This window comes from Lonchura striata, chromosome 3 (genome assembly GCF_046129695.1).
Source record: "Lonchura striata isolate bLonStr1 chromosome 3, bLonStr1.mat, whole genome shotgun sequence".
In the NCBI taxonomy this organism is placed as follows: Eukaryota; Metazoa; Chordata; class Aves; order Passeriformes; family Estrildidae; genus Lonchura; species Lonchura striata.
This window is the reverse complement of record NC_134605.1, coordinates 83,738,216-83,882,394: the sequence shown is the minus strand read 5'-3', so window position 1 is coordinate 83,882,394 and position 144,179 is coordinate 83,738,216. Positions and strand designations below refer to the sequence as shown.

Below are 144,179 nucleotides of genomic sequence, written 5' to 3'. Positions count from 1 at the left end.
AACATGGTAACTTGTTTCATTTTGTTCAGTTCTTTGGTTTGAGCCTTTGTGATTTGTAAAAAATTGGAGATTTTTTTTCCTGAGGAAATGTAATTCTTCTTTTATATATTCCGATTCTGCCTTTCCCATGCAAAATATGAAATTGCTCAGATACATAAACAGACCTGTAAAAGGCATTAGCTAAGACATGCTGTTTAAAAAAAATATTTTCTGTTTCAGCTTCCTCCAGAATATGTCACAGTAAACATGCTATGCATTCCTTCAGGGTCCCTGTGACTTCTAGAGACTTTTCCAGGTTACATTTTAAGCAGCAATAACTTTTCGCATGTTCTTTCATTCAAAGTTGAGATTTATTCCTGGGATTAAAGTTATTAACTCAATTTCACACTTCAAATAAGAAATTTCAGCCTGTTGTTTTCAAGTGGTGGGAGAGCTAAGAGCATTTGACTTGTACCAGCTTTTGTCCAACTCAGAGACAGCTTTGCTCACTGGAAGAAGGCTTATTTAGCCATTCACTGGAATCTACTTAGCCTTAAACATCTCTAATTGCCCAGAAGGAATAAAACAGCAACCCAACATGTCAAACAAGCTTTTAAAACTTAAAATAAGTTTTATAAGATATGCTTTTCAAAAATAATATGGATTGTACTTTTAATAATAAAAAAAATCAAAACAACACAAACTCACCAAATATGTAGAACACATAAACCCAGTTCATGTAGTAACAAATTAAACCAGATAGTGGCAGAGACACAACAGTTCCCAGCTGTGCACCTACCAGAAGAAAGCAAAACAAAGTGGAAAAATAATCAAATCTTCTATCGAACCCTTAAGTATAAGTGTCATTTCAGAGTTATTTTATTTTTCTGTAATAATTAATGAATAAAGATTGTCACTGCCACTAGAGGGTTGTGCTTTGCTTTAAAGAACTACAGGGACAATGAACTGCCTTGGCAGCTGCAAGCAAATAGAGCCATAAAGCCCTAAGACGCCAAAATTAGAAGCAACAAGCAATAAAAGATAAGCATTCTTTGCATATTTGTCATAGTAAAGTGATGGCTCTAACATATCTAAACCAATGCAAATTAGTCAACTGGTACTGCTGCAAAACAAGAGAGAGCTGGACACAGTATAATTAAGGCCTTGGGAATATAACATAGTTAGTGAGTAGAATAGAATAGAATAACAATATAATGACAATATAGTTCATTTGCATTTCTCATATCTCCTTCTAGTGCCACAAAACCAGGAATGCTAGAAACATGAAGCAGAAGTCAGGCATATATAAACAGTGAGTTCAAATTCCACGTTTCCTGAATGTGACAGGGTCTAGGATCAAGGGAGAAGGGAAAGATGAGCAGATTCTAGTTCAGAATAAAGCCAAAAGCCAGAAAGAACTATTCCTGTTATAATTCAACATACATTTTGCAAAGAGTAAGGATGGCAGATGTTTCCCTTTTGAAATCTAAACCAGAAACTCATAGTATTTACATACTTGACACTCTACTGGTGATAAATAGTAGGTTTTGTCTCTTAATGTTAGCTGCAAAGTTACTTCTCCAAACTTAATCTCCACTCAGAAAATACTAAGATTATGTTGATATCCTGACTACCTAGACTCCATCTTCATGGGAACAATTTTTATCTGAGGCAGAAAGCTCCAACAATGAATAAAACCACATACATCATGCAAAATATAAATCACAGTAACAGCTACATATAACCTCCACCACATGTTCTCTCAGAAAATCAACACAACTGTGATTAAATTAACTACAGACCACATGACTGCCAACGTGGAAGGAAAGGAAAACAGTCTGCCAAGATTACACAAGATGTATTATCCACCCGTGACTGCTAACAATGGGCTGTTCAAGGGTACAGAATCTTCTCACTAGTACATTAGCATATATTTTCACACAATAAAAAAGGACAGTTTAAAAGCTCTCAATTACTAAATGCAGTAGAAGGTAATCCCAACTCTGTATGCTCTGCTTGTGTGCTGGGTCTCAGAAGAAGAATTATTTTAAAGTAGATTTAATTAAATGCGAAGATTTTTAAAAGAATAGAAAGAAAAAAGCTTCTTGATGCATTAGATGAGTTGAGGTAGCTCTTTGAAGGGTCACTTCAACAAGTGATGAGACACTTAGAGCAAAGTGAGGAAATGGGAGGAAAAAAGATTAAGGTTGCATCCCTCTGGGAAAAGTGAGTCACCAGACTGTCTTAGCACCTTAAGAAACTGTAGCTAAAGTTTACATTGTATAAATGTCTGTCTTCTTGATAAAAAAACAAATTATTACTAATAAGAGTGAGCAAAGCAAACCATTACATTCAGTTACTTCAGTAACTGAATACAAAATTTGTCATCCTCAAAGAAATAATATCAATTTTGACTAGCAAATTTAGAAACCTGTAGTATTTGCCCCTCAAATACTGCACTGAGCAATGTGACTGACCAATAAACCCCGAAAAAGATGGCTCAGTGGAGGCGGGCAAGAACAACATGTCCTTCACCTGGGGATAACACTGGGTGTGACCAACCACAGCTGCTGCAAAGAAGCTGACCTTATCTCAACAAAAAGGGCACCAGAGAATGGCTTTGGTTTAGATAAGCAGGACCAGCTGGCGGTGTAAATGTTTCTCCTCATTCAGTCCATTAAAAGTGAGACTGTCACACTGACTTAGCCAGACCGACAAGGGGAAATGAGTACATGGGTCAGTCGAACACAAAGTACAAAAGTTAAACAACAGAATTTCTGAGAGAACAACAGACTTGACTTGCAGTCAACCCAAGTTGAAGTGTATTGCAATTGCTGTATTTTGCTAAGTGTCAACTTACACTTGCTAAGTGCTAACTTACATTTGTACCGTGCTTTCAGTACATTCCGTATCACTTTGCTAAATCAAAAATCCTGTGTAACATCAAGTATCTTCAAAGAATTAAATCTGATATCAAACATGACACCTCCCAGACACAGAATATCTAGGACAATTTGGTCAGAGTATTTGACTCCAACAAAGAGCTCTTGCAGCAATACAAGGGACCTTGGATGTTTTCTCCCCCAAGTTCCTCCAAGAACACTTAAAAAACCCTCCCAAAACCAACCAAACAGCTCTATCCTGTGACTGCCCCAGCTTTTTTGTTCCTAATGCTAAATCTTTTTTTTGTACAGTATCTTCTATTAATCAGCTTCACAGTAATTATTTTCACCACTAATACCAAAGTTTATACTTATTTGTAGATCAATACCTTTTGTCAGGTTATAAAAAGCATGAATAAACGAAGAAAACTAATGGAAAGCAAGATTTACTTCAATGTTACACTTTCAGGATTAAATGCTGATTACAATTTACAATATAAATCCCTTTAAGTCAATCCTCCCTGTTACTGTAGAAAAATTTATAATCCCATTATCAGTGTGGGAATTCTCACCTGCATATGAAATACTAAGGAGCTTGCTGCGTTCCAGTGGAGGAGCCCAAGAAGACCACATTGAATGCATAGCTGGGAAGGTAACACCCTAGAAAACATAATTTCATACTGTTGAAATGCAAGGATTTTAGAACTCACTTCAACTTTACATGTTTCAAAGCACACTTCATTAAAAAGCAGTAGTACAATCTATTAGTTTGTTGTCTACCAAGAAACCACTTATAAAAATTGTGCAAGGCATGAGAATAAGGAAGCAGAATTAATTTCTCCTGCTTTTGAGTCTGTATGTACTGGAAAAGCAGCAGCAATACAAACAACATTGTTTTGAGGCCCTGGTTTCTGAAAAATGAGAATAGTTAGGCTAAAATATAGTGCAAATGCTTTAATTATTCTAAAAAACATAAAACAAAGCCACTCAAATGAAACAATCCATATACTATTCCAGCATAACAACCCCAGAGTCTAATCACTATAATTTTAAACAAATTATTCAGACACGTTTTCAAATTACATAGAGGAAACAGGATTACCTCTCCCAGTCCTTCCAAGGCTCTGACAGCTATGAGGTAGCCTACTCCCAAATTTGCAGCTAAGGGAGTAAGCAAGGTGAATACAGAGGTACTAAAGATGCCAAACCCCAGCAACAGTTTGCCTCCAATTCTGCTTGCAAGATATCCTCCTGGAATCTGAGTAATAATATAGCCATAGAAAAAAGAACCAAGGATCCATCCCTGAGTGTCAGCATCCCAAGAATACTTTTGTCCCTAAGAAAAGAAAAAAATCCAACAAAATGCAGTAAGTTAAAGACAGCAGTTTCTCTGACCATATTTTTTATTACATTGATCTATTATTTAGTCCTTTTTAGATAAATTTCATTTTTTTTGTGACCTACTCCCTAGGGTCTCCTTTTGCAGCACTCACTTGTACTGCAATCACAATTGTGTTAAAAGCTAGTTCAGGTAGTTTACAATCTGTTTGGACATATCTAACCCAAGCATGAAAATCATCACTACATGAAATACAAGTGCTCTGTCAGTTATCCCTTTTTGAATTCTAAGCAGCTTGGGTTAGGTGACAGGTGCTGACTGTGTAAGTTTGCCTGAGTACAAATCCCACTTCCAAATCACAGAGTGGACATTCTGTCATGCTCAATAAAAAGCCTTTACCTGCAAAATATTTACGGATAAAAAGAAAACAAATAAGGAGATGCATGTGCTTAAATTTAATGTCAAGAGAGAGAGCAGTTAAGGACAGGGCTCACAAGGGTAAGTGGAATAAGGGGAGAAGCACAACAGAGGGAAGATGAGTTTAGTGGATAATACAATAAAAGTGAAGATGATTGAGACAGGAATTTGCAGCTATAAAGGAAGCCAGCAAAAAGACAAGAACTGTTGCCCAATCGATTCTGAAATTTGGGATCACTTCCAAAAGACCAATTTTTCTGCATCTAAATGAGCAGCATGCATTTCACAGAAATGATGAGACAGAATCTTCCCATAAAGTTCACCATTATAATTTGTTTGCGATAAATAATAAATTACTTCTAAACAGGCAAACAAAATGAAAGCAAGAAGATTGCAAGAGTGTTCAGGACTACTTCAACCACAAGACAAGATCTGTACAAGTCCAAATTCACAAAGTTAGTTTTTTTTTTTAGAAGTCTGCTTTTCCATATCCAGCAGTTCAGTTATGAAATGTGATTTTAAGGATTACTGGAATTCAGAGGTAAAATATATAAAGACAAAATGCATGATCTGGGAAAGAGATCGAAGAAGTGAAAAGAGAAATATTACATGTTAATTTGTAATTAAATTTCATGCCATTGTGACTGTACAAAGAACAGGCAAATTGGACAGTAATGGTAGCTCTGATGCAGATATAACAAAAAGAATTGGTAAGTGGCCTATAAAACAGTGAGTCATGGTAGATCTACGTCATCAGATTAGCCAATTTCTAAGGAATAGCACAGAAAAGAGGTATGTAAAAAAGCTGACCCTGAGCACAGCCCTTCTCAATTAGCTAGTCATTTAAGGCTAATATTTCCCAGAATAGCTTTGAAAGAACCACTGGAAAGGCCATGCAGTAAAAAATAGCCTGTTCTCTTGTCACCTAATATGGTTCTATCTATCACAGAGTTCTAAAGCCACTTTGAGACACCACATTACAAGACAACACGTCTGAGACCTCACCGTAGTGTTGCGAGAAACATTTGTGGTGGAGGAATGCTCTGGGCACACATTGGAAGTCACATTCTTTGCTGAGCTTGTGTCAGGTTCTACCATATTCACCAGAGCAACGCTGAGGTTCACACGCAATGCATACAGGAGGAAGAACCCAAAACAGGCCAGGACTGCAAGATTGTAGCGAGCGGAGCAGCATGCAGGGACTGAAAGGAGAGCAAAAAAAAAAAAAAAAAAAAAGTTTAACAGAATAAGAAAAACTCATAAGCAGTTTTTACTAAGGTTGTCAGAAATCTTTGGGTAAGACAAAAAATTAGCAAGAAGACAAAGTAATTTTTCTTCTTATGGGGTTTATTCAATAGATGTAGAGTCTGGGGTGGTTGAAAAATTGCAAAACCCCACTTTCATACTGATATGCAAAGCAAATGTAATCCTCATGTAGACAACAGGCTACCACACTAGAGTGGGTACTGCAGAGGATGCATCGTGTGTGGTCTGTAGAAGTGGATTTAGAAACAGTTTCAGAAGTCCTCTCCAAAATACTGTAGTATTTATTCAAGACATAATTTCACACTTGAAAAACCCCAAAAACAATTAGTGGGAAAGCCTGTAATATACAAAAAAATAGCTCAAGAAAGACAAGTACTCCTAAAATAGTGCTGAAGCTACTTCAGGCTGTTTTCTAGGATAAATTTCCCTTCTATAAGTTTGCTTACAAGGGAATATGCATTTGCTGACAGCTGCCAACACTACCAGAAAGGGGAATGGCAAACATTGTGGTGGCACTATGAATCAGTAACAGGTTCCCAGTTGCCCAGTACACCCTCTTGGCCGCCACAAGACAAAGGAAATGAGTCCGAAGATTCTGCATACAATCTGTGTCGTGACATTACGTCAACTCTGGCAGTTCTTTATACACAGATAGCAGACTATGCACTCTAACAGTTATTGATTTCCTACAGCAGCACACAGCAGCATTTGGCAGAGAGCATTCATCAGTGCCAGGAGATCCAGACCAGAGCTGAGATGTAAGAGTTTAAATCTCTGCAGCTACTCTTTGTGAACTGGGAATGCCTGAAACTACTGAGCAGGAGTGCCAAATTGAGCAGGAACTACTTGAACAATCTACTGAATTTACAATAGAGTGTAGAGTTTCCCCTCTTGTGAGGGAGCTATGTTACTAATATGAAGTTGTATAACTTGGATGTCTGAAGCTCTGGGAAGGCTGGAGATCAGCAGATATTACATCAGTTTACATCAGTCTGCAGTGATCTCATCTTTCAATACTTGGAGTTCAAATGATGAACAGAACAAGTACATCTATCAACAGGACTGACCAGAGCCTCATCTGCTACTGCAGTATGTCACTTGAGTGGATTTTCTGATCTGCAGTAAGAAACCAAGGACATGCCCTGTGGACAACGATATCTTCCTCTTCCCAGTAACTCCCCTGAAAAAAGGAATGAGCCTACGTGATTTTACTTTTCAGGGGGAGCACCAACAGAGCCTTCCTGCAAGATAGCTTTTCATGAAATTAACAGAACTTTCCCACTTTTGAAGTCTAATCCTGACAAACTTTATGTGAAGTTCATTATGACTGCACAAGTTGTTAAAATGACACAGAGATGCTGTATTTGCTATGTTAATTTAATAAATAAATAATAAACAAGGCTACTGTACAAATATGCAAAACCCTACCAGACCTGTGGTAATTACAAGTTTTGCCTCAGAAGCATTTGATAAAGCCATCCTGGAATTTTAAGTGACAGGAGGGAGAGCAGCCAAGATTTTATTGCTTACATTAAAAACAACAGGCACTGAGAATAGGAAGTACTACACAAAAACTAGTCAAGCAGCTTTGTTGTTCTTTGTTGTTGTTTAAAAAGCAATTTGCCTTAAGTAGAAAATGTAAAGTCATATAATATTTAAAAATTACTATAATTACAGGTAAGGCTACTTAACTGTTCCACTTCTTGTAGTTGCTGGAGTTAACACAATAATAACAGAAAGATGAATAACACACTGATGATGTAACCCTCCCTTGGAAATACAGATTAACTGGAACATCCATTAGTCTTCATCTATAAGTCTCCTACTGGTATACAATTTGCATGGAGAGAGAGCAAGCTCCACAAAACAGATGTGCAAGAACTTAAGGTCACTAGTGTCAGATTTGTTTTTCCCCAACTGTAAATATTTTATTAAAAAAACCTAACAAACATGTAGAATTGTGGGTTCTCTGTCATTCCATCATGTGCATTTGCAATATCTAAGAATATTAGATCAGGTTTACAGAATGGAAGACTCGAGAAGATTACAGATGCATTTCAGGAGAGGGCTATAACCAGAGACACAAGCATTCAGCCCCTAAAGTTTAAAGCATTGAGTTCAAGGTCTTACCTTGACTAGTAGTCTTTGGTCCTACATCTGTAGCGAATTCTGATTTCAGGAGCATATTTTAAAACACTGTAGCTATAATTTAACAAAATGCTTAAACTGCAGTTAAAAAAAGTCTGTGCTGCAAGTTGCACGGCAGTTTAAAGGAAGTTGCTCATCTGCAGTAGTTTTCCTTGTGGGTGAGGTGAGCCACCTCCAACTGGAGCCCGATGCATTGTGCAAACTTAAGAACATATTGCTTGAAGAAGACTTGAGCTCAAATTCTCTCCTTCTGGCACTTTTAAAGTAATTTTCTTAGCAGCACCACTTGATGCAGTTGCACATTTGCCAAGTAGGTTAAGGCATTTTTGCATGGCATGCTAAAGAAACTAAAAATCTTGCTCTACTCTTTATAGGTTGTACATTCTGGGAAGCAAAACAGCACAGATAAATATAAGCATGCGGGTTCTGTTGTTAAGCTCTGACCGTATACCGAGTCTCCTCTCCTACCTTCGTGCATCCTTTCAACCTTCCTTCCTCTCCATATTTGCAACAAGCAATTAGTCTCACCCAAATTCTGCCATCATATGAAATTTTGACACAATCTCGGTGGACCTCGGTAGCTTTTAATATTTGGACCGGTACTTGGGCTGGAATGCCTTTACTGCAACAACACTGATCCGAGGGCTGGTGTCTGACAGGGCTGCACGCCTGAGCCGCCACCGACAGAGCCGCGGCCGCTGCCAGGACTCGTGGCCGTGCCTGCTCCGGCACCCCGGGCACGGCGGCGTCCCCGGCACCGACCGCCACCAACGGCGCGGGGGGCGGCGCAGCTCCCGGGCCTGGCACGGCTGCCCCCGTCACCGCTTTTCCAGTCACCGCCTTTCCAGTCACCGCCTTTCCAGTCACCCCGGCACCGACCCCGGGCCCCGCAGCGGCGCTCGCTGTCCGCGTCTCCACGGCAACGCGCCGCCGCCGCACAGAGGCAGCTGCCGCCCGTCTCACCCGTGTCGGGCTGGGGCTCCTTCAGCAGTGGGGTGCGATCCTCTCCCTCCTCGGGCTCCATCTCGCTGCTGCCACCCGCACCGCGCAGCGCGCTCAGGGCCAAACCGCCCGGCGCCACCGCTGCGGCCGGGAGCGTGGCGCGGCGCGGCGCGGGGCGGGGCGGCCCGACCCGGCTCGGTTTGGCTCGGTTTGGTTTGGCTCGGCTCGGCCGCTCGGCTCTGCCCCGGCGGGGCCGGGCCGCGGCGGCCGCAGCCCCGGCGATCACGTGGCAGGCAGGGGCGGGCCGCCCGCAGCGCCACGCCCCGGGCCGCGCTCGGCCGCCATCTTTAGTGAGGGCGTGTTCCCTCGCTCCTCCCTCCGCTCGCTCCCCGCCGCTGGCTGCCGAGCCCGCTCGAACGCGCCCACGGGCGGGCGGCGGGTGTCGCTCTGCGCCCTGTCTCGAATGCTTAGGGACAAGGTCCTCGTAGTTAGGACAAATGTGATCAGGATGATTCACCACAAGCGGCTGCTTCTTAGTGCGGCCGAGTGGCCTCTCGGTGCGGGTCCACTGCGGCAGCCACGGGAGGAGAAGGGAAGGCCGGAGGTGGAGGCGTTGTGTCTTTCTCTAAACCACAGAAGTACCATTTAACAATAAATTGCAGTATCTGCAGCCCATGGTCTTTTTGCTTTGTGCGTGCGTGCAGTGCACAACTGCTGGAGTGAGGTTTTAAAATCAGAATGTGAAGGGGTTGGAATGGACCTTACAGATCATCTTGTCCCAACCTCCCCTGCCATAGGCAGGGACACCTCCCACTAAATCAGGTTTCTCCAGCCTGGCTTTGAACCCTGCCAAGGTTGCGGCATCAACAATCCTCCGTGCCAACCTGTTCCAGTGTCTCACTACCCTCACAGTAAAGAATTTCTTCCTACTATATGACCTAAACTTTTTCTCTCTCAATTTATACCCATTACTCCTTGTCCTGTTAGTACAGCTCCTGACAGGGTTCCTTTCTGGCTTCCCTGCCAGATAATGGAGAAGGTCTCCACCTTCTCACAACTTTATCTTCTCCAGGTGAACAGTGCCAACTTTCTCAGCCTGTTTTCACAGGGAAGGTGCTCCAGTCCCATGATGGAATACATGAAAATGCACCAATATAGATTAATAAGCATTGTGGGGTATGTAATAGAGCTTCTCCTCTTGGAATGAGTGTTTTTCAATCTCAGTCAAAGCTAACAACAGAGTGGAGTAGGTTTTACAGGCTTTTTCCTACATGAGAGACAGCTCCACCCACCTTGTTCACTCATCAACCTTGCCAGGGCTGAGTGCTGAGTCACTTTGATGATGCTGCTGGTCCTCCACTGAAAGTTTTACCTTTGCTTAGATGCCCATGCCATCCTACTGGTGTGCAAGTAATTGCCTGGAAAATTCTGTATACTGGAAAACAGAGGAATGTAAAAGATTCCTGGCAGCATATTCAGCTGTATCATTTCACATAAGGTAGGTACATGAGTTTGCAAGTATCAATAGAACAGCTGTGGCTGTGTGCCTATCATATGGTATTACATCTGTGTGAAAACATGAAGCAAATCAGTGCTTCTGTTCTGGTTCTGAAATTTAGCCTGAGGGTCTTCTGTGAGTCAAACTTACTGGAACCCATTCTTACAGCCAAATTTAAGGGAAAAAAACCAGAAAAACAAAACAAGTATCAAACATATTTTGTCTAATTTTATGAGAATTGGTGATTTGGTTTGTAATACTCAACCTTTAGCTTTGCATTTCACATGCTGTACTCTTCTTGGCATTTCTGCACATACCACCAGAAACTAGCATCCAGCCTGTGAGGAAGGAAGTGTAGGGGTGTACGGCCAGGACTATGTGCAGCAGGCACAGGATCATGAGTGTGATCAGTTCCACCCACAGGCTGAACCACAAGCTCTCCACAGACTCCTTCATAACACAAGGAGGATGAGGGGCTGCAGGGCCTGGAATGATAGACAAAGCTTTTTCTAGAACTCCCCATTTTTTTAACCTCTTATTTCTTCTCCCTAAGGCAAGTTGTATTTTGAATCTACCTACACTCTCAGTACATGATAGTGCCAAAACCCTTTGCATTAACAAGGAACATGGGTTCCTCTGCCTTGCTGCCTCCTTCTGGGATCTTGCAGACCCTCACCATGGAGTCAATCTTAATGACACACTGCACTGCAAGGAGCTTGATTGTGAGGCTGCAGCCCCACAAAGGCAAAGGTGACACCCATGAATATAGATTCAGGAGTGTGTGAGGAGGACTTACCTTTGTCACAGCAGGTAAGAATGTCATTCCTGACACCCTGGAGTCTGACTTTGTTTGTAGTTGTGTGGAAACAGACATGGTTTGGCTCTGTCCAACCTATCAGGTACTGCTGGTTGTTGGTCTGCTTTGCCAGTGTGTCATACTTCTGATGCATCCTCCTGATGTGGAGGATTTGAAATATTTCCAGACTTCATTTATTTTATTTCTAAAATGGACAATTGTTTGTATTCAAACACTTTTGCCCTGGTTACTTCCATTTCTGGATGCAGCTGTGTTCTGTTCTAGGCTGGGGAGGTGGTGGACAGCACTGCTCAGTGCCCTGCTTCCCCTGTCACTTGACTCCACAGCATAAAAGAGGAAAACAGCAGAGGTTTCCATTTCCTTCCCTAAATCCCACCCTGACATTTCAAATTATCAGTCTAGAATGACATGCTGCAGCATGTCTCATGTAGAGCAGTAGATGGCTCTCTTTCATCTGAAGTCCTGTTGGGAAAAGAAACACTGGGTCTTAGGAGAAAATCCAGCCTTGTTCCCTCAATGCCATGGCTTCCTTTGGGCAAACTCTCATATTCATTCACCAGTGCAGACAGGATACAGCTGTGATGATGTAGGAGTGCATTTTAAAGTGATTACTTATACTCGATGGCTTAGAAGATGAAGAAGGTGGCCAGGTAAACTAGATCAGTCATGCTAACTTAAATTGTAGTATAACCTAATGGAGCAAGATAATACCTATTCTGTCAACCTATTAAGTTTTATAGCTAGAAGAACAGAATAAAAGTTTTTTATAGTAGGATAGATTAAAAGTTTTTTCTGAGTTCCCACATTTTTTTCAGTCTTTTTGAAACTACTATTACAAGATACCTTTATTTATACCTTTTCAAGGAATCTGACTTTTGAAATGTTGTTTTTTCAAGATCAACAGAAGAAAGGAGCAGAGAAATACTGATCATATTTACAATATAATAATCATCCGGTTATTCTCAAATAACTGAAAGTAACATAAACAGAGTTCAGTAAATGAAGATTTGTTTGTCTCTTTAAACACTGTACAGCATACAGCATTTTAATGTTGTAAATACCTAACAAGGATATTAGATTTTAAAATTATAATCTACGAAATAGAAGAATATAAAGTTAAGGTAGCATATTGTTTGGACAAGAAGAAATATGCACATGCATCCAAGCAAAACATTTCTCAGGTTTCCCATAAGAGAGCAAGTTGCAGTCAATCAAAAAGGAAAATAATTAGGATGCCTTAAGCTGGGCAGTTCTCTGACTGTAAAGCTGAATACAAAGTCATTAGTTAATCATGCATAAGATGATGCTGACCAAATCAGAAATGGCTTATGTGGCTCTGGCAGTACAATGTGTTTTCATCTGTCTGGAAATATTCCGTCTGCTGCAAATGCCTCAGGGCTCCCTGTCACCATGGATATTCTTGCCTGGGGGTTTATGTTGGGAGAGAAGACCCATTCTGCCTTCTTTTCTTATTGTTTGTTAGCATAAGCATTTCATGCTGCTCAATTTTTGGCATTGGCCATAGTAGCAGAAAGCCTGGGACTTTCCTCAATTAGCAGCATTGCTTTCAAATAGAATAAAGGAAGGCGTGTGTTGTGTCCTCTATAAAGTACTCCTCTGGGTTATATGGCAGTGCTCAGCTAGAGTCAGAGAAATAGCTTAGGCTTGGTATCGCCTAAATTGTAGTGTTACATTAGCCAGTGGAAGTATAGATTGGAAGTACAGGTAACCTTAATATCTAGACTTTTAAAAGATATGGGAATGGCAATGATGCTGGACATTTCCTATTAAACAAGTGGCCTCTGTTCAGAACACTCACCTGTGCATGGAAACATGGTCTCATATTTCTCCCCTGTCAGGGGCATTTAGTAACTGCAGTGACTACTGAACCTCAGGCAAGACAAGGCACTGGGGCTTTGTGGAATCATCTTTTTTCTTAACTACAGTTGTTTTCTTATGTATAAAAGCCATGAAGAACATTATGGAAAAGAGTAGATTCCCCTCAAGCTTTGTAGATTAGTTCTGTACGCTCTGGGTTAATGGCTTTAAAAACTTCACTGTGGACTACTAAGGGATGTTGGAGTGCTCACTATGAAGAGCAGTTATTTTGTCTGTGGAATCCTAAAACCAGAGGAATAGCTATGGTCTGTGGGACCAGTGCTCCCTTCCCCACAGTACCCTGTCTCACACAACATTGAATAGTAAATGCTGAGGGAAGGGCTTGTATGGACCAAATATAGGGTGATACATCCTCTGAATAGTCTCTGAATGTTTGAATAAACTGACTGGTGACTCAGGCTATTCCTGAGCAGGATGTGGTACCTCTGTTCTGAATAGTACCTGACATTTGTCAGACAAGAATTTATGCCATCTGAATTCATTTAAAATTCAGTATTCAGGTTCCCTGTGGCAAGAAGTTCCACATCTGAATTATATACTATGGATGTGTTGTACATTTAGGGTCTTTCTGAGAATAAATGCATTTTTTTCTGAATCCCCAGTAAATACTTAACACCTACCCATAGAAACATCAGCTTTTAAGGCATTTTACTAGTGGAGAGTCATGTTGGACTTGTTTTTTCAGCTGTGTGTCTGAGTCTTGGGAAACCATGTCTTTATACATGCCTGGCGCCAGGTTAGAATGATTCTTTAAAGAGTTTCCACCCCATAAGCACTGCATTATAATACTGCAATGTTGAAGATGTTCAGATATGTGGCAAAACAAAATTAATCTGAATTATCTTGTCATAAAAGATGGAATTTTGAAGATAAAATATGCTGGTATCTCACAGGTTGTCTCCATAGTGTTGTCCTATTCCTGATGGGAAGTTGATTGGTAGCTGGATTTGCCAAAGCCTGGAACTGCCAAAGAACATGCCACAGCTATCACTAAAGCATTTTCTTTTTTGAATGCAAGCTCTGTAGTGAAGTTGATGGTAAAACTTAAAAAAGAAAATTCTATTGGCAAAACCTCAATTAGTCTTAGAAGTGCTGATATGTGAAATTATGCACAGTAAGTGACAGATTCTGAAAATTATATTTCTCTTGTCAGTAACTAAGTAAATAAAATTTTCAGAGATCTCAGGAATCTGGATGCAACCCATCATGCAGGACAGGATGATGTGCTTTCTATGCTCAAGGAACCTGATATGCCAATCAAGGTAAGAACCTGTGAATTAGGTACTTAATAATTTTCAGTGTCTTGCATTAACTAGGCATTCTCCTAGTCAATCTTGGAGGCTTCAAAATGCATGTGACAGTGTGATATTCCTTAGACTGGTTTGGGAAATAGAGGATAACTCTACTCATTTTTACCAGCAGGTGTCAAAGGAAGATATTGGTCTGAATAGTCTCAGATGTTTGGTATCTAGGTGTGCCTAGCAAAAAGAAACAGAGCTGCCTCCAACAATAAAGGCACTTCTCCTTTAACAAGGATTTGAAAAATTGTTGACTTTCAAAAGAGTAAATGTAATGTCTTTTTATTAAAGCATTTTTTTACAATGTTTACCAAAATTTGTCACTCCATGCTTGAAAATTAAGCCTGAATTCATGGTAATTATAACATTTTCATAACAGAATTGACCTCCTTTTTATTCTGCAAATGTTGGCAGCTATCCCTAGCTATTAAACCTAGAGGATGTATATAAAAGCTTCATATAAAAATGAAATAGACATGTTACAAAACAAATGAGAAATAAAGAGGAGAAGGAAGAGAAAGAAACAAATAGAGGGAGAGGGAAGGAGAACAGGAGGTGAGCCCCATTTAGATAACTTTTAAAATGCTGAACCTATTTGTACAGCAGTGCTCATGCTGTCTCAGCTGAGAAGTCTTTTTGTAGCTCTGATGTGCGGCATGGTGGCAGGGCAGAGAAGCTGCTGCAATACTCTTTGGGTGTGGAAGCCAGCCATCCCTCAGAGGTACGAGCATCAGAGAGCCTCTGGTGCCCTACTGCAAGCCCTGCCTTATCCTGCTGTGGAGTGATGGGGCCTTTGAAAAGCCATTGGCTTTTCCCTCCTGCAAACTGGCTCCATGATCATGCCTGCCTCAGGATATCTCTCTGCAATGCTTTTCCAGGTTACTTTACAGCTGTTGATCCCAGGAAGATTTTGGTGTATGACTTAACAACTGTCGCTCTCTACACTTCAGGATTTGGAAAGTGGTACATATTTTTAAATTCAACCTTTAAAATTCTCAGCTAATAGTCCAATGCACCCATTACAAACTCTCAGTTTTTTCATGAGGCTTGCTTTTTATATTACCTTACTCTTCAGATAACTGTAGGGAAACTGTTCTTCCTGACTAGCATGGAAAAGTCTTCTGCAGTCTTTCATAAATTTTATATATTCCTTAAATACTCTTACACGCATTCTTCATGCTGTTTACTGGGGACCATATCTCTAGGGATAGAACTATTAAAGATATATAAAATATATATATGCTTTTTTTGTGGTCCATGTCAGGGAGTAAACCCTGACTTGACTCAGCTGGTGTCAATACATCCATATTTCTCAGAATCACTTTTCAAAGAATCACAGAATCACTGGGTTGGAAGAGACCTTCAAGATCATCAAGTCCATCCTATTCCCTAACACCTCAACTAAACTACAGCACCAAGTGCCACATCCAGTCTTTTTTTAAACACATCCAGGTATAGTGACTCCACCACCTCCCTGGGCAGACCATTCCAGTACTTTATCACTCTTTCTGTAAAAAAGTTTTCCTAAAATCCAACCTATATTTCCTTTGGTGCAACTTAAGACTGTGTCCTCTCATTCTATTAGCTGTTGCGTGGAGAAAGAGACCAACCCCCACCTGACTCCAGCCACCTTTCAGGAAGTTGTAGAGAGGGATAAGGTCACCTGTTTGGAACAGCCTGGCCATGTACAAGTTCGGATGTATCAAATCTTGGGCTGGTGCCTATCACATAATATTTTGCACACAGGTATGTGTCCACATTGTTGTACTGCCATACCTTGCTGAGAGAGGACTTCTGCTTCCTTAGCACCAATTAACATTCTATGTTTTGTACTATGCAGAAAAACTGCATGTGTCCTGATGCTGAAAGTTCTGTTTACTGGAGAAGGAGAAACAAGACAACAGTAATTCCTGAAGTCAATAAAACAGCAACCTGGTTGTGGTTTACATAAGATCAATTAAGACGAAAATGTATAGGCATTGCAACTAAGCATAAGTAAAGTGCAGTTGGAAAAATTTAACAGCTGTTTCAGATATAATAAGAAATGTAATTGCAACTCCTGAGCTCTGTGTCATCCAACCATCAGCTTATGCCTCTCAATCCTTGGTAATTTTCAGGACCTTTCTGGATCAAGCCCCAAGAAACCTCTTCTGACCTCATCCTACTTTGAACAGCAGGCTGTATCAGACAACCTCCTGAGTCTTCTGCTCTGAATTTTCCCATGGTCTTGTGATTCTGTGACCCCTCTAAGGACAAAAAAATATAATGTACCCTAGGTGTTTTAAATATAGTTCATGTGTTTTTTCAATATCCAAAGTAACCAGCTGCCAAGAAAAAAAGAGAAAAGAAAGGAAAGGAAAGGAAAGGAAAGGAAAGGAAAGGAAAGGAAAGGAAAGGAAAGGAAAGGAAAGGAAAGGAAAGGAAAGGAAAGGAAAGGAAAGGAAAGGAAAGGAAAGGAAAGGAAAGGAAAGGAAAGGAAAGGAAAGGAAAGGAAAGGAAAGGAAAGGAAAGGAAAGGAAAGGAAAGGAAAGGAAAGAAAGGAAAGGAAAGGAAAGGAAAGGAAAGGAAGAAAAGGAAAAGAAAAGAAAAGAAAAGAAAAGAAAAGAAAAGAAAAGAAAAGAAAAGAAAAGAAAAGAAAAGAAAAGAAAAGAAAAGAAAAGAAAAGAAAAGAAAAGAAAAGAAAAGAAAAAAAGAAAAGAAAAGAAAAGAAAAGAAAAGAAAGAAAAGCTCCCAGAACTGTTGTTAGTGGTCTGCAAAATCACTGGGTAAGTCTTTAGCCTAAAAACATGGCCAGGAGACCTTAGAATGATGTCCAATATAGGACACATTTCAGACGTATGACAGCAATGGCCAAACATTTGGTTGTTACAGCAAGTTTTGGAAAGATGTAGCTCTTGGGTCCGCACCCTCTTCATTTAAATAAACATGACTGCTGCTGTGGGTGGTTGGCATTGGAACAAACAGTTGCTTTTTGGACAGTGTGAATGAATACCCTATAGTAGCATTACTCAAGGGCTAAGTTTATTTAGACTGTGGTGTATTTGGTGACTTGAAACATGAAACCTTTACTCAGTTCCTTCACCCTCCCTTCTTTCTTGTAGGCAGTATGTGGTAAGAGTTAGTATTCAGGGAGAGATAACTGGTGTTTACCTATGTCAAAACTAAGCACAGAGTTTTGTGCAAGTTTTATAAATAGTTAAAGTATATTTTAAAAATAGTTCTTAATCTCTCTGTCTATAGAAGCCATTTTAGCTACTACAGGGACTGATTTGTAATGGGCAATTTGTGTAACATGTTATGTGATTGTCAAATAGATGTCATCTAAAATAGAATGGAGTTTCTAAGAGATTTTACCAATATAATTAAGGTCTAAATACCTCTATTTTTTCTTGATACCATAGTGGAGTGGGTTGGAAATTTAATTTTTTTTTTAATTTTTATTTTTAGATTAAACAAAAAGACAAACTAAATTTAAAAGTCACAGTTTTAGCTTTTGACCAATTTCCAAGCATAAAGTTTGGGTTTTATTTTTAGAATTAAAAAAAATTGTCCTTCAAGAGATCACATCCTACAACTTCTCATTTTAACAGCTGCTTCTAATCCTGTCTTCTTTTCTTTTTTCAGTGTTGACCTTTTCTGGATGTGGCAAGATGGAGGAAATCAGGACTGAAAGAGTATACACCATTAAGAAGTGCTCTTCTTTCCCTCTTGATAATTCTATTTAATTTCCTTGGGACCAGATCCCTGCTGTGTCTTTCCTAGGACACATTAATCTCTAAAGGATTTTTGGTCCCTTGACTCAAGAGCAACCTCACAGATTTTTGCCAAGCTGCCTGGAGTTTGCCTAGCCTGATCTCTATGTTATGGAATACAGAATTTCAGCAAGCTGACCCTTTACTTACCATCATTGCTTGGTTTAGACTTTTGAAAAGGCATTCAGGTTTAATGGGAAGACATAAAAAGAAACAGAAACCACAGCTTTTCTTTAATAGTGTGTTCAGGACAATAACCTCTGTTGACAGTATGTGCCTCATCTCTAACTTGCATTTGACTGACTTTAATTGTCTGACCATTTCTTCTTGTTACATTTTCTACCATAGATTAGCACCTGATATTTTCTTTCTATGAAAGAAATAAGTGTTATGAAGGCTCCTCTTGGCCTTCTCTGACTGATAAATTGAAATAGGTATCTCTTTAGTCTGTTGTTTTAGGGCACTGTCTCCACACCTTGACTTACTTTTGTGTAAAACGTGGGAAATGAGTTTTGTCTACACTATGAATTGCCCTCAGGTGAGTCTGCTTTTGAAAGGAAGCTGCCTCTACCTACAGGGATATACTGGTCTATAAAACAGACTGCTGTACTAACATTCTGTTTTTTATGGGTACATGAATGAAATAAAAGCTATTACAGAAACACACATGCATTAAAAAATCTGCCAGTTTTTATGTCTTTAATTTAAAGTGAAGTTATGGTGTACAGATGCACATACTCCAGAATCCTGTGATATACTAGTTTATGACATTATAGAAACATTTGGCTTAGAAGTTCCTTTTTAAAACCTGTGATTGAAATTTACAGTTTAATTATAGGCTATAGTTTAAGATAATTAAATCTTAAGGGAATTTTTATATTCTTTAAAATCAAATAGTGTTAATTCACACTAAATTATTTAATGAGAATAAGGTTTTTCTTGGCTGTAGTGACCTATTGAAAACCCTCAGAGCAAAGGGAATAGGGACACTAAGGTAAAATGATAAATGAAGCTTGGTAAATGGAATTTTGTCACATACAATTATAAAAAATAATGCCCTAGGAAAACAGGTTTTTGAGGACAACCTGTCATCATTTATATATGTTTTTAACTTCTCTCACTTTCACAGAAAGGGCATGTTTGCTCATGTTTTAACATGCCCACACTGTATGGTTGAACATTTTCCAATCAGAGCATAATTCTAAAATAAAATAATGGCATTACATGAGATTGCTTCCTAAATCTTCTGCATGTATGTATTGGATATGATGCAGTATATCACTTAAGGGGCTCAATACAGCAAATAATGAAAAAAACCCTCAGTTCTTTATCTGTTACAGAGATTTGAGTGAGGTGGAGGACACAATTTTGAGTCATGACCTCTCTAAAGGCAGTGATTTCAGTGCCACTGATGGCTGTAAAGCTAAAAGTCCAGTTTGAGGCTGCCTACAGTGGAAATTTGAAGCTACACATAAAATCCTATTACAACTGCCCTGTTCACTCACTTTGGAGGACCTTCTGAACACCAGCAATAAGAACATAGGGTCATTTTGTAGTAATTCCTTACAGTTCTGTATTCATCAAATGCTGAGAGCTATTGTCCTGGGAAAAATGGGGGATAAGGTCCTCATTTTCATTCCTTTATGTTCCTTCTGCACTCCGTAGTTGATTCAAAAGGTCCAGAGAATGTGGTAACTGAGGATTATCTTTGCTGCTGAGGAATTCCTATGTGTATCATTTGTAGATTTGTTCCTCAGACTTTAACATTTCCATAGTATAATTTTGTCATTCTTTTTTTAATTCCCTTTTTTTTTCAGAATCTCATTTTTAAAAGTGACTCTCTCAAAACTTCATGAAGTCTTAACTATGAGGTCCTTCTATAATGACCTTTCATTTTGTTGGGGCTTTTAAAAGCCCATATATAGCACTACATAATGCAATAATATAGTATGTGCTGATTTGATCACATATATTTTTATAGGTATGTTTAAGAAGTGTATATTTTAAAATTAAAATATTATGAAAATGTAAGTATATAATTCCAAGATCTTAAGATTTTTCTATGCTTTTTTAACAAATAAGAAGGTTTTCTCCTTTTTGGACATAGCTTGCTTGTTCTTATGCCAGTCTGAACAAAATCTGATACCTTCAAACAGTGCCTGATCCAAAGCTTGGAAAAATTAATGTCTTTCTTTAAGTTTGATTCACTGAATACTCAGTGAGGAGTCTTAAGATATAGCCATCTTACATGCTCTGGAGATAACAAGATATTTCAACTATTTATCTTGATTTCCTGTTTAAAAATTTAATATAAATTGGTGCTTTAAGAATGAGGATTAACCTGATTCATCTAGAAGGCCACTTTTGAATGTCTGTTCATTCAAATGCTGGTATTTCAATGAGTCATAAAAATCTTTTCTGAAAAGTACCTACTTCACTGTCCATCCAGTGAATGGAAATAATCAGTTATAGAAAATTTTACAGTCCACATTTGATCAGATGAATCCTACCCCCTCTGGGTGCAGTAACAGTTCAAGTTGGAACAGAATTTACAAATAACATTTTTCACCAAGGGAAATGTCTTCAGCTAACAGGAAATGTCTTCAGCGAATAGGAAAAAAAGGTCTTAATTGTAGTGCAGACCAGATTTTCATAAAGCTCCACCCTGATAGCTCAGGGCAAATTTCACTCCATGGCACACCCATTGACAGTGCAGTGTAAAACATTATGACACATTCCATCATCAGAAACAGCATCAGAGGTGTTCTGGGAGAGCTTTATAGCCACTGTTCCTGTTAGTACTTTCCAGCAAACACAAATTCTTCAGGCTGACATCCAAGCAAGGAATGTGCTCTCCTACTATCACAAAAAATCTTCCACCTACTTATTTTTAATATTCACTTTAATTCTCATCCACTCACTATGAGTGAAAAAACAGACTGTTGTTTCCTACCTAGTTCCATGAACTGCTGAATCACAGTTTCTGCTAGGACCTCATCCAAAGCCTATTGAGATTGATGAAAAGATGTATCCATCTCCTAAATGAGCTCTGCTGCAGGCCTTGAGTTCAGTGACGCGTAAGGCAACTGGCTAAGCTTTTGAAAAGAGAATATTATGCTGGAAGAGGCTGTAGTGGTCTTCTGATTCAAATTTCCACATAACATTCCATATAATCTGAAATTCTTCAGATTTCCCAGAATTCGCCTCATTTCATGGAAACATATTGTTTGTACCACAGTCTGGAATGCCTGCTGAATCCACTTGAATATCAGACCATCCAAGTTCACTGTCTAATGCTAAAAGCAGACACAGGGCATTGACCATTCTAGTACTCACTGCTGTAATTTTTGAGGAGATTTCCCCCAATATTTTAAGTACTGTACTGCTTAGGTTTTTACATTTACCACAGCAGCAGTTTTTACACATGGTGTTAGAGAAAAGCAGACTTGCTGTGCCTGTGTTTCCAGCCAATCTTCATACAATTACTAGAGCTTGCAAGGTGCTGAAGTCCTTCTAATTGATCAAGGCAGAAGGTGCTTGCTGGACTCATTAAGAAACCATTCTGTTTTTTTTTTTTTTTTTTTTTTATTTACTTAAACACATTTTTATTTTGAATACTTAGGCTGCAACTCAAAGGTATGATTTCTGCTGGTACTGGTACATATATTTGGGCTAGACTTAAACTAGGTTGTATAGAAACAGTTAACAGTATATTTGTTAGCACAGCCAGTGCTGTAGATAACTTTTGCAGCCTTTAATGGCTCTGTCTGTCAAAAACCATGACGGATTAGTAAAATAAGGTTCCTGGGTAGCAGCGAAGATGGTAAAAGTGGAATTTTCATAATGATGACATTTCACAGATGGGTGTACAACTTGGGTATGGTAATGCTTCTTTAACTCCAAAATGTGAACATTGAACAGAGAGGGAACTAGCTTCTCTGGCTGGCATGCTGAACACAGGACTAACCTGTTTTACTTCCCAAATTGTGTCTCCACTGGATCCACTTGGAGAAGTTGAAGATTAAATCCTTTCATGCTACATTATACTCCTTCAGATTTATACCTAATATGCAGAGGTGAGGTCCAAAACCAAATTTCCCTTGCACAGTGATCCTTGTGCACAAATTAGTCTTTCAGGTGTTTGTCAGAAACTGACATTTAAAACATACTTAGAGCTGAGACACTGATAAATGGTTGTTTCTATAGCCTGGAGTGTGTAGACCAACTAAAGTCTTTTGTTTAGTTAAAACACAGATGTCTTAGCAGTTAATTATTACTAATGTGATCTGTTCCTTCTGCTTGTTCTGGATGGACAGGAATTTTTTAGCTGAGAATGTTGTGTACTCTATAACAGAAGCCAGTGGGTATGGAAAAGCTTTTTATAACTAAGTGCTCCTAAATTTAAATCTGACCAGTTTAGCACAAATTGAAGCATTGCTTGCTTTTCTTTGAGTTACCAGTTTGACCTAAATCAAACAATGACACAGAACTGCATAACAAAACCCTAGCGTAGACAACTGACAGTGGAAATGAGTAGGGTTTGTAGGGCTGTGGATTGGAGAGCTGGGAGGCACTGAATAGAGAATGGGAGAGGGAGACATCATACAGTAAAACTGCTCCCTGTTCAGGTACGGTAGTCAGTGTTTGGGCACAAGAAGGACCAGATTTGAGAACGTAGGATTTGAAGTGGTATTTCAGGGAAACGAGAGTGTATATTGCAATGAAAATTTTCAGCTGCAGAGCAATGTTGAAAATGAAGACCTTGTTTAGATGCAGGTAAGACACGACTCTTGAAATTATGTCTGAATGGGCATATTTTCATACATAAACATAAATGTGTTCAAGTTTTCTGCTAACTGGGAGCTTACTGAATCCTTACATACCACACTTGATTTCTAAAGGTTTAACCATGAAAATCTTCTACATGTTACATACAGTGTAGTATATCCTGTTTGGAAATGAAATGATGAAAACATCTCTGAGTGCTTGGATAGGTGTCTAAGAAATGGAACTTGTATGTTGTTATAGAATGGAATGTAACCATTTCTGTTTTTCCATTTCTTATCTGTTCTAAATCTATTCAGGACAGAAGGATCCCTAATATGACAATCCATTTATTCTCTTACTTTCTGCTGTAGAATTCCTTTATTGGCATTTTTGTAGAAGAAGAGATCAAATACATATACCAAAGTATCTTAAACTAGCAAGCCCCTAGGAGAAAAAAGGGAAGATGGGAGTCTACAATATTGTTGCACAACTGGGCAGAATCTGTGACATTTGCAAGTATTTTCACTAATGAACTTTTGGGCTCATCCATGCTAATGAATTAAACAGTGCCAGCCAATGTTCTTGGGACTGGAAATTGATTGCCTGTACCCTCAAGTTGACCTTGGCATGGTTTGGCCGTGATGTTCTCTTGAACAATTTGTGGTGCAGTTTGGGGGGTTAGCATGGACCATACCTGATAGGAATTTGGGATGTGACCACCTTGTTTGGGAGACTGAGAGAGCTTAGTAGTATTGATAGGTATGGTGGAGTGCCAGTTTGACTCAGTGCCAGGGAATGGAGACACGTGTACTATGTGCAGCTTTGCCATCTGAGGTTGGGGTTCTTGAGATGCGGTGCTACTTGTAAGCACTTCTCCCCAGTCTCCAGGAAAATCAGTGGCAGAGACTATTCATCTTCCCTGGCTATTTCTCACATGTAACAAGGTATTACTAAAACCAAGAGCTAACATCTCCCAAACTTTGCCTTATCATGCACCTTTTGCAGGTGAGGAGCTGCCAAGACTGACTTTGCAAGCATCAGTTGGGTTGTACTATCACCCCTTCCCTAGGCTACAGATATGGCACCCTCTCTTCTGTCCCAACAAAGACCGGTGCTCCAAAAAGAATCAGCAGAGTATGAAAACCCAGAAAAGCAAATGTAAAAACGTGAAAAGACTGTATAACTGCCTGGCATACAATTAGAGCAGTGTTTGTGCACATTTACTATTCATATCTGATTTTCATAAGAACATAGCGTGATGCTTCTGTTTAGGACTATAGCTGGTACACAGCATTTGGATGTGTACCACAAGGCAGAGGATGCCACTCCAGCACTTTTAAGAATGGGGTATAATTTCTAAATGTATGAGACTTGTCCTGCAATGAAAGAATTTGGATAAATCAAATATTAGATGTGCCTAGTTTACACAGTTAAAATTAACATGCTAAAGGAACAGAATCTTACCCAAGCTGCTTCAGTGCACGTTTTGAACTCTGAAGGTAGGTTAAGATTTATAATATGTATGACCTTATTTTGCAAATAATGGGCACAGAGGACAGTCCGGCCAGAGCTGCATTATCAATCGGTTCACATTTAAGTAGCTACGAGGCTCCCGGAATTTTTGCCAGCATCATTCTCCCTGTTCCGACCCAGAACCGCTCCCGACTCGCCTTAGAGCTCGAGCCCCGGGCCACCGCGCCTCTGCGGCTCTCCGAGTCTCTCCAAGTCGATAACCGAGCAGCTCTCCACAACGAGTACTACTCAGCTCGGAACTGCAGGCAGAAAGCATTGCTCTCGATGCTGCTTTTGTATGCTGTTGCGTTCTGAGAATACCCGTTTCCCAGCTGCATCAGCCGCAGGATGTGGGACCACGGCTGAGGGGAGGTGAGACACCCGGGGGTGTCACCGTAGACAGACGCGTGTTGCCGCCGGGCCGCCTACCCCGGCCGGCCCCGGGAACGCCCCGCGGGCGCTCCTGCGGCTGCCGCCGGCGGAGCGTGCCTGGCGCCGGGGCAGCCGCGGCCGCTCCCTTCCCTCCCCCGCCCGCCAAGCGCCTCCCGCCCGGCCGCGGCCCCGGCCCCGGCCCCCGCCCTGCGCACAGCGCCGGACTCACCGGGCAGCGCGCACGGAGAGCCATGGGGCGCTCCCGCGGCGATGTGCGCTTCTTCCTCCTCCTCCTCCTCCTCTGCAGCTCCGCGGCGGCCGGGTACGCGGGGCTGGGGCGGGCGGGGGCGCGGGGCACCTCTTCTTCCTTGCCTCCCGCCCGGCACGGGGGCTGCGCGGGCAGCGCTTCCCGGGGTCCCGGGCGCCCGCCTGGCAGCCGGTCCCGGGAGCGGGCAGAGCAGCGCTGCCCGCGCCCCGTCCTGCGCACCCGCTGCAGCCGGGGGTGAGCATCGCCTCAGCCTCCGCAGCGGAGAGAGCTGAAGGGCTTGGCAATGTGTGGCTTTATGTGGATGCGGTTACTTTTCATGAGAGTGTGCTTCACTGCCTGCCCTTTCTCCCTCTGCCCATTTGGACTTTCCAGACCTACGTTCCTCGTGGCAGCTCCCTGGAACATCAGGCCCGGAGCAAACTTGACTGTTGGGGTAGCTCTGCTGCGGGACAGCCCAGCACAGGTCACCGTAAAGGGAGAAGTGACCAGAGATAATGAGACCATCTTGAGCAGGGAAATGGCCTTTGAGAAAGGTAAGAAAAATAATGGACTTGGTTTGGAAGTATTTCAGCTTGTCTTCTCATAGGAATATTTTGTTCCTCCCAAAATATCACAGCTTCTAAATGGTACTAAAATAGGAATTTTTTTTTTTTTTTACCAAGTAGGAGTCGCTATGGGAAAATAGTCTTGTACACTGCTAGCTCTGTTTGGAGTTGGGCAGCTGAGCTGAATATGACTGAGTGCATGGGTGTGCTAACTGTCTGTAAACTCTGAAAATAATCAAATAGCAGCAAAGTGTTATGGATGTGGGCTTTCTGAGGAGCCAGGAAGTACTCTGGTCCATATAGTGGGGCCACTGTAGAAGTAGTGGAAAAGTTGCTTACTGGTAGCTTATTAAGGTGCAAGGTGGGAAAATGGAAGGAGTAGAACAAACAAGGTAATGCAGCAACTGGAGCTGCTTCTTTATGCCCTAAGAATGTAATGACCTGAGGACCATAGGAAAGTGAAGATGGCTGTGTCAGACACTTGGAAACTCTGTGCATTTGAAGAAACAAGAATTTTTAAGGACTGGGAACTGAATTGTGGAGAGTTTGGGGATTGAAGATAAGTAAATGTGAGAAGAGACTGATTTAATTTATGCCACCAGGCAGGGGTAGTGGATGTGGTGGAAGTTTGAAGAGCTGAGATATCCTGGACAATGTTCCTTTTTAGAAAGCTCACCCGGCAACAGAAGCATAGAGATAGCCTACCTGAGAGATAGGCTTTCTTTCTCGTGAGAAAGAAAGTATTTTTTATGGACAGTCCAGCTTTCACACTGCTCTTACTGTGAGGTGATATAAATAACATCTAAACTCCATCTTTTTATTTATTAAAAGTAGAGAGTCTGAGGGCTGCATGAGTTACTGAAAAATCTAACCTGCTATAATGCTCTTTCTCTACTACTTATGTAATTCTTCTGTTAATGTCTTACAGTTAATGTAGATGCATAATTGGAAGCATCACACCTTCATTTCAAAGCCTTCACAGCCTGTAGAGAAGATTGAGGCTTTGAGTGTGATGGAGTCATTTAAACAGATCAAAAAATTTTGATATAGAACCAAAACAAATTGAAACCAGTCAGCTTTTGTTGTTTTCTTTTAAAACCCAAAGTTTTAAAAAGAAAATAAATTGTCTTGTTTTCTTCCTCTAACTATACTGGCTTTTATTTCCTGCTTCTGTTCTGCTTTAACATAGAGTTCGTGAGCCTTGCATAAGTTTCAGCCTGTTTTTGTGCTTCTCAACATTAAAAGCCAGACAAGCAATTGGTAATTTCAAGCTTGTGAAAATATATGGCTGTCTCTATCTTCTGAGCACACAGAATAAAGCTTGAAACTGGGAGCTGCTGAACTCAGAGTGAACGGTGGGTTATCAGGAACAGGTATGGCACTGTTCTCAGACTGGGTACAGCGAGAAAAAAGGACAAATGCTATAGTGAATTGCTAACTTCTAATAGTTTTCAGACTTTTAAATATATCTTTAAATTTTCTATGCTTTTTTACTTGATAAGTGAAACAAAAAAAAGGTGCTGAGCATATTGTGTATTTCCTCTTGCAAAATTCTTCACATTTAGTGTGTGGCCATCAATTTTTTTCTAGTCAGGTTATACAATCTGTTAGTAATTTTTTTTCTGTGAAAAAATATGTAAGCAAAACTGTCAAGGGCCAGGAGAAAGGGAACTGTTCTGTAAAAGAGGATGTAGTCTTGAAGACATGTATCCAAAAGATACATGTGTGGATCAGTAGTGACTCAAGAGAGAAGGCAAGTTGTCAGAGAGAAGCAAACACAGCTTGTCAGAATAAGAACATAAATAATTAAAATTGTCATTGAAGAACACAACAATCTTAAGATAAAATATGAAGTGGTATTGTTACAGCTGAGCTTAGTCTGTGACTGAAGAACTGGTGGTTTTATTAAACCACCTGTTGCAGTTAAAGGAAAAAATCAAGCATATCTTCAGGCACACAAAATCTTCTTTAAATTACATAATTGCTGCATACATTAGAAAACGTTGGTTTATCTGTCACTGAGTATCTGCCTTGGTTAGATGGCACATTCAGTGGCACTGTTGCCTAAGCTGGCTCAATTATGCTCTGTAGTTTCCCTTGCATGGTGACAGCAAAAGCAGGGGATTAACTGCTCTGAGAAACTGATCTAACTGGAAAATAAAGTTTTTATTTTGTTTGAATGTTTTTTTAGGCAGACAGGTCCCCTGGTTCAATGTGCAAAAGTTTGTGCTGATGGAACTGAGTTGGAAATTGGATGCTGGAGACATAGGACAGGCTGAGGACACAGTTTTTATTAGTTTAATCTGCCAAGTTGATTCAAGTACCTCAGTGTGAAAGGTATTACATACCTGTCTGTCAAATGCTTCTGCAGTTGCCTTAAATGAACGATTTAGCCTGGTTCTCTAGTAGCAGCTCAATATGATATATTTAGTGGTCTAAGTTTCTAAGTTAGCTCCATGAGAGGACCTTATTGCATTAGAGGCATGTTTTTTTAAAATTTCTATAATATACTTCTTGCTTTACATAAGAAATAGAGTGTTTACCCTCTGATGGTTGATAAAACATTTACTGTTTTTAGTGGAATTTTGATATCTGAGTGATTCTTGGGCAATTGTTAGAGAAACACTTTAGCAGTGGAGTTTGGTTCCCATCATTATTGTGTTTTTATATAACTAAGGGAAAATAAATATGAATAAGTGGCTAGTGGGTATTTGGAGTGAAGGAGAAAGTGTGCATGCACATGGATTTAAAGATATTTTGAGCTTGGCACAATATTCAAGAATATACTATATAGGAAGGGAGATTGTTTAGGACCAGTATTCTGGTGCAGAAATTAATTGCATTTAATATAGTGGAAAAAAACCAACTGAATATTTGCAAGGGTGAGGTTGCTGCTACAGGTAAATTTTGTGTGTGCAAGCACAACCCAGGAAAAATAGAATGCATCACAAGGAGAGAATAGGTTTCCATTGCTTAGAGCAGATGCCAGGAAGACACAAAGCTCTAACTAAAGACGTCTTTGTGAGCTGTACCAAGCCTTGACACACTTTCTGTGGAGATGCAGTATCAGAAAGATCCTCACCTCGATTGAAAATGGATGCAGAAGGTGACAATGGCTTGTGTGCAATTGGAGCTGTTGGGTTTTCTGTGTCAACAATAGCAAAAAAAGAAGTTATGGGAATAACAGATGAGCAAGTTAAATTCCCTGCACGAATAACTTGATCTTTAGTGATTGCAGTGAAGGGTGACTCTTGCCATGCATAGTCATCCAGTCATTGATAATAAAGTATGAATTGGCAGGAGGTATTTTCTTACAGGGTTTGCTACCCAGACATTGCTGGGTGTTAGAGTATGAGAAACCTTATACTTTAATTGTGAGAGGTTCTGAAAAGTATTTTCTGTGTTGGTGCTAGAATGATTTGGAAAGAATAAGAAACATATAAGTCGGAAAAAAAAAACTGGTTTTCAGAAAAGCTTCTGTGTGTAATGAGGTGTCATAATTTGCCCAACAGCATGAATGTTTTTAATTCTAAAGAGTAAGATTCATTAGTTAAAACTTTTGCTATGTAATGTACAACATAAAGCATTTAAGACATGGTGAGTGTGAATTATGTGAACTTACCGGAGAACTTGGTTTACAGTAACATGCATAGTTTGTAAATGACTTGTACGTGTTAATTAATTTATGTTTTTCTGTATTTCCAGAGAGGAGTGCACTTACTTGTTAACAGAGGTTACTGAGCTAGAGCATGGTAAATACTCAGCTAGGATTTATGAAGCATAATATTTTGTGAGAATGTTTGTCAGGCTCAGACATGTAGTGATCCTCCACAGAGACAATGGAAAATCTCCTTTTGCTAGAAGGCATGTTTTACATACTTAATAATATGGTTCTGGCCACGTAAGTGTAAGAACCAGTGAGAAACGCTAGGAATAGTGAGTTGTAAAGTAACACCTAAGTGGGAATGAATGGCCTAAACCCCTCAGTCCCTGTTATTAGTTTTGAGTTGCCTCTGTACCCTATGTCAGGATAAAATGACTGAGTTATTGGTGACTGTGCTGTCTGTGCTGAAAATCTGTGGGGTGAAAGGTTTTGCTGGCAGTTTAGTGGAACATCTCCTTTCTGCCTAATTTTTCGTCAATGCCTAAAAAGCCCAACAGTGAGAGAGCAAGCGTTGCTGCAGTGATTTTGCATCCATAACCTCCATATCCAAAAGTACATGTAGCTGTGCCTTATGAAAAGTAAGTTGTTAAATAGTGAGCACATGCACATAACCTATGCAAAATCAGAATGAAGGAAAAGTTTTTGGGAAGGAGGTGTTGGGCCTGGACCCAGAGATGACTAACATAGTAGAGAAGAAGGTGCTCTTTTATGGGCTTTCATATAGCTGGAGTAGATAAAAAAACCAAACAAACCCAAAAACATAAAAGAACAAACCCCAGCAGGTTGCTGTGCCTGTTGTTGAATCCCTCCTGCTAACAGACCCATGAAGTTGTCTGCAGAAAAACGGGAGTAGTGATCCTATCCAATACTTGAGCTTTATTTTATTGTTTGCCTGCTGTTTGAGATTTGAAGGAAGGAGTCCTTCTGTGACTCAAGGCTTATGTGTTTGTTGATGAGGTTTTTCTGGTCACCGTATTCTTTGTCCATATCCAGCCCAGGAGGGTGTGGCAGATGGAGCACTCCAGACTGTTTCACAGTGTCTTCAGAAGCGTGGGATAAACCAGAAATGCAAACAATGGGGCAACTCATGCAGACGAGGGAATATTACAAGTCTCAGTGTGCAGTTCCCTGTTGCCACTGTGAACTGGAGGGACTTTGGAGCTTTTAGGAAAGGGAGGAGAGAGAAAAACAAACTAAAGGTTGTGAATTAGGGAAAAAAAAGTGATGGAAACAAACAGGACTTGGTAAGTAACATGCTATCATAAACAAGAAGGGATTCATAGTAAAAGGATAAGTGCACATCGACAGAACAGAGAGGTAAGAAATGAAGTAACTAAACATGATCTAAACTGGCCAAAAAACAACAGAAAGAAGGGAAATTGTATGTAGAAACTGTAAATGAGATCAGATTACAAAGGAATTTAAAGAAGTAGCATGGCTAATGAAGAACAAAACTGGTAAGGCCAAACCATCAGTAGGAAAGTATGTGAAGGATAGTAAGGCAGGGTTTTTTAAATGACATATTGGTAGCAAGAAATCTAGCAAAGAATGTGGCTTGCTACCCTGATGAGAAGGGTTGCTACTTCTGTGGCTTGCTACTCTGATGATTAATGATGCTGAGATGCAGTAAGTGTGTAGTCTTCACTAAGAAGATCAACTGACTGTCATGGAAAAGGCTTAAGAATTAAGATTACAAAAGGGGAGGAACAGTTTAAAGAGTACTTTGGTCAAGTGTTTAGGCTTGATAAAATTGCCTGTAGAATATTTAGGGAATTGACTGAAATAATTTAAAATCTGCTAGTGAAGTTTTGAGAGCATGAGTGAATGGAGAGGTTCTGGAAGATTGAAAACCTGCAAAGAAAATCTGTTGCACTATGGGTTGGGAAGGGTTGTAGGTGGAGAAGAAGCAAGATTTTGTCATATTTTGATTTTACTAAGGCTTCTGATAGTCTGTCATGGCACTTCGACAAGCCAGCTGGGGAAGCAGGGACAGCATGAAATTCTCATTTAATGTGTTTTTAGCTGGATGAAAAATAGTGTTTATGAAGTAAGTCTAAGTGTTTCACTCTCAAACTGGAAATGAGTTGCTCTGAAACTGTAGTGTTTAGTATGATTGACATGAATGAAAAAGGGATAATGTTTATTAGATTAGTGAAGGGGTGGTAAGGACACTGGGAGAAAGGATTAGATTTTGAGCACATTTTGGCAATGATAAGGGGGAAAACTGGAGTGTGGTTCACTAGTACTAGTGCATTTGTTGATGAATAAAAGAACATGTGTTTATTGGATGGGGAACAAGGTGTGCAGTCCTGCAGAAAAAGGGGCATGTGTATGGGGGTGTGGGGTAATGGTTTAAAGGTAACAGAAGGTGAAGGCTTGTAAGTAATACTGTGGTGCTCAAAAAAGAAGGTAAACATTGTACTCAGGGGTATACACAGAAGTATTTCCTGCAAGCTATGAGAAAGTATTCTAGTAATTTTCACAGCCTAATTGGGCATCCTGGGGAATGCTGTGCTTGATTTTTGGCACTCATCATGGAACCTGTGAACCAACTGGAGAAATGCCAGGGAGAGCAGACGGAAGGATTTGAGTTCTCTCAGGAGATGAGTTCAAACCTGACAGAAGAAGATGGGCCTTCACATGAGATGAAAATAAATTGTGGAACGCCATGTTCCAGTTGTTGTGGATGGAAAACATGATTGCACAAATTTACAAGACAGAAGTCCATGGAGGATTGGCCCAACAGACATACAGATTGCATAGGCTGGGAAGAGTACCCAAGGAAGGGTCACTGTTTACTGTTCACCTGTTTGCTTTTGACACTTTTCAGATGTCTGTCCTTGACCATTGCTGCAGATGGGATCTTGGGCCAGACAGACTTGGGTTTGACCCTGGGAGTCTCTTCTACATTCTGGAAAGCTTCTGAGGAGAGGTGGGAGAAATTGGTGTGAAGTATCAGGAGAAGTGTGGTATACACCTGCGATGTGCTATTAGGTACATGAAAAGTAGCTTTAAAGAGAAAAGGGTGGGAGCTAACAGTAGATGGGTCTAAGGTGATGTCTAGTGGTGTCTAGTTAGAAGGAGATCCAAGCTGAAGTAATGATATAGAGAAATACTTGCAGAGGCAGAAAGCAGTTGGGAAATTCATGAGTTTCCAGTCATACAGAGGTGACTTCTCTTCTTATGAGACCTTTATGACTCAGCACTGGTGGTGTTGCTGGTTTCCATGCTGTGCTATTCATGGCTACCTGTTTATGAAGGTGGAGTTGAGATCCTGTCAGCAGAGACTGAAGAGCAAGTGTCAAGAGATGATACTGGTTCACCTGCATTCACTGCAGTCCAAATAAGTATGTGCATAGAAAACATGGTTATAGTGACAGACCACATCTTCAGCTTCCTGGAGGTATAGCTGTGAGGTCTGTGTTCTTATTTTTTAGGGTTAGGGATTTATATTGCCTTTATTTACTGATGAAGGAAGTCTCTGGTACTGTTTTTGTATATTCAAACAATTTTATTGCCTCAGAAAAATTATGTGGCTTTGTTATCACAAACTTTGAATGTGTTCCAGAAAATGGAAGAAAACCATTATGAGAACGCATATTCTTCTTTTATTGCTTTTAAGCAGAAATGTGAGTAGATTCTGAATGTGTTATTTGCAGTGAATAAGTTTGAGAAGCGACTTGACTTTGAAATTGTGCTCCAGTTACAGCAATTGATGTGATAAGGGTGGTGTTAATACTGCCAAATGTCTGGCATGTACAGGCTTAGCCATATTTTGTCCTGATGTGATTTTCCTGTGTTATAACTTGGAATAAACTCTGCAGCTGCTTTTAATTGCCTTGATAGTGGCTTTCTCTGTGTTTATTTCATAGGCATCAGAATGGATAGTAATGGTGGCCAATAGTGCCTTGAAAGCAGCATGTGGAAGTGTGTGTGTTTGTGTGTTTGTACATAGTCACTGAGGGGATGAAGTGTATTTCACATTTAGTTGTGTAAAAGGCTTAAGTCTAAGATTATTCTAAATTGTCTGTATAGTTTCACAGACTGAATCTGATCTCAAGACAGTGTAGTATTTAAAAATTGCCTTTGTGACAGCTGTAAATTTATAATTAATGGCAGTAGAGTTGTTATGGTGTGGTAGGCAGTGGTTATGTCATATGCATGACAACGAGTCCATGGAAGGCTCTTAGGTTTGTCTCAGGAAAAAGTTGAAAAGAGGCTGTACTTGATCTTAAGCAGTGATAGTGCCTGGATAGCTCTCAGAAGGTCTCTGATTAAAAAGGTTATTTAGTTTTGGAAATATCATGTTGTTCTGTTTTCCTGCCTAGCATGCAGGGTCTTAGATAAACCAGAGAGTGTTTTCTAAGTATTGTGTTCTTGCAACTGGCTGGTCTCTGACTACTCTGTTGAAAGTGGTGATAACAGTATATTCCATGGAACTGGTTGGTTGGCTCTAGAAGATTGAGTGAAGAATTAAATTTGTAAATTATGCTTTAAGCCTAAAAAGGGCCAGTGAGCAGGCAAACTTGCTGCTTGCTTGGGGAAGGGATTATGGATGTGGCAGGGCAAGGGAAGAGGTGCTCAGCCATCAGCAGTATCTGTTGTTCTGAGATGGTGGGAGATTGTGGTTTTCCTCAAGGGTGGATCTGAGAGTGCTGACAGGGGAAAAATGGCTGAATCAGTAGGAGGGACAAGCAGGGGGGTACCACAACTCCTTTGCCATGTAAGGTAGAAAGACACAGAGAATGCTGTGGTCAGGGGGCAGAGAAGAGGAAGGACAGTGCCTCTTCTGTTCATACCTTCTGCATCTGTAAATCTGCATCTGTTCTGTCCTGGCCAAGAGTGTTTCTGGATATGCTACTGGGTTTCTCCCAGTCTTCTGATCATGGAGATTAGTGAAAAACTTTTGTATTTAGGTGGAGAAAGGTTTTTTCTGAGTTGTCAGGAAAATATCTCTATGCTTCCCATTGCAGACTGAAGCTGGAACTTGCTAGCAACTGCAGAGTTTGGTAAAACAAAGCTTTAATTGCAAAAACATCTGTGCATTCTGCCTTTCTTCTGTCCTCCAGGGCTGTGGTGCCCTGTCTCTTGACCAGGCCCTTAGGTGATAAACTTTTGTCTGGTTTGCTTTATTTCTCCTGTCCCTTTAACATCTTTCTTCATAGGCAGCACTGCTACCTTGGCTCTCCCCATTTATAATTTCTGAGTGCTTTTAGCCTTCAGGTTTGCAAAAACTGAAAAGGATAAGGGGAGTAGGGTAGGAAGTGGCTGTGGAGGGAAGTGTACGTAGTGCTGGCAGACAGGGTTTAGGAGGCTTTTTGGAGCAAGTTATGTCCCTTTGCTACAGTCCTGTTGGCCTCATTTGCCTTTGGATGCCAGCCTGAATGCTGACGTCCCCTGACAGTCCCTGTTGTGTGTTTGAGTGCTGTATTGCCCCTCCTCCTGTAATCTGAGCCAAACTGAGCCATAACGTAACAGCCATGGCTTAAGCTCTGTATTTTGGGCTATTTGTGTAAATAATCAGTGCTAATTTGGATGATAGCTTTAGCATGATGGATGAAGAGTATAGCATAGTTAAAGCAAACTGTGAAGTCAACAGATTTGCAGGTCTTCTTTGAAGAATAAGTGTTTTTTTCACTTTCTGGACAGTTTAGGCCTTGGTAATACTGCTTCTTTTTTTTTTTTAATTTTTTTAACACAAAAATAATATATATTTTGGATGGGAATAAAAATCTGGAAAGACATTGAAGGACGCTTATTTTTATTTACATTATGTGAGTGTTTGAAATTGATTCAGCAGTAGAAAATAACTCCATTTGCCACTCCATTTGCAAAAAAAAAAGTTTTTCTCTATACATTTTCTAAGCATGGATAGATGGAACACAGCTGCCAGGGCAAAGATGTGGCATAATTTCAGTAAATCAATCTGAAGTGATTTGAGTTTTATTTTTCTAGTCTCACACGTTACTAAGAAGGATTGAGGACATAGGTAAAAAAGCTGAAGTGAGAAAATCTGTTTGTAGCAATAGCTGCCACATAAACTAGAATATATAGTCAATGGTGACTATGTAAATAAGAGACTGAGGTGCTACTTTACTGATACATATTGGCACAAGCTGTAGTTCATTGTGCCAAGCCATATAGTCATTTTTCTAGAACCTCTGTCCTTTTTTAGGGGTGGAAGCTGAAACATTTATGACTAGTCCTAGTGGTGTCATCTCAAGAAGGGGTAGCGTAAGTTTCTGGGTCTGGGTCAGGCCTATGCAGTGGGAAGAATTTAAGATGCCACTATTTGTGCTGTTCTCCACAAGTATAAAAAAACCATGGATCTGTTTACATAGATTTTTTTATATTTGCTTGATTGATAATAATACTATTAGACTGACAAGAAATGGCAGGGTAGAAAAATACTTTAATGTACTGCTCACATGTCACTCCCACACTGTCTTCAATTCCTCTTCTATGGGACAATCCTACATGACAGGGATTGTGAGGAAATGGGCAGAACAGTGGCATCTGTTTCCACTGTATTTCTGGGTATTTGCTCAGTGCAATAGTTATTGAATGAATACAGTACAAGCCTCAGGAATTCTGTAAAAGAAACAGTTTTGCAAATGACAATGAGAGAATTTTTTTCCTTGAAGGCTCACGTGACTTTTGTTGGGATTTTTGGTAGTTTGTTTTTTAACTTTCTTCAAGATTAGTCTGTAACTGTCCACTGAATTTTTCATGGCTCTCCCTAAAACAGTCATGATGCCCAGCTGGAAGTATTCCCTGACTGATGTCTTGTGGTAGCAGGGACCCGTGCTCTTGCCTGGTTGTTCCCTGCTAAGAACCACTCCAGTTGTGCTGGTGACTGCAGGTAGAATGAGTTAGGAGGAAGCGTTTTGTGGTTTGCAGTGCTTGGTGTTGGTGGCTGAACTGTTCTGGGCTCCTTTCTAAACCTGCTTCTTCTGTCTGCAGTTAGCTACCTGCATTTCATAACTGAAGGGATTCTTTGCAGAGATGTGTTGAAGAAGACAGAAGACTGTTGCCATTTCTGGGGACAGTGGATGCCAGATTTGACTGTTCGCATGAGAGTGTTACACGTTACATGTGGATAGAAGTCAGCTAACGACAGGAGGGCTGGCAGCAGAGCAGTGATATGTGCTAGCTGTTGGACCATGGTTAATTCCTTATGAACCTGAAATTGCTATATGATTAAATATAACTTTAATTGAGTGAGCAGAATAATTAATGAATTTCCACTATTCGCCATTGGCATAAAGGAAATGTTTTGCCTATAGCTCTTGCTTGAGCATGTCCAAAGTCATCCCTAGGCACAGTTGAGCAGAGATCCAGGGAATTGACTGCAGCTTGATAGTCTCCGAGGACATGGAAAAATCTTGCATGACAGGAGAATTCACTGCAATGCTAAAGAACTTTAGATCTGCCCAGGCTGCTCAGTTCCTGGCAAAATAATTATGTAGTGACATAAATTGGAAGATTACCTCATGCCCTGGAGCCTCTTGTATGATTCTCTCTGTCTGGGAATTAGACAGTGCTTTGGGCTTTATTACAGCACCCAGGGAGGCTGTGGCTCCTTAGCACTGCCTCAGAAGGTAAATCCTTTCTGAGCTGCACAAATGTAACTGTGATATAAATCTCCCTCCTCCCCAAGTCTTTCCCCATCTGCATTACATTTTTACCTAGCTCAGACCGGATGTTCGATCTCCCAGGCTTGGGAACAGGAAAGAAATCCTGCCATAAGATTTCTGATTTTTTGCATGCCACTTGTTCTCAAAACAGGTGGAGGCAAGCAGGCAGTGCCCTGATGAGAGAGCTTTGACGTGCCTGCCCTGTTAAGGTTGCTTTGCAAGCTGGTAGGTGCTGCACAGGACTGTGTGCAGCAGTTCCCTTCATCACTCTGCCCTTGCGGTGTGTGGGTACCAGTGTGTTTGCACTGGAGGGACAAAGATGGAAATAGAAACCCTGTGGTGGGCTATGGTACAAATACCAGATTTGTGTCTCCCAGTGTAATGAAGTCACTCCTGTACCATTGCTGTAATTTGCTGTTTGGATTAGATTAAAGCTAGCATAGCAGAAAAACCATGTGCATATCCACTCAGACACATGTGATAAATGGTTTCTATTCCTTGTTAATAACTATGTATCAGCAGTGGCAAAGTTAGTTTTTTTCCCTCTGGTGTTACAGGTTGTGGTTGTACAGACCCCAACTTTAGCACAGCCTTATTTCAGGGAGGGAAAGAAAGAAGAGAAGGGTTAGGGTTTTAGTGTATAACAGAGAGATTTCAGGAGGTCACTTTGTACCATCTCTGTTGTTATTTACCATGCATTTTGCTCCCTTTACAGAGAAATATAATGCCTAAGAAAAATTCTTCCTACTTAGCAGTAACTCACTCTGTCCTGAGTTAGGAAGACATAAGTTTCCTTCAGCTAAAATTATGTCTCAGTGCAATTGTTTGAGCAATTGCTTGGAGTTGTTTGGGTAGATGTTGGGAATAAATATATCAGTGCATCTAGAGGTGTTTACATTGCCTATGGATCAGGTACTCTGCAGGACTTCCTAATGCCTCTCCTGTGTGCCAAGCAAGCTTGGCCAAGTGTGAGGGCTCCCTGCCACTGTGAATTGGGGCAGCTTGTCCTCTCCACTGGCTAGTGAGAGAAATATTTTGCCAGACACTCCTGTGTGGAAAACCTCAAAGGCCAATAGGGTTTCTCATGAGATGCATGAGATGGTTCTCAAGTGGAGAGAAAGATGATATGAAAAAAAACGTAGATTTAACGTGGAAAGAACTGTTTCCTTAGGCCCAGTATTGCCCATGCCTGTTAAGATTTTGAATACCAGAATGAAGTACTGGAGTGTGCTACCCACAGACTTAATTTGTGGGATGTGAGTAATTTGCTTTAACCCGGTTTGTAATTGGAATAGATGGTACATACTGGATAGCATTTTTCCTTTAGTCCTCTGGAAGCAGTCAGGACAACTTGTATTCAGTTAATTGAGATTTCTTCTGTTTGCCATTGTCAAAGGAAAGAATTCATTGACTTCTAAAACTAACATTTATTGAAGTTCAGAGGTTGAGTGATTGCTTTGTTTTGGAAGTGATGCCTTTAGGTCCAGGATCAAGAAGGAAATTAATAAACAAATCAATAGATTAATTTTTCTAACTCTGTGAAACTTTAGTAAAAGGTATAAACCCATGGCTTTTTAGGAGATACAAAAAAAGTCTAATTGAATAGTATCAGCAGAAGCAAATACGAGTCAGCAGTGTGCCTTGGCAACCAAAAGGGGGAACCACGTACTTGAGGGTGCATCAAGCACAGCATCACAACTGATCAAGAGAGGCAATTATCCCACTGCATTCAGCCTTGGTGCTGCCTCACCTTGAGAATTCTGTGCACTTCTGGGCCCCACAGTTTTAGAAGGTCCTTCAGTGCATCTAGAGGAGTGCAGCAAAACTGGTGACAGGGCTCAAAGGCATGTCCTGTGAGGAGCAGCTGAAGGCTTTTGGTTTCTCTAGTCTGGCTGAGGGGCACTCCCATTGCTGTCTACAGCTTTCTGAGGAGGGCAAGTGGAGACAGAGGTGGGATCTCTTCTGCCTGGTATCCAGTGGTATGAGGTGTGGGAATGCTTGAGAGCTGCAGCAGGGGAGCTTCAGTCTGGACATTAAGAAGCAATTCTTTACTGGAGGGGTGGTCCACCACTGGAACAGGTTTCCTAGAGATGTGATTGATGTCTGAAACCTGCCAGTGTTTAAGAGGAATTTGGACAATGCTACTAATACATGCTTTAATTTTTGGTGAGCCCTGAAGTGATCAGGTCCCTTCCAAATGGAATGTTCTGTTCTGTTCTGTCCTATTCTATAATTCATTATGTAATTAAGATAAGAGCTGTGAGACTAATGGCTTCCTGATTTAATGATATCCAGGAGTTTAACAGGATATTTATTTGGATTCTAAAAATATTTGAGGCTACATTATCCAAAATAGTTATTATTAACCCAAATATATTTATATGTTAGTTACTTTTTCCCATGGTGACATAATTCCGTGCACTTAATTTTGGGTGCTTCTTTGATTGAGTGATAAATCCTGTGCATGGTTTCAAAAATGTTAGTTTTTATCTGGGCTGTAGAATCAATGCAAAATAATAACTTGGGTGGCATAGAAGGCTGAATGGATCGCAAAAGTGTTTTAGTCTCTCTGAATGTAAAGAAAAATGTTTAAGCAGAGAACATGGACAACAGCCCCCACCAAACAGAGAAGTAATGTTGCTCTAGGTTGGCATTCATACTTTTGCAGCACTGTAAAAGGTAACTCACAGCTTCCATCAACCATGTAAGGGGAGCAGCACTGCTATAATGTTGATATTTTAGTAAGTGTATGGTAGTTAATCTCACAGATTTCTGACAGTGTGATATTTCTTCTTTTTTGTTCAGGTACCTTTGGGACTCTTGTTCTTCCAGTAGTAAGTATTTTTTTCCTTCCCTTCTTGCTCAGAAAATGTTGATTGCCTGTAATTTACCACCCATTGCTGTTGATGTATTTTGCACGCGATCCCAGTTGCTTTCACAGTATCAGATGAGTGTATTTACTGACCAATAAATCAAGGGTTTTTCAGATCAAATGTTCTGCAGCTCATTAGAAGTAATTACAGGAGTCAGGAGCTGATTTCCAGCATCAGCACAAACTATCATAGAACTTGAACTCAAAAATTTGATTTGTGTCTTTTTTTACTGGCTCATTCCTACATCTGTATTTTAGACACACCATGAAGGCTAACTACAGCTAAAAAAATAATGTAAAGCAATAATTGAGAAATACCAAAATAAAAGATATTTATATACAATCTTTGTAAGGGCTTGGAAATGCATATTCAGTGAAAAACCCCAAAGGTATATCTTGAATTGTGTGGTGTGTATGAATCCTGAATTTATGATCTTGGATATTCATCTTGAAAACCCAAACTAAAGAATTATGTATTTATATCAGGAAAAAAGTTTTATCAAATTCATCCATAAGTCTGGGTGTCCTTTAATCTGGCGGGTTTCAGTTCTGATCTCAAATAAACTCTCTCTGATTAAATAATTTGGAAGTATTTGATAGATGGATAATAAATGACAATGAGCAGCTCAACATTATGCAGATTACTAGGTTGAAATGCATCTGTATTAACTATACATTAGCAAACATAGAAAATTCTGTTTATAAAAAAAAAAAAATAACATGTTCCTCAATATGATTTGGCCAGGTCTTAAAATGTTCAAGCACCTAAAACTAGGCAAGGTGTTTTCCTCCCTCTCTCACTGCTATCTGAAGTGATGAAAACTGACTCATTTTTTAACTGCAAGATTTTCTATTCATTTGTGTAGCCACAGTAGACTTAGGTTTTGTCCAAAGTGTAATTTGTTAGTAGCAGGAGGTGGGTAATGAGTTTCTGGATTCAGCCTCATCTTTTCCAGAGGAAACAGTAGTTGCTTTGTCTGTGGTACTTGTGATGGTGGTTGGTGTAGTCAGAAATGCATGAGATGGCCTTTTTCTTTCTTGTATTAGGACTGCCAAAATGGGGATAGTAATACTATTCATTTAGGATGTTTTGACTAAGATAAAATATTTTCACAGCAAGTTCCTACTACTTAGTGTTAAAAGCTGCCTTGCTCATATTTGGGTTGAGAAACAACCCTTTAGAGAAGGAGCTGGCAGGGCTGAGGGAGTCACTATTACTGTAGCAATTGTGGAAATGTAGTAGTGTAGTTTGTGGTAGCATAGATGTGTGAAACAGAAGGTGGGTTATGTAGCACCTCAGCTGTCCTAATACACTGCCATGGCAATGCAAACCTCATTGTCTCTGACCTTTACATCAAGAAAGGCAGTTATGTCACCATGTTTTGGGAAGGAAAGATCGTTTGAAATATAACAAGTATAAAAATCTAGGGAGAAACCCATGCTATCTGTTCTTATTTGTGGTAGGAAAGGGATACAGGAAAATAGATGAAGTCTCTAAATGGCATTTATAGAAGATTTACATTTTTAAAGAAGAAATAGAAGACAATACTTGCAGCAAAATAATGCTGTAAGAGTACAGTTCACTTCAATGATGAAACAAAACAAGGCTATTTCCCCCCATTTTGATTCTGGATGATTATAATGTGTCCTGGATTTCTTGTAGTGAATCATATCTGCTTTTTAGGGATTACATTTTCTTTAAGTTATAGTATTATTCATAAATGAATGTTTGAGGTAATAATAAGGTAGTATTTGACAGATGCAGTAGCTAAGGCTGTTCCTCTTATTTAAGATATTTCAGAATACTTGGCATGGAATTTGAAGAGTGTTGAAATATGTGAATCATATGTTCTTGGCAATGTGTGTACAAAAACCTGCAGCTGGAGCAAATGCAAAATCCTTTTCAGTGTGGAATTTGCATCTAAAATTTAATTCTATAAATCCAGATTTTAAAGGGAGGATGTGTTCTTCCCATATCATCATAGGCCTGCTTATAGGTGAAAAAGAACCTTTTTTATTTTTCCCACTTGATTTTTTTTCCTGGCTTGTTTTTAAAACCAGAAAGTCAATAGAGAGGGATGGAATTGTAGCTGATTCCTCTTTATAGGTAAACACACAGAGAAGGAAATGTATTCTCTACAGACATTTGCATCTGCCTCATTTGTCATCCAGTGACATTTTCCCATGTTTGTGAATCCCTGTTACCTCAGTGTGCGCTGTTAAAATGAGCTTTGACAGCAGTATAGCCTTTCTTTATAGCTCTTGGTAGGATACTTTTGAAGTGCTGTGCCTGGTGAGTTAGCAGCTGTAATTTTCATTACACTGCAAGAGGAGTACTTCATTTCCATATGTTATGCTGAAAAACACAAGTCTGTCTTTAGTTGTCTTAACTTCAGAGGTTTTACTCCAGATTTACAGTTTCAACTGCAAACAGAAGCATGTGATTCTTAAGCTTTTCAGCAGGGCTGCTTGTTGGAATGAGCTGTGTTGAAACCCTTCCCCTTCTTCAGAGAGACTTTTTCTGGTGGTACAGGAGCCAGCATCTGGGCTGGGATGTCCTTGGGGTCAGTGGTTGTCTGTGAAGGCTCTGCTCTGCTCATGTAAAATTCCAGTGTGCTGCAGCATCTCCGCTTTAAGTCTTTCAACCCATGTGACTGGGATTCCTCCCAGCTAACTTTAGGAAATGAAGTGATGCATCTGAAATATGAGCTCTAGATTTCCTCTGTTCACTGGAAAGACACAGAGAGAGAAAGAGAGAGAAGAAATCTGTGCATGATTACTCTGACCTTATGTGGTCTACATTTCCTTGCCAGTGATATCACTCTCTTCTGCAAGCACTGAAGGAGCCTTCAATGTCTATCCAAAGAAAGTGAACCATATAAAATTTATATTCCTTTATTTCTTAATATTTTTGGAAAAATAATTATTTTACTTTCTAAATGAGTCACAGTATGTGCTGTAATTATTAATTATGAAAGTGAAATGAGACAAAAGTAGCGAGGTTGCTATTGACAAGCAGTACCTCACCTTATGAAAAACAAATTCTGTATTTGATTTTTCTACCCTGTAGGACATAAAGCTGAAGACTGTAGAAAAACAAGTTCTCCTACTGTCCTGCTCATCTTGCTTACACGTACATTCTTCAGATATTTTATTTTTGGAAAATTTCATAGCAAAAAGTAATGAAGAAAAATACTAGCCCATTATATCAAACTCAAGAAATTTCTAAATAACTTCAGAAAGAGAGCACAATCTATGTATGTGTAAGACTGTGAATTGCATATGAATGCATAGATACTTATATTCTTGAAAACCTGATTATTATTTAAAATCAGATGGAATTGTGTTGAAAGGATCCTTCTGATATTTTCTGATAACTGCTGAAATAACACAGTAAAGTCATGAATAAAATTCCCTTTCTCTTTTTGAGAATTTACATAAGTTGATAAATTCAGCTATATATTAGTCATTTATGTCAAATATTTTTAAAATAGTATTGTCTTCAGGAATGTTTTGGATACCTAACAGAGTGTCACTATTTCTTTTTAAGCTGCCTCTGAACAGTGCTTCTGGGAATTATGAATTATTGGTGGAGGGCCGTGCTGATGGCCGGCTCATCTTCTCTAACCGTACCAGCCTGATGTACGTGTCAAAGAGCACCTCTGTGTTCATCCAGACTGATAAATCCACGTATAAACCAGGACAGGATGTGCTCTTCCGGATTGTCACTGTCTATCCTGATCTTAAACCTTATAAAGTGTCTCTGAATATATATATCCGAGTAAGTACCCACAGGAGCACAGTTAGATGTTAGATTGTGTCACATGTTCCAAATTTGTGACAAATACAGTTGGTATGAATTTACTGCATAATCTTGCTAGCAAGGCCACTCACATTTAACATGCAGCTTGACTTTTCTCCTAGGATCCTCGGAAGAAACTGATTCAGCAGTGGTTGATGGAGGAGGGTGATCTGGGTGTAGTTTCCAAAAAATTTCAGTTATCAATGAACCCTCCACTAGGAGACTGGTCCATAGAGGTGGAAGTGAACGTGAGTATTAAGATTGCCAAATCACAGAGAGAATTATTTCTTCTGCTAAATGTGTATACAATTGTTTATGTTGCTGAAACCAGTTATAAACATGGATCATGAGATGAGTAAATCTTTCCCTTATGTGAAATACTGGGCAAGATACTGTGCAAAGATAATATGCAAACCTCACAAGATTTTCAATAGTGTATGGTTTTGTAGGGCAGGGTACAAAAACCCGCATACATACTTTATTCTAAGGTCTGTGTTTTGATTCCAGAATAAAAATGGTATTAAAAAAGTGAGGAGTCATAATATTAATATAAAAGATCTCACAAAGTAGAGTTTTTTCTTTTAAGTGAAATGTCCTTATATTTTGCAAGCAAATACACAGGAATTTGTTGTACCATGCTGTGCAGCCAGTCAGTATCTCAAGGGTTGAGGAACCAAGACTATTTACAGATCTTTTCCTAGTTTTAGGCGTGTTTCAGCAACTCACAGTCAATGATGAGTTACTAAGGAAAAAATAACTTTGTAAAATAGAAAGGATGACTAGTAATACAGGACTATTGCAAAACAAAACTGGAAGAGTCTGTGTTGCATGTTGCTATTGGTAGTAGTCCTCTCAGGCCAATGCTTCAAGCTGTAACACTCCTCATACACCATGGAGCATATTTCAAAAATAGCTGGAGGTTTAGCTGTTCAAAACTCTGTGTGTCAGGGTTATTCAGCCTGCTTTTTAATACCTAAAATTTGGGAACTGTATTTCCTATTTGGCTTGCAGTGGCTGTTCAGAAACTTTTAGCAAGTATAAAAAGGACTGCTTAATGTTAAATAATGAGGGAGATGATGGGTAGAAAGGGGAAAAACTCACGTTATCATGTATCACTTGGGAGTAACATTTACCAGTGCCAGTTATGTGTTTGATAGATTTCAATAGGCTTAGGCTTGTGAGGGTGGTGCTGAAGTGAGTGTCAGGACTGGATTTTTCAAACACTTTGTCATGTGGGTGTGGAGTTGTTGCTGTTGTCTGTGATGGGAAAAATGTATGAAGCTGTTCCTGTGCTCCTCCCTGTGCTCTGCCACCCCTTCCCAGCCCCTGCCTGCTGTTCAGTGCCCTCAGTCACGCTGAAGCAGCTGTAGTCGGGCTGAGATCTGAAGTGCAGTGGGAAAGTGACTCAAACTGAAAAGCATCTGTGTGTTTTTCTTGGTCCAGACTAGTTCACCGATCCAGCTGAGAAGCCATCCCCACTCACAGCTACTGTAGGTGCTTTCCAGCAGTTGGGGAAGTGTGGCTCAGACATGGAAACAAAGGCTGATGGCAGTGGTGGGCTCCTTCAACAGCTCACATGCCAAGTGAAAAAGTGTTTGTGAAATGTCCCTTGGGCTTTCTGCAAAGGCTTGAGTAATGCTGAAATTAGGAGATAATTGATGAAGAAGTTGTGGCAGCTGTTTTCAGGATCTGAATGAGTGCCACTCCCTCCTAAAATAAAACCGAAGAGAAAAAAAATTTGTAAAGTTTAAAGAAAAATGCCTCCTAAATTCATCTGGCCTAATGAAACAGCTGTGAGACAAATGATGTGAAACCTTAGTAGAGTGTAGTTGATGGTATTCTAAATTTTAGCCGTGCTACAGAAGGTTAATGATCTTGGAAAATATATGTCAGAGTGAGAGTGCCTCTCAAGTCATGAGTAACAAGGAGAAAGTAAATAGAGAACGTTTTGTTCCTGTCTATTTCAACATATAGCTAAAGGGCATCAGGTAAAGGAGGTAAAGAGTGATTTCAAAATGACTGAAGCATCATAACTGAACTGCAGAGCACAGCACTGGCAGTTTTTGTGAATACTGAAAATTTAGATGGGATCAAGAAGGGTCTGGAGAAATTCTCAGTACATTCCATTGAGAACTGATAGTTAAAAAAGCCTTAGGTGTGAGCTCAAGACACAGTGTCACTCCTCGCTGCCCTGGTTGATGCAGTTCCCTGGGTGTTCTCTGTTATTTCACGGTTGCCTTTTTGGAAGATGCATTCTGACAACACAGATTGCTGGAGTAGCTGAATACAAAGGTACCAAACTTGTGTTAAAAGTAGACCAAGCTAAATGGGTCCTTTTGGCATTTAAACTCTTTGAATTGAAAATTAAAATAGAGAAGGAAAAGAAATGTGTATTATACTTAAAAATAAAAAAAAAGTTTTTAGACCTTGGTGTCCAAAAAAAAAAGAAAGGCTACTCTTACAGTGCTTATCCTTTGGGAATAGAACAACAGCCCCAAGTCCCATACAGAAATACTTATGTTTACTTTCAGGCCCTTTTTTTTTTACACCTGCTCCACTTTAATTTTCAAATTCCACATTGAATATAATGACAAAGCAATAAGCATTATTTCTACAGCATGTGCCTACACAGCATCTTCATTGGATCAGGGTGTCATATGCAAGATACAATAAGTGACTATTGCAATATTCACACTATTAGATTAGGTCTGCCTAATGTGTTGTCTCACAGACTTATTTTTCTGAAAGTGTGTCAACCGTTGGATTATTGAAACCTGCAAGATATCTTGCAGAATAAAGGAAAATAACTTCTCTAATGGGAAACTCTATTCTCTTGGTTGCAAGGGAGTTCATGCTGTGAAATACAAGATCATATGGGATGGGATTCAGTTTGAACATTGAGTTGTGTAGGGGTCTCTGTGTTGGTGATGCAGTGGAGATTTAGTGGGTGTTCAGTGAAAGCTAATGAGTGACTGGATCACTCCTAGTGGATATTCCTAGCTATTAGCTGGTTATTACTCTCTATTCTGGAGCAGTTCTGCTGTTCAAGGGAGGTGTAGGTTTTATTGTGTCATATATAAAGTTGCATGGATTCACCAATCTCTTCCTGGTAAGAGGTAGGTCACTGAGAACTTAGATTTGCTGCTAAGGAAGACTTAGTATATGACTGGAATTTTTAATAGATATGTCTTCCTCTCCTTAACTGCTAGCTCTGGCTCTGCATGGCATCCAGCCAGCTTATGGGTCTGTTGAGACTTTAGGAACATCTTCATATGGCAAACCCAGACTGATCTCTGCATGACTTAGCTATCCTGATGCCATGACCTGGGTTTTCTAGTTAAATAGGCAGCCTTGCTTTCTCAGTTTCCCTCTTGTCTTTAAAGAATTGTTAAGTGATTAAATAATGTTTCCTTTCTCGTGATTACAGATCAGTTTCCAAGTGTACTGAGGCTTGATTTTTGGAAGTGCTTCCTCTGAATCCTGTTTTAAATCAGGTTTTGGCTGCTTGCTGCTGTTAAACATCCTGTAGTATTTTTAATAAAAGTTCAGGTGTTAGTACAGCTGTTCCAGGAAAACTCAAGACAGAGTAATTACAGTATGGTTTTCAAGTCTCTACCTTGTGTTTTAGTTGGATATCTTATATTTCCTTTTGCTGAAAGACTTCTAGTTGCTGAGTTTTTGTAGCATGCACCTCCAACCAGAAGTTGTTTCTAGTTAAACAGCATTTTGTAATATAATTTATGGAAGTTGTTATGTATAAATTTGTGATCAAATTTTGAAGAGTAGTAATGTTTCATGTGCACCAAAAGCTTTCCAAAATATTTTTAAGAGTATTACACTTTTTTTAAAGCTTCAGCTGTAAAGCAAACTTTCAGAATCAACTGGGAATGATTATATACTTTATGTGTTGAATTTTTTAGCTTTTGAGGTTTAATATATGTTGTAGTGTATCCACAGCGAATTCTGTCATGTTTTGTGCTAGGTCAGTTACAGATTTCACATTTGATGTGTTAAGTTTAATGTTGTATATATAATTGCTTAAAAGATGTGTCACACTTCTTCAAAATCAGACTGTACATAAAGCCTTTGGCATTGTCTGAGTATTTAGTAGTTTGCAAATGTGCACAGATATTCAAAGCATGGAAGTGATCATGAAGTGCTTCTGTTAGTTCTGTCTAGACAAAAAACTGTTTTATTTAGTTGCCCAGCCAAGACAGAAGAGTGCACCTGACAGGGCCTGTGAGACAATGAGGTAACCCCAGGAATGCAGCTGGTGCCAGCACTGTGCTTTTCCAGGGCGAAGCCCTGCACCACACCCAGAGTCTTTCCCTGTGCTCTAACAGTAACGCTTGTCAATGTCAGAAACAAATAAGAAAATTGACCCAGACAGGATTAATTTCAGGGACTTTCAGTTGCCAAAGAAGAAAAAAAATCTGTGGTGAATGGCTCCTGTGACCTCACTTTCATTGGATCAGACCTAATGAATTAAAACAGCACAGTTCATCACAGCAGAGCAGAATCTACACTGCAGTTGTTAGGGATTCTTGGATGTCAGGATACACAGCATCTAAAGCTTCCCTGCAGAAAGTCTCATCCTCATCATCCCAGAACACTTCTCTGGATCTCTTTTTGGCACTGTTTTCTTACTCTGGGTGATTGCAACAGAATGCAGTAGGTGTTCTGCAGTTTAAGAAATGCTGATTTGGAGCAAAATGTTGTTAGTCTGGAAGGGTGAGTGTAGTTAAGAAGCAGGAGAAGGCATGAAAGACAAAACCTGTACTAAGAGAATGAAGCACCTCTGGAAAAATGGAATGGGCAGGGTGTTATCTTAAAGAAAGTCCCTAAAAATCTCTCTTGTGTTGTGCATATATAACTAACTAACTAACTGCTTGTCTCTAAAGCTCCTATTCCTGGAAACTGGTTTAACAACTTCCACTTCAGTATATTTGAACAATTTTTGCTAGAGAGACAGCCTTGCCCTAATGAACTAAAATGATTGAGTGGTTGAAGTGCTGTTACTTGTCCTACTTCAGACCAGCTTGGCTAAAAAATGTGTTAGTGGAAAATCTGGCTTAGTGTTCACATCATCAAGATGACCAAGCAGGGTCTTTGCCTTTCCCTGAACTATGAAGCATGGCTTGATCTGTGTCACAAAGCTTGTCATTTTAGAGAAGATGCAGCTAGGAGTACTAGTCTCACTGTAAGCTCAGTTTTCTACTACTTACAGTTACCTTAGTTTCTATTTGTTCTTTTTAAAAATTTTATTTTTACTTCTAAGATGATGGGAAACAATATTTTATATTCAAGGGAGATGCATTTTATCAGTGCTGTTTGGGGTAACATTTTGTTCAGGGTTTGCTTTATGGCAAGGGTCACATATATACTTAATATTGGAAATAAAAGCTGTACAGAGAGCAAGGTTTGAGATGAATTCACTGCAGGACATTTCCCTAAAATACATGTTCCTAAGACTACCTGATAGTAATCTGATTGTGGACAGATTTATGCATGTCAGTGCTGTAGCATTTTGTGTTGCAAATACTATGATTTGCACAAATGTTGTGGAAATAGCTGATTCTGCATGTATATTTTCAAACCTAGGAATATAAATATGGCAGTTATTTTGGTGATCAGCGACTTAATCATCACATCAGCAGCAATCTTCTTTTTACTTTGATAGGAGTATTTCAGTAGGAGATGTGTAAATACAGATATGTAAAGGGCTTGGTCTGAGATGCTTAACTAGCAAAGTTGTTATCAGGTAACAAAAGTTTATAATTGTTTCCAGTTTAGGTCCTGGTCCTAGGGTTTTTACCATAGGAGTTCTCAGTTTATCCTCTCTTGCTACAAACAGTAATTTGTATCTTATACATCTTGATGCCACCTGACAACTGGTTATCCATATTCATTCTTCTTATCTCTCCTGGAGGAAATGAGTGAAAAATTTAGAAAAATAGGAAAATAGAAGAGAACACAAGTAACAAACAGCGCATTATGTGGTTCTTTGGTTTCTTTCCTTGATTTTAAGTAACAAATAGCTGAAACAAGAAGATACAGCACAAGGCTATCTCTGCAGAAGTAGGAATGGCTGTAGACTGTAACAAAGCTGCAGCCACCTTTTAAGTAAATGTAGAATCGTAAGATTATACAAGGTTTAGAAATAGTCTCATCCACTAGATAGACTCTGTAGGAGGTTCTTGTTTGTACAAGTTAATTTAAGATGAACTAGCAAAGATGGTGCTGGTATGTCAGTCATGTTTTCTCATGATGACTGTGACTATTTATGCTAGGTAGTTTTATGCTAGCTAGCTCAGGTATTCAATCTTTTTAGTACAGAAACCAGGTATATGTAGATGTCTGCAGACTGGAAGCTGCAGAAGCTTTTAATGATAAATACTTAGGGTCTGTTTCACATGAACTTCCGTGTCCTTCTGTTTTGTAAATATATACTACTGGTCTCTACAGGAGCTGATAGTGATTGAGCCGTGATTTAAAATCACACCATGTTAGAAATTGTAGTTTAACTTGAGTATGGGTGGGATTTGGCCAAGAAGGTATCTTAAATTTACTAATCTAACCACAATTGTATGTATTTTCTCATATGAATTTTTTTCAATAGGGTCAAGTTCATTATCAAAGATTTAAAGTGATGGAATATGGTAAGTGTTATTTAGTAGTGACCAAAATCAGTAGTGATTCTCCATTAATTTATACTGGCTTCCCTTTTCTGTCATAAACATTTTAAATACTCACAGAAAGTTTAATTTCTAAATCTTTGGCTTCTCTGAGGCTTCTCTGAGACTGACAAAAAATACCACCTTATCAGCTGCCCTGATAGTTTTAATGATCTCAAAATATCTGTATAGTATCTGTTTTGAAGCTTTCTGGTGAATTCTGTAAAGGCTTAATAAGCTATACATTTTATATTTCAGACTTAGAAGCTTATATGTGGGCTGTTTTTATGTTACTTTTTTTTTTTACAACATTTCAACAAAATGTTCTAGTCTGGCAATTGGGTTAAAAATACATCTTACCTTTTATTAGGAAACTTAGGAAACTAGTAGTCTTTATCAAATTACATGTTCTCCTCTTGTTACTTCAAAAAAGGAATATTCCTTCCGTGAATTTAATGCTTCTTGTAATTTTCCTTTTTTTAGTTTTACCAAAATTTGATGTTATGATAACAACACCCTTATACTACTCTTTGAGAGATGAAGATGTAACTGGTGTTGTCTCTGCAAAGTAAGTAAATCACTGATGCTGTTGTCACCCTCTCTCTTAAGAAACTTATTGTGGGTCTCTAAATGTCAAAGTAAAAATTAGAATGCTAATAAAGCCCCATCTATTCAAAATTAGTTGGCTAGTATCTGTTTCTAGTTACTGGATTTTGCTGTAACAAGATTCAGTAGATTTTCAGACTTCTAGTACGTTCTTTTAGTCTGGTAAACATAGTTCTAGACTATAGCTATACATTTTCAGCTACCTTATTTGAAAATTTCTAAGTTTCTTGCTTGTAATATGTACTTTGATGCTTTTTTGGGTTCTTATAGTTCTTTTATGGTACTCTCCAATTTACCATGTTAAGCTCTGTAGGTACAGTAACTATATTTTATTAGACAACTTGGAAAATTAGGCAAACTTCTCTGAATATCCTCCTTATTCCAATAAATCAGCATTGCAGATTTCAAGCATAGGTTTCTCTTATCAAAATACCTATAGCCATAAATAGGTAAATAATTAAAAGCTTTTGAAAAATTCAGAAGAGGCTTCTATGTAGACTCCTGTGTAAATAATATTTTATTTTTCAGCTGAGCAAATATCTAGACAAAAAATTACTATGCATTAATCTCATAAATTAATTTTATTATTGAAGATGAGAGCCAGATAAAGCTACCTGGTAGATACATCCAAGAAGACTGAAATAAAGGGTCTATTGTGGATTATCTAAAGCCTTAAAATACATACCTTCTGAAGAAGCACTCAGTTTACAAGTGAAATGCAAAAATCATTGTTTAGTAGGCTATTTAAATTAAATGTTTGGACTTTGAGAAAACACTTCATTCTGTAGAGTCCATGTAACCCGATAATATAAACTGTCAATGCGAGGTTGGATGGGACCCTGAGCAATCTGATCTAGTGGGTGGGATCGTTGTACATGGCAAAGGGGTTAGAACTGTATGACCCTTAAAATCCCTTCCATCTCAAATCATTCTGTGATTTTGTGAATCTCCTAAGGGGAAATTAAAAAAAAAGTTTTCCTTGCTTTTTTCCCCCCATTTTACTTTGCTTTTGGAATCCATTATATGCCAGCTAATATTTAATTTCTTAAGCTGATTAGGTCCTCCCCAGGATACTTGACTCTTTCATTTGGTGTACACATAAGGTGGTTGAAAGTGTACCTGTTTCCTGCAATAAATTCATATTAGACACCAGTGAACCACCTGAGGTTGAATGCCAGCAGTGACAAAGTTTTACTGATAGATTGTAATTATTTATAGAGAATTACTTCATTTCTGACAACTGTTTTTATACACATAATGCCTCTTTATACAACTTGTAGATGCCATAAAGCCCATTTTCTTCTCTGGAGTATTATTAGATCAAGTTAAATGATGCTGCCCAATGGCAGTATAATTTCAAGGTTAATGGCAGCTTATTATTGCAATTAGGTTTGCTTAGAATGAGTTTAAATGCCAGACAGTGTTATCAGAGTTGTTCCTGTAACTATGTTCTTTGATTTTTCTTTCTGTCTTCTTTTCAGCTTTTATATTACTTAAGTGGCTGCATAATGATTTAAAGTACTTTAAAGTTACCACACCTGCATATATTACTGCTGAGGACTAGAATGATTTTAGGTGTCCTATCTGTCCCCATGTTGTTCCTCCCCTCCTTCGCTTCCCTGTATAACTTGGAAAACATTTATACAAAATTTTATTTTATTGCTGCTTAGTGACTGCAGGTTGCTACTGTCACCCTAAGAAGGGAATATATTACAGTTTTCAGATTTGCCATGGCTGGACATTGTTTGCAATGATTTCTTGAGACTGTGATTACTAAATAAGTAGTAATAATTATTACTAAATATTTGGAGATATCTCATTTTGTGTTAGCATATTTGGTAAGCACTTCCCACATCCCTTTTTAACTCTACTGTGCTACATCAGTGTTCTGTTCAATAACTTGCTTTCAGCTTTTAGCTTAGTATGGTTAACTTTTGTACATCATACAGCCCATAATAACTTTATTAGGCTTATAGAGCTTGTGTAGTGGAAAGAGCAGCACTGTGCATCTTCTCCATGTTTTGGGCTTCCAGCTGTAGTGTTGCTGAACTGGTGTCAGTATGGTGAGCTCCGTGTTTCAAAGTCGAAATGTGTTCTACCCATGTCTGAGGCCGAAGAATAATATTTTAGCAGGATCTTTTGCCTTGAGAGCTCTTCAGGAGCACAAATCCTGGAGGGTGGTGTGTTGTTTGACTTTACCTGATGTGTTTCAGGTACACATATGGAAAGCCAGTAAAGGGAACTGTAACAATCACTTGCCTTTCTGTTTCTTACTGGGCAAACAAGAGAAATATAACAACAACAATGGAGGTGAGTCATCTCTTAGTAGTTTCTTTAAGTCTGTGTCCTATTGTGGGTTAAATGATGCTTGGAATCGTTCCTGAATGCCTAGTTCAGCTGGAGAGTGTTAACACCCTTTATTTCCAAAGCATGTACATTCAGACTGCTTGTTGGGAATGATCCTTGGCACCTGGGCTTCATTTACTTCTGCCTGAGATTATTTTGGAGTGTACCAACTGACCCAGGTGAAAAAATTTCCAGGAGCTGCATAGGTGCTGGGGGACCCGTGCTCAGGAATGCTCCCTGACCCTATATCTGCCCCTGCATGCTGGGCTCTGTGTCACAAGGCTGGAGGAGAACACTCCAGTTGTCTGGGTGGAGCTCTAGCATGGTAGAAACCAAAGCATTTTGCCTACTAATTGCCAGCAATTGCATTTGAGTCTACTGCATTAATTGTAACCTGAAGCATGAAATTTAAAACACAGTTTCAATCTGAAGGCTTAAAAGAGGTAATAGATTCATTGCAATCTCTTTGCAAAATCAGACATTTTACTTTTGAGATGTGGACTATTTAAAAAGGTTAAATTTTTTCTGCATGAAGTGACTCTAATTTTCTGAATAGGGTATACCCCTCTCTTCAGGCAGGAACTTGTTTGTTGTATTTTCCTCTAAAGCTTAGGTGCCACTGTGCTAGCCATGGAGAAGTGGATAATTCTCAAAATTAGGGGAAAAAAAAGTAACTTTTTCCCTAAATCATTGTTTTCTCTAAAAAAAGCAGTGAACTTCTACTGGATTTAGTAAAATGGTTGCTGATGGCAAAAAAATAAAGGGTCAACGTTCATAATTTTCTGTTGTTCACACTCCAAAACTTGTATGTGGAGATAGCTGGAGGACTTAACCAGAAATAAGCTATGGTAGACAGAAAGGTGTCATTGGCTTTTCTGGCTCAACAGTTATTTTTTTCTACATTGCAGATAAATGGATCTGTGAATGTAACCTGTAACAAGCTGATGCTGCAAAATTTGAATGCAGAGCAGTTGTGGCACCAAGGTGACAGCGATTACATAGAGCCGATAGAAATGATCGTGGTGGTGACCGAGTCACTCACAGGTATGTGGCTGTGGGAGCTCTTCTGACAGAAATCCAGAGTGCCTTACTGCTCTGTGGAAGGGATTGGAGCTCTGGAAAAGTATCATGCACTGATGTCAGCACAAACCATCCACGTTCAAATATATTATATGACTGTTGCCTGCCTAGAAATTGAATAGTTTAACCAGCTGTTAACTCAGCAGAATAGAGTTCTGTGCTAAATGATTTATTAAATAACTGAGAAACATATTCTGATAGGAGCTTGAAGTCAGTGACTGATCATCTTTGATAAGAAGAGCAGGCATAAAGAATTGCTATAATTAGCCTGAATTTTACAAACTTAACTTTAATCATAAACTTACCCGGCGTTGTGTATTTGTAAGCCGCATTAGTAGAAAGAGTTCCCTGGTCCTAGGTTTTACATAGTCTAGCCTCTTCTAGATGGACTGATTTGCAAACTGAGGGTTTTTTGTGAGTTCATGTTCCACTGCACCTTGCACATTAGAAAAAAATTATGTGTACAAATTTTCTACCTGTCCCAGAAGCTAGGTTTCATGACAGACTTTCTGTAGAAACCCTGGCAAGATGAAGCTGGCTGATTTTGGATTTAGTAAGTTTCTTCCTTGTGTTATTCTGACATAGTCTGTGTGAGTGGAGCCCTGTGGGTATATCTTATATTGCATTGTGGCAAGCACTACATATACCACCTTTTTACTGTTGCTCAGCTAGAAGGACGAGGAATGATAGGAATGAAAATGGTGAAAAATATGGTAGAACTATTTCAAAGTCAAGGGCAGTAAACTGTATTTTTGTTAAAGTAATAGATGTGTTAAATGCATGTTGTCTAAACACATACAATTATTCAACAGGAATCTCCCAAAATTCAAGTACCATCATATTTCCAAAGCAAAGTGACTATTTTATTGAATTTCTGGACTACACTAGAGTTATAAAGCCTTCTCTGAACTTCATAGCTACTGTAAGTTCTTTTGCTTGATTATCATCTGTGGATAAACAAATGTGACATCTCCTCTATGCTCAGATAGAAAAGTTTGCCTTTGGTTTTTAAATGTAATTTACAGATTTGTTTTCAAATTCTCTCCTTTTTTTTTTCACAATACATATCAGCAAATACTAAACTTGGAGGCATTTGCTCTAGAAAAGGGTAAAGTGGCGGGGAATGCTGTAGTCTTGGCAGGATATATTTGTGTATAGTTCATCATCTTTCTGATGGAAATCTTCCATAGCTGTTTTTTATGACTGTGCTTTGAAACAACACGTTAATTATAAAGTTTCAAACCTCTTTATAGTATTTGTATATCTAACTCTCTCTCTCTCTCTCTCTATATATATATATATATATACACATGCACAAATATATACTTTAAATTGTGAATTTGTATATTTAAACAGCTTTTACATAATTCAGTTAAAACTCATCAAACCACATTGCTTTCAAGTGAAAGTGTTGTTTCTGCCTCCTGTCCTGTCTTTTTCATGCCAGCTGAAGTCCACTCATAGAAATATTTCATGTTCTTCATTCTGTCCCTCATCTGCATTCAGTATTTCTACATTTTACAGGTGTTGCATATTGTATCCACTGCATTTTGCTTGAAATGGGGAGTCAATTTTACAATTCTGGAGCCTTTACTATATAGAAATGCGACCTAAATAGAAGTGATTTAGGCTGAATATACTCTTCCATAGTGGATTGGCTCAAGGCGTAGCTTTATGCTAGCCTGATCATTTGGGCTTTTGGTTTTTGTGCTTTTCATTTTTTTTTGCTAGCATCCCAGTTTGAGCTCACCTGTTTTTTAGTCCTCTTCCAAATATGAACTGAGTGAGAGATAGCTGAAGCATCTGACAATTCTTGCACCTGGTAGACAGGAAGGTCTCAGTTGTGCTGCCAAAGAAGTGTGAATGAACAGCTGCTGCTGTTACTAAAAAGTGGAGATCTTACATGAAGAGCATTTCCTCTTCAGAGAGAGAACAGGGAAATAGTGGCTAAGGAGATGTGGTAATGTAGTGACATCTGTGGGCTGAAAAAGGAAACATTAGTTCAGTGGTTTTCAATATAAAAGATGAATTTTTGTAGTGTATAATGCAGAATAAGAATGATCGTACTGGATGAAAATCTGCTTGAATGTAGGTATGAAGGTTTTAAGTTGTAGTGCTGATTGATATATGATGGAGTGAAGAAGTTTCACACTGTCAGTTTTGGTCCTGGTTTCAGTCTTCAACTCATTTGATGAATTAATAAAAACATCTGACTGAGCACCATCTCTGCTCATCTGACTCATTCTCCCACATTATGGAAATGTTAGGTTGCTCTTTCTTGTGATGGAGAAATGTAAATGATAAAATTGAGTATTCAGACTATAGGTAGGATATATGTAATTTACTTGAGACACAAACATTTTCAACTAGAAGAGTAATTGGGAGAGCTGAAATGCAACATGTCTCCTTGCAGTTCCATCTACATTGCTTTTACTCTTTTTTTTATTCCCTGGAGTTATGAATAATTTTGTTCTTGTCTGACTTGCCTACTTGCAGAGCTTATTAAGGAACAGAAATAGCTATTGATGTGTGAGAAATCTGAGAATGCATTATATTTTTTATGTGATGTGAGTGCAAATACATTGTTACATGCTATGTGTTGTGCATTTTAGCTTTACCCTGTTTGATGGACTTGATAAGTGTTTGCTTTTTTTTTGTTTAGCTAAAGGTGTCACGTCCTGATAGCAACCAGCTGACAGCTGAAGAGAGGCAGAATCCTGTAACAATTACTGCACAAGAGTCAGACCTGCTTTTCCATCATTCTTCACTTTCTCACCTGGAAAATGAGGCAACAGAGGAGAGAAATCTGACAGTCCGTATCCTGAACTACACAGTTCCAGAAAATGGAGTAATTGATGTTGAGTTTCCAATCCTGTCTCATACCAAAACTCTGAGAGTTCAGGTACTGCTTTGGAGTGTTGACACATTAAATTGCCTGGGCTGGGATCAGTGATATGCTGTCCTGCTATCTGCAACAGCTGACATGTCACCTATTGCTATTTTTGGTACTTCATGTTACAGCTGGAAAGAAAGTGAGAGATCCTTTCAAATGGGATTTAATAATTGCATCATGATATCAAAGGAAAAAAACCCAGATGCCCAAAGCATAAAGTGGACTTTTGCTAAGGCTGCTATGCTCTTGTAAGCTGTACCACATATATGAACACCACAAATTTTGCTGTTTTGTTAAGAGTTTTTTTTTTTGCACTGTCTTGCAGGCAGAGTTCCTCAGCAGTAAGACTGACATAGGTGTTTATGATGTGTTCAGCTCCCCCAGTCAGACTTACCTCCAGGTTAAAACAAAGAGCCAGGATATAAAGGTAGAGTCTGAGACAAAACTTTTCTCAATTAAAGCCTAGTTACTTACAGTTTTTCCATACTCATCCATATGAATCATGTGCTTTTCCTAGGCTGGGAAGCCTTTTGAGCTGAGTGTTGCAAGCAACAAGCCAGTGAGAGAGTATCACTATCTGGTAAGTTACAGGCTTTACATATGGGGACAATCCAAGGTGGCTTTTACCAACTTGAGAAATACTCCAGCAAGTGGAATGTGATTAAACATTTGAGATTTGGCATTTTTTAATTGTGCTTTGTGGAAGAGAAGGCCCAAAAACTTCCCTTCCACTAGGAGGGTCCTTTTTGAAGATCTCTCTTATTCTACCTAGGAGGAATGCCCCTTGCACTGTAAAGAAGTGCTTCTGGAAAAGCTGCTTTTCTGATCTGGGTGTTGGGTTGTCTCTGACAGCAGATGTGAGACAAGGCACAAGTGTGAGAACAATACTGTTTCTGACTGTGCAGAACATCTGCAATGGGAGAAAGGTTAAATGTCCCAGGAGAAGCCCAAACTGTGGCTTTGTCAGCAGATGCAGATGGAAGCAGGTGCCTGGTGGAGCCTGTCTGCCGATTCAGGACTGTCAGGCTGAGCCTGTGGGTACAGGGTGAGAAGAGCTGCCTGCTGAGGAAACAGATGATTGAGTGGACAGAGGGGCATTGCAAACAAGGGAGATTCAGAGGAAGCATTTAAAAATAGTAGTGGCTTAATTGCTCACCTGTGTCTAGAAGGATCAGAAATATTTATTATATATACACTATTATAAGTTTCCCATCCTGTCGTTAACACATGCCTGTCTTTTTCACAGTCTGCATCTTAGTGACCATGGTAGCTAGGATTCTTTTTCTTTCACAGACTTTAACAGTAAACTGAATTAGGAAACCATGTAAAATTTGGGCATTCATATATATTTTCTAAAATAGAAACACTCTCTAGAAGTTTTAAAATAAATCAGGTGCATGCAACCAATGGCAGGGAACTGCCCTTCAACTCTCTCTCTTCATTAGTAAGTGTAGAATCCAGTAGGAACAAATTTAAAATGAAAAAAATTGATACTGTGGACCTGAGACCCAGGTATTTGCAGACTAGTCTAGCTGCAGACTAGCTCTAATCTGATGTGTTAAAATGAATGCCTGCTTTTAACTGGAGCACATTACTAGACCCTAGTTCAGACTCTCCATGAGGCAAAACAAAGTGTTCTAAGTAGGACTTTTGGAGGTTTGCTTTTAAAACTATATGCCTGATCCAAACTCAAATGCTGTTACAGATAACCCACATGAGCCAGCATATTATTGTTGTATATTTATGTTCTCATACCGTATGTGTGCACTTGTTCTTTACTTGTCCATAGTGCTATAGGAATTAAAATACTGAAAAAAATCTATTATTTAAATATTACATCAATACCATGTCTACCAGCTAGTAAAAAAAAAAAAAAAAATAATCAAAGCTGTGTTTCTCTTCTCCAGCAGCAACTTGTAGAATCAATTGCTGATGACACATCATATGCGGATCACACTGAGGATCCTAACAGTCTGAGTGTTTGATTTTTTTTCTCTTTCAGGTATTGTCTAAGGAACAAATTGTGGCTTTTGGCACAAAGGCTACAGAGACATTTACTTTAACAGCAGAAAATTCCTGGGCTCCTTCGATATCTATACTTGTATTCTATGTAGATGAGCTTGGAGTGGTTGTAAATGATGCTCTCACTTTCCCCATCCAGCCTGCCTTGGATGACAAGGTAATTGTATTGAACTTTGAGTCTGAGACCATGTTTTTGTCTGGGTATTGTGTGGTAGCTTAAAAAAATATTTTATATCACAGGATTGTAAATGTAAACAAATTTCATTGAGGATATAATTTGAAGTTTGTGCAAATCTTTAGAAAGACTTCTGATAATACCAGTGCAATTAGGGTCCAGGTTTTGCATATTTGAAATTCCTTTCTACTGGTGCTAAGTTTTCCACATAAACAGATGTACAGCATCTCCTTGTGTTTTTGGTGGTTTGGTCAATTACTGAGCCAAAGATTACTCTGGCCAATACAGTGACAAGGTATCATAAGTGCTCTAAGGGTTGAATTGTAAAAGTTTATAAAGACCTTGTTCTAGCCAGGCAGTGGTCACATTGTGACCAGTATTTGTGTTTCATGTGACTTTCCACACTTTAACTCAAAAAAGTTTGAAGAAGAGTGGGGAAATGCCACATTTATGCCTATTGCATAAATGAATTGATTTTTTTCCAGCTTGCTTATCAGGATGAGATTTGGTCCTTTGTGCAAATAAAAGCCTCACTATAACTTTTTATGGGTGAGACCATCCAAAGGCTGGAGGGGTTCAAATTCTTTCTCTCCTCTGGAGACTTTAAAATGTATAACCAGAAATCAGTATGGAGCCTGTTTGTCCTGCTGCATGAAAAATGTCTCCATATGCCTCATGAGCTATCCAAGTTACCACGAGTCCTAGGAAAAAGACTCTCAGAGGTCCCCAGTGTCCCAAAAGTTCTAGGAAAAGCAAGTTCAAGGTCTTAATTATAGCCAAATAACCTAAAAAACTACTTCCTGGGAGTTGTTAACAGCTAAACAGTTACTGTAACAGTTGTTACAGTAAATATCACTGTAGAATTGAAATCAATGCTGTGTTTCACTTTTTTCTAGATTAAAATCTCTTGGAGCAAAGATAAGGCCAAGCCATCTGAGAAAGTCTCCCTTAAAATCAGTACAACAGAGCCAGGATCAGTGATTGGACTTTCAGTTGTTGATAAAAGTGCAAAGCTTCTGGGAGAAAGTAGTGACATAACAGAAGAATCTGTAAGTATATAGGAAAAGGAGGTTGTCATTATTGTGTGTATGAAATATGTATGTTTGGGGAAATGTTGCAGATTATATGCAGAAAAAGTAATGTTCTTGGAGCAGGATTTTTAGCCTGTAATTATGCAATTTTTTTTTACTTTTGCAAGTCACATGAGTGGTAGAGACTGTAAGGCTTAAAAGGTAATAGGCACCACATTTCCAATTCCAATCAATACTTCATTGTTCTTCATTTGATAAATTGTTAAGACTTGACAGTTTCTTCTTTCAGAAAAGACAGTGTCAGAAAAACCCCCCTAATGATTTGTTCTTTGTGCTATTTAAAATTAATAATGTAAAATAAAGATTTGTTTTCTTGGGAGTACAGAATAAATGATTTATATGTTTAAGTTACCTTTGCTTGCAGAAGCTGTACTGCATTTACAGTTTGAAAGAGCTTACAATATATATCATTCCTAAAGTGGATATTGCCTAAGTGCCATAAAATATCAATTGGCTGTAGGCTCTATTCCAGACTTGTATGCAGTCTTGGTCACTCTTCCATTAATCATAAAACCACTACAACCTAACCCCCTTCATCCTGTCACAGATTATTTTCTCTTTGGCAAGAGAGCTAAGTGATGTACAGCTTGTGCTACGGCTGTAAGAATTAGCAACAGTGAAAGTTCTTAAAGCTGTGAGTTGGCATTCCATTTTTGGATGATTTTGGTTTTTTTCTTTCCTTAGGTAATCCATGAGCTCAATTTATACAGCACAGTGCAGTATTTCCCCCTGGTCAGAGGTTCTTTTGGTGTATTTCAGGTATTGGGTGCTTTTTTCATGATTCTAGGCTGCTGGTTTTTTTTACTGCTTAGTGATAGGAACATCACTTGGTAGAAAAAAGTGAACTTTCTAACTTTTGCAACTGTAGACAATGTAATGTTTTCATGGCTAATATGAGTTTCAAATAGTGAATTTTGTCAATATGTAATACTCTGAATGCCAAGGAATATATTTATACTTCCATAAATACAGGTCGCTTTATGCTTGATATTGTCTTCACTTTGAGAAGTTTTCAGTCATTATGGCACTATTCAGATTAATATAATCTCAGTTTTTTAGGTTTCTGTATATTATTTGCTTTGGTTTTATGCTTGCTTCATGACTTTATATACCTGAAAAGACAGAAGATAAAGAGAAAATAGATGAGCACTGTTGTTGTCCTGAATGTCCTGTATTGAGATATACTGTATAAATTTTATCCAGAAATGCAGCCTTTGGGTATCAACTGATGCAGTTCTTGAGGAGGATAAAGAACATTTTCTTTGTAAGTAATACAACAAATGAAGCCAAATCTAGTTTACTGAGTGGGGAAGGAGGTCCATGGGATAGGGTCCCTATTATGTCTTCTTACTGTGCATCCACCCTTAAAAATCATTACCATTTCAAAGGTTCAAGGCATACAAAATTCATGCCATCACAATTTCAGAATTTTTCCTTTTTTACTGCAATGACATTATCCCTAAAAGCCTCAGGATAAGTGGAGTTTTTGTTTGCAGCTCCAGTTGATATGTATTGCAGTGGTTTGTCATGTGTAGCCCAATTGCACCAGTTTCATCTGCACTTCAGAGAGGCCATGTAGAAAATTGTGTGAAGCTTTTTTTTTCTTAAAATAAAAAATTCCTAGTGTCCCAGAGTAGTCTGATCATATGTAACAAAGCTATAGATTAGACTCCAAACAATATATTAATTTGACTTTTCTAAACTGTATTTATTTGAGATTTCTAAATATAGATATTTGGAGTAGGACAGTATTTTTTATTTTGTAGATGGTGGAATGATACCTATAGAGGATGGTTTCGGTGATGATATGCCAGTATCTAAAAACGGACCTCCTGATTTCAGCAATCTCTATGTGAGGACACATTTTCCAGAGACTTGGCTTTGGATCGACACTAAAACAAGGTATAGATTAGAAGCAAAAGGAAAACAATTTGCACTTGCTTTTTTTTTTTTTTTTTTCTTTTTCCTTTTTTTTTTTTTGGTAGGTTTCAGTAGCATTCTGTCACGGTGCTGAAGAACACCACAAAAAATAGAGATTTATATTCTGCTACCACCTAGAGGCCACAAGTGAGATTGGAGATCGAAAAAAAGAAGAGTTGTACAACTGCACAAGAGAGGATTATGCTTGCCTGAAGGCCTAAGAGTTTCAGTAGAAGCTAGATAAAAGTCCTGGAGACAAAAGAAATAAACTCTTACAAATGAGGAGATAATGGATAGGGACACCTAGCCTTTTTCTCTACAGTACGTAAAAAGATGGTGATTAGCCCAGAAAGGGAAATCTATTGCTGCCTACACCTAGTTCAGTGACTAGATCAAGCTAGCAAGTGATGGTGAAATTTGACCTGTGTAGTGAAGCACAAATCTTTTACAGTATTCTTTTACAGCTGAAAAGTTCAGGAAGCAACCATCACCTGGGATTGTTTTAAAGGGCCTGTAAAAGTGGATTACATGTAGTGTGATCCAGTGTAATTACCTTCAATTAATGTAATTTAAAATAATTTAAATTTTTAAAATAATTTTGATCCCGTCACAGTATTACTAATGGTTAGAAAAAGTAAAATGGATAATAAGCAGGTTTTCCTTCCAGGAATTTGGACTTAATTTTTTATGCATTTTAAACTTATGTGTCCACTTAATGCTGTCTGCAAATGGATGGTTTTGAAAGTCTGCTCTCCCCTTCTGCCATCAGATCTGACACAGAAACCACAATGGATGCCCTTGTGCCTGACACCATCACATCCTGGGTAGCCAGTGCCTTTGTGATCTCTGAAAGTGGCGGGCTCGGAGTGACAACTGCTCCAGTGGAGGTACCATCTCACTAGAGAGTTCTCCTGTAGGGCTGGTGACACTGCAGGTTCTTGCTGGACTCTCTGATTTAGTTCTAACAGCAGCATCTCCTTGTACTAATGAAGAGATTGAGAGTTGTGTGTGTTCAAACTGTAGAGAAAACATCCCTGAAGACATATGTGACACTGTATCTACCTTCCCTTCCTGCTTATGTGAATATCTAAGACTCCACACAGATATTTGGATGCCTATTTCTGTTGGAGTGGTTTTTTTTAAAGTACTTCCAGGATATGCCCATTTGAGAATCTTTGTGTGTAGAGAGGCAGAATAACTATTTGGGAGCAGTGTTCCATGTTTTCTTGGCTCTGCCCAGAGAGCAGTCCATGAGTGGGTAATTCATGCAATGAGGTTTGCACAGACTGGCAGGGGAGAGGTGGCTGGGATGTCAGAGGCATTCGTCTGCTGCTCTGCTAACACTTATGGCTAATGCTTACCCCAGGAGGGAGAGCAGGAGGGTTGATTTAAGGCTAAATTTATCTGTCAGAAGCAGTCCTAGAGTAAACACAGGTACAACCTATTCTGGGTAAACTTGCAGGGGACTTGGACTAGATGTCATCCAGAGGTCCCTCCCAACACAACCATTCTGTGATAGGTGCTAGGTTTTGGATGACTTAGCTTGAGGAGCAGAGTGGACACGGAGCTAGCATGGGATGACTGACAGTCTTGTTGCTCCCAAATTCCTGTGTCTTGAGGCTCTTTTCTTGCTTCCAGGTGTTTGAGGAGTTTAGCAATTTAAGCTGTATTCAGCAGCCCTCAGGTTAAATCTCTAACCTGAGGTTCCCATTGTACAAGTGCAGTTATCCTAGGATCACTCTGTATTCAAGGAAACCACTACTTAGAGAGTTGTTTAGCCAGTTAAAAATAGGAATTAATTCTTGAAGTCTCATTTAGCTAGTATTTTACATATGCAGAATAATCCATCCATTCATCATGTAAAATCCTGGAGAAACTTGTTCCTATCAGAGACAACTCCACTTCTATACCTAAGTCTAGAAAGGTTGAGACTGTAGTGCTGGGCTGTAGTTTTACATCTTCGTTCCTAGACCAGTGTAGTGCCTTCAGATTCTTGGGGAGGGGCAATTTTTGAGATCCAAACTGAGATCTAGGTCCAGATTTCACAGCTGGCTGCTATACCAAGACACAGAGCTTGTGCTTTGAACATCCTGATCTGAACTCCACTACAGAATTTGGAACCCAATCTGGATTTTGTGGCTAAGGCTCCTTTGAGACTGGAATCTTGGTTCTTGTTTCTTTAACTTGGCTTGACAGAGATAGGACAGAAAGAGTAATAGTTTTCTGATTAAAACTGTAAGGAAATACACACTTGGCCTCTCATCCTCAAATGTGAGAAGGCTCCAAGTAGAACAGATGTTGAGATAATAATTTAGCTATAATCACCCCCATGCACTGTTCAGTGCTTCACTGTTGTTGGGACATTTAGGTTGAGCTTAGAGTTCCATATGGCTGAAACATGTTAATCAGTACCATACAGAGAGGCAAGAAAAAGAAAGACATGAAAAATGTAATGGGGGAAATAAATGACATCTGCATGCTTTATGTCATGTACTGCTTTGCATCCTGGTTTTATTTTGACTTCTTTTACACAGAGTGTTAGTAATTTTAGTCAGTTGTATTTTTGTAATATACTGGCATATTCCTGAGTGTAAAACTTCAGTTTTAAAGAAAAGTAAAACAAAAAAGATGAAGAAAATGGGTACGTAGGGAAAACCTTTATTATGAACTAACTAAAAGTCTCCATCAGAACTTCTCTAATGTTTAATATCTAAAGAAGTTTATGATGCTGAGAGCTTTAGCAAACAACTTTTTTGTTTAGAGAAAGCATTCGAATATTTGCTTGCTAGAAAAAAAAATCTGAGGGATTTTTGTTTCTGAAACTCAAAACACTTGAAATATATTTTTAAATGCAAACTGAATTAAAATACTTTTTAGTTGACATTTTGATAATAAAGGATAGCATGTGTTACCCATTCTTATTGTACAGATGTTCATAAACAGTGAAATTTTGATCCCATTCAGCTTGATGAGACCTTACCATTGACTTCTTAGAGGCAAGATTTCTTCCAAAACCTCTGTTCACAGAGAAAAGAAACTGCTTGCTGGTATACTTCTGCAGTTTATATTTTAATTAATATGTATGTATTAGTTACTTGTGTATTGACATGAAGATAGGTCAACTGACATTAATCCATTACTTGTGTACTCAAAACAATTCAGTTACATTAATGAGGGCTCAGGACAGATCACAGCTTCCAAACTTGCCAGATGATAAACTCATAGTGCTAATTTGGTTGCCTCTGTTGGGACTGCCCTGTCAAAGCTGTTGGCAGCGCTCATCTGAATGGTGTCTCTAAAGGTGCCAATGACCAGATGCATCTTCTCCTTCTGTTTCATCCCTGCAGTAATGTTTTGTCAGCTGTAGGGTACAACTAAACATTACTCTGTCATTTAATTGAAAAGTGATTGGAAGAAATGTTGTATAGTAATTTTCTTTCAAGTCTGTGAGTTGTAAGGGTTCATGAGTGATTTTGTTTTGCAGCTAGAAGTTTTTCAGCCTTTTTTCATTTTCCTGAACCTTCCATACTCCGTCATCAGAGGAGAGCAGTTCATTCTGGAAGTGAACATCTTTAACTATTTGAAAGAAGAAGCTGAGGTAACATAACAATCTCTTTATCTTCAAATATTTCTAGATATTGGAGGGTTTTCATCACTGGTGGAGACCATGTCTTAATGAGAACTGGTGTATTTTCTTTAGTGAGCAGACTTATTTCTCTATACACAAAACAGGTGGCAGCTTATGAAAACACCTTTTCAAAATTAACACTTTGTATTGCAAATGTTACTGTATTTACAGGTTTCTGTGATCCTGGATATGAATGATGCTTTTGAAATTATGCTGACATCCAATGAAATAAATGCTACAGCAAATCAACAATCTGTATCTGTACCGAGTGAAGATGGGAAAACTGTTCAATTCCCAATCAAGCCAAAGCAGCTGGGAGAGATTCCCATCAAAGTGACAGCAGTATCATCTGCTGCTTCTGATGCTGTTATTCAGAAAGTTTTAGTCAAGGTAAACAGTCTGCAGCTTGGCTTGTTCCTGAAGTAAATTGTTCCCAAAACCAGGCTACATAGTATAGCAAAAAGGCAAACCAATGTACTACTCTGCCTCTTGCTCTGTATGGTTGGTTTGGGGTCAGGTGGCTTTAAGTGGAAAACACTTCTTATAAAATAATTTTTTAAAAGTCCTTTAAAATTCTTTAGATCCTCTTCCAGGAATGAACAAATAGATGTGTTCTACTACAGATAGTTTGTCCAATCCTTCTTGAAAGCAAGGTGAAAGCTGTTTGTGTATCACTGAACCCCTGGTGCTGCAGCTAATTTAACAACCTGTGCAGAGTGGACCTGACTGTTTTGGATAAGTGCAATCGATTTTGCCATACCTCTGGCTTTCATTGAGGCCTATTTTGGATTAACATTTCTGTATTTTGCTATAGGTGGAATTTTAGCTTCCAGACTTTCTGGTGAACCAGACACTGATAAGACTTGCCTAGCTTTGGATGTCTAAGTCTGATTCTTGTTAGGCTTCATTTCATTGGAAGGTGGCAGACATTTGTGTATCTCATCTTGCAATAAAAGCTTCAGATTACAGAACCAAAGAATGGCTGAGGTTGGAAGGGAGTAGTATGACCTTCCTGCTCAGGGCAGGATCAACTGCAGAAGGATAGTCAGAATCCCTGTCTTTATCTTTATAGGCTGAAGGATTGGAACAGACATATTCTCAGACAGTCCTTTTGGATTTGACTAGGAATAAACGACAAGCAGTGGCAAAAACTTTGGAATTCACTTTTCCTTCTGATGTTGTAAGGGACAGTGAGAGAGTGCAGGTCACTGCTGTTGGTAAGTATTAACTTAATATTTCTATCATTAGGGAATTAATTAAGGCATTAATTTTTATTTAACTGCAATGTAAGTAGGTTGAATCATTAAGTCACAGTAATTTACCATCATGCATTAGGCTAAATATAGGGAGGCCTTATGGATAGAGTGTTTTATTCCTTTAATTTGTTTAATTTATGACAATATAGTGTTTGTAAGGTATTTTCAGAGTTAGAGGGTTGGATTTGTGTCAGAAAGGTCCTGCAAAGTTTGTTAGTATCCTGTTCTAATTCCACTGTCTGCAGAATGATACCTGTAACCTGACTAATTGTTGTTTACTGTGACACCTGGACTTTGATAACTGTACATAAGAGAAGAAAGAAATGAAGTTCCAAATACATACCACTATTGAACCATTTTCCTGGATTAAATAGATTTTGGTTATGTGGGGTTTTGTTTGTTTGGTTTGGCTTTTTTTTTTTATGGCAACTCTTTGAAATTACTCTGTAATTGGAAAGGTCTGTAGGGAGCTGCATCAGTGGGCATAAAGTTGATCAGTAGATGAAGTATTGTTTCTGCCTGCTTAGAGGTGTTTAGTAGAAACATTTCTAATATATCATATTTTCTCCCAGTTTAGATTATACCACCCTTTATATATGAGGTATGCATTAATTTGAAGTAAGCTTTAGTTTGTTTTGGTTTTATTTTATCTTTCAGGTGATTTACTTGGGCCTTCTATCAACGGTTTGTCATCATTGATTAAGATGCCTTATGGCTGTGGTGAACAGAATATGATCAATTTTGCTCCGAATGTTTATATTTTGCAATACTTGACTAAAACCAGACAGCTGAGAGAGGATATTAGATCAAAAGCAGTATCGTTTATGAGAAAAGGTCTGTATGCATAAAAGAAAGATGTTAGATTTTTAAGAGCTCTTCCTAGTAAAAAGATTTCTGTGACTCTGCATCTGTTGAAATATTGCTCAGTTTGTGCCATGAGAACTGGAAGAGAAACCTATTTTTTTCTTTTTCTTCCTCTTTAGTCTGGGCTGATAGAACTAGACAGCAAATTATTTTGTTTACAGGGGCAAGTTTTCTCAGAAGAAAATGATTGGTTTTGTATAATTGCTTTTTTTCATCTGAGAAATGCATTTTAGAAGATAATTCACACGGATTTCCTGGATGGTTTTTACTTCTCGTTTGATTAAACCACATGTGAGCAGACATTTCTGGTCTCTGCCTGAGGCACAGCAGTATAAAGTGAGTCAGTGAGCAGAGTGAACCATATTCATCCCACATCTTCAGTGACACATTCTGACCTGATGTGTCCTTGTAGAGCTCAAGGAGTGGCATTTGATCTCCTGGCTGGCTTTTTTGCCCACACAAATTTTAGGCTTGGTCAGAAGTGAACTCTGTGCTAGAAATCAAAAGCTGGAACTTTTTAGGTGGAAATTGTTATACATGTGAATCAGGAGATACTCCGGAACATCACAGAGTTTGGAGACCACAGTTGCACTCTGGCTTTTGGATCAGACAGTGTCTGACTGTGGTGTCCCACACTTGCCACGAGTCAGTCTCCATGCTAAGCCTGCTTCTCAGAGAGCAGTGACACCAGCCCCATGTGAGCTGCACCCCTACCAAGGCATCCTGATGACATTTTCAATTCTTGTTTACTCTCTCTAAGTCTTTTCTGTTTGATTTTTTTTAACTTGTTGACATTTCCCTTGGAAAAGGCACAGCTCAAAATAAATTTTCCTTTCATCAAGATTCCAATTTTCTGTCAAAGCAGTTAAATTTTTTTTTAAACCCTTCCTGCTACATGGTTTAGTTAAAAAGTACAGTGGGGAGGAAGAGATGTGTTATGTAAACAGCTACTCTGAAGTTTGTAAGCAATCTGTCACTCTTTTAAGACTGAACTTTGGTACCATAGTTTTCTGAAGTTTTCCAATAGTGGATTTATTTAAGTTATTTCAAAGCAAATGAAAATTACAGATTTAAATGTCACTTACATACAGATTGTGTTGTGTTCTTAACTTTGTTCCGAGGCTCTGAATTGAGGTATGTGTTTTTAACACTGTAGGTGCCAAAACATTAGGTATGCTGAAATAATCATAACCTTAACGTAGAAAAGAGCCACAATCAAAAAATATTCTGTGGTTTTTCTGCTTTATTTTAATAATTGTTTTCTGTTGTTGCACTGATTATTTTTTCAAGTGTAATCTTCAAGTTGAAATTAACTTTAGCTTAAAATGTAATTTTTATAGGCTCGGTTTTTGAAAGGATTGTTATGAGGTTTAATTGAAAACAGACTATTTCACATGTCATAATTCACCAAGTATTTAAAAAAGTAACCCCAAATTATGAAGTAAATATAATTAATTTATGGATAAATACTTGTGAGAAGAAGGGATCATACAGCTAGCAGAAGCTGCTATGTGAACTTTCTTTTAGCAGTTTTATTTACTTAGAACAAAGGCAAAGCCAAAGGAAAGTTGCCTTTTAAGCACAATTCTTAATTGTGTTAATGACAAATTCCATCTTTAAGTCAGTTTTTCTGAAAAAAAACCCCAAAACTGGTTGGTCTAAAAGCTTTGTTGTTAGACCCAAAGAGGTGAAGATTTTGAGCAGAATTTCCGAGCTGTGTAAAAGGTGATATCCTTTAGATCTTTCACGTATTTCTGAAGTCCTTTCCATCGTGATACATTCCTCTTTCAGCCTTGCGAGCTCTTTTCAGTGAGCCTCCTACATCTCTTGGGTTCCAGCCAGCCCTCTTGAGAATAGCAGTGGACATCTTCATAATGGGATCCTTCTTTTCCTTCCATGTGTTGACGTTTGGAGTATCGTTTTTCACGTGTGATTGAGTGTCTGTTGGACTGAGCGTGGTGGTTCGCAGGAGTCTCCAGGTCTCCCATTCCAGCGTTCCTGCAGCTCTTCCCGTGGTAGATGCGCTCGTGCTGGGAGATTTTGCGTGACTGCAGCAGGGCTGGCACTGAGACGAAAGCAAACAGAATGTAGGAAATAGCTGAGTGATCTCTCTCCCTCTGGTTCTGCTCATCTTTCTGATCCCTCCCCAGCTTATGTTCTGAGATGAATTTGTGCCTGTGTAAGGGCTGCTCAGCGGTCTTTGTCAAGCAGGCTGAAAGTTGTAGTCTAGTGCCTTTACACTACCAGCAGAATGATGGTTATAATTCTTACTGCTGTATATTGCCATTCTGCAAAGAAGCAGACCTTATTTCCAGGCCTTGCAGTCAGATACTTTTGAAGAGGAAGCAGTCTGTCTGTGTATATACATGTATTTGTGCTCCTCATAGAACATTATTTGAGGCTTAAACTTCAACAGTGACTTTTGCTTTTCTTGGGGAGAATGCCATTCATTCCTCCTTTTTCCTTCCATTTAAGAATGCTTTTACTTAGTATCATTAATTGAGATGACAGGTATGTCTGTGTCTGAAAGATTAATCAGTTTTAGTGACATAATTAGCCACTGTCATGCTAAATACATAATAAACCTCCTATATTAAAGAAAAAAATTTTATTGCAAATTCTTCTGAAGAAGACTCAAAAGCTAGATTTGTTGCTACTGGGGGTTACATGGGAAGGTACCCAGATACACTGTAGCAGATTCACAGCTTTGTTTCTCATTCTCTTCTATTACAGACAGACCATGACTAGGAATTCATCTTATACTGGCACTATTTGTTCCTCAGTAGTTAAGGGTATGGTTCACTCGCTGTGTATCTAGTCAGGATGGTATGGAAGCGGGTGATTAATCCTTTATCAGTGAAAGCAAGGAACATTTTTCAGGGTTGTAGTTACAATTGTAACTGGATGGACCTCATGGGACATATTTGTGTAAATTCATTCATTTGTGTAGGACTTACTGATGGTTGCTTGAGAGTTTTCTTTCTGCTTGTCTGATTCTGTATTTTGTCTGTATATATCAGTTTCCAAGGGAAAAGACCAAGTGGAGGGAAAGAAAAGATGTGTTATGAAATGCTATAAATAGATGCTGTTACTATTCTGGATTCACAAATGGTAGGCAAAATGCAAGGGAAGAAAGGCTTTAGATATCAGAAACTACAGTGAGTAGCATATCATAGGAAGCTCTTAATTTCTAACATGAATGAACAGTGGTTCTGTACAGAAGTCATCTACAAGTGATTATGCTGCTGGTGGTTGTGAGCAGGCAGTGACCCTTTGAGACCCTTTTATTATGGATGTTCTTCAGTCAGGAGATAGCTGCACTTGTTCAGGGTATTGCAGAAAATCTTAGGATAACATTTTAAATAATTCTCAGGATTTCAGGATCTTCAGGTCTTTTGAAATTTTTCACTCATTTCAGAACAACCTCTTCCAACTTGCTTTTTCTGATAGCAAGCCTACTGATTTGGCAAAAGCCACCTGAAGAGGAGGCCTGGTTTTCCAGCAACATTTGTAGCCTTGCCCTTCCAGTTGGAAAACAATTTTTGCTTGTCCTTCCTTCTTCTGTAACGATAGAGCACTTCTGAAGGTACATAAGATCCCCAAAATGATGAAGCAATGAACCATAGAACAGAATTCTCTGCTCTGCTCTCATTGCCCTGCTCCTGGATCCCCCAGGTGTGTGGGAGCACATCTCTGCAATCTTTGGGTGGCTGATGAGCAGCCACAGGAGTTTCTGGTTCTCCTTTTGTAGATGGATCCTTTGTGTTACTGCTGCCCACTTCCTCACCATTTTCTACATGGTTTTGTGTGTTCCTGCATGTCTGGAAGTTTTTTTAAGAAATACAAGCTTATGTTATGCCGTTCTCAGCCTCAGAAAGTGCCTTGGTTCATACCAGCAGTTTTAGTTCCAGTTTGTGCAGGAACCTACATGAGAGGAAAGTATTCAATACCTGTCTCTACTTTTCCACTTCAGGCTACCAAAGAGAGCTACTTTTCCAGAGGGATGATGGCTCTTTTAGTGCCTTTGGAAATGAGGATCCCTCTGGGAGCACATGGTGAGTAGTTCTGCCAGAATCATTGTGGAATTTTAGGTTTTTAGATATTTTCCCTGCATCTGAAAAGTTTTTGTGAAGCTGGTAAAAGTTTCCAGCTGTATTAGCCTTCTGCCTGGTTTTCATTAGGTGTTTAGGCCAGCTCTTTCATGCTGGATAACATATTGTCAAAGGCATTATTAGGACAAGGCTTTTTAATTTCGGGGAAAAAAAAACAATGATGAATTATTTTAACCAGGGAAATAGTTTAGTCTGAAAGTTTTTTCTGTTGCTTTCCTCAAAGGAATGAAGAATAACAATTAAATTAGTTATTCTTGCACTTGACTGAAACCATTTAGGGCTGTGTGATCATCACAGCTTCAATCAGATTATCAGTTATCTCCCTACTGGAAGCTGAAGACTGACTGAGTAATTTTGTAGGGGGTGAACAGAGTTACTGGTGGTAAAAATTTGTTCTACTTGCATCTGTCACACTTCCTTTTATTGAGACTGTAAACACAGCTGAAAAAGTCTTTTGAGTGCTGAGTTTCACTCCAGGAAGCATACAGAGCTTAGTCATGGAAGCCAGATAGATAATGGAGAGAGGTTCCAGCACTTTGTTCTGCTAACCCGTGCTCAGTTTAGATGTACTGACATATTTCAGTACATGCTTCTGTCCCTGGTACTGTGCCACTGAATGAGACTTCCTTCTGGACTCAGTGGGCGTCTTTCATTGACATCAGCAGGATTTGCCTTTGTCTCAGTGTTGATGGATTGAAAGATGAAGATGGTTTACCTATACTGGCAACTCTAGTACTTAAATAGCCCAGTGACAAGTTATGTGAATGCACATTTGGAAAGAAGGGAGTCGAGGGATAATGTGGGATTAATAATAAAACGACAAAGGTTTTTTCAAGGATATCGTTACAGGGATAGTGCTGGTAATTAACATCACACCCGGAGCTGCATTACCTTGTAAGTTATAACTTCCCTCTAGCAGCAGAAGCAGGAGAGTAACATTTGAATAAAGATACACTGGCAGACTCAGAGTCTATACTCTGTATCTATTTTTGAAACACAGCTGCAGAAGGGGTGATCTTCAAGAAAAAGAATGTATCTTAATTTTTTGGTGGATTAAGTTTATTCTGCTTGCTTATCTGGGTGAGATGTGAATTTTGCTCTGCTTGATAGGGGTGTGTAGAGCACCTTATGCTTTATAGTATTCTTCTATCATCTGAAACAGTGGAAGCTGTAATGCATGGTTAATTTTGACTTACTCGATGAACCTTTTCCCCAAGGTTATCAGCTTTTGTATTGAGATGTTTCCTTCAAGCTCGTCCGTTCATAGATATTGACGAAGATGTACTCATGGACACAGCTAAATGGATTGTCCGTCATCAGAAATTAAATGGAGAGTTCCAGGAGCCAGGGAAAGTGTTACACAGTGATCTTCAAGGAGGCACCAACAATCCAATTACTCTCACAGCTTACATCATGTCATCCCTCCTAGGGTTCCCAGATAAACAGGTATTGGAATTCATAAATAGGATTCATAGTTACAAAATTGCTTCATAAATTTTCATAGCACCTGCCAAACACTTGGTAGTTAATAGAATAGAGGAATATTTGAACACAGACAAAATCTAACCTCATTTTGTTAAATATCCCTTACCTATTTAAAGAAATGCAAAGATGTGTTAAGCCCTTCAGTTTTATATTTGCAAAATCTAAAGGCAGTTTCTGATAGCAAGAATGAATGACTTGAATCAAGAACTTGGAAAGAAATTTCTTGGGGGGAATTAGTCTTAAAGATATTAGGCATTCCAATTGATTTAATTGAAGTTATTCATTTTCATTAAGACAATGACAGATCAAAGGCTTGCCTTTGAGATTTGCTTGTGATTCTGAAGGGGATTTTCATTGTTTCTTGGCTGTGGTTCAGTACAAGTTTTTCTTTCACATTTTTCTATTCAAAGATAGATATTTTTCACTGTACGTTCTTTAATATTATTCTCATTTCCAGCATGCTTATGCCATCAAGACTGCTACAAACTTTCTAGAAGATAAATTAGAAGAAGGCATTTCAGATAATTACACATTGGCACTTGTGACATATGCATTGTCCTGGGCAAAAAGTCCAAGAGCGAAGGAAGCACTGAATATGCTGAACCAGAGAGCAGAACACCAAGGTACTGCACAAATATCTTACACTCTTGTACAGATAGATTTTTGTCAAATTTTAAAATGTCTTATCACGTATCTACAGCTTTGTGTTCAGAATTCAAGTCTGTTCGGAGTATAATATAGAGAATTAGCTATGAAGTCTGAAGACAACCTTAAGAAGAAGTGTCCATAAATGAGTGACAATTCACAAGGCTTGGGCCTTCAGTCTCAGTTACTGTGTTCCTGCTAGGAGTACTGTGATGCCGTTGAAGGCCATGACTTGTCAGTTTTCCTCTTTTATTAGGCACCTTGTATGATCAACCTGATTAAAGAGATCTAGATGAAGTTCACTATTCCAGTGTAGTTTGGAGAGATCAGGAGGGTATTGGGGAGCAATGAGTATTGGCAAGAAGAGGCAAAGTATTGGACTTTCTATAAGGCAGCGCAGAGGTCTGTTGCACTTTCTCTGGGGACCTATCATCTCAGTATATTTAATCTCTTTCAAGTTCAGCTGAATTCTTTTTCCTAATTTGGGGGAAGAACAAACCATATGGAGTACAAGAAATGGAAGCTTTTTGCTCAGAATAGTAACTGTCATCTTGAAAAATCCAAAGGAATTTGTGTTGTAGCCTAGCAGCGGAGCCTTTCGGGTGTCTATGTTTACTGAGTTAGGTCTTTTGGACAGTCACTTCTTGGAAGAGAAGAAGTAATTTTTTTGGGAAGGCTTCACTCAAGAATTAGTCTATTGAGCAGCTGGGCTGCCTGAAGTGCCTTCTCTGGTCCTGAGAGAAAGGAGCACTGGAACAACAAGGTGGCCTCTTCAGAAAGGCTTCTTTATGTGAGCACTTCAGGCTGACAAGGCTAATCAATGTAATATTCACTGAAATCAGTTGAGTGACTATTTAGAATCCAACTTTTTTTTGTATCTAGATTCAAACATTGCTGAGGAAGTACTTAAGTCAGTCCTTTATGGAACACATACCTAAACATTAACACAATGTCATAGATCATTGCCAGAGCCCAGTGTAAGCATTAATGAAGAGGTTTTCCCTAAGACTTTCCCAGAAATCCAAAGATTTCAGTCTATGGATCAGGTTATTATTGGTTCCTTTTACAGGAGAATTTCGTTTTTGGGTAACACCTGCTTCTGAAATGTCTGACTCATGGCAGCCACGATCCATTGATATTGAACTTGCAGCATACGCTCTGCTCTCTCATTTTCATCAAGACAGATTAGCTGAGGGGATTCCTATTATGAAATGGTTAAGTCATCAAAGAAATCACCTTGGGGGATTTTCATCTACTCAGGTAATATCTTATCTTAAGGGGTTTTGCTATACTTTCAAAACAAGCAGTGTATATTTAAAAATAAAAAAGGACCATTTTTACATAATATTTACTGAGTTTCATTTTACTGTAACAGCCTTGGTTATGTACAAACTTTCATTATTGGCATCTTACTCCTGTACTGCCAATTTTGTTATTTTTGGCAAGTCTAATAAAAAAGAGAATTAGAGGGAGCCCTTCTTTGTCATATACTAATAATAAATTAAGAAGAAATAGTAGTGCCTGTGGAAAAGTGATTAAACATATTTTTGAAATAAGTATGATGAATATATATGCTTACTTCCTTTACAAGGAGAGAAGCCTCTTTTTATTCTTATCATGTGTGGGTCCTCAAACTCCTGAAAGGCTATTAACTTACCCTTTGACTAAAGGTAGTAGGTTTTAGAAAAACAGCCTAACCTAATCCCTCCTTTGGCAGTTGGTCTTAACTTACTTATGTACTTTGTCCTTATTATTGCATAGATTTTTAATGGGCCATGAAATTTGGAAAATCTTCACTATCTCCAGGAGGTTTCCATGTTGTTGAAGCCACATCTTGTAAACTGTGCTGGCATCTGAAAAATTAGATAGCACTTTGGATTGTATTGGTTTAAACTAGCTTTTAAATGAACTACAAATGCTGGTCACAGTAAAATGTCACATCTCATCATGCTGCTTGGTACCAAGGTGTACAGTCTATCCATTATTTTCAGATGCTGGTTGATATTAATCTGAGAGAAATGTGTTGTGGCTAAAATGCAATTTAAGAACCTGCATGGTTCCCCTGAAATATTAGTTTTTTCCCAATGTGTTAATTCTTGCTTATTATTTAGAGAGGTTGACTGAAGTTTTAAAACTTTTGTCTATTCTCCATAAACCTATTTTACCTGGAAGTTAGAAAATCTAGCAACATACCATTTACCCTTGAGGGTTAAAATTAGGAAATTAATCCTTTTGTTCTTCCATAGTCTAAACTGTTTAGATTTCAAAATTGCTCCAATATCTTCTTAGATGCCTTTTTTTAATTTGTAGAAATAACTCCATAGTTTTTCAGTTAACTTCTAAGTTTGCTTTAAAAAATAATGTTTGGAGTGTTTTCTTCCATGAGTTTATTACATAAGAAACTTAATATATTGTTGAACAATAAGGAGGAAAGCATTAAGTTGCATGTGTGATGCTTTATAAGTTAGGGTGTAGTCGTTCACCATAATCTGTATACACGATACAGCTTACTGTGAATTTGCAGTTGCTAATCAGCTGATCTATCTGCATTTAAAAAAAACCAGTGAAGCAGGTCATCTCAGACAAGGATGTGGCACAGGAGAGTAGTTTTTTTATCAGTTGAATAGTGAATAGGGGTGAATAGTAAACCCATACCAGCCCCTTAAGGTATGGCACAGTCATCATGTTGTAGTGAATGAATTTCTTTTATGATAGAATTTTGTTACTAGAAGTGGCCTAATAATAAATAAAGTATCTGTATGCCAAGCCTGAAAGGCCAGTTTCTTCACTCTGACTGGTTAAAAATAGGTGCAGAATGAACTGCATGAACAGAAAAAATCCCTGAGAATAATAGAGACATATATTTGATTACTGTATTTCTTCCCAGAAAACAGTAGATGTTAAAAGTCTCATTCCCTAAATTGTGCTGGAGCAAACGTCCCAGCACTGCCTCTTGTGTTCAAAACCTGGAGAGCTAAGCCTACAATCACACTCAAAGATGAAGAAAAGTATTTTAAGTACATATATGAATGTGTGGTTAAACAATTACACAAAACCTTTGGATCAAATACAGGGGGTAAACTGGGCTGGAACCCTTTGAAAATTGTTGCTGAGTGTCTGATAAAAATTCATTTCAGCCTTTTGTTAAAATTAGTGTTAGTAATTTTTCAAACCTGTAGCTTTTGCATCAATGATCAAGGCATCCTGAAAAACTCCTGTGCAATACTGAGTACTTAATGCACAGTCACTAAATAAATCTAGACAATAGCAATGTTGTTACTTTCCTCTGTGTCTTTCTCCGTGGTTGATGTGTAATTCTGACTGTTGTGCTGTTGTGTCTTTCAGCTTATCAGGTGTAGTGCATACCTTGCACAAGAGGAAAACGTCTTTGGCTGTCTCCTACCTCATTTTTCATTCCCACAGTAGCTAACTTCTTGTGTTTCTCTCTTCTGAGCTGTGATCTTCATGCCAGGGGAATTCAGAGATACAGAGGTGGCTGCAGGAAGATTCCTGCATAGTCAACAAATGGGTCAATGCAGGGACTACGAGGTCCCCAAGGCATGGTCTGTATGGTGCACTGGCTGCTTCTTTTCAATACAGAAGGGTTTGTTTCTCTTGACAGGACACAGTGGTGGCTCTACAAGCCTTGAGTCTTTTTGCAGCTCTCACTGCAGCAAGCAAAACAGAAATGGATATACTAGTGACAGCCTCTTCTTTGGAAATGCCAGAAACATTCTCAGTTGATACTCAAAACCGTTTCCTGCTTCAGACTAAGGAGGTACTGTAAGAAATGAGGAAGACTTTTGTAAAGTCTGCTTTCAAAGTGCTTTGAAAATACTAGTTTGATCATCTTTCTTTCAGATTCCTCCTGCACAACAAATGAAAATTACAGTATCAGCAGAGGGAATGGGATTTGCTGTCTTTCAGGTAGGCAATGCAGGCAGTCAGGTAGGTAGTCTTGCTGAAGATATGCTTTCTGTAAGGAAGGTGTGATTTGGAAGTTTTATAAAACATGTTACTAGGAACAGTCTTCCAAAATGTCTTAAGTCAGCAGGGAAACACTAACTGAGGAATGCTATAAATAAAATATGGATATATTTCTGTCGTTTCTGACCAACGGTGTGGCCTTTTAAGTACTGCTGGATGACTGACATTTTTGGAGCACTTCCATGGGCCAGAGCTGTAGCCCTGTCCTACTGCAGAAATGCAATATCCATTTGCAAGACTGCAGTGGTACATTGGCAGACGCAGAGTTCAGAGTAAAACAGGTATGTGGACTAGGCAGAAATGCCTCATTAATAACCTGTGTTAAACCATAATAAGGCACAGATCAGTACAGAATAAGATTGCATTGCTAATTATAAGAATTATTTTCCTTTCATTGAAGTAGAAAGCAACAAAAACTAAAAATAAGAGGTTAATTACAGCTAGGTTCTCCAGCAATTTTTACAGTGTTCTGAAATAGCATGAAAAACAGAGTCAAAGTATTCTGCAAACTACAAACAGTAATAGACACTTAGCATCCAGAATTGTGGGCATGGCAGAAAGTGGAAGGAGAAATACTATATCAGAAAACAGTGTTGGATCTAACTCTCTATGGACAGCAGTAGATCTCACTTCCCTGGTGCCCTCTCCATGGCAATTGGTTGTGACCACACAGGTGAAAGAGCAGGCCTTGGAAAAGCTAGCAGAAATACTAGTCTCTGAGCATGAGAGACTAACTTTATTGAAAGTGTTAACTTATACTTGATGACTGTGTCACAAAACAGGAGTTCCTACTGGACTACTAGGTCATACTTGAGAAAACTGATCCAAAGACACCTTTAAATGTCTCCAAGTTTTATGCCAGGTCATATTATATCTCAAATTCCATCCAATCTGTCCTTCACTTTAGTGTTCTTATGCATCTGGGAAGCAAAAAAGAAGCCTGGTGATGGTTGGTAAATGTGCTTTGGGATAAAATACCTTTTCAAACAAGTCTTCACAGCTGTCTATGAGCAGTGAACAGCAGCTGTAGATACACCTCATCCATTAGCCACCAGTCTGCAAAACCCACAGTGCCATAAATCACAACCCATGTTTATTAATTCCCAGAAGTACAAATGAAGTTTACAGCAAAGTTCAAAAGTTTCAGAGGATAATTTAGATTCAGATTTGCAGGCCAAGATAGGAATGAACATCTCAGCAGGACTGTGTTCATACATCGTGGTTTCAGTGTGCCTGTGTGTATGATTGTGTGGAATGTAACAAAGTGGGGCTCCAGAACAGTTAAGACTACTTAACCTTAATCATTGTTGAGAAATACTCCCTGATATTAAGTCAGTTAATTTGTCAGGTGAGCTGATAAAAAACTTTTCTGCAAATTGTTTCTTGCTGGAAAACAACTGATTTGTTGAAATTAATACCTTTTGTGAAAACACATTGGTTCCAATTACATTATTTCCAGCAGGAAAATTTCACATTCAAACTAGTATGTCTGTTGAAGACTGGGCAGAAGTCTTCCACTGAGAACAGCCAGTTGACTGTGGTGGGAGCATTCCCTGGGGGTCTGTAACACCAGGGTTTAAGTTCCTGGTTTGTTGTATGAACATGAAAATGTGCTCACAAAGAACTGCTGTTCAGGAACCAAGGCTAGATTACCTTGTTCATTTAGGTCACTGTGCTGTTGCCTCTTTTCCTGAAGCTTTGAGTCAGAGATGCTGTGACTTGATTCAGAATATTGCACTTAACACCCTGGAGTAGCTCCTCCAAAACCTTGTCTTTGCTGAGATCAGTTCCTTCCTTCTGCTTCCTTTGGCATATCTGGTATTCTAAAAGAAAGAGTGCTGAGGACATTGAGATTTTTCTTTTTCCCAGACAGGGAATCAGGGCCGGATCAGATTTAATAAATCAGATAGCATATGACATTGCAATCACATTTCTTCAGCTGGGTTTCATTGTCTTGGGCCCATCAGAGTACAGTGGTAAGAATCACTGTTCTGGGATTTGGATTTCTCACCAAATGTAGCATGTCAAAACAGTAATTTATTTAAATATCACACAACACAAGATTAAATCCATTAATGGAAACATTGTGCTTTCCCAACAGAATGGATTCTTAGGAAAAAAAAAAAAAAAAAGGTGAAATCTCACTGTCTGTGTGCAAATTGGCAGTGCATTGACTCCTGACCCTTCAGAATCTCATAAAATGTATTTATTTTGGATATTATGATTGTAAAGGCAGACATTTACTCTACAGCTTTTTGGCCCTGGTGTTAACAAGGTTTCCAAGCTTGTCTCTTCATTGTAGGTATATCCCATTGTGGGTATATCCCATGCATGACCTAAGATACTTACTCTGAAAGAGGGAAGAGAGGACAGGTTAGGGTATTATGAAACATGCTCTAGAGAAAGGAGTCAAAGAAGCAATCTTCCTTAGGAGGCCTGCTGAAAGAAACACCTCTCTGCTGTCTGGAACCACTGTGACTGGTCTTGGCACATCACTAAAATAATTGGCATGGCCCATGCCTTTGTGGAAGGAAGGAGAGTGCCACTAAAATGTAGAACTAGCAACAAGGGGAGGGTGGACAGGCTCAGACAAGGGTGAGTATGGTCAAAGTGGATAGTTGAACAGGAACTCCTTGATCTGATGAGATACAGAGTGGGAATGAGGAAAAAACCTCAGAATTCCCTGTTACTCATTACCAGAAAGAGTGTTTTTTCCACTTGGTGTATTTTTGCTGGACTTAGGCAGAGGACTGAATGTTATTTAGTGTGATGGTACTGAAATAGGTACATGATGAAATGTACACATATTTCTCCATTACCATTTGAATGGATGTTGAGTACTCTAAAAGGGACAGAAAATACTGGAGATGTTTTCATTGAATCACACGCTCAGTCAAGCTCATTTATGCTGCTAGTTGAAGAAGAAAAAGGATAGGCATTGATTAGGGGATTATAAATGTGCCATATTTTTAGGAGTGTAGTGCAATTGATGGTATCAGCTACTATTTGAAGCATCACTCTCATGCAGAAAACTAGCTTTTAATTTTCTCTCCTTGGGCCTCTCACCAGAACTGGTTGCACTATACACAAGACTGGACCAGTTCTGCCTTTATCTTTGGCAGTTGCCTTCTAAAAGTTAAGAAATGCAGTTGAACATTTTGTTAATTTAATGTGAGTTTCTGTATAATAGCCTTCTTTCCCTAAAGTGAATGTGTATACAGAAGAAGGCTTTAATTAAGCTCTTGTGTTGTGAAAACATTTTCCTTCATTGTAATGAGAAATGAGGGAAAAGAAACTCAGATTGTAACAGCAATAGCTTATTCCATGAAAATGCTAGCTGATTGACCTCTTCTGTATGTGGTTTCAGAATCCTGCCTTGGCAGTAAATTCCCATTCATTAGCTTTTTCTGGCAAAAGTTACAACAGTTTTGTTTCTATAGTGACAGATTGTTGAGGCACTACTTTTGTGTCCCTTCAGCTGGCAGGCTTTCTAGATTGGTTTCATCCTTGATACTGCCTTCTCCTGTGGAGCAGTTGTACATGATGAATCTTCACAGTTGCTCCATGGCTGTCCTGAGTGCCTCTACAGAATTGGCTCTGCACTCATACAGCATGCTATATTCAGCCATGTTGGGCATGGCAGTGGGAATTGTGCGTAGAGATTGAAAGGAGCATATTTTTTGTATCAAAAAGTAAAAGACATGGCAGCAAAAGCAAAAATTAGAAATTAAAGATGATTCCCTCAGTCATCCAGATAAACACATAGCATGATGGGGGAGGATCTTCTTTATTTTTAGTAGAAAAATAAATAGAAAGTGGCTAAAATAACTCCACTTGCAAGACCCCAACATGCATTTTGTTTGGCTAAAATAAAAAGGGAATGAAAATTGCTTCTGGAAAATCACAGTCCTTCTACAATGGTTTAAGGTAGCAAATGGAAAATTGTCAGTCCAAATTTAAAGGTGTGAGAGGTGCTTGTCCAAGTTATAGGTTAGCAAGTCAATTATAGGCTAGCAGGTCTGTGCAAACGTGTTTTCTCATGTGAATGCTCCTCTGGCATTATGGTGTTAGCAACTTAGTGTTTAAACCACACTGATTTGCTTTATGTGTCACCTGATGTCTGTACTTGCAACCCACAGCTCAATGTTATGTACAACACAAAGCACACAGATCAGAGGCTCAGATCTGTCCAAAATCAAGAAGCCTTTGACTTGAATGTTGATGTAAAAGATGAGAAAGATGATAAAAACCACTTGACTTTGAATGTGTGCACAAGGTAGGTAAATCAGTTGGAGTTTCTCATACATGTCTTCGTATATACCAACTTTAGATTGCTTTAAATAAACTAAATTATCCATGAATTTACTAATGTCTGGGATGTAAATGTATACCTGAAGAAAATAAAATTACTTTGCACAAATGATAGTAGTAAAACTAAGAATTTATAAATCAGTTTTCTTCTGGCCAGGTTATATTTTTTTTTTACTATATGCATTAAGATCTAGGTACTCTAAATGTTAGAGGAATGTGGAAGAGTTTGTGTGAAATACAAGAAAAAAACCCAGTGGTTTCTTTGGTGCAAGTGCTTTTGCTATAGGGTTGGGTGTGGACAGTCTTGAAAATTGAATCAGAATCTGCATTCTAACTTGAGTAGCAAACTGTGACAAGGACTTATTACTTTTATGTGTCATGAAAAGAATCCTTTGCTTTTGGTACAGAAGTAGGTACTTTTTTTGTAAAGAGAGAAGGAAATTATGAGGTGCTAAAAACACCATGAAGTAATCATTCTTTTTTTTTAATCTCTGTAATTAACTTCACCCAGAACAATTTTGGCAGGAGTCAAAATCCATATTTACATAATTATAAATTTACATTACCTTATTGTGCAACTATCTTTGTGGTCTTTCATTCACCAGTCGCTAAGAGCTTGGTAATAGAATACAGTATTCTAGATTTGAAAGAGGTGGAAAGTTTTCCACCCAGGCTAATTATTTTCTTTTTGCTGAATAAGGGGGAGAGGGCAGGAGGATATGGGAGAACATGTGCATCTGGGATGATGTTTCTTATTCAGTAATCAGCTACTAAAAACTGAGCTGAGACTACTCAAGTATCATCTCAGGGACCACAGGACAGCCACCTGGTGTTACCTGGATAGAATTTGCATCATGTGAGAATAGGTGATTTTGAACTGCATATTCCCAGATTAGCCAGTGTGTCACATTATTTCTTTGACTGCTTTGAGCCTCCTTTTTTTGTTTGCTGTGGAGGTGTTCATACACATATTTAAAAGGTATATTTGAAGGTGCTTGTTTTCTGGCAGTTTCTTCAGTATGCATTTTCTATTGTAGTTAAAGACCACTGCATATTTCATACGAAACCCTATAGGATATTTTATCTATCTCCCTCTCACTCTCTCACTCTCTCTCTCTCTCTCCATATATATATATGTATATATATATGGGTTTATGGTTTTTGTCTTCTGTCTTTTATTATCCACAGTAATGTTGTTGCAATGTTGATTGCATTTGTTGTATTTAAGGATTTCATCTGTTTGTGAATATTTCCTCTAGGAACACAGTTTTCTTCTTGTGACATTATACATATTAGATAGGTAACACTTTGTTACATTCCTTGTAAATGCAAGATTTGCAAAGTACCACCTGATCCACCATGATCACTCTTACATACCTTTCATCCACACCCTCTTTTTGCTATTTATTTAAACTTTGTACACCATATGCCTAGAACTATTCTTATGCTCTGCCTACCACAGGGAAATGTGACTGGAGATGGAACCTCTAGGTGACACCATGATACAAATGATCAGCTATAGAGAATAGGATTTCAGTACAGAGGATTGATTTAATTTGGGAACTAGCCAGCAGGCATAAAGCCAGAGCTCTGTTTTTATATGTTTCTAGTATCCAGTTCAGTGACACAGATGGTGGGCAGAGACACTAGAATACATGCTCTTGAAACAGAAGGGGCTTGTTCTCTTTTAAACTCTTCTATGAAGTGTCAACAGCATTCTAAAGTCTGCAAAAACTCCTGACATGTAAAGGGTTTACATGCTGGGTTTGGGGCGTCTTTTTTGGGCAATCTGACTCTCTAGCTAAGACCTTTCTCTTAAAATACAGAGAAGTGCTCCATCTCTCTGGAAAGCCTCTAGGCTGGTGATGCTTTAATTAATACAAAGTGTTCAAAGAAGAGGAGGAAATCTAGTGACATTGAAAAGCAGCCTCAAGAGATTACTTGGAACCTTTAGTTCTAACATCAGTTCCATCAGCTCTTATTGTGGGAAGTGGTACTTTGAGTAAGTCTGTTTAAATTGCTTAGGCTATGGCTTCATCTCTGCTGAGCTTAATAGACTAGTCATCTTCCTCTTCTTTTCCCTATAAAATGTATATAATATATGCCTTATCTATATTCCTAAATTATTCCTTAATTAGTTTAAAGTTGGCCTGCTCATGATCTTTATAACATGATGTAGCTTTCTAGTAGAGAAGCCAATTCAGAAAGGCTGTTGAAGCCTCATTGAGTGGGTATGTATTGTCTGGCTGTGGGTGTGCATCTAGCTGTGGATATACATAGGTACTGAAGGCTTCAATGTCACAATCTTTTCTTTAATCTGGAGAATATCCACCTTCTCTCAGCCAGCTTGATAGGGGTTGGCTGTGGTCTTCTTAACTGGTATTATTTATGACACTAGAGCAGATGATGTCTCATTCAAATTGAAGTGGTTCTTGGTTGGAGGAGCTAATGCACTCTGAGAGGCAAATACCCAGGATTTCTGTGCTTTTCTACTGTTTTTCTACATCTTACTGCCCACATACCTTTTCCAGACATGGGAAACTGGTCACTGATAGTTCAATTTACTTTCTCATTTCTGCTTTCTGCCTGCATTAGCTTGGTTTTGTTTTCTCTTCTTTGTATAATCTGTGAGAGGGTCTCACCCTGATCTCATATTGCTGATGAACTGAAACATAAAGTTCAACTGAAAATATTATCAGTTTTCTTCGAGTACAAGTTTCAAGTCTGTATTTCTCTTACTGGTCATTCTTGCATTATGATTTTTTTCCCTTTTTTTTTTTAAGAGACCATGGAGTACAAGTGATGGTGCCACAACCCACCTCCAAGGCTGCTGCTCTTCCTTTTTTGAGAGTCAGATACTCATAAATTCTAGGGATATATCTAATTAATTCCTTGACAGTACCAAGATAGGTTGGTTCCCTGATTGGTGTTTTAGCAGCACCCCAGGCTAACTAGACAGCTTGGGTATTTTACTCTCCTCTTATTGGTAATTATTACTCTCCTCTTATTGGTAATTATGCAGAAATAATTACATCCAGTTCCAATTCAATTATTTGTTTTCAATAGCAGCTACTTTGGCACAGCACATCATCGAACAGATGGTTTCACTTGATTCTAATCTTGTGAGCCAACTGAAGTCAGTGGTTGTGCTGTATTTCTTTCAAAGTTGTATCTGCCTTGAATCAGCCAGGCTTAACAGCAGTGCTTTGAAAGCAACTCTTCCCTTTTATTTTTTTTTAACTACCCAGCTTTACAAAGAAATAGTTTAATTACTTTCAATACTGCCAGGCTTTCGAAATTAGTATTGGAGACACTTCTGTTTTAGTGGGACAATAATCATTTACCTTCCATGCTAAGGCCAGGAAAACTCTTCTGCTCTCTCCTTTATTTAAAGCAGTAGAATCTTTTGCAGGTCATTTAGGTGACACTTGTAGCACAGAGCACCATAAATATATTTTGATACATCTGTTATGCACCACAGTGTAAGGCTTGCTCCGTGCAGCAGACTTTTACTCCAGCATCTGTTTTTCACATTGGAAGAAGATATAATAATAAAAAAGAAGATATAATAATAAAAAATAAGAGACTCAACTTATTAAATCTTCTTCCAAATGCAGATTGACAACATAGCTATGCATCCTAAGACTGAAAATTTGTGAAATAATTTGATGATGACATTGTTAATGGCGCCATCAGTCTCTGTGAAGAAAATATGAAAAGGTCTGGGAGACTTCTTTGGTGTATTTTGGCCTCCAAAATGAGTAAAAGCAAAACAATGCATCCATAAGTGGAAATACATATATTTCAGTACAAGAATTCTTGCATCAGTTTCTTAATTGCGTCTTTTGAAACATGTTTAATTGCAATAGTTTCTGCATATTTGTAATATAAACCTGTACTAATAGATGCTGATGGAAAGTTCCTCATGGTGTCAGTGTAGTCTCACATGATTTATGCATTGCAGTTTTCTCAGTGCTAAACCAGCTTTTGCATATGTGGCTAAAATTAGCTAGAAAAATAATTGAGAAATTAATTATTAGGTCATTATCATTAGACATTTTCTTGTCAGGATTTTGTTCCACTTATTTCCTAAGTATTCTTAAGCATTATTATTTCATTAGTTGGGACTTAAAGATCAAATGTTTTCTTTGGAGAGTGGGCTACTGTATTTCTACTAAAAGTTTCTTTGTCTCTGTGTTTTGAAAAGGTACTTTGGTTCTGGCACGGCTCCCAGTAGTGGTATGGTCCTCATGGAGGTTGGCTTACTCAGTGGTTTCTCTGTGTCACCAGATTTTGTTCCATTAGACAATAGAGTTAAGAAGACGGAAAAGGAAAATGGAAAAGTCAATCTATATTTTGATTCTGTAAGTTGGAAGTAACAAAGAAATGTGTTTGTGGTGATTTTAATCTTCACTCTGACATTGTTAGCTTAAATTTGGAAAGATATTAGGGTTGTATTCTTTGGGGATATCAACATCTGTTATTTACATGGAATTAATAGTTCTTCTGTTTTTTAGTGAGACTGATTGGTGCAACTCAATTGCATTTGTAAGGAATTTCCAAATTAGGCCTCTTAACAATAACATATAAGAAGGCAAACGTTTAATGGAGTCTGTAATTTGACCAAATGGCTGCAAATCAGATAAGCATCTTAATATGCATCCAGACTCTTAAGCCTTTAGAAATGGACCACCACTGAGCTAGCTGTCCTTAGCTCCTCCATGAAGCCACCGTCCCCAGGGTTCTCAGGATATTTCTCTTCTGTTTTCCTAGCTAAATGAAACACGAGTTTGTGTGGATATTCCAGCTGTGAGAGACTTCAAGGTGGCAAATATCCAAGATGCTTCAGTGACTGTAGTGGATTACTATGAACCTAGTAAGTGTCAATCATTTCAAATGGTACTTAATTATTCAGAAATTTAAAAGAAAGTTTCTTCTTGTAGCAATAGGGGAAATTTTAGTGAAGGAAAAGCTGGATTGAACTGTAGTCGTTTTGGAGATTTACATGCCCAATTTGCAAGTACTACTAACAAGTAGTAGTGTTTTCACATATCTATTGTCCTACTGGGTTGATTCCTCAACTGTTGCAAATTGTCTGGCCCAGTATATTCCCCAGACTATCAAAATTGAGCAGGATCTTCACTGTGATTCACTTACCAAGTTAATAATTACCTCTCGAGTAGCTTTGCCATCTGTTTCTTACTTAAAGTAAGAGTCCTTCATGGGAGAAAATGCCAATGTTTTGACTTCTGTTTTTACCTAAAAAAGGTGTATATTGAAAAAGGAGTTTCAAAGGGGTTTTTTGGGGGGGAGGGGACTTAAGATTCTTTTGCTTGTTTGTGATTTTTTGGGGCTTTTTGTTTGTTGTTTTTATGTATGAGTGTATTATATGTATTATGTAGTATGTGTTATGTAGAATGTATTTTAGAGACAGGCAAAAATGTACAAAGCTCTTTGGCAAGATTAAAAGCAAGAAAAAATTACAGGCTGCTGGAGAAGATGGTTTTCATTACATGAACCACCTGGCATTTTATTAAGGATTTGGGCTTCGTTTGAGATAAGGCATAAAAAAGTTGTATAGGCAATTTTTTCATGCTTTTTTAGCACAATACAAAAGACAGCCAAATATTATGGGTGATACTTCAGCTAGATGAAGATTGCATTTATTCTATATAGGCTGAAATTATTGCTCATTCACAGAATTTTAAAGTAAAATAGGAAATTAATGGTTATAAGTACACTGCCCATTAATTAGAGCATGTTTTAAGGGCTAGTGGCTTAAAAAATTACAAGAAGTTTTTATTTGAGAGAAACATACAAGACTTAGAATCCATGGCTGAAATGAATTTCCTGTTCCTGGAAAAAGAGCTCAGGATCTAATTTTTCATAAGAATTCTATTAGATAGGCTAATAAATATGTTAATTTTAAAGTCACAAGTAAATATTTTATTATATTTAAATAAATTTAGTTCATAAATTCTCAGTTAGCAAAATAATATTAAGGACCAAAATTTATATGATGTAATCAGTGCTGTAATTTCTTTAATTTCAAGATAATGGTTTGTGGAAATAATATTTTACAGGACACCATTCCTATCAATATATAGCACAGATATATTATTGATCAACGTAAGTGTATATATATATATATATATATATATATATATATATATATATATGTGTGTGTGCCATGCTGAGTTCTCCTGGGAGAATTCCTTTCTGTTTAATACAGGAATGTGACTTTATCTTAATTTATTATTTTCCATCACTGTTGTAGTTGGTGACCCAAGCTGCAGGGATATATTTTATATTGTGACAGATTCATGTCATATTGCGAGCTAGGAAATGCTCTGGCATTTATTGATAAGTGTGATTTTGTTGTGGCAGACAGTACAATTGACATATGTGTAAGAGCTCTCTTGGATGCCAATACAGCAGTGTTCTCTTACCTGACATTTTATAACTAGCTGTGTGTCACTGTTTGGTAAACATTTTGGCTCATAACATTTTAAATACCTGAGGTATGTAATGAAAATATAATTTCAGTTGAAAAAATGCTACTACTAAAAAAAAAAAGAAGTTGCAAGGTCTCTAGTTGGAAGGGAAAAAAAAGAAAAAAAGCCAATATGAGGAAGAAACTTAGCAAAAGCTTGTTCCATGAGCAATTACCAAGCATTGATGTTTCTGAAATGAATATTATTTTTCAGACTTCTAGTCTGGCTCTGTAGCAACTCTTCAGGGAATGGGAGAGTAAAATACAAGAGTAGGACCTAGGTGAGGTAAGCAGTCCCAGATTTGGGAAGCTGGAGCTCCCATACATGATAGTGAGAGAAAACATCAGTTAGGAGAGGCCTGACTCCTAAATGCTATAGCCAGCAACTTGCCAGGTAAAGCATCTGAGTTCCTTTGTCATATAGGTAGGGGCAAAATTCCTTTCAAAATATTTATCCAAGGTTTGTGAACAGATTGTGTTTAACCATTGAGATTGAGTCTATGAAAGTGTGCCTTTCACCAAGCATTGGCCTGAATACATCGAGGTGTTCTGGGTGAAGAAAAATGAGTTATGTCTGGGCTTAAATACCTGGGAAGTGTTTTACAGTGTATGATGATATCTGTGTCAGAGTTTAGTGCATCCTTTAAAAAATATTTATTTTTGAAGCTAGGTTCTTGGTCAATTTTCAGAAGTTAATTAACTAATGTTAACTAACCTTTCTGAACAGGGAGAAGAGCAGTGAGAAGCTATAACTCAGAAGTAATGCAAAGTATAACCTCTTGTGACTTCTGTGAAAGTGATTGCAACCTTTGCCAGAGAGATGGTTCTGCAGCCTTGCTTCAGCACTCTTCATTGGCCTCCTTGTTCTGTGTACTCTTTGTCCTTCATGTAAACTTGCTGTGCAGTTGGGTGCTGTAAAAGGAAACAGATTGTGTTTCACAGCTAAGTTTCCATAAATTATCCAAAGAAAATTTTATGTTCAGATACCAGCCCGTCTTTAGTGATTACCATGACCAAACTCCTGCTGTGTTCAGGGAGAACTGGGCTGGCCCATATGGTAAATTTCTGGCTGTGCCAGAAAACTTCTACAAGTGTCTGCTGGAAAAGCTTTCCAAGTTAGTTTCATACTGAATTTATTTTCTGAAGAAGCACAGAGTTACTAAGAAAGCAGTGTGATAAAAAGTAAATTTAGCTCCATAATCCCACTTTGTTTTTATCCCAGCTTCCAGCTGTGCTTGTGTTTTAGGGATGCGTGTTAGTTTACTGTGCTTTTCCAAAACACTATCTGCTTCTCCATTAGGGTGTTGATAAGCAATGATAGGAGCTTGCTATCAGAGCTCACTTTGTTCTGTTCTGAAGATGTGACACTCAACATTAATACTGAATTTCTCTGTGTGCTCTCATGGGGAATAATATGAAAAAAGAAAAAAGAAGGAGCTGGCTTCAGAGTAGATCCAAGAGCCAGAAAGTACTGCATTTACAAACTGCTGAATGCTCCAGAAAGTTGTCAGTCTTTGTTTTTGTTTTTTTTTTTTTTGTAATCATTATAGAGCAGGTATGTGGATTTTTTTTTGGTCAATTCATAAGCTAATAATGCTTGAAAATAACGCCTCAGGATGTTCTCATGCATTTTACTCTGAAAGGTTTTTTTACTGTAAATGTGTCAAAGATAAAGTCTGTTTATCAGAGTTCATTTTTCCAGGGTTATTCAGAAACAAATGCAATTCTCTTTCCATGTGAGAATGCTGGTGTCAGCTGGCATGCATTTATGGCCAGGAAGGAAGTTTGCTTTGAACCTATTCTGGTTTTTTTGATGTCTCCTAGAAATGTCACTTTGGGGCCTCATTTATGTCTTGTGCTTTCAGCGTCTCCTTGTCAAAAGTTCAGGTTGCATACCCTAAACAGTTGTTTACTGCTCTCAGTGCCATGTGAGTTGGTGGCCCTGGATGCCATCTGTGCCCCTGTTGCTGGTGGTGGGAGAAGCTTTTAGGAAGCATGGGCTGCATATGCATTCGGTCCAGCCAGACAATTCACACGCTTGCTTAACTTCAACCACATCCATGTATGCTCAAGTGCTCTGCTCAAGTAGAATGAGGAGAGGAATGGTGAAAAGTAGCAGGCACTTTTACACCCAAAACTGCCCTTTGCACATGGGGAGAATTACAGATCTCTGTGAGAGTGGAAATGTGTGATCGTGGGAGCTTGTTGCTCCTGAGTGTATGAATGCTTTCCTTGTCTGGCAGCCAATCTGTCCTTGTACGCTACCTGTAATATCTAACGCTTATTTCTTTTTGATAAGGCAACCAAGCTATTATAGTTACTGAAATGAAGTTAATAGCTGTCATGCTGACTAAGAGATGTGGAAGTTATAATTTCTATTGATCCTCTTTCTTTCATACCTTTTTTAGACGGAGTGTGTTTTTGTGCACATGCAATAATATGGCTGTCATTTTCCTTGAGCAATTCAATTTTTGCTACTGCTTAAAATATATATTTTTGTATTTGTGCTCATCTATAATGTTGTTCACAAAGGAAATTTTGCATATTAGTATGGGAAGAGGTCTGAACTTCCTAGACTGGGGCTGCTTTCTAATACCAATGTATAGATTTTAACTGCAGAACTAGTTTAGATGGGGTTACTTGTTTTAATTCACCAGTTTTTGGAATTTACCATGTTTTTCACAACTCTGGGGTTCTGTCCTGTTTCTTAGGCAGAGCTTAGCCTGGTTCTTCATGGTCATTCATGCTTTTCACTTGTCCTTGGTGTGTTATGGATTTAACCTTTTGAGTAGTTAATTAGTGGCTGAGCAGTGTGTGTGTGCTACTCTGCCCACATGAAGTAATGTTATTTATTGAAGCCAAACACATTGCTTAATCAGTAGGATGCAGGATCCCACCCTCTGTAAGCCATTCATTTGGTTACATGGATCCAAAACTAAGAGAATTGAAGATACAGACTTAAACACATCTCTGCATCTCAAATCCTTTATTCATTTATGGGAGCCTAAATCAAACTGTTCCAAGTATAAGATCTGGAAAAAATTCTCATCTAAACTGGGACATGTTTTGAATTTCTTGTGACCTATGAAAGGTCTTCTCTTGTCTTTGAGAACAACAGACATGACATGTCATTTGTCTCCGTTTAATATAATTTCAAAAACCCAGAGCTCATGTACTTCCAGGTTTTACTATATGCAGGGCTTCTAATAGGGACATTGGTATCTGATTAATGATAGGATAAAGGGTCTTATTTTGTAGACATGATGTACTGAAGATAAATTGCTCTTTTGCAGTAGATAGTAGGAATAAATTAGTTCTGTTTTGCATGCAGTCCAATCTTCCTGAAAATCCTCCAAGAAAAACAGATTTAAACTGCTTAGTTGAGTTTTGGACAGTGCAGCTTTTACTAGTATTCCCTTACATTTGTTTTTGAGACAAACAACACATGTTTCTAAATGACTTTTGGCTGCATGCACACTATATTAAGAATCATCAGTTATAATGTACCATGTCAGGGAAATTGTTGGAGTCAGTGAATAAACATCCTCTTTTATTTGACTTTATTCTATACAGAAGGCATTTTATTGCAGGCATCCAAATCTGCATCTGTTTCAAGCTATTTTAAAGAAACAGCGTACATTGTATGACTTTAAACAAATGTTTACACTAGGTGGCCTTTAACATTCCTGCATCAGTACCTTCAGTCACTTTGCAGTAGTGGCTGATGCTTTGAATGAATTGCAGAGGATAAAATTTGTACTGTGTTGGCAGTGAATGGAATATTATTTGGCATTGTGACTTTGTCTTCCTCATCATTGTGTGGGAACCTTTACACAAATGCTCAACATATATTATTATATACCATTGCTCTATAATACCCATTTTGGATGTTAGGGGGGCTGTGCTCCCACTGAAGTTAATAGGAAATCTTGTACAAAAAGTCTTTTGGAACTCTTCAGCCATAAGGTCTACAAGGAGTTTTAAGGAGTGGTGGTAAAAACAGTCATGAAAAGGTCTTTTGTGATGGAGTCGTCATGTTGTATTGTTTGAACATTTCTGCTGTTCATTAAAATCTGCCCTTTTCAGCCACAGGGTGTCAATGGACATGGTCTGTCTAGGGCCCTCAATATGCTATTGAATCAGTAAGAGCTATTTATTGATTTTTGGATTGAGTCTAAAACAAAACTATAATGTATTTTAAAGGTGTTCCCCTCAAATTCTGCCTCTACTGTCATCCATGATCTTAGCTGAGGGCTTCTCTACAGGTTTCAATGTGGGTATCATTTAGAGATCTTCTATACTAAATGGTGTAGTACAGAACAGGGAATGAGTGCTGCTTAATAGGTTTACAGCACTTCAGAATCTGCATGCTGGGCCAGTTTAGTTCCCAGCATGGCACTACCATAGAATTGTTTATGTTGGAAAAGGCCTTTAAAATCATTAGGTCCAACCATTAAGCCAGCTTTGCCAAGTCCGCCACTAAACCGTGTCTCCAAGTGCCACATCTATGCTCTTTCTAAATACCCCAAGGGATGGTGGCACCACTTCTTCCATTGTCAGCCTGTTCTGATGCTTAACAGTGAAGAAATTTTTCCTAATATCCAATCTAGGCCTCCCCTGGCCCAACCTGTATCAAGCACAAGCAGTGCAGGTATTCCCAGTTAGCTTCCATACCACATGCACCTGTTCACTTCAGGAGCAGGAGCTTGTGGCTTGTGCACATCAATGGCACAGGATAAAAGGGGGAGGTGGCCAGATGGGTGCAGGAGAAACATGAGAGCCAGATCCAGTGTTCATAGAATCATAGAATGTGAAGGGGCTGGACTGGACCTTAAGATCCTCTTGTCCCAACTCCTCTGCCATGGGCAAGGACACCTCCCACTAGACCAGATTTCTCAAGGCTTTACCCAGCTGGCTTTGAACACTGCCAGGGTTGGGGCATCCACAACCCCTCTGGGCAGCCCGTTCCAGTGTCTCACTACCCTCACAGTATAAAATTCCCTAATACCTAAGCTGAGTTTCCCTTCTTTCAGTTACTCCTTGTCCTGTTAGTACAGCTCCCGACAGAGTCCCTCTCTGGCTTCCCTGCAGGCCCCTTCCAGACACTGGAAGGTTGCTGTGAGATCTCCACGCAACCTTCTCTTCTCCAGGTGAACAGTCCAAATTTTCCCATCCTGTCTTCACAATGGAAGTGCTCCAATCCTCTTATCATTTTCATGTCCTTCCTCTGAACTTTCTCCAACACTTTCATGTCCTTCATATATTACAGGCCTCTCGTTTGTCTTGGCAGTCACTGCTGACAGTCAAAAACCTATAATGCAAAACTTGGTTTTATTCAGTTTTCAAAATATTATCCTAGCAATATTTCTCTGAATGTATTGTTTAAGTTGGTAAGAATATTGACAATATTTTATTTTAGCTGAATCCTGCAGAAAGCAGATGCATACACATAGCTGTTATGAGCTGCAGTGTTCTGCAGTGTGCAGTGTATGTGCATAAATGCAAGATCTATCAGTGCCTAAACCAACAATGCAGTGTAGTAGTTTATTTTTAAGAAAGAATATAGTAGAAAGAAGCTAGTGCCTAATGACATATTTTTTCTGTCTGAAATGCTAAGAAAGAAGATTCAATTTTAATTCTAATGACTAATAAATTTTTTTGTTATAACATTTCTTCTACCATAAGTTCTTATGCAGTGAACTATGATCTGAAGATTTTGAAATTAGATGCTTAATTTATCTATAAAATATAACAGCAGTTGTTTTCTTTTCCCCATATCAAAATATTTCACTTCCATATTGTTATTAATTTTCATGTATTTCTGTGTGCCAAAGGGAAATGCCATTGCTGTGTTGCTATTCTAGGTAATGCAATAAAGGCTGATAGTGTGCTGTATTAGATTAATCTAATGATTATTTTTCCTATAGATAGCTTGTTTTCAGATAGGTATGAGTATTAATTCTTTATGTGCTGCATTTGAGTCACCAGTACTCCAGTTTTAAGATTTCTCTTTAAATTAAAATAATTTGTTGTATTTCCTAGTAGCTACCCAAAAACTTCATCAGCACTGCTTATATCTTATAATGTTATAATATGAACTGGGTTTTTTGTTGTGGTTTTTAGTTTTCTTAGGTTGTATGGGATAGTAAATACAAAGAAGAAAATAAAAATATGCTGGCTCAGTGGAAGTATATAAGCAGATTATAATGTCCTATGACTGGCACATCTCTTCTTTTTCCATATCAGGCCTTAAACACTTTGAACTAAAATTCTTGACTGCCTTTGAAACATAGTCAGATACCCAATTTGATCTAAGTTAGGAACATCATTCACATTTCCACTTTTGATCAAATCAGAAATCATAGAAAAAGAATGCTTTTATGAGCTGTTTTGAGCAAACAGAGGTGAACTAACATGCTAACTATGCAAATACCTTCTCTCTTTTTAAGTAATAAAGCAAATGTTAAGGAACTAGACTGTTTCAAAAGACTTCGGAAGATTGTAATTTGTTTATTTTTCTTCAAATAAAGTTTGCAATAGCTATTTTTAAATGCTATTAAAGATGACTTTTAATATGTCTAATGTTTGCTTGTTTAATAATACCACTACTTGTAGTAGATCACCATTTCCGTGCACTGCTGACCATTACCCATCCTCAGCACTTTTTAGAGGTTTCCTCATCTGTGTTTTAAAGTTCAGAATTTTAATAATATAAATAAAATTTTTAAAGAGTATTACAGCAGTGGCCTCCCTGGTTAGGCTGTAAACAGTCACCTCAATTTAAAAGTGTACCATTTTGTTCAACATGAAGTTATTGCAAAGTTTGCTGGTATCTGTAAAAGACATAGCATAAATACGTGATGAGCTCAGTTCAGGTAAACCCTTTGTGGCATTGGAGACCATCGGGAGCTGTACTGTTGTGTGAAAAGGAGAAAATTGTCCAGATACACAGCTAATTGCTGAAGTGGAAGTAAAAGAACACTAAGAAATTTTTATGTCAAAATATTTTATACAAACATAATTGAATTGATGTGCAGATTTTTTTTTTTTTTTTTTTTTTGGGGTGACCAAAAAATGGCTATTTTAATTGCCATTTTTCATGGTTTAGAAGTTTGGTCTCCATGACATTGTCTTTTCCTAATTTTTGTCATGATTCTCTTGCTGTTCCTCTTGCCTGCCCTTGAATGAACTTCCTGGCCCATTTCAACTCTGAGGTCAGGGTCTGCTCAGCCTCACTTACCTCTTTTGCCCTGTCCACCTCGCCTAAAAGTTCAGTAGCCATTTCTGTGCTCATGTGTCACAAATCTACCCTTTCCTTCTGAGCCTTTATGACCTGTCAAGACTAAAATCTCTGTTCTCATGGACAAGGAGCTATGAGCTCAAATGCAGAATGAGTGAAAAACACTTGGGACTTGTCAGCACAGATTTATGAAGCTGAAATAATCTTTAACCAACCTAATAGCTTTCTGTGGTAAGAGGATTGCCTGTGAATGAAGATGAACAGTGGATAGATATTAAGGCTTTCTCTCATAATTTTTTCTGTTTCGATATTGGTAATAGTCCTAAATAAAGCAAATGTGGAACATTAGATATTCTGATGATAGACCAGTCTCTAGAAAAGTGACTTTGGAGCAAGCTACTAGGTAAAATGTAGAAGCAACCAGAGCTTACATGTAAATATTTGTGCAGACATACATACCATCCCTTCCTACACAAGGGGTGTCAGACAGATGCATGTGGATGCATGTGCAGGTAGTGCATAAGTTGTGATTCATCTTTCTCCTGCACCATGGACACCTTTAAAAGAGCTGTGAGCCCAGGCTGAGGATGTGCTTGGTGGTGGTGCTGCAGAACCCTGCTCCTTGTGCTGTGCTAGCACACGCCTGTCCAGCCCTAGCTGCGTGTTCATGTCTTGAAACCAGCCACGATCCTAGGCACGGCTACTTAGGTAAGTGAGGATTTTCCTATGTCTGAAGCAAAGAATGAGAAATCATATCCCTAATAAAGAGGAATAAAATGACATAAAAAAGAGCCTCTTGATCTGATTCTCAACAGCCACCTACCAAGGAGACTGTATGGATTTTCCTGGGGATTCTTCTGGCTCACACTGATGGAAAGAGAAGACTGAGCTGATGGATACTTTAGGTAAGTGGACAGACGTTTTGGTTTTTTCTTTTTTTTAGACAGGAATGCTCAGTTAAATTGCTGGATCAAGGGGCAAAGATAGCAATATAAACACATATGGAAATAATGTACTGAGAAAGCTCTGTGGTTTCATATGCAGAAAAAAGATAGAAGCCAACTCGAGCTCAGTGGGTAGCTGATTAAGCCAGAGGTCTCTCTGTACATTGTATTCTCAGTTCAGTACAAGAGCATGTATCAGCAAGATGCCATGTGATTTTTCCCTTATAGTTCACACTTTGATTTCAGGAATGAACTATGTATCATTCTCATAGTGATTATTTAAAGATGGGGTGGCTGTATGTTACATGAATGTCAGTATGATAAATGTGTCTTGTGTGGATGATCATTGTCCTTGATCAGTTGTTCACTTGTAGTTTAGGCCTGTCATTTTTCTGTTCCTAATTTTAACTGACTCCTAGAGTAATAAAAACACATACGTTTTACTGTTCAACAACATGAAGTTGTAAGCAGTGATTTTGTCATTGCTGCATATTCTGCTTGCTTCGCTTAAGATTGAATGCTAGTGCTTTCATGGTTCCTTTCTCAGCTCCATCCACCATTCTTCCAATACACAGAGACCAACCACAGTGTAAAAGACTTTTTATTACAGGATACAGGAGAAGCAAAAAAGAGGTGTGAATTCTTTGTGAGGAAGCACAGCGTGTGGTCTCAAAGTGGTACCTCTCACTAAAGGAGTACAAGACTTCACATTATACAGAAAACAAAGCCTGGTGTGATCAACACAGCTCTGCCTCAGCTGCTTCTCTGATTTCATTCTTTTTCCATTCATTCATAATGAATTTATTCTCCTGCCTTTGCAAGAAGTAGAGCTGGGATAATGCTGCACAAGGTCATACACAGGAACTTGCTCTAACGCAATCCTAAACTTCAAGTCCCTCTAGATTAGCACATTTTACCTGGCAACCAGTGGGGCACATCTGGCTTGCAGGAGGTTTGAACATAGCCATTTTCCTTGGAGGTGATTGAAAACTGCGAGCAGGACTGGGCAGTGGCAGGCACAAGGTGACAAGGAGAGGAGCAGAACAAAGGTGGCTGCCTGGAGCAGGACCTGCCTGGCAGAGAGCATTTGTTTGCACAGTCTCACCCCAGTGCCCAGGCACGAGAGTGGCTGTCTCCCACCTGGGGAGGCAGCCAGCCTCTGTGTTGGTCTCTGGCCAAAACATACCTTTGGCAATGGGATGTGAGTCTGTCTGAGAGACATGAGAAAGCTGGCTGTGTGGAAGAAGGAAAGCAAGAATGGGAGAAGGAACAGAACTCTACTGCAGTTAATGTTGGACTGTTAGTGCTACATTAATATATAGATCAGTATTCTGTGATAGGGGCATCAAAACTGATTCTCCAAGGTGACATCTTGTTTCACAGGTCACAGAACATTCCTGTGTGTATTCAAGTTGTGTTTTCTTGGCCTGAACACAAACCTCTTGCTCCATGTCCTGTGCAGCGTGGATGGCTCTGTGAGGGATGTTCAGGAACATAACACACTGCTGTAAACAACCAGTGAGAGTCAACAATGACAGGCTAAGGTACAAATAAGCAACCAACAGAGTGTGATGTATAAACAAGAGTATGCTTGGGAGACATATAGTGCCCTTCTAAGCTACTGGCCATGCTTTGTAGAAGTCTGTGGTAGGAAACCAGTGCTCTGACTATGGGGCTCCTGGGGGCAGAGAAGACTTGTCTAGGAAGCTCAGCCACCGTGGGGAAGATTGAATTAATTAGGATCCCTTGAAGCTCTGGGAGGTAGGGGTGTGGTTGAGATATTTCTCTCTCAGCTATGTCTAGCCATTTCAAAAACCCTTGATTCAGAAGAGTAATTATTCCACTGTGATAATAAGAGGTAAGATTAGAACCAGGTGAATAAATTGCTGAAAGAAAGTTTCCATTTAAACAGCAGGGTGAACGTTTTTAATAGGAGAAACAAACTGTTGGGCAGACTGCTGTGGGGGACAGTCTGCTTCTTTCTTCTGAAAGAAGAGTGAGTTAGCAAGACACCTTCTAATAATGACCTGGGTCTATGTGAGACTGTCTAGGTGGTGGAGATGGAGTAAGTAATCTCTTGATGTCCTTCCCAGAGCTGTTGTCTTATGAGCTGCTGTCTGCAAGCTCTGCTGCTATCACACAGAATTGGACAGATTTTACAAGACACCTACTGAAATGCACGTTCTGCTGAAGGGAAGTGCTGAAAAACTTCTTTGAATTTACTGCAGTTATAGTGGAGTTACATAGTAACTAAAAATCTAGGCCATAATTCCCTCCAAGTCATTGCTAATTCTTAAGAGCAAGTGTGTGCTGAAGGCAGGCTGTTAGGCACTACACCTAGTGCCTTTGAAATACACCTAGAGATGAGGCTAGCATGGTCCCAGTCCTTCCTATTATTGCATTTCTTGCTGTATTTAGAATTTTGCTGCATTAAGTGCAGTGACTGGCTGTGCAAGGACCTTGGGAGTCCAGGACTATAGAAGACCCCAAGAGTCAGGGCCCTTCTAGGGAATCTCAGCCTTAGGAATCCTCATGAACTTTCTTAGTGATTATCTCTGCTTTTGCTATTCACAGGCACCAAGGTACTGTGGAAAAAAGTTTTCTTATTTAAGCAACCAAATATCTGTCACGTATGTTACCAAATATCCTATATATATCCTATATATATATTGCTCTACAATATATAGCAACCAAATATGCACTGGTGTGCTGGGAAGTGCAGTGCAATGACCAACAAACTGGTGCTTCAGAAAAGATTGTGCTGAGGATTGAACCTTGAAGGGGTCAACCATGAAACAGGCCACTGTAGGGCATCAGCCTTGGTAGGAGACATTTGCTGCTGGATGTGGCTGTTGGCAATGACAGCTGACAACTTGACAAATCTGATGATTCAAAACAGAAACAACCTTGGGAGGCAATACAGAGGGTGATGTTATGGGTTATAAAACAAATAAGATATTTCTTTCTGCCTGGTGAGAATTCTCCATAAGGACAACTTGGGAAGTGAACAAGCAAGGTCGGGGAGATGTCCTGGCACATTTAAACTTTTAAGCTCTTGAAAAAGTTCTTCAGAACTACTCTGTGTCTTTTCAAATATGCCATTAACATTTACAGAGGGAAGTCCAACCTGGTTCTTCAACAACACTGCTTGCTAGAGCTGCTAGTGACCATTGAAGGGACTCAGAATTACAGAGTGTAGTCAGTAGAACACATTTATCAAGGAGAAATCAAACAAAGCCAGCCTGCAGGATTATGTGGAGGCAGCTATAACTATAGGAAGAGATTTTTCACCTCTGCAACTTAAAAATTTTGCATATCCATGTATGAATAGAAGCATAGAAGTTTATTTTCTGTTCTACAGCTTGTAGCTGCATATATAAACACCTTACATTTGAAATCCTCCCAAAGATGTGAAATGCCCAATGGTGTAGGTCTGATATCCTGGCAGTACAACTCAACATCTCCAAATGAGTATTGATGAGGTATGCATACTCATTTGCTACTTTCTGTATTTCTGTTCTTCTGGGGTGCTGATCCTATGAAAGATGCCATGATGCTGGATCACAGCAAATATCAGAACTCTGCCCTGGAGAAATTTTAGCTTTAAAGTCTGGGAAGTGGATTGCATGAATTTTAAAAGTCAGCTGCTGTGTTATTAAATTTTTAAAAAATTATTAGTTCTTTGTGAGGGTAGTAATCATTAGCACAAATGGGTGCACGCCTTGCAGCACGTAGAGTACAGAGTCAGGCATAGATTTTCTTTGGAGGCCACCAAGGAGTCTCAGCTGAGGCACCTTTCAAAGTCCTGACGTAATGCTTGTCTGCCAGATGTACATATTTTGATTTTTTTAGGCTGCCTTCGAGTACTTATGTTGAATATTTCAGAATCAGAAATACAGATGACTTTCATTTCTTGGTTTCTGAAAATCCCTGAGTCCCAGGGAACAGTAAGTGATCTGCTCCTTTGAAAATGAGCTCACTACTCTTCACTGACCTAACTATGATTACAAGAGCATACTGCTGGGAAGTTAAGATTGGAAAAAAAAATGCCAATAGGCAAAAAATGAGAAAAATCTGCACACACAGTATTTATGTATCTTGTGTAATGCCTAGTGGGTGAGCCTGGCAGGGTCTGAAAACCAGGTGACAAAAGATATTTCTAATCCTTTTTCTCCTGCTGCCAATAAAGAGCTCAGTGTAATTCTAGTTGCTGTCCTCATCCCTCAGCGTGCTGTATTAGATTTTATCTGGTTTTATTAGAGTAGTCGGTTTTTGTGGAAGTCTTTCCATACATAAGTTAAGCAGAGAAAATAAAGGAGGTAGAAATATTAAAAGATTACACTGTTAGAGTATTTTTTCTTTTATTTACAGAGGAGCAAACAAAGCTTATGTGCCACCGTCTTTTATGAAGGTCGATGCTCAGGCAGAAGAGGCTTACATTTAAGTTGTGATTTAAAATTTCATTTTTTAAGCTTATTTGGAGAATGCTAGCAGTTTGGAGAAAGTGCATGTTTAGCCACTGTCTGTTTCCACTGGATCCTATGCCTAACCCATCCTATTACAAGGTTCCAAAGCCGCAGGAACTTACTAAGTTTCCTTTAAATCTTCCAGATGATCTGCAAGTATTTCAGTAAGTCTTGTGTAGAATTGTAATACAAAATTATATCCCTTAATTAAATAACATGCAGTTCAGTACCCATTTTTTTTTAAACAGGTTTTACTTTAAATTTAGTTATAGATAGAATTTATAGCTGGTTTTATGAAAGCATATCAGACAAAGTATATCAGATACATTCATTTAAAATTTTTGCAAAGAGAATATCTTTAAAAGCTCAGGAAATGGTTTAGTCCTCAGATGTCATGAAGAACAAATCCCCCATTTGAAAAATGTCCTGTATGTGAGAGTAACTGATGTAATAATTTTCTAAACAGATTTTCTGGAAACAGATTCTGTCTACTTCAGATCAACCTTATGGAAAGCTTTTCAGGTGCTAAACTAATGTGAAACTTCAGGCATGCACACACAATATCCATGTCAAAGAGTGTGGTGGAGGAGCAATTGTCACTTCAGCATGATCAGATAAGTCTGGACCTGGTGCCTGTGCAGTTGCCACTGGCTGCATCTGGTAGCTGGGACACCTGAAAAGTCCTGCTCAGTGGCCCTGACCCCAATGCCAGGTGTTGTTCAACCATGGAGCAAACATATGGTCCCTACTGCACACAACTCCCTGTCAACAAACGGAACAGGAAGGACACAAAAGGATGTGGGCAGGTGAGGGTACATGAGGAAATAGTGAGACAGCTACAAAGCAGCAGGTAGATCAGTCTTGATTCATAGTATGTGTCTGGTAGAGCTCTGGTAAAGACAAAATTCTGAACCAAATCCTTGCATCTTCTCTTTGAATCTCATTAAAACTACAAAACATCCATGCCTGTGAACTGACTTTTACTCTGTCATTGACTGGCTCTTATTCTGCTTTGCAAAACAGGTACTTTAAAGGTATGTAAGACCATTAGGACTACTTTGATTGGGACCTGTAGTGGTGTTATGATTGATTTTAAGGGTCAGTGGAAGGACTCTGATGGGATTTGAGTTCAGCTATAAAGTTTTGGAGTAAATGTAAATTTGGAGATGAGAGATTGCCTCCTTGTTTAAATGTTTTAAAAAAGACTTTCTTTGTTTTTATTTCTCCCATATGTAATCAAATAGTTATTCTGGAAATATAATTAAAATGGATTGAAAAGAAATATTATAAAAGAAGTTTCATCATTACATTCTATTTTCTCCATGGAAAATACTAGGGTTTTAATGTAGCTGAATGTCAAATCCCTGCAGATGTAATTGTGCTTTTGAAAGGAAAACATTAATTAAATGAATGCGTCACTCCACGATATTTGCTGTTCCATCTCTTTTGTGCAGAACCTGAGAGTAAAAAGTCACACAAAAACACCTGAGAAATGAAATAAATTAAATTGCTGGCTCTATCTCTTCTTCAACTAATACTGTCTTCATAAATAGAAAGGATGGCCACAGTATTCTAGAACTGCCTTGCCATGCAGAAGGTGATTCAGAAATGGAGGCAGTCCATAAAATTTATGAGGGTAGTAAGGAGACAGCAACAATTCCAAATTTAATAACCTTGGAAAATTTGAATCCAATCTGAACTTCATTAAAGTTGCCATGTTTCTTTCCTGAAATTTGGAAATATCATAACAGGGCAATTTCTCCAGTGCTTTAGTATTTGACTTTTTGCTGCTTGAGGAAGCAAGTCAATTTGGAGTTAGCTCCAGAGAGCTCCTGCACCTTAGCCATTATATTGCTGAACACTGGAATAAAGCCAACAGTTTTATGCCTCCAAGAGACTGACCTCCTTGCAAGGCCTGAGGAAGCAAAGTATTTTAGGACTGGGAAAATCCTTATCATCCAAGGATCCTGAAAAATGTTTGGGTCCGATGTAAGGGTTATATACAATGGTGTGTACCTAAAAAATATAGATGCTTATCTGCTGTACTTCAGAATGCTTTATGTACCATTATCTATGCAGTATGTGGTATGTATGAACCTCTGGAATCAGCAGATAGTATTTTTGATAGTTCATACTTTGATCATCTTGTACTTTGTCAGAGCTGGGAGCTCTATTAAGATGTCTTGCAAAAGCTGAGCATTTGTTTGAAAGCGTTGAATTTTGAAACAACAGGAAAATAAGGAAGAAGTGAACGTAGATTAGACGGGATGTTTTAGCTGCCAAGATAAGCCACAAGCACAAGAGCCTCCTGAGCTTGCAGTTTTGAGAATTTAAGATAGCTCAGACAGCTCTTTGGGCCTGAGGTTTATCATTGCCAGTGCATTGGGGGAAAAGAAGGAATATTGACCATGTTGACATTCTAGGAGATAGCTGCAGAAATTTCACAGAATTTCTTGGTTTTGTCTTTTACTTCCTTTCAGTTTTGATGCTGAATGTGAATTTTCAAACTAGGATATTTTTGAGAGATTTCTATTTTGAGAGCGTTTATGATGAGTGCATTACATATTTTAGCAATGTGATAATTCAGCATTTTATGGCAATGATTTCACTCTGTAAAAGTTGTAATTCAAAAAACTAGGGAAAAGACCATAAAACTTTGCTGGAATGGTAGAAAATTGCAAAGTCTAACTCACCTAGCAGAAGCTTGGAAATTTCAGTGAGCTGAGTTTCAGATTTGATTCAAATATTCCAGATTCACTGAGTTGTGACGGTTTTCCTTAAATGATCTTCCTGACCTCATTTAAAAAAAAATATTTTAAGGAAAATAAAACTCAAGACTAATTTAGTCTGATATTTCAGAACTTTGGTGAAGGGCAGAGGTGTGGGAGTGGTGTGTGTGTGTGTATTTGCACTTCCCTGAGCCTTTTTGATGATATTGAAAAAGACACTATTTTTCTCAAAGTATCACCTCAAAGAGTCCAGTTATGGTAGTGCATATTTCTCTCATTATGAATTAGAAAATATCTGGTAGCATGGAGACCTAGACACACCTGTTAGGTAAAAAACTGAATTTTAAGTCCTACATCACATGAAATCATAATCTCCCAATAAATACTTTATGCAGCTGTTATGGACTCTAGGTAAAGGAACTATGTAGTCAGAAGTCATATCTTATAGTAAAAAACAATTTTTGTTGGTGCTAAAAACCTAAGATCAACATTTGCACCAGAGTTATAAAAGACTAAGAAGTGGCATTCAAACAAAAACCAAGTTTTGGATTCTGGTGGAGGCAATACTGAGTTAGTTGCTTCAGAAGAAAGAACTACTGAAACCCAAAACCTTAAGCCCAAAACCTCCCAAGGAGAAACAGCTGGTTTTGGCTTAGTATGTATTTATCAGTCCTTAAAATTCCAGTTTCAATAGCACCAAACTCATAAAACAATGAAGAACACCTTTAAAATTAGCAGATGAATATGTTGCTACCATAAGGGACTCCAGTCAAACTGTTGATGAACTGTACATTAGCAACTAGTTTAAATTCTTTTTCTATCAACATCACATAACACCATGATCTGACTTCTCCAGAGTGTGAATGAGGTAGTGTTAAATTAAGGTTTCTAACTCCATTTAGTCCCTGCACAACAAAATTTTTCCATCCGTGCTAGCAATCACATGGATCACATTTCAGGATGAATGTTATGGATTTGCTAAAGCAAAGGAATTCCAAACTGGATTTTCTTGCACACAGATTTTCTCACTGATTCCCACAATATGAATATACTTAAAGTGTGCTGAAAATGGGTTTGGCACTATGCACACTGTCTGGTAAAATAGTCCTTCAGCTGTCTTTAGAATGAAAAACAGACTGATAAAAGTTTAACTATTGAGAAGGCAGATAGCAAAAGAAACTTGAACACATTAGAAAAACTTAGCTGCAAGTGTTGTGATGAAAGACAACTAATTTGTGTCAGGAGTCTTTATGTCCGTTCATTATAGCCATGCCCCATTGCTTAGAATTAATAAACTGAATTTATAGACTAATGTTGCAGGATTTATTTCTTTCTTCCTGAACTCATGTGAAGTATCATCACTTACTTTGAAAAACAGCATTTTAACCTCATAACATATTGAAGTATTGTGTCTGTTAATTTTTTCCAATGTTAAAGAATGCCTAGCAATAAATATGAGCCAAATATCAGCCTTGGACACTCAGTGAGAAGGGTGGTGTGTTCTCCAGATGACAGTGGATCAAATTGTCATTATCCACAGAGATTTATCCAGAGATTCTGGGCACCCTTAATTCCCAGACATGCCAGAGGGGCTTAGGAGTGCTCAGAAATTTGTAAGATGTGAGGCTTCTAGATGAGGTCCTGGCATAGTGGTTATTCAGACTGATGAGCTCTGTTCACAGTCTTCCTTTCAGGGAGGCATGAGACCTGCCATCTAGCTCATGAACCATTCTTCCCTCCTGGGCAACATCCTGCCACTTACAATTCCAGAAAAATGAAATTTATAGCTTCTTATTAAATTAAAATAAAATAAAATAAAAAAGAGGTATTTTTAACTTGCAAAGTTTTTGATGTTTTCTTCTTTGCACTGGTCAGGTTCCAGTGCAACTTGAGGTGACTTGGAGAAGTGCTGGCCTGAGAGTTTGATACAGAACCAGCAGGAGGGACTCTTTTCTCTATAACAGCCCTTAGTTCATTAAGTCTTACTGGAGTCCCTGAAAATTTTTCAGAATATTCACAAATTCTGTATTGTGGACCATAGGGTAAGTGACAACATTTTGGCCTATCTTCTTCATCTCCATGAAAATCTCATATAGTTCAGATTACTCAAACCTCAGCTAGACAAGAGTCTGCCTTCTCCAATGTCATCTGTCCTAGAGGGGTAATCTCTAGTAGACACTTCCCCGTTTTCTACTCCCTTTCCTTGTTGACATTTTTCCATTTCTTCCCTTTCAGTAGCAGGTCACTCTTGAGGTTGCCCTGAGAACTCATGTGCAAATTTCCTCCTCTCTCCTTCTGCCTCGATTTTGTTGACTTCACTGTTAGGCTTTCTGCTTCTCTTGAGAGAGTTTATGACCATCCAGAAATTACCTCTGCTAGGAAATTATTCTTTTCCTTAAAGGAATGTGTTCTTAAAAACAACACTAACCTTTCAGGGTAGACTCAAGGGATGACTAATATTTTGGCATCCTTTCAGCAGTTCATATTCTCTCCTCTTTCTCTTTCCTTTCAGTTCCATTGTGTGGACTTCTAACTCTCTTTAGAGTATAATTGGAAAATATAACTTTGTTTATTTCTTTTACCACACTGTTTTTTTTCTCTCAAGCTCACTTTCCTGCTCTGGGAATGCAAAGGACCATGAACAACTAACAGTGGATAAGCAGTGCTTTAATGACCATTGTCTTTAATTTCTCAAGGTTCTGTCAGATACAGTTTTTGTCTTCCTCATTTTTTGCCATCTGCGGTGAAGACAATGAAAGCCTTAGAATTTTTCAGTAGACATCTGTAATAATTCTCCACTTTCCTTCTTTCATCTGCAGAAATTGAGCTCAGTCTATCTTCTTCAGAATTAAAGGGTTTGGAAAGTATAGACAGTATAAATCTCTGTTCCTTTTCTCTCATACAGCTGAAATGGTGTGGACTTTGGTTTTTTTTTTTTTTTTGTTTTTTTGTTTTTTTTGTTTTTTTTTTTTTTTGAGGGCCAGAAGATTACTGGGATGTCACTAGTCTCCTCTGCTGAGTTGCATAATTGCCAACTTGAAAAGGTTCCTGCATCCTTCTCTTTCCCAGCACACACTGTTCTACTGTTCACACACCATTTATTCTTTGTTAGGCATGTAATGCCTTTTTTTTTTTAATCCTAGTCAGCCTGAAGAACCCACAAAGACGTGTGTTAGTGCATTTTCAAGGAAGACATATTGAGAATGATTAATTTATGAAGGACAAAGTGGTGAAAGCCATTGCACCTGCTGACTTCCAGAGCAGTTACAGCCACAGAGGTTACTTCAAGGCCAGGTTTCCAGCAGTGATGACCTCCTGTATCTTCTCCTGCCTTTGGTTGGGGTGCGAGGAGGTGGCCTGGTTCATGTCTGCTTGGGGACAGCCATGTGGAGACTTGCACTAGCATGAGGCATCCCTGTAACCTCACTGAGGCCAAGAGAATGCTGGGGACACAGGAGGCTTTCCAGAACATTGACCTAAGGCCAGCTGCAGTAGATAATCCCTTCTGGCAGCTGACTGGACTCTTCCAAGAACAGTCAGGTAGCCCACTTAGCTTGCCACCATCTCCTCCATTTAGTTCCCATGCTGGGAATCTCATTTGCATCCACTTAGTTTTGCTCATTAGAACCTTTCTTCTAACACTTAGCCTATATAATCTATATTTATGCATATGGGCTGAGCTGCAGAAAGCATAAAGAGGTGGTCACCAACAGTGTGTTTTACTAGCCTTTTTTAAAAAATGGTTCTTCAATGCTTAGGTTTTTTTCTAAATAATTAAACTATGTTGTTTGTCATGATCCCTTTTTTCCATTTCCACCCAGAGGCAAGTCTCCTTTCAGCATGCCGCTTTATCCCATCTCATCAGCTCAGTGCTATTGTGGGATGAATGAAGTACAACAGAGTTTCTGTGGGACAGCTGCTCTTGGGAGCACAGAAGCACAAGTAGCTCAGAGACAGAGACATGCTTGTAACATGGAGACTCCATTGAACTGCACTTTGGAAATAATAGGGGAACAAATGAGCTCCAGAATACTTTGGGTAGCTTGGAATCATTCCGTGATCCCACATGAAATACCACTGGCTCTTTTTTTGCTCTGCTACTGGGGATGTAAGCAACACAGGCAGGTGGATGGGAGCCCCAGAGAACTAAAAAGGAAAGGCATGGTCCATCAGGACTCTTTGACAATACCATTCCCTCTGTGGTCCCAGATTAGTGAGGACAGACACTGCAGTGTGTCCCATAGCTGGCAGAGGGGATCAGTAGTGTGCTGTCCAGTTTGCTCTGCACCTGTTATGAATGGCTTTCTGCTTGGCTCACTTTCCTTTTCCTTGATCTGATGTAATTTTTACAGATGAGGCATTCATGGAAAGATTCCAACAGACCTCTAGTAACTTTTTCCATTGAGTAATGCTTTATACTTTTAAAATTGTTTCAAATAAATATGATAATTGAGATAGGAAAAAAATTAGGAACATAAGGCATTTTTGGAGGATGAGCAAAGACCACCCGGTATATCACATATTTCCCTTACCCACGTATCTTCCCAGCCCAGCTCTAGCCAATTGCTGCACAAACAGTTCTAGTATTACAATCCTAACTGTTTTATTGGTTATGTCTAGATTTGCCGCAGTCATAATTAAAAAGTTTGCTGTACTTGTGACCGAAGAGTCACAGAACATCTCAGAAATGATAGAAATCAGGGCTGCTAGGAAATTTAGCTGATCATTATTTCCATTGTTTCATGACCACTTGACATGCCTGACAGATATTTGTCCAACTTGTTCTTAAAAGTTTTATGTCTGCCATTGCACTACTTTGGTCTCCCAGCTAAACCAGTGTTGCACTTCAATAATCACCCCTCAACCTCTGCTGTTGCTTAACAGCAGGAATTCTTGCTCCCAAAAGTTTCCATTCTGTGCTTCCAATGAAATTGGTGTTGGGATGATATTTGGAACTGGGGATATGTTTTACTCTCCCTGGGCAAAAAAAACAACTCACCCCAGAGTTTCATTGCATAAGGCCCATTGACACAAATTAGAGGTACAATTCCTCATCTATGCATTCAGAAGCAGATTGGTTTTGCCAGTCACAGTAGCTACAAGAATAATCCTGAGAACCTGCTTCTCCTTTCTTTCCATATAAGACTTTCTATTTATATAGGTGCTCATAAGAGAAAGTGCTCCCAGTGCTATGGCACTTCTGGCAGACTCTAAGTGTGTTAAAATGATCACTTTCCATATCCTTGAGTGTAGCCCCAAAACAGCAAGATCAGAAGGAAGGAAATGAGTTCACCCTTCTTCCATCTGCAGTTTTATGTCCCTCCATTTCTCACCCACCTCCTCGCAGGCAAGGAATACAATTCCCACTCAGAGACTAATAACTGCCTGTGAATTTTGTGGGGGAGGGGGATATTTTCCAAGATATTGAGCTCTAACAGAGAATTTCCTGCTATACTTCTGCTCCTTCAGCAGTGGGTCTCAGCAACAGCACATTTCTAAGGCAGGTGTGACCAGCTGCTATGGGGAAAAGAGAATGTCTCTTGGGAAATGCCAGGCTTCCCAAGACTGGTTTTATAAATCAGGTCTGGAAGACAGTGCATTGCCACCACAAGTCTGTGGAGAGCTCACATTTGGTACCTCCATGAACGGAAATGCCTCATCAGAGGTGAGAGACCAAGCTTATTGACTGCAGCCTCTGAGCAGTAGCAAACCACTGCCCTGTGCAGAGCACAGCACCATCATCTCATCTCCAGAGGACACAGGCTGTTCCTGTGTTCCAAAGTTCATATGCAAACAAAAAAATAAGTACAAGAGCACAATCCTTTAACCATCTGGTAAATGGAAAATTCAAACTTTGCCACAGAGGTTGCTAATCTCCTCCTGGCAGCTGGGATGCTGAGCAGACACCCTGACACACATCCAAGCAGCAGAAGGCAGGCATACACCTGTCAGGAAACGAGGAGAAAGTGTGGCTCTTCTGACTGCCCAGCACAAGCAGCCAGTGTCACCTCCCCAGAGCCAAGCCCCTCATGTCTCAAAATGCTATGTAGTGCAGCTGGCAGCTTCAGCCAGTGGAACCAGTGCCTTTAAATCAGACTGTCACTGGTGCCTCGCCCTCACCACATCCCATGGTTCATTTATATGGTCTGCATGCCTTCCAAGTTGTGGATGCTACACAAATCTGAGAAAAAGGCTGGCAAGGCAACTTTTCGTCCCCTGTTTTATGAGCATCCTATCCTCACCAAGAGGACAGTGAGGTAGGAGAGAAGTAGAGGAGACAGCTGGGTTTTATTTTGGCATATCTACAGAGGGGAAGAGAAGGAAAGGCAGCAAGCAAGTGAACCATTGCTCCCATTTTAAAAATAAAGATTTAGTCTCCTATCTCTGGGGATCTGGGATATGAATCCTGAAGGAATGGGAGAAAATCCTAAAACCTCAAGCTCAGAAGCAATATGGGAAGAAGCAGAATGCCCTGACCTGAAAGCCCTGATGACATTTGTTGATTTCCCATTCAGTGTTGGTTTTTTTTGAAGCTCCTGCCAACTTACTTCATGATGAGCTGAAGTTAGACTCTTAAAACTTTTATCTTGTGAGGCTCAGAGCACTCTAGACCCTCTCTGGACTTGATCCAGTACATATCTGATGAGGAGTGGATACACTGGAGTCCCTGACAGCCACAATACATGCCATCAATAAGAAAGCAATGCTGGGCTGGTTTCATGGCAGCAGCAAACCCAGCCTGCTTCAAAGTGCTCTAAGGGACATGCTGGCCTTTAGATCATGGCTGGCAGGTGGGAGCTCTGGGCTCTCCTTGTCTTCTTTGCTACGTGGGGTGCAGCTCCGGGTGACAGAAGAGCCCTGACCCTGAGGCTGGGTCTGAGGGGACCCTCTGGCTGCTGCTGCTGGCAAAGCAGGCAGGGCTGGAGTTGGCCATCCCTGTTTTTGGCCAGGGCTCTGCCCTCTAGAACTGCATCCTGTGGGAAGCCTGGCCCAGGCAAGAGCTATGCAGCAGAAAAGACTCGCTTGTTTGGCCTGGCTCCTTAATCAAGAAAGGATAATGTTCAGTGCAGAGCTGTATTCACAGGTAAAAGGAAATGTCAGAATGGATTGCCAGAAATAGGTGCCTGATTTGAGCCCAGCTCAGGTGGGGATGATTTTATTATCAGTAGTTAAAAGCAATGGAGGCAAAAAAAAATGAGACATATCCTGTTTATAAACTCTCACTTTAACAAAGTAAATTTGCTTTTCCTACTTTTTGCATCTTTCATCTCTCTCTAAATGGGGATTCTAACTGTAGCATTTTACAGTTATGAAGGATGGAGAAGCAGTTCAGAGACTGGCATTATGTTCCCTTGTTTTCCCATCCTATTCCCATGGAGATTTAGGGAGGAACTGCTCCAGACACAGCATTTGGCAGCGTTTGGTCTTTATGTTTTTCTGAGCCCAGAAAGCTCTGTTTCTGTTTGATCCTGATGAGGCTGGTGTTGAGGAATTTGCCACCAGTAAAAAGGCCACTGAGCTTTCAGGGAGGATGAGACCGCAAGCATTTGCTGCTGCTCCTGGATGAGAAAGGCTAACTGCATGCACAGTAGCCTTATTTAACCTGCGTGCTGCCCCTCAGGCGTCCTGACAGCAGAACCTGCCGCGATGGCAAAACAGCGCTGCTCCGAGTCTGCAGAAGTCATCAGGATACTCTGCTGCTGCAGGGACTGGGGCCAAGCAGCAAAGACAATCTGCCTTTGAGTGCAATCAAACATGAGTTTCTGCTCTGAAGGCTGGAGGGGAATGCCAGGAGGACAATTTGAGTGCTAGCAGGATGTCTGGCCCTGGGGCCAGGCAGTATGCCAGCCTGCACCGACCCGCGCGGCCATCACCGCCTGCCTCTGTCCAAGAAAATGCTGGGTCATTTTAAGAAGATTTGAAACCAAGACCTTTGGTCTTCCAATATTTAAAAGATACCCAAACTGTTACTGTGGCTACTATGGCTAAGGACAAAATATCACATCAAATTCTAATGAATAGAATGGCTTATCTTGAATTATCAGGACCAAAGTCTAAGGGAAAAATGGCAGTGTTCCACTATTATCAATTTTGTTTAAGGTTTAAAATGCATTCAGTATAGATTCAGGGTATTTTCAGGCTGAAGAAAATGAGGTTTACAAATACTAACAGGCTGGGCACCTGTTAGACCTCTTGTTGGTCTCTATCCAAGCTTGGATCCAACTGCTTGTCACCATCAAGGTGAAATTCCAAGCTGCAGCAGTGCTGGAAATTTGCTCCTCATCCATTTTTCCTCTAGTTCCAGGAATGAAATAACACTATAAAAAATGCATCAAAACAAGCCTGGAAAATTATTTGCTGTTGTGCAGAAACCAGGAGGTAAGAATATTCATGGATCACAGCAGTTTCTGTGCATATGTACCCTAATCAAATCCAATTTAACTGGCAATTTTTATTTTTTCCTGCAGACTAATTTTTCTGCAACAGTTGAACTACTACATTGTTTGCTCTAATGTCTGTGTGCTTCTGTCTAAGATAGGTCTTATTTGTACTCTATCACAAAGGACAGTAATTCTTACATATGAATATCAGTCACTCTTAACACAGGCTTATAGTTGGTCTGCCGATTAAATTATTAGTTGGATAAATCGGAGGTGTGCAAAAATCTCAATGAGACTTCTCACCAATATTTCACAGTCTCCTGAATAAAGCTCTTTTGCTCAGACTTTTGAACAGCTGAGTCCATATATTTCACAGCCAGAGCATTAAATATATTATTTCTTTCAAGCAGAAAGCGAATGGCAGACAGCTGTCAGTCCTACCAGCCTTTCCCCTGTTTTATACCCAGGATTCAGGTCTGCTGGTTCACACCCTGCACTGTCAGAAGTCAACCACTTCTTGTGGTTTAGGAATGATACTCCTTAATTCAGTGCTCCCACTGAGACTCTCCAAACCACATGCCTCTCTTGCTCTCTGGCTTTTCCTTTCCTGCTGCAATGGGCTGGAGAGGGGAATTGAAGGTACAAAAGGCAAAGATCACAAGTTTATATTAGAACAACTTACTGGAAACAGCAACGAGATAAGAAAAATGGACAGCAACAATATTAATAATGAAAGTCTACAAAGAAGAGAGTGATTTTCGTGTCCAAATGCTTACTGCAGAGCGTGACCCAGCTGCAGCTGACTAAATGCTCACTGCTCACTACCCAGCTACAAGAGAGTCCTTCTTCTGGAAGCAAATTCCCCCCTGCCCCCAGAAATGTTGTGAGGCCAGGTCCTAGCCATGCCCCCTCCCATCTACTGCAAAAAGGTAATCCTGTCCTGGCCAGAGCCAGGACACCATTACTGCTCTATTCATCTGCCAGGCACAAAGATATCTCACCAGCCCAGCAGATCAAGCCAATACACACATGGCAGCCAGTCATAGCCCCCATTTCAGAGCTGGGAGTGAGGACAAGGAAGCCTTTCCTGCTGTCCCATACCACATACCCTCCCATGGCCAATGGCAGGCCTTACCTTGTAGCCCTGCTGACTCCTCTCCCTTTCCCTTGCTTGCTTGCTTTCTCTCATGGTTTGACACAGTAAAATACAAGAGCCCCCAAACCATTCCTGTTTGCAGATGCCAGGGAAGCTGAGCTTTGCCCCTACAGCATGGGGTACTCCCCTGTCTAGTGGTGGCTGTGGTGGTGGTCCAGCATTGCCACAGCAGGGCTGATGGGGGGGTGCAGCCTAGCCCCCCATCTTGCCTTGTAAATGGGCTTTGGGAGGGAAAGGCCTTTAGTAAGCAATGGGATTAATCACACCTGGGGTGGGAATGGCAGATTGGAAGTGCAGAACAAAGTGAAAAGGTGGCTTTGATTACAAGGGTTCATAAAGTCATCAGTCAGAGAAACCTAGTGCCTGGGGAAAGGCCATGTTGCTTGGAGGGGGAGAGCAACAGAAGCTCTAATTTTCATGTGTTTTTCTTGGTCCACAAAGCAGAGATCACACAGGGGATGCCATACCCCAGCCCCACCTCGCCACACACCAACTGCTGAGACGTGCGCTTTGCAGTCCTGCATCTCCCTGGGGGATAAATTCTCATCCTCTTCACAGGCATTTTGGTCCAAACTGGAAGAATATTAACCAAGATGGCTTTGTGTGTGAAAAAAAGCAAACAATTAGTTGTACAACTGTGACTCCTCTGTGTGCAGAGACCTTCATTCTGTTTCCCTGAACTGTAAGAGAAAGGAGGAAGATTTACGTGGTGGAGCAGCAATGGATGCCTCACAGGGACAGAGACTGGAGAGGTAGCTGCTTGGAAAATTTCTGTGTGAAACTGAAAACATTAAACTTTAATTAAAAAAAAAAGAAAACTTCAGTTTACCTTTCAGCCAAAAATGGCAAATGATGGAAGAATTGTGGTTTCCTATGAAAAAGTAAGAGAAAAATTTCCAGGAAAGTTTTTGTCTAGTCAAAAATATTCTGTTCCATTATAAAATAAATAAAAAAAGAGATTAGATCAGACAATTTCTTCCCAGTCCTGGTTAGGCCCAGCATTCCTAAGAGGACAATACCCACTAGATGTCAGTGTATTGCCATGCAATAAAAACAAATGAGCCAGAAATGTAATCAGGAGTTTTTTGGGATGAGGATATTTCCACTGAGCTGTCTACTGTCAAAAAATGTTGCCAATAACTCCTTAATTTCTATAAAATTCTAAAGCCTTTTATTTCCAGTGTTTTTCAAGGTAGTTGCAACACATTCCATGGACTATGCCAGCCAGATATTTTTCCACTACCACATCTAACCCCCAACTGACCTTTGAGTCCCAAGATCTTAAAAACCTTTAAGCAACTTCTGAATAGCACATAAAATGAGTGTAATCCCCCTGACTTCTCTACCATCATCGCCTCCTCCTTTAGTTCGTGGTATTGCATATTTTCTAGGGACAGAGAAACAAGGACTTTATTTAAGTGAGGTATGGGTACACAACAGAAAAGAAATCCATTCTGCAATATTTTAAATAGCTGAAGTAAATACCTCTCACCTTGATACCAACATGTGATGAAAACCAGAGTGCATTCTATGAAACATGGACGTTAAAAAAATTCTATGATTTTCATGCTCTCAGCAATCCTTCATTTTGGGATTCAGGTATTCCAAGAAAAGGCCAAAAAAACCCTTTGAGATAATGACTACAGAAAAGTTTATTCTCCCCACCACTTCTGACAAATGCTATGATACTGCAAATTGCTCTCCCTTCACTTTTGTCTCTGAATTGACTTCAGTGGAATTTGTAACAGTTGTATCACAAGAAAATGTGGCCAACATTTTCTAAAAGCTGTGGTCTGGTGGTGGGCTGTTTCAGTATATTCTGCTACTTGTGTCTTCATCAGTAGTGTTTGCACCTTCTTCAATATTTATTATACTTTAAGAAAAATGTACAGAATTTACCTCTGATAATAGAAGAAATTGTTTAGGTCTTAGATCAGAATGGCACTTTCTTTCCTAGATGCAAACTTCCATTTTAGGAGGCTTGCTCACATATTTCTGCTGCTGAATTAGAATTTGAATGTTCAGAAGATCAAAACTCCATTTCACATACACATACAAATACAAAAACAAGGGCAATTCAGATTTGGAGTGTTTTGTATATGACAAGCCAGCTTTTCTGAATAGCAGATACAGACACCTGAGCAAAATTTGAAGTACAGAATGTGTTTGGGCTTCTGGGTTGAAATCTTTTCTTGGTGATCTGTTGTGATTCCTTCATTCTAGGAAGAAACTCTGTTTCTTAAGAAAAATAATTTTTTTTTTCTGAAGATTTTTTTTTTTTGGTAGAATTATTTTGCATCCAGTACTTGCTGCTGAATTCCATGGTTTTACATAGCTCCTATGCTTTTTAACACCAGATTATTGGGAGACAGACAGTCAATTAAGAAAAGAAAAAAAAAAGTGTGTATCAGATCTCTGTTTGCAAGACCAGACAAAAAAGAGAGAAGAGAAGAGAAGAGAAGAGAAGAGAAGAGAAGAGAAGAGAAGAGAAGAGAAGAGAAGAGAAGAGAAGAGAAGAAAAAAAAGAAAAGAAAAAAAGAAGAGCTGTCTTAGTCATAAAACTTCAAAGCCTCACTTTTCCTTACAGAATAGAGAATGCAGAAGTGAAAATTGAGAAACATGCCTCCTCGTGTTAAATACCCTCCTGTTCTGCTTAGCAGTGGGCATGAAGCCATGCTTCACAGTAATGCTTGTGGGAGAGACCAAAGAACAGTTTTTGGCTGGCCACCAGTCCTATGATGGTAATGAGAGGAGCACATTTAATTAGAAATACTGAAGCCTCATCTTCTGCCCAAGAAACCGCTGGGACTGAGCTGTACAAACAAAACTTGTGGCTGGCATAGGAGAAGTGTAAAAAGGTAGTTAATAAGTTAAGTTGCTTGGTGTTTATTGGACCTTAGCACCAAAAAATATTGTCAGTAATGAGACCCATGCACATGCAATTCTCTCAGAAGGAGCCTGAAGAGATCAGCAGCAATAGTTTTGGGGAAAGCACCAACTCTAGACGTGTTCTGACTGGCAAGCACTATTTCCAGCCACATTTGGCTTTCATTTACAAGTCATGCTTTGCACATGGGGTCTGTCTCACAGGTGTAGCATGTTCCAGACAGCAGAGATCAAACGAAATTGGATAAATCTCCCTATTGAGACTTAACACATGATGTATACTGGAAGATATGATACAACACCTTTGGTCCTCTGTAGTTATTCATAAGTTGGAACATTGTCCTATTTAAGGAGATTCACTGTAAAAGTGTTGTTTAATTTGTTCTAGCCCAACACCTTCAAATCATCATTTGGGATTTTCCTTGTAACTGAAACAGTTTGTGCGAGCTGTGACATCTCAGGTGGATCTTTGTTTTTCATCAGGTCCAGGCTGATTACACTGTCTGCTGCTGACAATTATTTTTTGGGAACACACAGTAATCAAGCAGTTGAAACAACAAGGGAGCCAACTTGCTCTCTTCTTTTGCAATTTCACTGTTGTACAAGCCCTAGCTTAGAGGGTTATCAGAAAGCTTTAATTTTTCTAATGATAGTCCAGATCTCTCTAGAAAATGGAAAATAATAATGCTTTTGGCATCAAAGTCTGTTCAACAAACTGTAACAACAAAAGAAAGAAAAGTCAAAGGCTGTTGTTTTTCAATTTTGTTTTGGTTTGATCACTCATGTGGAAAGAATCTTCTAGGAAATTTACTGCTAGTAACCCTTCTATATGATAAATTCTATTTTTAGGGTTTATTCTGATAACCCTTACCCTGAAAAGAGTCATTGAAATAGTGTGAATGCTTATTTCTTCTCACAGTCTTAGAAACTCTGTGGTGTGGGCTTAGATAATTGAAAGAACCAGGATGAGACAAAGACCCTTCTTTGGAAGACCCAGTGATCCTTCAAATTGTGAATAGAAAGATGAAGCATTATGTTATTGTACAAAAACCCAAGAAGTGTTTCATCCTGGTGATATATATTCTCCACAGGTACCGATTTATTTTGAAATTATTCTGTTGTGTAAGAATTCTAACACTAGGAAGCAGAAGAAAGACAGAGAAGTCTAAGCAATAGTGAACTGTTGCAAATGAATAGGAATGGATCTCCAAAGTGTTAGTACAATGAAAACCAACATATAGTGCTGCCGTTGCACTGAAGAAAGGTGGCTGGTTGGAAGGTGTTAGTAAGTATCAGTCAATCTAGGGAGGCATCTGTAAAGAAGAATATTTGCTATGTCTTCTGAAAGAGAAATGTATTTCTACAGTGGAAGCCATTTAGCAGCAGGTTCATTCTTAAAAACCATTCTTGAAAATTTAGGATACACTACATACTGGCAAGCAATGTGAATGGAGAGACTAGATCAGCAGCTGAAATGCTGTTTTACAAAGCCCTAAGAATGATATCTGCTCCACAGGAGGAGTTAAGGAGCAACTCCAATACCCTGAAATCCATCATCTTGACTTGGTCACCTGGGTGACCAACAGGATTCAAGAGGGCTCCCAAGTGAAAAGCTTCTGTCCACTGGACCCTCTTTTTCAGGCCAGGAAATTCTGATTCAGAGTTCTCCCTAAAGCACAGAAAGGTGACTGAGTCCCATGTTGAAGTGGGACACATAATTTTCACTTTGCTGCAATAGGTATTCCTGGGGAACTTTGTTTGGACACTCTAGAGAAGCCTGTAAGGATGCCAGGACCCCACCTCTGAAATGTCACAACGGATCACCTGGGGACAATAAATAAAATGGCCAGAACTTTAAAGTTTGGTTTAATATTTTTATGCTCTTGCAGCAAATGCTGCCAGTCCCCAGCTGGTCAAATCTAGAGTATAAATAAGCAAAGTAATGCATAAGTGTGGGAGAGCAGCCATGGGGAGCAAACGTTCTTCAGATGAACTCCAGAAAGAAAGTCACTAAGAAGATAGTGAAGAAGATTGCTTAAAACATAGGGCACAGCAAAAGGTGAGAGATTGGCAGAAACACAGGAATGATATTGCTGGACAGCTGGAGCAGCTGCTGAAAGGGATGTAGTAAAAGACTTGATCAGCTCAAGGAGATGCTAAGTGCCAGGGTTGCACTGCTTGGCTTGTTCATGGGAACAGAGTGAGAGTGCAGAACTCTGGGAAGATGGTGGGGTGTGATAGCAGAGCATTCTCCAGAGGTGCTGGACAGACTAATACAACAAAGTGGTGCTGCCCGGGGTTGAGGAAATGCCAGGTACCTGCAGGCAGACCCTGTGATACTGCAGACTGTGGAAACAGAAAGGAGAGGTGGGAGAGCAGAGTAGAACATTTTATGAAAAGCAGTAATATGCTGCTAAGATACCAACTACAAAAAAACTCTAAATCAATTTACTGAGAAAAGGATGTAAAAATATCTGGATAGATGTTTAAGATTAAAACAAGTTGCTCTGCCGGGACAATCTGCCTTTAGACAGCTGGGAAGGAACATGAAAGGGGCTGACTAGCAGCAACCTTCAGCTGAAGTCAGTCTGAGAGGGAAAATTTTCATGTCTGAACATCAAAGATACCTAAAAGGCATAAAAAAAACTTGAGAGATTTTTTTCAAGCATTGTTCTTGCCCTAAGAAATGCTTGGCAGACTAAATATAATTCTTCTTCAAGGTGTGAATTTAAGTTAATTTTAAGTCTGAGACACGGCCTGAAATGAGATGGTTGGTGTACATGTTAGTGATTATCCATATTAATTATATGTAATAAGAATTTTTTTATAAGTTGGTAAGAGTGTCCTGGGGCAAAGAAATAGCTGAGGGATGTTTTTTTTGCTGCTGGGACAATGTTTAGTAAGGTTATCTTTCACAAACATTACTCCAGGAATCAACTGTTCCTTCTGAGATTTTTCAGAATGGGAGATTGTGACACAATCTCTAAGAAGGTCACAAAAATAAATGAATGAAATTGTTTTGACCATATAAAAATAAAAGAGGAATGCTAAAATTCATCATAATTGGCAGCCTCAGGGCACTTTGCAGCAAGTCAGTGTTGCTGGGACAGTGCAGAGAGGTTTGGACCGGGTCGGATTCCACTTTGCCGAGTTCACATCATTGCTTATTCATTTCTCACTTTCCAAAATATGTAAGCCAGCATTTTTCATATTTTGATGGCAAAGTACAGTTGAGTTAATTAAATCAGAAGTGAGAATAATACCAAGAGATTTCATAGACCATGTCAGTTGTGTTTTTTATGCAGGGAATTTTCTCAATATGCTGTTTGGAACATGGAAGAAAAATTATAATATATTTGTATTTCCCCTCAATTTTAGTGTGCGTTGTAAGTAATACCCTTCTGACTGTGCCAACTCTGTCAGGAGAGGTGTGGCAGCTTTTCACAAGCTCTGTGGCTGATTAGATAAGTAACAACAGAGCAGCCTTAGGATTCAGACAACCATCCAGACTGGTGGAGTTTGACAAGTTATTACATGTTCACTAAGTAATTCTGTGGATATGATTTAAGCATATGACAAATTGAAGTCACTGTTGTATAGCTTCACTCTCTTTCATTGCAGGCTGAGAGGTCTGCAGCATCCAAACTAGGAGCTATCTTCTGTACTTACTTTGCTGGAAGAGTTATGATCGTAGACAATGGAAACTTTATATCACTTGTGATGGCTGAGCAATGGTAATGAAATATGGGTTCTACTGTTCAAGACTAAACAGTGGGTCAAGTTTTGCCATCAGCATGTGTTGACCTTTATTTGCCCAGGGAGCTGAATAGCCCAATTTTCACCACTCAGCATTCCTCCCTTCCCCTTCCATTTGTGGTGGCTGCTTTCCTCTGTCACCCCTGTGTATAACCTTGCTTATTCAGGCTTCAGATAGGATTATATGAGGAGTGACACCAGCTGGTAAATAACTGTGATAGAGGGTTTTGTAGTACAGACATAACCTCTCCAGAAACTGAAGGATGGAGGCAAGGGTGATGTGTTCACAAAGACTATTACCAGAACCAAGAAAAATAAGGCTATGGACTTAGTACAAGGACAGCAGAATTTGAATCCTATAAAATTAAATTTGATCTACCTTATATTTGCCTTATATTTGTCTGTTTTCATTTGTTGGCAGGTTTTTTTTTTTTTTGCCAGGCATGTACATTTTTAAAGTGACATTATACAGCAAATCTTACTATAGAAAAATACATTAGACTTTTATCTGAGACAGTGAGATGCCACCTTGTCAAAACTAAAATGTGTTTTCCTGACCATTAGAGATATATGAAGTTCTTTTATAGCTCTGTGTTCTCATTAATTTTTGCATGTAGCTATTCATCAACAAACATATAGTATGAGTAATTTCCATTAAGAACAGCTATATTAAAGTTTTAGTCTCTCACAGAACAACTGCAGGAGATTCCAATGTGGTCATAAACTAGTAAGCAGCTAACTGATTCCCTCAGGTAGCATTAACAGAGAGGAAACTGTACTGCCCACATGCCTAAGACAGCTTTCCACTGATTTTCCATTAAGTATTCTGTGAGTTTGCTGAAGTTTGCTTGTTGAGAGAAGCCAAAATAATATATGGAAAAAAAGAATTAGTTAGAGGTGAGACAATAACACTCTGGGAGTTTCTTTCAGGTTTGGGAAGTTACTCTTTAATTTTTTTCTGTTTTTCCAGGAACCAAAGACAAACTTTTACCTGCCTCAGTGCTTTCTGCAGTATTATAATGTCTTGTAGGATTAGGAAAAAGGGTTTTTGACATGATTAAAAACTCTTCTGGTGTTCTATTTTTTTGTCTCTAACCTATAAATTTTAAGTATTACTAGAGGAATGAAGTCAGTGTGAGATCAGATTAGAGGAAGGTTGCCATTGGTGTAAATAGTAACCATCAAAAAGAGAGTGAGAATGGGTGGGGATGACTAAAAATACCCAAAGGGAAATATCTGAATACACAGTGCAGTTATGTTTAAAAGACACTTTTAATCTGTAGTCACTTGGTGATGCTCTTGAGTTGCATTTCAGCTTTGGGACTGATACTCTGCATAAGGGAATGTACTACTTAAATGTTCCATTTTCACTCCTATCTCTAAGCTGGATCCTGAATTTAGTAGGGTCCCACTGTACACTCCTAAGCTCTCTCCTAGGTCTCTCCTGCACAGACTCAGTAAGCACAGCTGAAGTCATTGTGAGTTCTGTGCCAGAAATGATCAGTCCAGGTGGTGTGATTTATCTCATTATTTCCAATCGTTTGAAAGTATCCACTGAAAATTAGCTGTTCAGGCTCTCTTCATTGTTGCTAGAGATTCCAGAGAGTACTTCATCTCAACTCACTATAAACCAAATCTTTTTTGACCACACAAGAAGCCTAAATGAGTATTATGTAGTAGATTCCCTTTCTTTATGCAAATTCTTCTGAAGCTTCTTTTCTGGTTGTTTTTGGATTTGTGAGCTAACCCAGCTCAGTACAGAACAGCTGGGATCTGCCTGAGATACAGAAGAGAGCACATCATGCTATAGAAACCACCCTGAGGCACATGAACAAATGTTCAGAGATTTCTGCAGTGCCTCAACTGTAACAGAAACCTAAGGACCTAACCCATATCTTGAAACAATGGTAAAAATAGATGGATCAGCTCTGCCCTGGTATTTCCAAGACTTCTTTTCATGTTGGCTTTCCATGGATGCTCTAGGGAGCTGAGTCTTCTGAAACAGCAGTTGCTGAAGCCCAAGAGATGGTGGAGTCACCATCCCTGGAGATGTTCAAGAGGTGTGTGGATCTGGCACTGGATGATGTGGTTTAGTGGTTCAGGGGTTACAGTGGCAGTGCCAGGAGGATGATCCAACTGGATGATCTTAAAGATCTCTTCCAAACTTGATGTTCTGTGATTCCATGATTCTCTGATCCTGGGATTGTTCTGACATATTGCTGTTCAGCTAAAACAGTCAAATGGGGGTTTTAGACTGATAAAATTATCTAGGAAGTTCTGACTTATATACAAGGCCAGAGAACCTAGTCACATTTTATTTTTCATCATATGTATCTTTCTGTAGGATCTATTCCTTCAGATGGGTAATATCTTTAATATATTGGCTACTTGGATGAAAATGTTTTTGTAGAGCATAAATACTTACACATGCAATTTAAATTCTGTGTTTTAAGAGTGTGTAACAAAAGAAGCTACCTATGTGATGCCAGAAAGAAATGGTATTTAAAAGAAAATACCTGCAAGCTACACAACTAATGATTTTATATTTAAGGAAATTGAGTGGGCAGTGGGGGGACTTTAAAATCAGACTTAAATGTGAACGTCTTTTCATTGGTAATGTCCTATCTTTCCAAAGTGTATGCTTTAAAGCTGTGAGTTAGATGTTTTTACTTTGGCCTCACGATCTGATTAATCAAAAGCTTAGAATTGTAGATCAATATGAATTTTCCTTAAATTCCAAAGTTTTTTTCTCAGCTGGTAGCAATTTAAACAAGATGCATTCCCATTCCCTGTTTAAATGGAACATTGCATTTATGTTGCTGTGACATCTTAAGTAAATACTATTTCAAAGTTTTACTATTGGATGTGAGCAGCGAACACACCAACAAGGAAAATCAATTAATGCCAGGTATTATTTTCAAGCTGTAACATCCTGGGGGGCACTTGAACCTGATCAGCTGTATGGGAATGTGGTGGAAGTAGGGTGCACTAAACAAACTGAGAAAGGTGCTGACGTACTGAAGAGGTGCTGACACTCCATCACCTGTACCAGAGGAATTTTGTTCTCACAGACAGCAAAGGTGCTCTCAAAGCAGCTTGTAAGCCAAACCCAGGCCCAGATGGTGACTGAGCCACCACCTACCATGAAGATGTCAGTGAGGTTCACATGAACTTGGACAGTTAAATTTTTATTCCCCGTAGTCTGCAGGGCATTGACTGATGTTGCTCGCAGATTTGGCAGCATTTTCTGATCCCAGGGCTCATAGAATCCCCTCTGCTCAGGCAGAACAGAATGTTCTGTTGCTGCAACTAATGGGCAGGGGCAATTTTAACCCTCACTCTAGGAACAAAAAGTAAAAGCAGTAATCCAACTATAAATGTTCCTAAGCTTTCAAAAACAAAATACAGTTTTGCTTTTGGGTCAGAGCCCTTGTCCTGTGTGCTCCATCAATGGAAAGAAATAATTATCTGTTGAATCAGTGAATTCCTCTCCAGCAGATTTCTCAAGCACTTTAAAGGAGTCTAATACATTGAACAAGACATCTGTGTTAAAAATTTGAAGGAATGTGTATTACTATTTTGTCTCAATCAGTACTTTTCTCTCTATCTCCTTTTCAAGAAAAGAAAACAATCTCTATATTCATCAGTCTGGTATGTGTAAAACATTCTGTTTATTTCTGAATGAGCACAGGAAAAATTCTAAAGTTGTATGTTTACTGGAAATTGTATGAATTATATGAATTATTAGTCATACAAGCTCCTTCTTTTTATGAAACAAAGAAGAGCATATGTTTCAAATTTGATGTAAAATAAGCTCATCTACAGAGAGGCAGAAAATCCTGAATTTCATATATCAGAAGAAATAGTAATTCAGAATAGCTCTAAAGTATATTGCCACAGCCTGTGCCAGACGCTAAAGATATTCTCTACTTCTTCTTCCACCTGATTTTTTTTCCTCATACAAAACCATTCTTTGCAAGAAGAGGGATTTTATATCAGTATTTGATTGTCAACTGAATGTAAGTGATGTTTTTCAACTAACATGTTTGAATATTGAGTATTAGCCACTCTGGTAGAGTGGGTGCCTTTAAAATTTAAATGGTTGCTCTTGAAATAATTGCTAATTTTATTTGCAGATTTCTCCATCTCAGATATAGCTTATGCTGCAAATAACATAGTGAAATGACAGCGTCATTTATGCTGCAAATGACAACTTTAGTAACCTCAGAATATAAGGTTATTTGTAGAACTTACATGGTTTTTAGGCCAAGTGCTATAAACAGACATGTTTTCACTGCATTCTAAATTATGTCTATGTGATGTCTCAATATAATTTAAACAATATATCCAGGTAGGGTAGAATTGCTGGAAAGATATAAATTGATTACCTTGCCTTTCATTGGAATTGCTGTCTTGTTGGGGAACAATGAATGACTAGGGGCCAAAGACTGTAGAGCTTTGAGGTAGTATGCTAAATGTATTAGAACTGGAACCAAGGCAATGCAATTCTCTACTCAAATCAATAAATTCAACTGCATTCTCCAAGCTGCTATTTAATAATTGCTGATGGCTTGGAGTACACATTATAGTGTAGTCGCTATAATGTGTAATCTAGTGGCAAGCCAGGAACTAAGGGTACCTCTGTCAGCAGCTGTTGGTGTGGAAGCTGAGATATAGTCTGTAGCTACCTATGTAAACTATAGGTATTATAATTTATAATTATAATTAATTATAGTATGTAGTATACCTCTTTTGTTCATATGCTTTGGTGTCTTAGAGCCAGCTGGGTCTCATGGAATCATTAAGCTGCTGGACATTGAGGATAGCCTGGGAAAACAGCCTGTGAGACACTGGCTGAAAAGGCAGAGATGCCTGAAAGGAATTAAAGGGATCAAAGAAGGAGGTTTGACCCGATAATTACAGCTAAACTGGCAGAATCGCCCTATTGTCATTTTCCCTCAAGGTTCCTCACAAAGGACCATCAGGACACAGCGGCCTGGCTGCAGTGATGTGGACTCAGAGGTATTTCTGTGAGTCTGACTGAGTCCTTTACAACTACTGTATGGATGCCTCTGAACATGAATTTTCATAATTAGTGAGTCATTTTAACCTTCACTTTCTTTTCTGTAGAACTGCTGCCTAGGGGCACTTCTGTGCTGCTGATTATGCTGCTCAAGTGCATACCAGTGCTCTTATTGAGGGGCATTGTATGGCCCACAGAATGTTCACAGAATATGCTGCGTTGGAAGGGGACCCCAAAGGATCACCAAGTTCAACTCCCAGCCTTAAGCAGGACCATCCCCAAGAGTCACACCATGTGCCTGAGAGCGTTGTCCAAATGCTTCTTGAGCTCTGCTGGGCTTGGGACTGTAGACCTTCCCTGGGGAGTGCCCAGCTGCCCTCTGGGTGAAGAAACTTCTCCTGATATCCAACCTAAACCTCCCCTGACACAACTTCGGGCCATTCCCTTGGGTCCTGTCACTGTCACCACAGAGGAAAAATCAATGCTTGCCCCTCCTCTTCCCCTCTTGAGGAAGTTGTAACTGCAGTGAGGTCTCCCCCCAGTCTCCTCCAAGCTGAACAGACCAAGTTCCTTCAGCTGCTCCTCAAGGCCCTTCCCCATCTTTGTTGCCCTCCTTTGGCTCTCTAACAGTTTAATCTCTTCTTTCTCATATTTTGGCACCAAAAGTGCACACAGGACTTGAGGTAAGGCCGCCCCAGTGCAGAGCAGAGCGGGACAATCCTCTCCCTTGCCCAGCTGGTGATGCTGTGCCTGAATGTACCCTAGGAGATCAGCTCTTCATTTTGAGAAGATCAGTCAGATTGCCCTTTCTCCCCATCAGAAACTTTATTTCAGTTTTTCCCTACTCCAGCATTGCCTGCTGTTTCAGTAGCATTGCTCTCTTCATCATTGAGATTACAAGGGCAACAACTGTAAATCAAGAAGTGATTCCTGTGGAATTCCTCGAGATTTCCAGTTTGGCACTTAATTGCTGATAAGTAGTCTCTAAGCACAGTAAAATGATGATTAATGATGATTAAACATGCCACAGAATAATCTTTGGATCAAGAATCTCCATCATTTGTGAGATTTATGAACTGCTAGAACACTCATGGTTGTGATTTTGGTCCAAGTCAACTAACAATTTCTTAAGTGATGTTTGATCATGGAGGGGGTTGATATGGACCAGAGATTGCACAGGCTGAATAATAGACACCTTAAAAGTGGTCACCAAATTAAGGAGAGCAAGGAAGTTGAACAATGTGGACATAGGATGTTCTGTTCTAGAAAATTGATCTAAGCATAATTTAGTTCACTTCTAGTTTTGCATTGTCTGGACTTCAGTTTTTCATAGTAGTTGCATTTATTTACATTTTGTGTATTATTTATTTATTTCCAAGTTATTTATGAAAATTTACATGCACACATGGCAAAGCACAGAGAAAGTGATTTTATCATTTGTCAAAACCTGCACTGAATATTTTGTTTGAGACAGTGTTATGCAGGCTGTCTTTTTTAGGGAGTGATATGAGTGACTAACTTGGTAATGGAGTTGGCAGAGATAATTTTGGCTAAGAGCTTGGACTAAGAGTTTTGATGTAATAAAGCTGCACTTTCAAGTCCTTTTCTGCAGTGTTTTGGACAGTCTGGAGATCCAGCGATTACTGCTCCATTATATCAGTCCCTGTGGGTATTGCTACCTGATCCCCACCAAGCTGCTTAAGTGCACTGACTTCTGAGAACTTAGAATTTAGCTAATACCAAATTTTTTTTTCATTCTGGATTATATTTATTAATTAGTCTTGCATGGATTTAGAAATTCCATGTATTTAATGTTTATTTCTGGTAGGAATGTAAGTGTTCTTTTGAGTTTTAATGGAAGTGGAAAACCACTGTAATCTCTTTTGAATCAATTTAATCTCAATTGAAACCTTTTGTTTTCACATGGACAGTAGTTAGGAGCATTTTGAATAACACAATTACTGCTAGAATCCTTAAAGAATTTTGTCTCTGTCACAGGCCCACTCTGCCCACTGAGGCATGATGTAGTCATCGTCTGTTCTTGTGTGTAGAACATATTTAATAATAGCCTGGCATTTCTTAAATTTTCTGACCTGATATTCTGGAATAACATATTTTTGGTATAATTAAAACCAGTACTATTATTACAAAATAACTATCACATTTTCTGGCATTGTCCCACAATTTCTCCTTGACATTTAGTCCCTAAACATTATGGTAATACTGGTGTTTCCACTCTAACAGTAAAGTGTTTAGCAATTTACCAACCTCTGTTATTAACGCACAGTCAAAAAGGTAAATATTTTATCAGAAGGTAGCTCAAAGATATTCAAGAGTCTGATCATTTTTCAGGCCTGGCAGTACCATAGCAAGTTATTAACAGCTGAAGGGAAAACTTGATCAGTACTAGAGTTTATAAATTCTAAATGAAGGTGGCTGTTAAAGAACATTCAATACTGACCTGATCATTCCACCACTGTGAAGAATGTCAAGACTGTCAAGACTCCTACTGGGAGGGAATATAGTTTTGTTTGTAAAACATAAAATAATTGTAGTATTTTTTAGCCTTTCCCTCCTCTAATTTCTTTGATAAATTGGTGGAGACATGGCAAGATATAATAAAAGAATGGATGCATATCCTTTCATTATCACAAGCTAGAAAATACTTGCACCAAAGTGGCATTTATGGGGGAATCAGCAGTTAATAATTATCCAGACAGACTGAATCAGAACAAAGCTGGTCTCCTATCACTGGGGAATGCTAAAGCCAAATTCAAATTCATGTTTCATTCCCACAAAACTTTTTAAGCTTCCTGGTACAAAACTATTAATTTTTTTTATACCATCATTATTATATAAGCCCTAAGTTATAAAGTTATAGGTTTTTAAAGTTGTGTTTGAAAAATATAGGGATTTAGATAGTTCTCTGTGGATTTAATGGTAATTTCAGTACCATTAAAGTGCACTAAGCTTCATTATTGTACTTTAAAACCTGTTTGGATCAGGCTGCTGTGTGTACGTGTATGAGTTCAGAATGTGTGCATGTGACAGCCAGGGTACAATAAAGCATGTGTGGGTTAGCTTGAACACTGTTTCCATTACACAGTTATAATCTAATGAAAGTACATAGAAGGTTAATTTAAAAAGCAGCATTGAACTCTAAACCACTGCAGTGCTAGGACACAAGCTGTGTAGAAGACCACATGGGAAAGTGGTGATTACAATATTGCATGTTTTCTTGTGGGCTCTGTTGGGTTCATATAATATGCTCTACTAAAGTATGTGTGTTTTCCTTTCCTCAGCAGAACAAAAGTGCTATTGCTGCTTCCTCTGCATTAGCCATGGTGTTTTATTTTGCTCTGTGGACATGCCATCAGTCCTGTCATTTAGTTCTGTTTCAGCACAACATTTAGGTTCATGGGCGCCTCCATCAAGACAAGCAGCACTTCCCTCCATCCCCTGCTGTGCAGCATGCTGGCTGGGAAAGGTGTCACAGTGGATCTCAATGGGTTCATTATGTGTGAAAACTAAAAACACTACCCTACACGAGTTATTAATTGATGATAACTGGTGGAGGCTTGACTATGTAATGGGTTAGATTACTTGATCTCTTGTAAACGATATTCTATTTCTAAAGGGAAGGAATTGAAGAATTGCTGGTTGTAACCATGCAAATTGGCACAGTTTCAACAGTTTTGGTCAGGTCATAAAGTTAACAGCTTCCAGGGCCAGTGCAAGCAGCACCTCCTATTTTTCAGCTTTTACCCCAGCCTGCTAGAACTATAAAGAGAGGCTATGAATGATTTTATTATGAATGACTGAGCTGATGCCAAGTAAAGATAGACCAGATCTCCCCTCCACCAAAGTTCCTAAGGGTTTGCCTGTAATTCTGGCCCCTCGCAGACTCAGCAAGGGCCAAACTGAACTGTCTCTCTAGGAAAGAGCAGGAGAGTGGAGGGTCATATAAAATGAGGTACTTCACCACCCAGCTTGCTCATTTGACAAACTGAATTAAGCTCTTTTGGGGGTTATCATAAGTACTTATTGGAGAGGCTCACAGCAGTGAGCTCCAGGGTGAGTTGAGGTCAAAATTATGAATGGCAGAAAAGGGAGCTGAAGACAGAGAAGTGCTGCTGAGAGCTCGAGCATGAGGAGCTCTCTTCCTGTGAGGCTCTGTTGACAGGGTTAACTGCATTGGAAACAAAAGAGACCACCCTCTGGGTGTCAAAAGAAAGTGTAAAAGTTATTAAAGACAGCTTGTTTGAAGGTTAGTGACACATGAACCCCTGCCTCAGTGGGGGCGAGTCTGCCAGCATTTCTCTGGTTATCAAAAAAGCATCCTGGCTCCTTTAGAATACAGCCAGTAATGCCCAGTTCTCCCCTACATGTGGGAATTGGAGTCAGCTCACTTATGTGGCCCATGAATTGCTTTTTGTAGGGCTTAGAGACCCATGGTACATCAAAAGATTTTTTAAAGTCAGTCCTGTCTCCATTGCTAAAGAATTTATTGCTCATGGGAAAAAAAAATCAGTGTAGGCTGACATAAACCCATCCACTGCAATTTAGAATTCAAAATTATGTGATGTAACCATCCCATAGATTACACTGTAGTCACCTAATGTAGCTATTAGTTGTTTCTCACTATGATATGTTTTGGTATGATAAAGTGTACACAAAGAAACAGATCTGCATTTTCTAATATTCAAGATTTCTAGTCCATTTCATGTAAAGAATCATGAGTGCATTAAACAGATAAGCTATAACATATGCAACTTCCGTGTAAGTTTTTTATTTTACAAAATTATCAGGAAGTAATTAGGGCAACAACATATAACTTAAAAAATTTCCCTGTAATTGAAGAACTTAATTTCATCCTGTTATATACATGTAAAATTCCAAATCCAGGAACTTCATTTTCAACATGTATAAACGTAGAGACTAGAGATACTATCCTTTTTTTTGGTAAATGAAAATATTTTTTGTATTAATTTAAAAAATTCACATTTTTCATAAGCAAGATTTCTAGCCACAGGAAAAGATAATAATTAGAACAAGACTCGTGATTTTTCTTTTATGGTTACAAAAAAGGAAGAAGGGAAAATCACGTGTGCATTTTTACCACCAAGAAACAAACCTACAGTTTTAAGCATAATTCTAAATTCACTTTTTTGTAGCTGAATAAATATACATCCTGCTTGTGGTTAACTGGTGATATGAAAATTTTCACATCTTATCAAAATTTAAAAATCCTAACCCAAACCAATAACCTTCTACTCTGCTCTAGTTAAGTACCAAAACACAACACATAGTGAGATGCAAAATTACAGTTGAAATAATATTCCCAAATCTTAAGGAAAGGGGTATTTTACTTTATGACAAGCAAAAGTTAAAACCCTGGGAAAACCTTTATGGAAAAAAGGTGGTTGTTTCTGTTGCCAAACAACCAGAAAATAAGTCTCTTTAATGTTTTGACTGTAGAGAAGTCACTTCAGCTGTACTCTGCTTATGCCATGTCTCCTAGATTCGTTCTGTGGAGAACAGGTGGTTTCCCCTCAAAACCAAATAGCCCCAAGTTCTTAAGTTGTGGGGGTTTTGTTTTTGGTAGCCTTTAGCACATTTTCTCAGAATTCTTTCTACATTCTTAAATGAAATGCCCTAAGATGCACTTCATTGTGCCTTGAAGAAAATGTATTTAGGTATAGTTATTTTCAGCTATCAACAGAAGTGGGAAAAAACTCCACTTTTTGTGTGTTTTTAGCAAGGGTTTCCCTGAAATAAGGTTTCACCAGATTCTCTTTGTCACTGTTTCATATTATATTCCCTCTTACAGACAATAAAAATAAGTTTACATCTTGGAGACTATAGTTGAGTAATCATAAAAAGAAATGTGTGATGTCAAGATTAAAATAAACAAGCTAAAGGCAAGCTGGCAACATGATAAAATACTAGTTTAATTGTGAGAAATAGCCAAACATATAAAAGGTGAAACCCAAGTGTGGGTAAACACAGATGAAAGTCCTAGGACTGGAGTTATTAAAAAAAAAAAAATCACTAGACTGAGCCTTAGCCATGGCATAAATATTTTTAGATTATTTTTTCCAGAAAACATAATCAAAAAGTAATTAGAAATTATTGACTGATCAAATGACCACTGAATTACAATTTCCTAGTTTCTCCATATAAATTACAACAGAGAATCCAACTTAAGTGATGTAATTAACATTTTTTACTTGTTCTTTCAGAAATCAATAAATGCCACAGAGTCCAGAGAAAATAAAAATATTATTTATATATCCTAGCCACTCTTTTGAAAAGTACCTACCCAATTCTAGATAGTTCTTGGGCAAATAGGCTTCTCCTAAAATGTTGTGGATGATAGAGGTTTTGCAGAATTCCAGGTGAGTGAGGGTGCTCTGTAGTCTGGAGGAGCAGTTTGACACCATCCCAGCCTTCTTCTCCCTGTCTTGTATCTGCTGTTGAATATTTGTTGGCTGGACACCGCCTCTACTGGAGCAGGGAGCGTGTTCTCAACAATTCCATGTGTCCTCTTCCTTGCCTGGTCTCAGGGTAGACACTCCACTGCTAAGCTCTGACTTGCTGAAGTCTTCTGACAGAGACATTTTTGTTGTCAGATGGAACCTGAGAATCAGGAGAAGGGAATTCTCCCATTTTCTCTGAAACTGGAGCACCTGCTCAAGGTAGCAGGTAGCAGATCAGAGATGGGCAGTCCTGGTGGGGCTCCCAGAATATCTAATGCCCACACTTCAAACCAGCAGACAGCTTCACAGCACCTTCCAGCCTTGGATAGCTCACACCAAGGGTGAGACATAGGACTAAACTGTTTTACCTGTGGGTGCCTAGTATAGCTACAGGCACGCCCAAGCTCACACCACTGTACCCTCCATAAACTCTTGTTTTTCCACAAAAAGGGAGTTTGGCTGTGTAGACTGAAAAGTTGCTGTGGAAGACTGTGGCTGCTTGCCCTGCCTGAAGGTTTGGAATATCTGAAACCTAGAGTGTGACCATGTTTATAAATGTAGCTTATATATGCTATATAGTGAATATATATAGGTTATAGTGAACGTCTTGATTTATTTTGTGAACCCTTCAGTGCTGTAATTCTTAAAAACTTCATCAGCCCAAAATCACAAGAATAATGACTTCATTAGGACTTCTGCTGAGACCAAGGATTATGGTGATAACAAATCTGCAATCTATTTTGATTTTTGCCCTTACATTAGGTAAATTACTGCTATTACTGCTCTGGTGGTTGTTTACTCAGCAAATGAACTTCATGCCAATTCACTTTATTGTACTTCATAATTTATTTGCTCAGTGCTGTTTATAGTGTGACTAAGCTGATGAAGGCTTTATTGTGTTTGCATTGAGAATGCTGTGAAGAAAGCCAGACTGACTGGTGTATGCCCAGTGTATAGGGAATGTTCCACTGTGGAAAGCCACTAAAAACTTGATACATATACATAACAAACAACACTTCTCAAAACTGATGACCTTGTAAACTCACTATTTCTTTCCTACACGTTTTATTTTCTCAAAACAAACCTTTCAATCACAACTTCTATCTCTTATATAGATATTTTTGCTGTCACTGCTTGATGAATTAATTCCCATTTCCAGGATGATGCCACTCTTTTCTAATACAAGCCTCTACTTCTCTTGCCATTATCTTGCTGTCCTCTATAGGTGAAGATCTGGATGATCCAAACCTTCTTGTAAGTTCTATGCAGCCAGAGATGCAGGGCTGAATTCTTCAGGCTCTGCTGTTTTGCAAGGCCCCATCCACACACAGTGACTTTTCCAATCCGCTATCACCTGGGAGAAGAGCTGGTCTGTACAAGTCAAGAAGGGGGCTTTGCACTCTTAAATCCAGTTACAGCAATGAGTAGCACCAAGTTTTACTCCATTCATCTGAAAAAAGTAGTTGCCTTCCTCCCACCAATAAGTCATCATTGTCTGAAATAGCCATGCATTCCAGAGAAAGTGCTTAGAGTTGGCATTTTCAAGTTTCAAACAGAATTTCACACTGCTGTTAATATAGCTGGTTCTTGATTAATTAGGGCCATAGATGCCTCTGTTAGGCTGGAGAATATTTGTCAAATAGTGCAGTTTGAATCTGGGAGTGTCTGTACTATTTGACTTTTCACTCATTGAACTCTTATTCTGCTGTAATAATAAACATGGAGAAAATTGTAGCTGACCAGGGAACATGATCTTCAAGAGAAATACAAACTATAAAATACAGCAATTACTGGAAAATGTCAAAGAATTTTATGTGGAACCTTTTGGATCAATTTGGTGGCCATTTGAAGAGCTGAGCCAGTATTGGAGCCAGCAGACAGGGGCATGTGTGCATCCAGGATTAAGTATGAATCAAAACACATGAAGAAAAAAAAGATGAGATTTACTTACTGTGGAGCTGTGTTGTTATGGGTCCCATTAGCATGGGCAACCTGGTTAGCTGAATGCTATTTTATGCCTCCTCTGTGGGTCCTGTTGGCATTTTTCACGAGAACAGTTTCTTTAATATTGTGAATCTTTTATTGTTATTTTATTGTTATATTGCTGGACCCAGCCTTTGCCCGTGGTGCAGAAGGTGCTTGGGAGGTGAATAAAAATACCAAGCAGATGGTGACATTCCAAGCAATTATCTTCTCTCCAGAAGTCTGTGACTACTTTGCTTGAGGAAGGTTCATAGTCGCTGACTAAATGTTCTCACGTGAATGTGTGTGATTGCTTTTAGACATCTGACATTGCGTTGAAATTAATTTAAGAGGTTAAGTGAAGGTTTGTGTGAATACCTCCTCCTGTTCAATCACTACTTGTGATGTGCTGACTTCCTCTGATAGTGCTCTATTCCCCATTCAGAGAGGCCCAATACTGGAACAGAAAAATAACAACAAAAAAAGTTTTATATTGATATACATCCCAATAGCCCTGATGGAGTCTAAATAAAAGGCTAGTTACCTCTTCTGGCTAAATGTTAGAACACTCAAACCTGAAGCTTCCCTCAGTGGTTCCTGTGAACTTCTGAGATGTGTTTTGTGGTCATCCTCAATTAGCAGCACAGAAAGCATGAAGAACAGTCAGAGCAAATGTGTGCTGTGTGTTGGAGATAGTTTCCCTCAAAGCATTTGAAATAACAGACACAGCTGGGGATCATTTGCTTTTCCAAACAAACATCACAACCTGATCTGGCTTTTCAGACACTTTAAAATTCCATTTTCTTCAAAAATTCATCCAAAGCAATATATTAGGGAAAATATCTTAAAAGCACTATGACTAAAAGGCTCTAGGGAAACAAGATGAACTGATTAGACATTTTTCTGTGGTTTGATAATTCTGCAACACTTATTCTTATATTTTTGGTACATCCAAAATTAAAGTATTTGTTACTCTAGAAATAACTTGTTAGCTAGAGAAACAGAGTGACAGACCATATATTAAATACTTTTGGGTTGGTTTGGTCTAAAAGATGTGCTCTGTCCTAACTCCTACAGGGTATTCCTGTGTAAGTGTATAGCTTTTGAGGAAAGGTCAAATGTCAGCTTCTGAATATTTATTAATGTGAATATTCCTCAAACAACCATTTTTTTCCATGTGAAGGAATAAGTACCAGAAGGATGTGATGGGGTTTAGCAGGCCAAACCTATCTCAATATGCCTTGTTTTATACTAAGCCTGGAATGAATCTATGGGGAGACAGCAAGGATGAAGAACAATTGCTAGAAGTTCAATCAGCCTTTGAAAGACAACCATTGCTAAAAAAAAATATTGTTAATTCTATTTTAATCCTTAATGCTCCACTGTCTCTGAGGAATCTGTGAAATTAAGTTCTGATATAGAACCTCTGAAATGAAGATCTTTGTAGCTGAGCTCTCAAATCTGTAAGTAGGGATGTTATGTAGTCAATACAAATCAGAAATCTTCCAGCTTTTACTCAATCTTAGATCAGAGAAATGGATATACTTGTAAAAGTGTGCTGCTCTTATGATGTACTAAGCAAACACTGTGAGAAGACATTGATTTTCAGTGGATTTGAACTCCAGTTAAAACATTTCTGGGAACATTCCTCTTAGTTTTATTGTCCTCAATAAGACTGATCAGTAATTCAAACATCTTTGAGCTACCATCTTGTAATCAGCTGCTGCAGTTTTTGGACTCCACAACAAAATATTTTTGTTTTCAACCTGAGTAGGCCTATTTCTCCCAGCCTGTCTGCCTCCAGCCTGCCTGTATAATTTACTGTCTTTATAGAATAGAGTCAGTCTTCAGCCTCTTCCAGATGCCTTCTGCATTCTTGTCTCCCAGCCCCTTTTAAATTTACTACATAAACTCACATTTTGTACAGCTTTATTATTTGCAAGCAATAATAAGATTTCTACAGCTTGAAAGAACCAACAATTCTGCCATGGCACATTCCCCATGAAGAAAATCTCTTCTAATGAGTGGTAAATACTACTTTTATACAGTTAAAAATGTGATATATCACTATATATATATATATATATATATATATATATATATATATATATATATATATGTATGTATATCCTATTTAAAGTGATAGCCTCATTCAAGTGTTGTCTTCTGGACAGAAGGTTTGCTTTGGGTTCCAGTAACATATATCTGTCATCTACTTCATAAAGCAGCCTCTACATATTATACACACACATTTAAAACAAGAGCTTTTTATGAGCATGAGGACAGTGATAGTGAATGTGGTTTGTATTTGTATTTGGATACCTCAGCACCTTTTGTAGAAATGATGTATAGATTTGTCCATGGCAGGCAAGATGGGACATTTCACTCTGTGCAGTCTGTGAAAGGGAACTTTTAAATGGAGTAACCTCACTGATTTTTGCTGGAAAGAGATAGATGCTTATACAGCACATAAGGGAGATGCTGAATCTGGTAGCCTGACAGAGGTGAAGCTGCTGCACATCCAAACCCTGGGTCCAGCAGGCAGTGAGGCAGAGTATGTACTCCCAGCAGGCACAGATAACAATGTCAACATCCTCTTCCCTTCTATGGCTGATCAGGAAAATATCTGTTAGTGTGGATACCCCAGCAGCTGGTCTTATCCACTCCTGGGATAGGCCTGAGAGGAGCTGGGGCTGGGTGCTACTGGAGTTCCCTCCTTTGCCATTGCTCCTCTTTGCTACTTTTCTCTCTGGAGGTCACCTTTTCACTGCATAAGCTGACAGGTGTAGTACAGAACTAAAAATAATCTGCTTTGAAATACTGGATAGAAGTGGAGTGAACTGGTGTTTGAAGAGGTTAATAGAAATCCAGGGACAGCAGCTGCTGTAGAGTATTTATGGGCAGTCTTCAGCAGTTAATGTGAAATGTTAACAGCCAGCATGCAGGCTACAAGGGTAATTCTTCCTTCACATGAAGAAATTAAGATGCCAAACAAATTGTACTTGTTTTCACCTTTGCAAGCCTTATGTATATTGTATTTTTCAGCTGAGAAATGATGTAGGTTATGAGTGTCCATTCATCGTCTTGCATCATGACACTTTTGTTTAAATGGAGATTTAGAATTCAAAATACGGAGGAAAACATTCTCTTAAAATGGAATAAAATCAGAGCTTTTACTCAAATATTCTAGAATTTTGGCAAATTGCATCCGCAGATTTGATCTTTATGTTTTCCTGTTTCCTATTCTGCATGTTGAAAATACGATTATAAAAAACAGTGGTAATACTAATAACAGTAGTAATAATATAGAGTGTGGTCTCTGATTAAATAGCTGGCTTATGCAGAATGGTGGCTGCCTGAATGCTTTCCCAGCAGCATGAGCTATAGAAAACCTTAGCTGGAAGGGACTTTAAAGATCTTTGCAGTGCTTTTCCACTGGATCCTCTCATAAGGCTTTGTATTTCTTACAGAGGCGATGGATCTTGGAATTGTTTCGAAACATGAAAATAAGATGAATTCCATCAGACTTCACAGATTTTTTTCTCTTGCCTCCAATGGGTGGGTAAGACATGAAAGCTTAATGTATGCATGTGATGCCTGCTAAGACTGAAAAAGATGACCTTCCAAGACCTCTAAACTTTTGGGCTCGGGAATGTGCTTATGAGCAGCGGAAGGTCACAGCTGACACTGAGCAGCTGGGCCTGTTTTGAAAGTTTGTGGTCTCAGAGCAGTAAGATAAACAGCAGCTCATCAGAGTCTTACTAAAAAATAAATAGAGCATGTTATCCCCAACTTTTGAACAATTAGGAAAAAATATCATCACGTTGAGCATGGGCTTTATTAGTTATCATTTTAAAAAAGTGTCCAGAAGGCCCTGATTTTTGGGAAATTGGTTTTAGTCTGGAGGAAGAGAACAATGCTGTTCATACTAGTTCAGTTATTTAGCCCATGCTCTTGGCAAAAATAGTGATTGGTTTTCGCCTAAATCAGCTTCCTTTATGAACAGCTGATATTCCAAGTTCAGTTCATGGACCTGACTGTGTATTCCAGCTAATTATTCCTAAAGATCTTTTCTTACTAATTTTAAACATTTATTCTGCAATTTTCCTCCTTCTGTTTATAGCTTCATACAAAAATGGTATTGCATAATTCTGGTATCTGAGCTGAATATGAAGCTAATGGTCCTGAACTGAACTCACATATTTTGCCATATATTTGGCCCCTTTTCTTTTTTTTTTTTTAAGAACAAATGATGATAACATCTATTGGTTTTCATTCTAATGCACTAGAATTAGCTGTAACAGAAGTTTGCCAAAGCGCTGTAAGCAGAAGTTTATAAAGTTATGCCAAAAAGACTATGAATAATAGATGTGAAGAAAATCCTGGAATTTCATGGTTTTCACTATGAGATTGCATTAAGCAGAACTCATTTTCCAAATTTGCTATATTTTGGAAAGTATTTATTATTTTTCTCCAAGGAACCAGAAATCTACATGCTATATATATCAGCTGTTGGGTGGGAAATTTGTAATATTTAACAAAGGAAATAGATGAAAAATAGCAGATTAAGAAAAATTAATAACTTGTCTGTTGCTTTGAATGTGAAAGAAAAACCTGGAGAAAAGTAAAGATCCTTGTTGGCTTCTTCTACACACACTCTCTAAGTGTGTATCTTCAGACTGTCTCCACAAACAGCTCCAAACCAGCAAAAAACTTCAGAACTGTGTTAGTGTCTTCAGGAGATCTATTAGAATTTAACTTTTCCTATATTTCATACTTTAATTGGTTGGCAAAATTAGAATTGAAGAGTTGAAAAAAAAATTGCATTCACTGCCTCTTCCTAAGCCCTCATGTACTGAAACTGAATGGATCATAGATAAGAATAAACAGGCATATTTGAGAAATTTTTTCAACATGCAGGACAAATCATCAACATAATGTTATTTGTTAACATGATAATTATAGCATAATAACATTTTCTTTACTCAGCTATGCTTACTGAACAGCAAGATCAAAATGCAACTGATACTTACAATTGAGAGACAGTGGATTTTACACACTTATGCGTTCAATTTACCTGACATTGTTTGTCGAATGAAGTGTTTTACAAATATGTTTTGCTATGTATGTGTCACAGAAAAACATATATTTTTTGAATCACAACAGACATCTAAAAGATGTCTGTAAACACTAAGAGACTTTGCCTGGTCTGAACTTTGATGAGGAGATGCTTTTCCAGAACTCATTTTTGCAAGCGGCTTCCAGCAGAAAACTCAAGTACAAAATATCTAGTGTAGTTATTGAAGTTGTCTCTGATTGGTCATGTTAACCTTCTAACTGAGCAGTAAGAAGTGTGTGGGAAACTCAGACAAGCACCAGGGCATCTCCTATACTCTTTTCAATTTCTCTGTTCACACTGAGTCTGTGGCTTGGTGATTGAGCTGGAATGGCTTCCAAAAGGTGACATTAAGGAATGCCCTTCTGGGGCGGTGAAGGCAGAGGATGTACTGTGCCTTCCAGTGACAGCATGATTGCAGATGTTCTTGAACCAGCTGTGAAACCATCCCCCAGGGAACCACAGTGCATAGGACAGGGTGTACAGGAGGCTTTAGAATGAAAAGAGAGTCCAACCCTAAAACGTCATCACAGAATTTGTTGCTGGTAAAACAGACCCAACGTCATCTTCAGACCAGGAGTATTTTGCATATGTGCTGTAATTTCCATCTCCCCTCTTGCATTTCAAAACTGCTAGAGATTATTATATTGAATCCAGATGATTGTGAGATAGAACTGACTTACAGCTCTGTTCCCCTGAGTGGAAAGGAGTGACGTCAGTTTCAATCAAAATTGTGGTCATTTTTTTATTCATCCTTGTAAGTGTCCTTTTGTTTTACTTTCAATACGTTAGGTGATATATTTGCTCAATATATTACAGATATGATTGACTAGATATTTCTGATATGAAAGTGCTTCTGGAAAATGTACACTGGTTAGTTTCCGTAATATATTTCATATTACTGTTCTCTTAGTAGCTCTCAGAAGGGAAACCATCACTTAAGCCATTTGTCCAGTCTGGCTATAAATCAGTGGACACTACACTGCAGAAAATATTCCTTCATTGGCAGGGACTTCAATGAGATGACCTCATCATTTTTTCCATCTCCAGTAAAGAAGTGTCTACGATTTATTGCAATCTTAATATAAATTCAAGACTATGGATATGTTTTTATGACTTATTTTCACAATGACAAAAAAAGGCCAACATAAGTGCAAGATAGCTTTATAGTGTCAGGATATTAAAATATGTCTATCCAAGTTTATGGTGAAATTTAAGTCGGAAGCATCTGAAAATGACTATTTTTTCATCTCAGTTTTTTTCTACTATATAAAACCAATTAATTCCATTACAGAGAAGCAATGTTTTTCCTGTCAATTCAATTCATGACTTAAAAAGAAAATTTCAGTTTCAGGATTATTATAAGATAGTATAATTTGCTAATCTTTCTGAATCAAATGGCATATAATTGCTTCCCACATTATGACAGAGGTTTAAAGTAGGAGCTAGATCTAACAGAGTCCAGGCCTGAATAAGATTTCTTATCTGCTTTGTTTAGAGAAGCACTCTGCTTACTTCTTACCTAATACTTCCCTTATTCTAAGATTTTTAGATGTCAGTAAGAATGACTATTTTGTCCTGAAAATTCCCAACATTTAACCTAATGACTAGATGCCAACCCTCCAACTAACTGTCCCTGGAAACCAGGAAAAAAAATAGTATAGTATCCCAAATAAATTTTTGATATTACTGGACAAGGTAAACCCCAAGGGATTTTCAGAGTTGCTGGTACTAAGCTAACAGTAGCTAATACTGAAAGATTACTGAGATGCTTAGAGTAAAGCTCAGGAGCAATTGAGGAGCTAAAGATGTGAGGAGAATACCTCAGTTTGGGAAAGGAGGCCAAAAGGGCCTTAGAGGTAAGAATGAAGGCTGGGCAGGACCACAGAATAAAGAGTTATACCAGACAATGGAGCAAAAATATAGAGTCTGGAAACCAACTGGAAATGCAAAATGGAATTTACAACACTGTCCTATATTCTATAGAGCCTGATGAGATGGTGAAACTTAACATTTTGGTGCAAAACCCAGTTTTTCAGTGCAAATCTGTGGAAGAAGTCATGAACTGTAGCAAACAAGGGACAGCAGTGTCCTCATCTCAACTTTGCTCCAACTGTACACATAAGTCATGTTCAGAATGGGAATCAGGATTAATATAGCCTTCCTGGAATCCAGACCCTTTCAGTGGGTGATAGGTCAGACCAGTGAAATTATCCAGACTACTGTCTACAGGATGTTGGTAATCCTGACAGTTCCTGAGGTCACAGCTTCTCCCCTTTCTGACTTAATCACATTTTCTCTTGGTTTTGCCATGCAACAAGGAAATAGTTTTAACTGTTGTTTTGCCATATGGATGCCTAAAGAGTCTACCTGGAACAGAGGCTAGACAGATTTAAAGGAATAAAGCAGGTATTTATTGAAAGGCCTTCAAAGGGCCTTGGGCAGCACAAGAGCCCAGCCAGGGCTCTGCCCAAGATGGACCCAAGGAGGACGCCCGGTCATGAGTTTTCACACTTTTATAAGTTTTAGTCCATTTACGTGGTGGGGACAATTGTCCAATTACAGCTTCAGGTTATGAAGTCCCATCCTCCCAGATTGCTCTCCTCAATTCACCGTTATTTACACTTTTTGGGCCCGAAGCTGCAATGGTCCTTGCTTTTCAAGCTGGAAAAGGATTGTTTTGTCTAACTATCCTGTGAAGAGAACTTGCTTACACTTTATATGAAGTTCAGAGTCACACACTGAGGCAGTTCAGAACCTGAAAAATATGAAAGCTAAAACTTAAGGCATCAATAAAAAAAACTTAAGGCATCTCAAGGCTGAGATCTTGGGCACATTCCTGTTTGCACTTGCCAGCAGATGCAAAAATTACAACAATGGCAGGGATGGCCATGGTTCTTGTTTGTGCTTTTGTTTTGCAGCTGTGGTCAGCCCTTCTGAGCCTCTTTAACCATGACCATTGGATGGCCCTTCAAGTTTCCTTTAATGACATTCACTAGGTGATCAAGATCCTCTCTCCAGCTACATCACAAAAGCCATCCCAGATTTCCAAAAGAGTGGCAAATGGCATCAAGCATACCACACACCTAAAATGTTGTATAATGCATGTTTCTTTGTCCCTTTCCTGTGAGGGTGTTCTACATGTTCAGTACATGTAGCACATTAGGGCAGGAAATCTCAAGATGAATACACGATGTGCCTTGGATACACCAGTGCCTGTGGCTTCTACCTTTATTTCCTGGGAGGGAATGCCTGATTACATTAAGCTTGGTGGGGATTCCCTAAGAGCTCTCTAGAGAACAGTTTGAGAGTTGTGCATTGATTAGAGGCTTTTGCCTGTGCAGAGACCCTTTCAGGTATATATTCTCAGATGCTTGAGAATACTGCCTGGGAATATCATATCTTTAGGATGAGTTGGCACAGTTGCAATGTCAACATGGTTGGCAAAAAAGTTTCAGGCTGGGAGGAGGCTGTTGGTAGGAAAGGTCTGGGAAGAATGGAATTGAATAGATGAGATCATCATCCACAAGCAAAATGGGGAAATAAGAGACCCGGGATGTTTGGTAATCCAGATGGATAGAAAATGTCAGAGAGAAATGGAAACGTGAGAGGCAAAAACCTGCCAGAGACAGCAATGCAGCTAAAGGAGCTATATATGAGCAGACATAGAAAGGAGAAGTGAGGAAAGAGGAGGGTAGAAGAACTTTTGGACATCCAGGACCTCTGTGGGGAAGAAAATTATTCAAGGGTGAGAGGAATGTGTGAAATGTCATCCTTATAAAGGCAATGATAAGGAAAAATGACATCTCTCCCAGAGGTTTGTGTTTTCAAATGAAAATATGATTATTTATAATAGAAATAATATATTTCTAACTTTCAGATAAATATTTTAAAGTCCAAATGCATATGCCAATGAAGTCAATAACAAAACTGTAGGACCAATCAGTGCAAGGATATATGTATATACACATATATACATATAATATATATACAACACTGCTGAGGGGAAAAATAGTTTTACTTCATTGTTTGTAAATAACCAATAATCAACCAAATAACTTTAGGTAAAGTATTATTCTCACCTTCACTCCTGTACTTTCTATCATCATTCAAATGTCTGCATGTCTTGAAGGCTTCAAAGCTGGCTGCTGATTCATGATTGCCTCATTAATTATTTATCATAGTCATAAATGTTGGACAAATGTTTTTCTTAGACTGTGCAGTTGTTGCTTCCATTACATTATTTACACACCACTGGCTTCTCTTCTGTGTCTTTTTGTGGGCAGAAATTTTTTTCAGGTCACAATGTTCCATGGCTTAACTTCTCAGAAGACCAGGTATTAGGAAGGTAATTAGATATGTTCACTGGCATGGAAGAGACACTTTCATATTTGCAAGAATGCAGCTGCAGAGAAAAAAGTCCCATAGATGCATAGGAGCACAGGAGAGATCAGGCTCAGCCTGTAGATTTTTGGAATGTATTAGAAAAACCCAGAATCTTAAATTTAATCCCTCCTCTTTACAAGTACGTGATGTTTCAATGCTTATTTTGATAAGAAGTGTCTTGGAAACTTTGGTGTAAGGACACCTGTAATATAATACATGTGGTACCCCAAGACTAAAATATTTAAGTAAGGAGCATATGAAGGAGTGATTGTTAGACTGAATTAACTGCTTAGGTGAGTTCTGACAGATTTTCTTGTTTACAAGAGGAAAGGAGTTGCTTGATTTGGTTATATTCCAAAACCACCTTTTTGGATTTTTACATTGAAAGAGG

General features: G+C 38.9%; 2 protein-coding genes across 2 annotated transcripts in view; one reads left to right on the top strand and one right to left on the bottom strand.

Annotated features, from left to right (window-relative positions):
• SLC17A5 (solute carrier family 17 member 5) overlaps positions 1 to 9,141 on the bottom strand; it is a 23,153-nt gene extending 14,012 nt beyond the window's left edge. Inside the window, exons 1-5 of the mRNA XM_077782331.1 lie at positions 8,995 to 9,141; positions 5,623 to 5,819; positions 3,964 to 4,197; positions 3,434 to 3,521; positions 688 to 774 (exon numbers count right to left, since the gene is read on the bottom strand). Of these exons, the coding sequence (XP_077638457.1) occupies positions 688 to 774; positions 3,434 to 3,521; positions 3,964 to 4,197; positions 5,623 to 5,819; positions 8,995 to 9,055 (667 nt within the window). The 5' untranslated portion in view covers positions 9,056 to 9,141. The remainder of the gene's footprint in view (positions 1 to 687; positions 775 to 3,433; positions 3,522 to 3,963; positions 4,198 to 5,622; positions 5,820 to 8,994) is intronic.
• Positions 9,142 to 25,060: 15,919 nt separating this feature from the next.
• CD109 (CD109 molecule) lies at positions 25,061 to 95,846 on the top strand. Its single transcript, XM_021553758.3, has 33 exons — positions 25,061 to 25,210; positions 25,529 to 25,689; positions 39,808 to 39,836; positions 43,425 to 43,655; positions 43,799 to 43,924; positions 50,296 to 50,335; positions 50,834 to 50,918; positions 53,170 to 53,266; positions 54,211 to 54,346; positions 55,195 to 55,304; positions 57,045 to 57,284; positions 57,601 to 57,702; positions 57,793 to 57,855; positions 59,278 to 59,454; positions 60,369 to 60,521; positions 61,248 to 61,322; positions 61,767 to 61,827; positions 62,330 to 62,465; positions 63,253 to 63,370; positions 65,968 to 66,081; positions 66,283 to 66,501; positions 67,184 to 67,328; positions 68,025 to 68,201; positions 72,205 to 72,286; positions 73,561 to 73,789; positions 74,286 to 74,451; positions 75,543 to 75,733; positions 78,096 to 78,251; positions 78,335 to 78,400; positions 82,600 to 82,736; positions 86,979 to 87,135; positions 87,545 to 87,647; positions 89,992 to 95,846. The coding sequence occupies exons 1-33, from the start codon at positions 25,140 to 25,142 to the stop codon at positions 90,180 to 90,182; spliced, it is 4,344 nt and encodes a 1,447-aa protein (XP_021409433.3). The 5' UTR covers positions 25,061 to 25,139; the 3' UTR covers positions 90,183 to 95,846.
• Positions 95,847 to 144,179: the final 48,333 nt, after the last annotated feature.

What these genes read in the sequence shown, in the direction of transcription:
- CD109 (XM_021553758.3), top strand. Translation starts at nt 25,140, where the DNA reads ATGGGGCGCTCCCGCGGCGATGTGCGCTTCTTCCTCCTCCTCCTCCTC. An exon ending in CTCTGAACTTCATAGCTACT is followed by an intron (nt 55,305 to 57,044) that starts GTAAGTTCTTTT and finishes TTTTTTGTTTAG; the next exon opens with CTAAAGGTGTCACGTCCTGA. An exon ending in CCAAAACTCTGAGAGTTCAG is followed by an intron (nt 57,285 to 57,600) that starts GTACTGCTTTGG and finishes ACTGTCTTGCAG; the next exon opens with GCAGAGTTCCTCAGCAGTAA.